The sequence below is a fragment of the Ipomoea nil genome, unplaced genomic scaffold, assembly GCF_001879475.1.
Source record: "Ipomoea nil cultivar Tokyo-kokei standard unplaced genomic scaffold, Asagao_1.1 scaffold0302, whole genome shotgun sequence".
Lineage (NCBI taxonomy): Eukaryota > Viridiplantae > Streptophyta > Magnoliopsida > Solanales > Convolvulaceae > Ipomoea > Ipomoea nil.
The window spans coordinates 3,055,005-3,170,773 of NW_017616730.1; the positions used below are offsets into that span (position 1 = coordinate 3,055,005).

At 38.7% G+C, this 115,769-nt stretch overlaps 13 protein-coding genes across 18 annotated transcripts; 7 read left to right on the top strand and 6 right to left on the bottom strand.

Annotated features, from left to right (window-relative positions):
* Nucleotides 1-2,840: 2,840 nt before the first annotated feature.
* On the bottom strand, nucleotides 2,841-3,755 carry LOC109158924 (ribonuclease DdI-like). The gene is made up of 2 exons (XM_019306844.1): nucleotides 3,324-3,755; nucleotides 2,841-3,254 (listed from the first exon to the last, which is right to left on the bottom strand). Exons 1-2 carry the CDS (start codon nucleotides 3,642-3,644, stop codon nucleotides 2,841-2,843), a joined length of 735 nt encoding a protein of 244 aa, XP_019162389.1. The 5' UTR covers nucleotides 3,645-3,755.
* Nucleotides 3,756-9,874: 6,119 nt separating this feature from the next.
* On the top strand, nucleotides 9,875-13,773 carry LOC109158293 (nicotinamide adenine dinucleotide transporter 1, chloroplastic-like). 4 transcript variants are annotated; one of them, XR_002050357.1, is made up of 7 exons: nucleotides 9,875-10,082; nucleotides 10,971-11,182; nucleotides 12,003-12,051; nucleotides 12,136-12,245; nucleotides 12,583-12,612; nucleotides 12,745-12,833; nucleotides 13,043-13,773. XR_002050357.1 is itself a non-coding variant. In XM_019306215.1 (6 exons), the coding sequence occupies exons 2-6, from the start codon at nucleotides 11,156-11,158 to the stop codon at nucleotides 12,772-12,774; spliced, it is 246 nt and encodes an 81-aa protein (XP_019161760.1). In that variant the 5' UTR covers nucleotides 9,875-10,082; nucleotides 10,971-11,155; the 3' UTR covers nucleotides 12,775-12,951. The 4 variants fall into 4 exon arrangements, 1 of the variants encoding a protein (XP_019161760.1); XM_019306215.1 differs by lacking the exon at nucleotides 13,043-13,773 and having other exon boundaries at nucleotides 12,745-12,951; XR_002050361.1 differs by lacking the exons at nucleotides 12,583-12,612; nucleotides 12,745-12,833.
* A 5,221-nt stretch (nucleotides 13,774-18,994) lies between these two features.
* LOC109158931 (probable L-type lectin-domain containing receptor kinase S.7) lies at nucleotides 18,995-20,859 on the top strand. The gene is made up of 4 exons (XM_019306857.1): nucleotides 18,995-19,216; nucleotides 20,257-20,412; nucleotides 20,492-20,735; nucleotides 20,852-20,859. Exons 1-4 carry the CDS (start codon nucleotides 18,995-18,997, stop codon nucleotides 20,857-20,859), a joined length of 630 nt encoding a protein of 209 aa, XP_019162402.1.
* A 7,628-nt stretch (nucleotides 20,860-28,487) lies between these two features.
* On the top strand, nucleotides 28,488-30,429 carry LOC109163061 (GDSL esterase/lipase At2g30220-like). The gene is made up of 3 exons (XM_019311782.1): nucleotides 28,488-29,309; nucleotides 29,395-29,653; nucleotides 30,120-30,429. The coding sequence occupies exons 1-3, from the start codon at nucleotides 28,689-28,691 to the stop codon at nucleotides 30,308-30,310; spliced, it is 1,071 nt and encodes a 356-aa protein (XP_019167327.1). The 5' UTR covers nucleotides 28,488-28,688; the 3' UTR covers nucleotides 30,311-30,429.
* Nucleotides 30,430-31,789: 1,360 nt separating this feature from the next.
* LOC109163052 (GDSL esterase/lipase At2g30220-like) lies at nucleotides 31,790-33,424 on the top strand. Its single transcript, XM_019311774.1, has 3 exons — nucleotides 31,790-32,416; nucleotides 32,618-32,873; nucleotides 32,992-33,424. Exons 1-3 carry the CDS (start codon nucleotides 31,802-31,804, stop codon nucleotides 33,201-33,203), a joined length of 1,083 nt encoding a protein of 360 aa, XP_019167319.1. The 5' UTR covers nucleotides 31,790-31,801; the 3' UTR covers nucleotides 33,204-33,424.
* A 151-nt stretch (nucleotides 33,425-33,575) lies between these two features.
* Nucleotides 33,576-37,281, bottom strand: LOC109163034 (sorting nexin 2B-like). 2 transcript variants are annotated; one of them, XM_019311759.1, is made up of 6 exons: nucleotides 36,021-37,281; nucleotides 35,527-35,736; nucleotides 35,052-35,312; nucleotides 34,767-34,853; nucleotides 34,570-34,658; nucleotides 33,576-34,019 (listed from the first exon to the last, which is right to left on the bottom strand). In XM_019311759.1, the coding sequence occupies exons 1-5, from the start codon at nucleotides 37,083-37,085 to the stop codon at nucleotides 34,578-34,580; spliced, it is 1,704 nt and encodes a 567-aa protein (XP_019167304.1). In that variant the 5' UTR covers nucleotides 37,086-37,281; the 3' UTR covers nucleotides 33,576-34,019; nucleotides 34,570-34,577. The 2 variants fall into 2 exon arrangements, with proteins under 2 accessions (XP_019167304.1, XP_019167301.1); XM_019311756.1 differs by lacking the exon at nucleotides 33,576-34,019 and having other exon boundaries at nucleotides 34,403-34,658.
* A 2,985-nt stretch (nucleotides 37,282-40,266) lies between these two features.
* LOC109162991 (phagocyte signaling-impaired protein) lies at nucleotides 40,267-48,885 on the top strand. Of its 2 annotated transcripts, none has more exons than XM_019311703.1 (19): nucleotides 40,267-40,673; nucleotides 42,106-42,262; nucleotides 42,395-42,513; nucleotides 42,652-42,726; nucleotides 43,405-43,498; nucleotides 43,600-43,718; nucleotides 43,932-44,002; nucleotides 44,340-44,481; nucleotides 44,566-44,741; nucleotides 44,971-45,173; nucleotides 45,322-45,452; nucleotides 45,654-45,730; nucleotides 46,218-46,292; nucleotides 46,414-46,606; nucleotides 46,730-46,849; nucleotides 46,962-47,100; nucleotides 47,216-47,256; nucleotides 47,366-47,632; nucleotides 47,874-48,885. In XM_019311703.1, the coding sequence occupies exons 1-19, from the start codon at nucleotides 40,518-40,520 to the stop codon at nucleotides 48,552-48,554; spliced, it is 3,036 nt and encodes a 1,011-aa protein (XP_019167248.1). In that variant the 5' UTR covers nucleotides 40,267-40,517; the 3' UTR covers nucleotides 48,555-48,885. The 2 variants fall into 2 exon arrangements, with proteins under 2 accessions (XP_019167248.1, XP_019167257.1); XM_019311712.1 differs by having other exon boundaries at nucleotides 47,369-47,632.
* Nucleotides 48,886-54,293: 5,408 nt separating this feature from the next.
* Nucleotides 54,294-57,209, top strand: LOC109163025 (laccase-3-like). The gene is made up of 7 exons (XM_019311749.1): nucleotides 54,294-54,467; nucleotides 54,577-54,728; nucleotides 54,802-55,046; nucleotides 55,142-55,270; nucleotides 55,588-56,532; nucleotides 56,687-56,853; nucleotides 56,884-57,209. The coding sequence occupies exons 1-6, from the start codon at nucleotides 54,345-54,347 to the stop codon at nucleotides 56,815-56,817; spliced, it is 1,725 nt and encodes a 574-aa protein (XP_019167294.1). The 5' UTR covers nucleotides 54,294-54,344; the 3' UTR covers nucleotides 56,818-56,853; nucleotides 56,884-57,209.
* Nucleotides 57,210-60,718: 3,509 nt separating this feature from the next.
* On the top strand, nucleotides 60,719-64,335 carry LOC109158936 (laccase-3-like). The gene is made up of 6 exons (XM_019306869.1): nucleotides 60,719-60,823; nucleotides 60,944-61,095; nucleotides 61,217-61,461; nucleotides 61,543-61,668; nucleotides 62,918-63,874; nucleotides 63,983-64,335. Exons 1-6 carry the CDS (start codon nucleotides 60,719-60,721, stop codon nucleotides 64,111-64,113), a joined length of 1,716 nt encoding a protein of 571 aa, XP_019162414.1. The 3' UTR covers nucleotides 64,114-64,335.
* A 38-nt stretch (nucleotides 64,336-64,373) lies between these two features.
* On the bottom strand, nucleotides 64,374-67,201 carry LOC109163017 (cation/H(+) antiporter 24-like). The gene is made up of 3 exons (XM_019311742.1): nucleotides 66,835-67,201; nucleotides 65,740-66,744; nucleotides 64,374-65,651 (listed from the first exon to the last, which is right to left on the bottom strand). Exons 1-3 carry the CDS (start codon nucleotides 67,069-67,071, stop codon nucleotides 64,497-64,499), a joined length of 2,397 nt encoding a protein of 798 aa, XP_019167287.1. The 5' UTR covers nucleotides 67,072-67,201; the 3' UTR covers nucleotides 64,374-64,496.
* Nucleotides 67,202-68,918: 1,717 nt separating this feature from the next.
* On the bottom strand, nucleotides 68,919-72,283 carry LOC109163043 (cation/H(+) antiporter 24-like). The gene is made up of 2 exons (XM_019311767.1): nucleotides 70,839-72,283; nucleotides 68,919-70,761 (listed from the first exon to the last, which is right to left on the bottom strand). The coding sequence occupies exons 1-2, from the start codon at nucleotides 71,247-71,249 to the stop codon at nucleotides 69,922-69,924; spliced, it is 1,251 nt and encodes a 416-aa protein (XP_019167312.1). The 5' UTR covers nucleotides 71,250-72,283; the 3' UTR covers nucleotides 68,919-69,921.
* Nucleotides 72,284-76,583: 4,300 nt separating this feature from the next.
* On the bottom strand, nucleotides 76,584-79,919 carry LOC109163009 (cation/H(+) antiporter 24-like). The gene is made up of 4 exons (XM_019311733.1): nucleotides 79,477-79,919; nucleotides 78,211-79,215; nucleotides 76,793-78,103; nucleotides 76,584-76,625 (listed from the first exon to the last, which is right to left on the bottom strand). Exons 1-3 carry the CDS (start codon nucleotides 79,711-79,713, stop codon nucleotides 76,949-76,951), a joined length of 2,397 nt encoding a protein of 798 aa, XP_019167278.1. The 5' UTR covers nucleotides 79,714-79,919; the 3' UTR covers nucleotides 76,584-76,625; nucleotides 76,793-76,948.
* Nucleotides 79,920-87,729: 7,810 nt separating this feature from the next.
* LOC109163001 (cation/H(+) antiporter 24-like) lies at nucleotides 87,730-91,272 on the bottom strand. The gene is made up of 3 exons (XM_019311723.1): nucleotides 90,776-91,272; nucleotides 89,586-90,587; nucleotides 87,730-89,508 (listed from the first exon to the last, which is right to left on the bottom strand). Exons 1-3 carry the CDS (start codon nucleotides 91,010-91,012, stop codon nucleotides 88,345-88,347), a joined length of 2,403 nt encoding a protein of 800 aa, XP_019167268.1. The 5' UTR covers nucleotides 91,013-91,272; the 3' UTR covers nucleotides 87,730-88,344.
* Nucleotides 91,273-115,769: the final 24,497 nt, after the last annotated feature.

Here is a 115,769-nt window from a genome sequence, read left to right on the forward strand (position 1 = left end):
ACCAGTACCTTATTTTGCGCACTGCATTGATATATGCACCTTGCAGAATGTGATCAATCTAATTGAGTTTTGATTAGCTAGATTTCAATTATTGGGGCAACTCTCCCAACCGTATTACAGCATATTGGGTTGTCTATTTTTATAACTTTAATTGCTCTATTTAATTTGGTACTAGTATATTAAGTTTGTCCGGATAAAGAATTTATAAAGCGACTAGTACGTATTTAAAGAAAGGTCTAAAAATGTGTTAATATGCGGAGATGGCCTAGTAAGGTATAGATGTGTCAAATATTACAAGTCTCAATTTATACGAAATGGAGCACACAACAATAATTAGTAAGCAAAAACAGAAAAAAAAAAATTACAAGATGAGATGTATGATGTCTTTTTTGTTTTGTTTTTTTGTTTTTTTGTTTTTTTTTTTTGTTTTTTTTGTTTTTTTTTTTTCTGGTGACAATGAATCTCTTCCTCAAAAGAGGTTTTTAATTTGTGTGTGTTTGTGTTTTGTTTGGATGATGTAGTTGGGTAATTCATCTGAGGAGTAGTTTAGTGTTACGTAGCTTGATTGATAAGAATTTATCTAAATAGATAGACGTGTACTACGAGAGACTTCAAGATTGACAAGTTTAGTCTTACACAAACCGATTCATGACCAGATTGACATAGAATAAGTGGTTAACGACCCATTATATTCATGAGGCTTGCCCATCAAGCATATGGATCTGATCGGGCTGACTTAGTCTGATATGGTCGTGGGAAGAATACGTTAGTTGAAGTTTGGCTACAGTTATATTAAATTTGTTAGCTATATAATTTTATATATATATTGGGGAAATTTGATGTTTTTTATTATAATAATTCAATTTTTCTAAAAAAAATATTTTAATTCCTATATAATGTTTGGTTCGAGTAGATTAGAAAATTGGGGGAGGGGAGTTTGGAATTGTGGTGGATTATATGGCGGTTAAGTGTATCCTTTAACATCATATTCTGATCCCCAGGCTGGCATAAGCTATTCCACCTTTGAGTCTTTGAGCTTTCCAACGTTTCCCATTCCCGTAGGGAACACATAATAATCCCACCTTACTAATTAAACTATTTAGGATGTGTTTCATCCACACATGAGAATTGAAATCGAAATGAGTATTAAATACTTGGTAATGGTAATGAGTTTTAGAGCATCTTTATCGGTTGGGATATTAGGGGGAGAAGGTAAGAAAAAGAATAATGTGGGAGAGGAGGAAAAAAAAATCAAAACTGATTTTATATATATATATATATATATATATATATATATATATATATATATATATATATAAAATATAAAAAATAAACATGTCAGAGTAATTCATTTTCTCTATTGGTTCTCTCTCTTCCATCATTAATTCCTTTTTTTTGGACAGAGTAATATCCCAACCTTTGCAGATGTTCCCCACCCCTTCTTTCTCTTGGTTCTGTCTCTGCCACCATGGCGTTTTGGCCTAAAAAATAGTGAATTCTCCTCAATTTCTCCTCTGATGTAAATGCTCTTAGTGAAAGTATTTTGCATGTTTGATAATATGGTGTAATGAGAATGATTATTAGGCTGATGAGAAATAATGGAATGAAACTCTTATCTTATTAGCGGATGAGTTTTTCAATTAAGGCGATAATCAACAATCATAGTAGTGTTCTAAAAACATGTCAACCAAATAATAACCAAACACATTCTTAATGATACTCATTTCCAATAGCTAAACCTGTAAACCAAACACATCCTTAATTACACATCTATAGAATAGGAAGTTAGGAACGGAGATAAATGCATACTCATATAATATAAACTTTAAATTATTCTCTCATCTAAATATCTAGCTATAGCTTTCTAAAGTAAAAAATAAAAAATCTAGCTATACTTCCAGCACAAAAATAATGTACTTTCAATATATTAAAAATGTACCTGATACTCATGGTCCACACAACTATGTGGACCATGATCCACACAATAATTTGTATTTTACTTAATTAAGATAATCTAAATATTACAAATTAAATTACGCATTTAGATCCTTTAAAAAAAAAGTACGCATTTTTTTTGAATGTTACTGACTCTATTACATTATAGTATATGTTCATTAAAACACAAAGAGTCAACAACGTCATGACCTCCCATATGAGAGAGGTCACTACATGCCAAAATTTATGCATTTAATTTAGATGTGACTTGTATGAAAAGTAAACCAAAATTAATGTTCACATCTTATTGTGGGGTTATTGTTTTTATGGTCGCCATTGATGATGAAATTGGCTTCAATTTCTTGCCCTCAGTCAATTCTCTTTGGATCAATTTTATAAGTTTGACGTATGAATGTGGCGGAATCTCGTATTCAAGTAGGCTAATGTTTTCCATATGTCAATTCTCATTGACTTCAATCTCTTGTGGAACATTGGCTGCCTAACTAAGCATGTCCCAGATTTGAGAGATGTACTCATTCTTTTTTCCTTCGACGCAAATATACAATAAAATAAAATAGATAAAAACTATCAAATTACAGTTATATACTTGACTTATTAATTAGTAAAATTTATGACTAAAAAATGCTTATCGAAATAGCTACTATTACTAATTCAAAAAATGTACCTCACGTATAGTATATAAAATAATGTATCTTTAGTATATTAAAAACGTACTTTTTATTTATGGTCCACATAATTGTGTGGAGCATGATCCATGTTAATATAATGCACCAATGATAAATTAAAGATCATTAAGGGGAAGCCCCTAATGCCCTAACGGAGTGTTGCAAATTGTTAGTATAGTCATAGAGTAAGATGAGACATAAAATAAGACAAATAATATTTTATATAGTCTTCAAATAAATCGGTTGAGTACCGCATGACAATTGGGCTTGAGTACATGATATTAAATTAATTGCACTTGCATCATAGCAAAGCCTAATTTCTGTTATATACATCGTATTACTATTGCGACCTTTGCGGCATACAACAATTGGAGTACTCCCGAAAGCCTGCGAAACACTTGCAAGGGTGGTCGGAGAATTGTCAGATGGTAAAATACCATAATTTGCAAGAATAGTTGTTACATTCGTTGCAAGGTATAACTGTATCGCTCTTTCAAAATAGTCTACTTCGCCTAGTAGACTATTTGAAATCTTTCCATGTTTATTCCATTCGTGTTCCCAGAACGCACGATTGGGATCCCTTTCAAGATTTGACCAATAGATGTCTAATCTGTCCCGCAAGTCTTGATTAATCTGCAAATGTCAATTTTTTTTAAAAAAAAATTACTGTGTTAATAATAATAATAATAATAACATATTTACCAATCCATCAACATATGCAGGTCCACTTGATTGTTGAGTAGTTTGTGGCCAAAGGCCATGAATGGTAAAATCTTCTTTCATTTTATTAGGTAGACATCCTGCCGGGTTAGCTATACAATAGCCCGGCGGCCAAAACAATGAGAGATAAAATGATCCCCAAGTTCGAGGGGGAGGGGGAGGGGGAGGAAGAGGAAGAGGAGATGCTTGTAGATTAGAACTAGTAGATGGAGGGGGAGGGGGATGGGGATGGGGAGGAGCATATCTCATTTTCAGGAGAAGGAGGAGTGCAGCCAGGAAGAGGAGAGGGAGAGGCGTATTCATTTTGTTTGTGGAATCGGAGGCGCTCAAACTTCACTGCTTTCTTCCTCGACCAATGCAACTTCAGGGAAGATTGCTTATAAAAAATAAAGATCTAGAAGAGGAAGAGAGAGAGAGGGGGCATGTGTGTTAACAATGAGTATCAAATACAATATATATAGAGATGCATGTAGCTAGCAATAATACGTACTCCTCAGCATAGTCTGGCTTTGGCTTTGTTGAATGTTCCTTTCAATTATTTGTAGATCGTTACAAATTGTTTTCAAAAGAATAATCTACAAGCTAATAAATCAAACAAAAGAGGAAGGCCAGTAAACATCAATCTCATATTGTACAAAAAAAGTGAAAAACCAACGGAGTACAACTTCAGAAATTATATGTTGCCTAGTGGTTATTGAAAATTTTATCTTAACTTGCAACCCACTAAACGTGTACTATACCTAATTGTTGCAAGTGACAAAATAATATCTTTTAATTTGGACCTAGTCCACACATAAAATAAAAAAATGCAGTAGCATTAGTGCTGCACTGCAGAATCTGAATTCCAAAACAAATTACCTCCCCAATTTCATACTCAGTAGAACCTTATTGCAGCATAAGCCACTTGGCATATCCATGGATTATTATATTATATTGTCATTGAATTTTACTCTCCAATGAGTATAACTAGCAATTGGAATGATATTAATTTGTACCTTACATCTTTCCTCACCCATTTTCATAACCATATTCCGTCTTTGCCTCCTGCTGTATGTTTGTGGCATTAAATACTCCAACCTTCAACAATTAAGACTATATTGCTATTATTAATACCCCGGCCCAGAACCATAATTCTTCTGCTACAATAGAAAAACTAATTACCTGGCCACCTTCTTGCATCCATGCTATCATATCTTCCATTGCAAGGGCATGCATGCATGCAGCTACTATACCTAGTAGTGTGGGATGAGTTAAACTATGTACAAAGCTAAGGAAAGGTTAATAGAGCACCAATTGAAACGCAACATAATAATATTATGAACGGATAAGGGTCAATTACATCCTTCAACTATATACGAAAGTGCAATCAGACACTCGAACTAAAAAATTTAAAAACCTCCAATTAATTAGACCCTTAAACTTGTTAAAATTATTGTGCAATTAACCTAGTTGACCTATATTTTCAAAAAAAAAAAAAAAAAAAAAAAAAAAAAAAACCTAGTTGACCTATAATAGTACGTATGTTACTCCTGCCCGCATGGGCAGCTCAACTGGTCATGTAAGGGGGGTCCTTGTGTGCAGTAAGCAAAGGTCTAACCTCTGTGGTTCAATTGAGTTACTATGATTTACATTCTCCTAGATGCTCTGTCGGGCCGGGGTTGGGGATTCAACCTTTTGAGAAGAATAGTACGTTACTCCTAGGCCACTTGCCACGTAAGATTAACATGCATCATTGAATATGCTATCCTATCCTATATATAATAAAGCTATATGGTCTTGTGAAAATTGAATGTTGCATTTAATTTTCACAAGACCATATGACTTTAAGATGTGAAAGTCTTGTGAAAATTAAATGGGCTTTAAGATGTGAAAATTAAATGTTGCATTTAATTTTCACATCTTAAAGTAATTTTCACATCTTAAAAAGCATGCATGCAACCCCAAAGTCCATAAGTTTGAAATTAATATATAGCATAGCTATGTGGCTTAATATTTAAGATTGTTGATGTGCATATTGAGGACTACGGAGACAAAGATGCGTTATTCGTGGATTCATCGGATACTATCCAACAACACTCTCCAACTTAATTGACGTGAAGTAGGCTTAGTAACATTAAGATTATATTCTCGAATTATTAGTTCTCATCTTTTATTGATTACACACTTAATTCGATAGTATTTGGAAGAAAAAAATCAATGTTCTAACTAAGATTGTGATTTTGGTCTTTAAAGGTCAATTGTATGTTGCTACATCTAGAGTTAGAAATCTCAAAGGTCTAAAATTTTTGATCCGTGATGATTCTAAAATTGTAATTCAATTACTATTATAGTTTACTAAGTTCTTAAAAATTTATAATATTAAATACTATGTACTAAATTTTTAATATAGTTTAAGATTTGTAGTAATCACCCACCTTAAATATTATTTTAATTGTAAATATATTTATGTTCATAATTTTATCATAGGAATTCACACATAATAATTATTAAATAACAAAAATTTTATATATGAATAAACCTCATATAGTGTATATTTTTATAACATATTTTCCGTGCATCGCACGGGACAAATACTAGTTAATAACAAGTAACAAGTTGTGAACAGAGTATGAGGTGTATGTATAGCTTGCATCAATAACAGAGGATATCAAAGACAAATAGGAATGGAAAGATTACTTTTCCTATGACTTGTAATATATAATCAGATAGAAGATGAATTTTACTTGTCCTAAAAACAAAGGGCAGAAGGGGGGCTGCTCCTAGTCAATACAAAGTGATATTCTACTCCATATCTTCCATGGACATGAAAAATAAATCATATATCCAAGTAAGAGGTCACCAACAGCAATTTTGAAAATCCATAAATTGTTTTCCTCCAGATATATGCTATGCAATGAAAAAGAAAAGTGTGTTTGGTTGATGGGTTTTGCCCATAGAAATGGGTATGAAAGTGATTATTATTGTTTGGTTGATAGATTTTTAGAATATTACTATGGTTTCGAATACATGATCAATTAAAAAATTCATACCCAAATAAAATAAGAGTTTCATCCCCCTTATTCATTCTCAAGCACTATTATTAGTAACCATTTCCATTCCACCCTACTATCAAACATGTTAAATATTTTCACTAAAATCCATTACCATTACCAAGTATTTGATACCCATTCCGATTCCGATTCCCATGTGCGAACCAAACACATCCTAAAAGAAAGCAAGGGCAAATGGGGAATACAAAAGTACACCAAAAATGGGGTAGGATGAATAGTGGAGCGCCAAATTCCAACGCCAAAAATTTAGTGATTTGACGACTTGATTGGAGCAATTCTACGTCATTTTTTCTTCCAAATTTAATTTGGTGATTTGGTTTGAGGTGAAGTGTAGTAAGAGTTTCTACTTTAGTAGTGATGTGCACGGCCAATTTGGAAAGAGGGAAGAAATAAACAAAGAGGGACCGGACCGGTTTTCTTTATTGATGCACCAATTACAAATTTACAATTTCAGAATTGAGCCCCGTGTACTATTCAATCATATTATTTTTGGTAGGTGAGTAGTGGTGGAGAAACGAAATTGTTTTTTTTTTTTTTTTGAAAACACGAAATTGTTAGTTTGGTTCTAAAATATGAATGAGTTGATGGAGCATAATTTTCGTATTTAATATTATGAGTTTTATTTTTCATTGAGTTGGTTGAATATAGTCTTTTTAGTATGTTTCTTTATGTGGTGTTTATGAGTTATTACACATAATTACATAATGTACATGATTTTTGGTTGAGTATGTTGAATATAATCGTATTAATATGTTTTATTTTTTATATGTGATTTATGAGTTATTACGCATGAGTGTGGTTTACATAATGCATATTATTGATACTAGTTGTGTTTTTCATCAAATTGTCTCAAATATGTTATATCTCTTTTTTTTTTTGAAGCTACTGGCTCTATTACATTGTAGCATATGTTATATCTCTAATTGTCAAAAAATGCCTAATAGTGTGAAAAATTAAAATTATTGATTATATCTCTATACTATTATAATATTTTTTTATAAAAAAAAAATGTGTTCTATGTCCAGCTACGTGTATCATTGGCAAATTTGTTGTACATATCACCAGCAAAGACCCCTGATGCGGTAAATTTCACTGGATATATGTATCCGTCTCTTTCATTGAGTACAGAGTACTTGGTTACCGGGGCTCGGGTTACCGCGACCAAAGGCCAGAGGGTCCCAAGTATGTTAATAGTTTAGAAAGAGAACCACGAGTCCCTTTTAGTGTGGTATTTATAGAAGAGTGGATGGGACACATGCGGGGGAGATCGGCATGTACGCCATGTGTCATCTATGAACTCGGGTGGTCTCAATAGCTAATGATAAAGTGTCCACATGTTGAAGGGTATTTGTCTAGCCAATATCTGACGGACTCGGTTATCAATATACCTCTTTAAGCGCTTATATATTGGACTCGAATCCCTCAGCCGATCGGCAGGATTGGAACCGGACACCAAAAGCTAAGAGCAACAACTTACAAGCTGTACTTCGACTGTCTATCTCTCATGTCTAGTCGGTCAGATGTTATATTCGGGTCAGGCTAGGTCGATAATTGACCTTCGTCACCTATGGTGTTGAATCCGATCAGGTTTTCGGTACTGGAGCTGGAGCTTGCCTTGTTCTTGGCCCTCTTAGCCTTAAACTGGTCAGACAAAGAGCTGGAGCTTGCCTTGTTCTTGGCCCTCTTAGCCTTAAACTGGTCAGACAAGGTCTTTTCTCTGGCCTTTTCAGCCTTGGACTTGTGAATGCTCTCCATTAGCCCATCAAGAGACGTTTGTTCTTGAAAACATTATCCTTAACCTTCATGTACATGTCATGATACATGTGTTTGTCAATCTTCTTAGACTCCCGATACTTGCGAAGTAAGCGCCTAAAACTCTCACTTGAAGTCAGCCTTTTGGAATCTGTGAACCGTCATGCCATATGATAAAACTTAGTCTGATCTTTATAGCTTATGACAGTTGTAGTTGAATTAGCTTAGTGGAAAGAGTTTCATCTTTTACACTAGAGCTTGAGGTTAAGGGTTCAAATTTTACCTTCGACATTCAATAATATAATATACTTATTATTTTAAAAAAATCGATCGATTTTTCAGAACCCAAACCGAACTGTTCTATATTTCGATTTGAGACCGAACCGAAATGCCCACCCCATCCAGAATGTCGGCACTTCCATGATGAAACCATCCTTCACCAATTTCCTTATGTTTTGTCCTGAGCACAAACAATGGAGAGATGAATATTAAATTAACATGCATTAAAAACAAAACCAATAGTTTATAATTATAGTAAACTAGAGATTATGATTCCCATTTCCATTGAATATATGGAAGCTAACATAATAAAAAGCAGTTCAATTTCTTAGAACTACAACTATATAATACGGAGTACAATTTTGCAATAACAATCTGGACACTGAGTGTATTAAGAGGTTCACCAAAACAAGGAGAAAATAATGAATACATTTTAGACAGCATAAAGCTCACACAAAGAGCACCAACCTACAAGAATAACCTAAGAAAAGCTAAAGCCATATCTTTTACACTAAAACAAACATGTGCTAGCTAGTATGATAACAAATTTAAGAAAGGAACACAGTCCATGATTGATATAACGAGTGAAGTAGGTGAGTCCCACTTCTAGGAAAGGGATTTTATAATTTTTTAAAATTTAGAGACAAAAAGTATAATTTTCTTTTTCAAATTTAAAATTTTATATTTTGTATGCATCGTTTAAACCAACTTTAGATCTACACTAATAAAAGCATCCATAATAGTGAAGTTTTTTTTGTAGTTTTGAAGAGTTGTGGAGTTTTTGTAAGTGTGATTAGGAAAGAGAATATGAGAGGTGAGAGAAAAAAGAAAAGTAAAAAATAGAACTGGATTTTTTAAAAAGTAATAATAAAAAGCAGTTTGTCGGGCGCGTCTAGCATTTGCCTGCCTTTTTCTCTGACCATGTTACTATTTCAATATTTGGAACCAGACACCAAATGCTAAGAGCAACAACTTATAGTCCGTTCGACTGTCTATCTCTCATGTCTAGTCGGTCAGATGTTATATTCGGGTCAGACTAGGTCGATAATTGACCGTCACCTATGGAGTTGAATCTGATCAGGTTTTCGGTACGTACGAGTCATTATGCTAGTGTATATTCCCTATCAACCCCGCCACTTATATTGGCAAGGCCATTGCATATAACTATGAGATTTTTTTAAACTAGTCAATTTCAAAGTTGAAACCTAACATGTCGTATAGTATGTCTTTGAAGATAGCATAAATGATCATAGAAGTATATCCTCGTAAGGTATATTAACTAAGGTTCTCTGATATTTTAACAACGTTATATATGTATTTAGTATATGTTTTGCACATGCTTTATTTATGTTACTTGACTATTGATAATTATAACTGGCTTAAGATGTATCATGCGTGCCAAATTATATAAGAGCAACATTATTTGAAAACACACGGATGGGCTTTGTCACAGTCTCTGATTCACAAATCACAACCACCGTCTCCCAACTTCAATTCCCCTCAAACTTGGGCGACGACGAGACCAGGGCTGAGTGGGCAACGGTAGTCCGTACTTAGCGACTCTCTCATCTTCATCTACAGCGTATACAAGATGCGAGTCCTGTGCATCCTTCGACACTCACAACTCAGCCTCGCCCCGGTCTGATCCTGTGTACCGTCGGTGAGTTCACTCCAAAAACAATTACCTATATTCAACTATATATCATAAATATTATCAAACAAGGGGTCGATTTGGTGATTTGTCGCATTTTGAAGTTAAATGAAAGAATTCGGAGATTGATGTGCTGCATTTGTATGCAATTACTGTATGTAAGATCTGCTTGGTTCTCTTTAGGTGCTGAGGATAGAAGAGAATAAATTTAATTGATGTGCTGCTTGGCTATATTTGCTTAATTGATGTGGATGTGCTGGATATTGTGTTGTTGGACAAACACACTATTTTGTTTGTTAAGATTAACCAAAGAGAACATTTTTGGTCATAGAAAGTTTTTGAGATTGAAAATTATACATAAAAAAGAGTAATCATAAATTTTAAAATGTATTGGTTATTTCATGAATGGTAGACACACGGGAGAAACAGATACATTTATGGAAGGAGTTGATAATTGAATATTGTATAACATAAAAAGTCATCGTGATTGGACTTGAAGATGACTTTCCATTGTTCAGTAATCTGGCAATTGAAAGTGAGATTTTCCATCCATTTCAGATTTCCCAATTTTGCTAAGGAATGAGAAGAATTGCATACTGACTTGAGATTTGATCTCAAGAGTCGAGACATGTGTGAACTGTGAAGGCTGTTTTAAAGTTTTGCATACCATATATTGATCTTTCTCCACTGAATATATATCGTTGGATGTGTGGTGTATTATGCTTTATGCTTTTGGTCATTTCTGTGCATCAGTTAGTATCTTGTAACTTGTAAGACATGGTAAATAAGAACAGATAATGGCATGATGTGGAGATCAGTTAGTTGTTGAATCTTTGGCTTTAACCTTTACTCTGCTTTAATATAACTGCTTTTTATAATCACTTTCTTCTGTTCCAGTTGAAACACATCCTAATTCATTTAAAACTAATCCAAAAAGAGCAGCAGATGAAAATACCCGGAGATGATGAAGTTGGATGATGATGTGGAGAGGGAAGAGTTGTTAGAGTCCTTGCCCGGTTTTGATGTTCTTGTTGGTGGTAGATCAGACTTGGGGTATGAAAATCATGATTACTTGATGCAACATGATGTGGCTGGTGGAGAGCTTGATGGTCAGTACTTAGGATATGATTTTGAGGAAAATATATGACCTTGAATATCCAGATATGACAATCCTTTTCTAAGAAGATTTATTTGATTCTGTTGAAAATTTTGACAATGAGTATAACACTAAACCACTGATTTATGTTGATGATGAGGGTGTCAAATTTTCATTATGATGTTTTCTATTTGTATGGAATGTCCGGAAACCATCTTGTATTCAATTACCAATTCAACATTGAAGCTGAGATCAGGTTGTTATGTAAATCCCACATTTACATTTGGAATATTGTTAAAGATTAAGAAAATGTTTTAAATGTTTAATGACACAATTTGGCACTTCTATTGACATGCCTTTGTATTTTTATAGTATAATAATACTAATATGTACTAAATATATGGATATAGTACATGTTTAATCTAGTAAGTGGAGAATGAATTTAAAAACTAAGTACTGGTAAACAAGTTTTCAATTTCAGTTTCCGAAAACAGAGAATTGAAAATAGAGAATTGAAAACAGAGAATAGAAAACAGAGAACGAAGTAAACAGCCCCGTAGGGTCCCAAATTGTGGCGAATCGTCTGGGCTGAGTGGCCCCGAGGATTGAGCATAGTCACAGTCTGACAGAGTAGCAGATTAGTTTTTCCCCAACACCATGGGATGGTGGTACTTTTCCTTTGCTGATATATTTTGTGAGGCTGGCCCATTCTTGCTTCTTTCTTAATTTTGTTTTCTCACTCATTGTTCTTCTGCCTTTTTCACTCTTTTATATTCCTGAAATTACGAAGTTAATAAATGAAATAATGCAGCACATGATCATATCTTCTGCAGGTTTATTTTACTATTTATGAGCAGCTGAAATCTTTTCTTTGCTCTGATGGTCAGTTAATTTTGTTTCATTCTTGAATATAAAGAATTTGTTTGCTGTTTTAGAGCTCAATATGTGTTTTATTGGCTATTTTAGATGAAAGACATAAACTTTCTATTGGTGCCAACATGCTTGCTGCTGCTGCTGCTGGGGCTGCAACTACAATTGCCACAAATCCTCTTTGGGTTGTGAAGACTAGACTTCAGGTGTGTGTCCTTCACACAAGTTTCCTTGACTCAATTGATTATGTCCCATGACGTCTACTAGTTTGGTTGCACAATGATATGAGGCCTTTATTATTCCCTTTTACCAAGAGGAGTTTAACTTTGTTTTATTTTATTTTATTTTGTTTTGTTCCTCTGGAAAATCAATTAGGGTTGTAAAGTTTATATATACAATATTTTGGGGGGTTCTTTTCTTTCTTTCTTTTTTGGATGTGGGAAGGGGAGAGGGGGGATATATCCTTGCTACTCAATTGAAGTAGCATTTCCATTCCTATTTCAAGATTGAGAGATCTGAAAGATCTGTTTCTTATATCTGTAGACTCAAGGAATGAGAGCTGGTGTTGTCGGGGTACATTATCGGCTCTAAGAAGAATAGCTCGTGAAAAGGGCATTCTAGGGTTATTCTTCTATTTGAATGTTTGAATTATGCATCACATAGGTAGTTAAGCTTGTTGATCACTTATGTTTTCATTGTTGTCAGTGGTCTTGTGACTGCTCTAGCGGGTATTAGTCATGTTGCTATCCAGTTTCCAACATATGAGAAGATCAAGATATATTTGGCTAATCGGGGTACTTCGTTATTTTCTTTTTCCCTTTTCATTTGCATAGAACTAGTTACTGTAGCAATATTCCTGAATTATTCCCTTGGAAAGGATCAATATTGATACTGCTTGATTTCTGGTAGTCATTTTTTTTGACTCTTCCATAACTTTAAAAGAAAAGCATCTTATTTATATATATTAGTATGAAATCATATGGTTTAGAATTTATTTTTGCAGAAAACAAGAATGACAGTAAAAACCATGTTCTGAAGTCAATTTCAATCACAGAGCCTCCAATCTGATAAGACGAGAGAAGCACTAAATTCATACTAACACTGGACTAAACATAAAATGTTAGAGATGCCCAAAGCGGAAAAAGAAAGATCAGGAAACAGCAACTCGGCTAGTGTTAGCAGAACCACACAAAAAAACAACGTACTTACTAGTGCCTTCATGGGATTTCTCTCTTCTTCTCCCATTCAGCAGTCAATAAAGTCAGTCCACCACCGCCCTGTAAGAAAGCTTCAAACACTTTCGATGTCAAACAATGAATTGAACCAGGTTTGTACAGCTGATGGGTAGACATATTTGGATAAGGGCACCACGGTTACTTTCATCGTTAAACTTGGCTCGTGCAACTATCCAAATGCCCCAGCCATTGTGGCCCCTCGAGGGAGAGCAAATCAAGGCAGTGACGATCTCTTCAAATATAGACAGTACCATAGAGGAGATGGTTCAATGTACCGTGTACGCCCCCATACCACGCTATCAAAGGAGTCTTTAGGCACAATTGAGTTGCCAAGAAAACATAACTGCTTCTTGATGCCCAGTGGCAACTTGATTGAGAAAAGTTCCATTAAAATAGTTGATTTTACATATATACACATATAAAGCCAAGTCTGTAAGGTACAGTTGTGATGATAAATAACCTTAATTTCATAATTTTAATTTTAAGTATAATTAAATGGCATGGTGCTTCCATGTTTGTTTTCTTGTCAATTGCTTTTGTTTTCTTGTCATTTGCGTTAGGTAATGAGTGGACTGATAGATGTATTACTTGTTCAATTGCAATGTACATTCCAAGCATTACAAGATTCAAAATATGTATATAGTGTACAACTAACTAGGTCTCAAGTTCAATTATTGACACCTTATTGGAGCTTTTTATTAATGCAATTTTGTGGACTATTACTTTAAAACTTTTGAATACTAATTCAACAAAATTCAAATAATATAACACAAATCCATTGCAATGTAGTCTTATCGGGTGACGTAGAGATTCGAACCTATGACCTTTAGTCTGGCTCTGATACCAAATTGAAGCATGTGCTCCATCTCAACTAAAAGAGTAAAAGCCTAGGCTAATAGTTGGATTGCACATTAATGATTAGTTATATGCTCAACACGCCCCCTCACGTGTGCGGTGGATTCCAAGCAACACGTGGACCGTAGTCGCTTATCGGGTGACGTAGAGATTCGAACCCATGACCTTTATTCTGGCTCTGATACCAGATGAGATTATGTGTTTGAAAAATCAATTCAGTTACTGAGGGTTACAACAGATAGAGACCTATAGGAAGATTAGCACTATAGTCTCCTAAATTCTAGGCTAGACTAAACCAAAATAACAAGAGCCACAAATATACAAAGCATACAATATAACAATAATAAATATCAATAACACTAACACATATAATCAAGAATTGGAGTTTCCGGGAGAGGGCTAAGAGACAGCGGTTCCATAATTCTATCAAGATCATAGTTTCATTGGGCACATTCCTTTGTGCTGTAATAAGTACCATATCCAGAATGACGGCCCTTCCTCTTGGCCTCCTTTTGGAATCTGTGAACTGCCATGCCATATGATAAAACTTAATCTGATCTTTACAGCTTATAATGGTTATAGTTGAATTAGCTTGGTGGAAAGAGTCTCATCTCTAGTCTCTGGTTCAAAACTTGACTTCTTTTTTGGTTTCATAACACATTCCGATTTCTATTTCCTATTCCTATTTTCTTGCCTTGCGTCTGGATCGCCGTAGCCGCGCCCCTTAAGTAAAACTCAATCACAGCCATGAAAATGTGTTCAATACTCATTCTTTATGGTATTTTCTTCATTTTCTTCCTTCTCTTCAACGTCGGTTGTTCTTTGAGGTTTGATTTCCCATCTTTAAATGTCACTAGCCTCACTCTTCTTGGAGGCGCACACGTACAAAATAGTTTGCTAGGCCTAACTAGAAAATCACGAGTGCCATCCTCAAACTCTGGCTCCGCTTTGTACAATAACCCAGTTCGGTTTTTTCACAAACATTCCAATGTCGCAGCTTCTTTCTCCAAAAGATTCACCTTCATGATTGGCAGCGTGACTCCGTGGTCGCCTGGCGCTGGATTCTGCTTTTTCCTCTCTCCTTATAACGACATTTTGAGAGGCCCCGGATGATGTTTGGGCCTGATATACTCGTCGTCCTAGAAGAACATGTTTGTTGCTGTTGAGTTTGGCATTGTGCGAGATTGGCAGTTTCATGACCCGGATGACAACCATGTGGGGTTGGATATAGACTCAATTGTCTCTGTAAAGACCACCCCCAGTGCAATGCTGGGTTGCATCAATCTCAAGAGCAGATTCCCAATCACTGCTTGGATTGATTATCATAGCCGCAAGAAGAAACTAGAGGTATTCTTCAGTTATGACACTATGAAACCTGCAACCCCTGTAATATGGGGTTGACATAGACCTCTGTGCTGACCTCCAGGAGTTAACGTTCGTTGGCTTCTAGGCTTAAAGGATTTTTGGGCCTGATGTACTCGTCGTACCAGAAGAACAGGTTTTTTGCGGTTGAGTTTGACAATGTGCGAGATTGGCAGTTTCATGACCCGGATGCCAACCATGTGGGGTTGGATATAGACTCAATTGTCTCTGTAAAGACCACCCCCAGTGCAATGTTGGGTTGCATCAATCTCAAGATCAGATTCTCAATCACTGCTTGGATTGATTATCAGAGCCGCAGGAAGAAATTAGAGGTATTCTTGAGTTATGACACTGTGAAACCTGCAACCCCTGTAATATGGGGTTGACATAGACCTCTCTGCTTACCTCCCGGAGTTAACATTCCTTGGCTTCTAGGCTTCAGGGATTTTTGGGCCTGATGTACTCGTCGTCCCACAAGTACAAGTTTGTTGCGGTTGAGTTTGACACTGTGCGAGATTTGCAATTTCATAACCCTGATGACAACCACGTGGAGATATAGAATCAATTGTCTCTGTAAAGACCACCCCCAGTGCAATGCTGGGTGGCATCAATCTCAAGAGTAGATTCCCAATCACTCTTAGATTGATTATCAGAGCTGCAGAATAAACTAGAGGTATTCTTGAGTTATGACACTGTGAAACCTGCAACCCCTGTAATGGGGGGTTGACATAGACCTCTCTGCTTACCTCCAGGAGTTAACGTCCTTTGGCTTCTAGGCGTCAACTGAGGAAAGCACCAAGGTGCATATAATCAAGAATTGGAGTTTCCGGGAGAGGGATAAGAGACAGCGGTTCCATGATTCTATCAAGATCAAAGTTTCATTGGGCACATTCCTTTGTGCTGCAGTAAGTACCATATCCAGAATGACGACCCTTCCTCTTGGCCTCCTTTTGGAATCTTTGAACTGCCATGCCATATTATAAAACTTAATCTGATCTTTATAACTTATGATGGTTATAGTTGAATTAGCTTGGTAGAAAGAGTCTCATCTTTTACACTAGAGGTCTCGGGTTCAAATCTCGACTTTCTTTTTGTTTCATAACACATTTCGATTTCTCGAAAAAATGGCAACGACAATTTTTCCCCAAATCCTTTATATGTGAATTTGAAATCCTAAAACCATTTCCTATTCCTATTTTCTTGTGTTGCTTCTGGATCGCCGTAGCCGCGCCCCTTTCAGAAAACTCAGTCACAGCCATGAAAATGTGTTCAAGACTCGTTCTTTATGGTATTTTCTTCATTTTCTCCCTTCACTTCAACACCGGTCGTTCTCAGAGGTTCGATTTCCCATCTTTCAATGTCACTAGCCTCACTCTTCTTGGGTACGCACACGTACAAAATGGTTTGCTTGGCCTAACTAGAAAATCACAAGTGCCATCCTCAAACTCTGGCTCCACCTTGTACAAGAACCCAGTTCGGTTCTTTCACAAACACACCAATGTCGCAGCTTATTTCTCCACAAGATTCAGCTTCGTGATTGGCAGCGTGACTCCGTGGTCGCCTGACTCTGGATTCTGCTTTTTCCTCTCCCCTTATAACCACATTTTGAGGAGCCCCGGAGGATTTTTGGGCCTGATATACTCGTCGTCCCAGAAGAACAGGTTTGTTGCGGTTGAGTTTGACGATGTGCGAGATTGGCAGTTTCATGATCCGGATGACAACCATGTGGGGTTGGATTTAGACTCAATTGTCTCTGTAAAGACCACCCCTAGTGCAATGCTGGGTGGCATCAATCTCAAGAGCAGATTCCTAATCACTATTTGGATTGATTATCAGAGCCGTAAGAAGAAACTGGACGTATTCTTGAGTTATGACACTGTGAAACTTGCAACCCCTGTAATATGGGGTTGACATAGACCTCTCTACTTACCTCCAGGAGTTAACGTTCCTTGGATTCTAAGCTTCAAGGATTTTTGGGCCTGATGTACTCGTCGTCCCACAAGAACGGGTTTGTTGCAGTTGAGTTTGACACTGTGCGAGATTGGCAATTTCATGACCCGGTTGACAACCATGTACGGTTGGATATAGACTCAATTGTCTCTGTAAATACCACCCCTAGTGCAATGCTGGGTGGCAAAAATCTCCAGTGCAGATTCTCAATCACTGCTTGGATTGATTATCAGAGCCGCAAGAAGAACTAGAGGTATTCTTGAGTTATGACACTGTGAAACCTGCAACCCCTGTAATGAGGGGGTTGAGATAGACCTCTATTCTTACCTCCAGGAGTTAATGTTCATTGGCTTCTCGGCTTCAACTAAGGAAAGCACTGAGGTGCATATAATCAAGAATTGGAGTTTCCGGGAGAAGGATAAGAGATAGTGGTTCCATGATTCTATCAGGATCATAGTTTCATTGGGCACATTCCTTTGTGTCGCAGTGTGTATCATATCCAGAATGACGGCCCTTCCTCTTGGCCTCCTTTTGAAATTTGTTAATTGCCATGCCATATGATAAAACTTAATCTGATCTTTATAGCTTATAACGGTTATAGTTGAATTAGCTTGGTGGACATAGTCTTGTCTTTTACACTAGAGGTCTCGGGTTCAAAACTCAACTTTCTTTTTGTTTCATAACACATTCCGATTTCTTGAAAAAATGGCAACGGCAATTTTTCCCCATATCCTTTATATTTGAATTTGAAAGCCTAAATCCATTTCCTATTTTCTGGCGTTGCTTCTGGATCACCGTAGCCGCGCCCCTTACGGAAAACTCAATCACTGCCATGAAAATGTGTTCAAGACTCGTTCTTTATGGTATTTTCTTCATTTTCTTCGTTTTCTTCAACACTGGTCGTTCTTTGAGGTCCGATTTCCCTTCTTTCAATGTCACTAGCCTCACTCTTCTAGGATACGCACACGTTCAAAATGGTTTGCTAAGCCTAACTAGAAAATCACGAGTGTTTCTTTTTGTTTCATAACACATTCCGATTTCTTGAAAAAATGGCAACGGCAATTTTTCCCCATATCCTTTATATTTGAATTTGAAAGCCTAAATCCATTTCCTATTTTCTGGCGTTGCTTCTGGATTGCCGTAGCCGCGCCCCTTACGGAAAACTCAATCACTGCCATGAAAATGTGTTCAAGACTCGTTCTTTATGGTATTTTCTTCATTTTCTTCGTTTTCTTCAACACTGGTCGTTTTTTGAGGTCTGATTTCCCATCTTTCAATGTCACTAGCCTCACTCTTCTAGGATACGCACACGTTCAAAATGGTTTGCTAAGCCTAACTAGAAAATCGCGAGTGTCATACTCAAACTCTGGCTCCGCCTTGTACAAGAACCCAGTTTGGTTCTTTCACAAACACTCCAATGTGGCAGCTTCTTTTTCCATAAGAATCACCTTCGTGATTGGTAGCGTGACTCCGTGGTCACCTGGTGCGGGATTTGCTTTTTCCTCTCCCCTTATAACGACATTTTGAGGAGCCCCGAAAGATTTTTGGGCCTAATGTACTCGTTGTCCCAGAAGAACAGGTTTGTTGCGGTTGAGTTTGACAATGTGCGAGATTGGCAGTTTCATGATCCGGATGACAACCATGTGGGGTTGGATATAAACTCGATTGTCTCTGTAAAGACCACCCCCAGTGCAATGCTGCGCGGCATCAATCTTAAGAGCACATTCCCAATCACTGCTTGGATTGATTATCAAAGCCGCAAGAAGAAATTAGAGGTATTCTTGAGTTATGACACTATGAAACCTACAACCCCTGTAATGGGGGGTTGACATAGACCTCTCTGCTTACCTCCAGGAATTAACGTTCGTTGGCTTCTCGGCTTCAACTGCGGAAAGCATCGAGGTGCATATAATCAAGAATTGGAGTTTTCGGGAGAGGGATAAGTGACAGCGGTTCTATGATTTTATCAAGATCATAGTTTAATTGGGCACATTCCTTTGTGCCGCAATAAGTACCATATCCAGAATGACAGCCCTTCCTCTTGGCCTCCTTTTGGAATCTGTGAACTGCGATGCTATATATATGATTAAACTTAATCTGATCAATATAGCTTATGATGGTTATAGTTGAATTAGCTTGGTGGACAGGGTCTCATCTTTTACACTAGAGGTCTCGGGTTCACGGGTTCATAACTCCACTTTCTTTTTGTTTCATAACACATTCCGATTTCTCGAAAAAATAGCAATGGCAATTTTTCCCCATATCCTTTATATTTGAATTTGAAATCCTAAAACCATTTCCTATTCCTATTTTCTTGCGTTGCTTCTGGATCGCCGTAGCCGCGCCCCTTACGGAAAATTCAATCACAGCCATGAAAATGTGTTCACGACTCGTTCTTTATGGTATTTTTTTCATTTTCTTCCTTCTCTTCAGCACCGGTCGTTCTCTGAGGTTCGATTTCCCATCTTTCAATGTCACTAGCCCCATTCTTCTTGGATACGCACACGTACAAAATGGTTTGTTAGGCCTAATTAGAAAATCATGAGTGTCATCCTCAAACTCTGGCTCCGCCTTGTACAAGAACCCAGTTCGGTTCTTTTACAAACACTCCATTGTCGCAGCTTATTTCTCCACAAGATTCACCTTCGTGATTGGCAGCGTGACTCCGTGGTCGCCTGGCGTTGGATTCTACTTTTTCCTCTCCCCTTATAACGACATTTTGAGGAGCCCCGGAGGATTTTTGGGCCTGATGTACTCGTCGTCCCAGAAGAACAGGTTTGTTGCGGTTGAGTTTGAGAATGTCCGAGATTGGTAGTTTCATGACCCGGATGACAACCATGTGGGGTTGGATATAGACTCAATTGTCTCTGTAAAGACCACCCCCAGTGCAATGCTGGGTCGCATCAATCTCAAGAGGACATTCCCAATCACTACTTGGATTGATTATCATAACCGCAAGAAGAAACTGGAGGTATTCTTGAGTTATGACACAATGAAACCTACAACCCCTATAATATGAGGTTGGCATAAACCTCTTTGCTTACCTCCAGGAGTTAACGTTCGTTGGCTTCTCGGCTTCAACTGAGGAAAGCACCGAGGTGCATATAATCAAGAATTGGAGTTTCCGGGAGAGGGCTAAGAGACAGCGGCTCTATGATCATAGATTCATTGGGCATTTGTGCCGCAGTAATAAGTATCATATCCAGAATGAAGCCCCTTCCTCTTGGCCTCCAATCTGTAAACTGTCATGCCATATGACAAAACTTAATGGTGATGAAACACCCGTCACGCCAAGTAATATTATTAGACTATTTACATGGAATTTACAAGAATTCAACTCTAGGAGAGCACAATTGTTTTTAGCTCGAACATATTGCATCTATTCTTTACATTCAAATTTTTTTGATTAGACCAATAGATCGTTTTATTTATTCTTATTACAATTTTATTCAACCGATCTTTCAGAGAGTCAGTCACTGAAATTGATTAATCCTAATAAAGGTCTAAAAACCTTTATCATGTTTATTATTACCAGCAAAATAGAGTTTCAATCTTTAATTTCTTGTGTGTGCCTCCCTTCGACATATCCTAGAGACTTGTGTGTTGCATTGGCATTATCATATCCCCTCCCTTAGCTTATTGGCTCAAAATTTGCTATTAGATGATTGTAACGATATCACTTTTTTTTTTTGTTGGTGATGATAAAAATCTGTAGTTACTATCCAATGGTGTGCATGCACTGAGTAAACTTCGTCTTGTGACTAAACGGCAAAGGATCACAAGAATGTAAACCAGGTTTAGGTTGTCTGATCCATGACTGACCGATTCAAACCAAGAAGGTCAATAGACTACTTCCACTAGGAGTCGAACTTGAAGTAATGTGGTTACCAAACTAATAACCTGACCAAGTTAGTTGGAATTGCCTCCCTATGATCGTTTCTTAGATATAGGGAGTCCCGATATTATAGATAGAAGGAATAAAAGTCAGGCCATTGAAATGTACACAATAATGCAATTTAGGTCACTGAACCTAAAAAAAAAATAACAATTGGGTCCCTAAACTAATCAATTTTATGCAATTCGTTCAATTTACAAGTTTTTCAGGTTAGTAACAGGTCATCCAAAATTTAAAATATTTTTTAAAAAATTATTATTTAAAAATAATAATTTAATTTTTCTTCTTTCAAAAAAAAATTAATTTTTCTTTATTTAAAAAAAAAAAAAAATTATGCCCTGGACCCATACAAAACAATGTCTGCACTCCAATTAGAGGGTTTTCTTCCTTTGCTAGACACATCCTAGCAATAATGTGTTGTATCTTTAAGGAGATTGGGTTTTGTTATGATAAGGATGCCAATCAAGTTCAAGATTGTGATCAAACATTCAAACCCTAAACAACAAATGCTCCGCCAGTTTCACGTCGCGATGACGGACTGAGATCGACACCGGCACCGCGAAGGAAAGCCTAGCTTCAATTGGGCCCAATTCCATACTTGACTCGATTGGGCAAACAGTAGGGAGGTGGAGGAGCAATGGGCAAAGCATTATTTGGCAAATTATGCCCTGGACCCGTGTCCACAATGAATTGTGGACACGGGCCAAAAACAACGTCTTTTTTAAAAAAAAAAATGCGTCATTTAGTTAAAAATAAATAAAATTCGCGCGCGTTTTGCCGTTAACGCCGTTAACGCTGTTATTTTTTTTTTTTTTTGAATTATGAATGTACAGTTATGCCGTTATGAATGTACAGTTATGCCGTTATGAAATTATGAACACAGAGCTCTAACATTATTAACTTACAATTATGAACATATAGTGATAAAATTATGACCATGGAGCTTTAAAATTGTGAATATAGAGCTTCGAAGATTATGAATGTACAGTTATGGAGTTATGAATGCACAGTTATAGAGTTATGAATCTACAGTTATGGAGTTATGAATCTACAGTTATGAGATTATGAATCTACAGTTATGGAATTATGAATGTACAGTTATTGATCGAATTATGAACAAAGAGCTCTGACATTATGAACTTACAATTATGAACATATAGTGATAAAATTATGAACATAGAGCTCTAAAATTGTGAACATAGAGCTTCAAAAATTATGAATGTACAATTACGGAGTTATGAATGTACAGTTATAGAGTTATGAACGTACAGTTATGGAGTTATGAATGTACAGTTATTAACATATAGTAATAAAATTATGAACATATACTCCTATAACGAAGCGGTCTGAAATTTTTGTTTAAAAAAAAAAAAAGAAAAATCTAACGGCACTGTTACCCGTGTCCAGCATGCATGCTGGACACGGGTCCAACGCATAACGATTGGCATTATTTAGGGTAGGCAATTCAAAATGAAGATGAAGATAGAGGTGGCGAACCCTAATGCCAGCCAAAACATATTGTTTGTTTCTTTTCTTGTAGGCAAGATGAAGATGAAGATAGAGTAAGCAAACACTAATGCTAGCCAAATCATATTGTTTTTTTTTTTCTTTTCTTGTAAGCAAGATGAAGATAATTTGAGGCTTTTAAAGGCAAAATAATAATAATAATAATTGTGGATGCTCATGCAAGAAACATGGTGCTGCCAAAATTAGTCCATGCAAAGGGAGAGGGAGTTCGGCAGGTTCTTGAGGTCAGGATTGATGAATTAATTACTAATTAAACGCAAATGTATAGGTTAAAAATAAAAAGACAAAAACGTCATTTGACAAATAAACTTAACCAATTTAGGGAAAAAAAAAATGCAAACCCAAAGTTTGAAGACAGGGATGTCAGCTTAATTCCCAGCACCCACCCCCATTAGCCCAGAGTAGTGGTAATCTATAGGTGCACAATTCTTCATCAGGAAAAAGTAATCAAGAATAGACTCACAGCACACATTCCATACTTATTGCAATATGTCAATACACTTTAAGAATGAAAAAAATAACTAATTCTCTAAAATAAAATAAAGTAGAAAGAGAAAGCAAATGTTACATCCTTGCGCCATAAATATGGATACATAAACATTTTTTTATTTTTAAAGAAATTTCAAACTCTCATGAAAATCTCGGGCATATGGCTTTAGGTAATCGCCAAACAAAGCAATATTACTTTCACTCATCAATTCTTCATCTTTATTAATATTCCGTTCACTGACGATTTGAGCATTCCCAGCTAGATTCATACCAATATTAATAGCACTATTCTTCACTTCCCTTGTACAAATAATCTTCATTTCTTGGGTTACCAAATCAATAGAAATTAGATATGGTCTAGAACCATCATTGAAAACAATCTCATTATTATACCTTGATTTCGTATCACCCGAAAACACTAACAATTGGCCACCCAAATTCCAAATTCCTACTGGGGTCCAATCATTTATTGCGGTATCAGCGTGTATACCCAAATCATCATGTATACAACGCCAAGTAATATTATTATTATTTTCATCCATTAACCAAATGGTGATGAAACACCCATCCCCCACAAACTCAGCAAAACTGATTGTAGCAATAGTGTCATTCATAATCGTAATGAAATCAGTATTGCATACTCCTGGAATCACAATCTCACCAAAAATCTCATCATCCATGTCAAACCAAATCAAAGTAACAACCCCACAATCTGAATAACACGCCCAATAATATTTTCCTTTTAAATAGAGGTCTCGAGTGTAGTTAAAGACAGGAAAACGTGCAGGAGCATTTGGAACTGCATCTATTTGCCTCCAATTCCATGAATCCCCTACTTGGCTACAAACCATTACAATTTCGTGAGCATCTTCTCTTAGGTTTATATCTTCAAATCTCAAAAGCATGACAATCTTCCAGACCATGTTTTTAGACAACCCAAATCCAAACATTATATGTAGATAATCTTCAATAGGTCCCTTGTTTGGTGGTTTGTTAGGCACCTTAATTGAAGGTAAGGTCTTTATTTCCCTGGTGGATGGATTCAAAGCGAAAACATCAAAAATCATGCCTGGAGAAGGCATTCTTTTCGTATTACCGCCAACCGCGCTCGCGCTTGGATAACCTTTGCCAACAATCAGACATAGCACACCATGACAACTCTTGATGTATTTAATTTCTGAATTTGACATGTCTAGGTATATGCATCTCGTCTCAGACTCTGATTCTTTGTAAAGCAAGTAATATATTAGACCATATACAGGGAACTTAAGAGAATTCAACTCTAGGAGAGCACAATTGTTTTTAGCTCGACTAAATTCGTAGTGTTTATCCATGAAATCATGATCGTTTTTTATCAAGTCATAAAAAAATCTACAAACACACTTAAATCGCATTAGAGTCTTTACCGATAATCTCGCCAAAATTTCAATCAATAAATCCCTCGGTAATTCCCAGCTTTCCATTCTTAATTGACACTTCAATTCATGGAGAGTTTTCAAAATCTAACAACTTAAGAATCCGAGGCTTAACCCTCAACTTAATGAGATCTACAAGCAATCGAATAACGATGTACCTTTAAACCTCAAAGGACAGTAATCTCCCTCAACCAAATTGGAGACGAGGATAACGACGACGGCGGAGACTGAAGCAAACGAATTTGAGAATTGAACGGAGTTTTGAGGTCGCGTGCTGGAAGGCGGAAGTCGGTTTAGGGTTTGGGTTTATATCGTACAGAGTAGTAGCCAACCTTCCCAATTTATTTAGACTTTAGAGGGCGCTTGGTTTAAGTTATACCGAGTATAAAATAGTTGGCGTTTGGTTCGGGTCATCTTAGATTACCTAAGTAATTTGAGTGTGGTAATGTTATATTACCTTATTTGGTTTAAGTTATGAGATTATCAGGTAATATTATATTACCTGAAAGCATGGTTGCAATAGGCGCTAGGCGCTAGTCGGGCGGTAGAGTAGCGCCTAGCGCCTAGACAGCCTAGGCGGGGTCTAAGCGGCCTAGGCGGTGACTAACTGAAAAAATGAAAAACAGTGCACGTGTGTTGGTGCATATATGTCATATTATACATACATACATAGATACATATATATATATATATATATATATATATATATATATATATATATATATATATATATATATATATATATATATATATATATATATATATATATATATAAATGAAAAAAATTAGCAAGGTCGAGTCGGACGGGTTAACTCGGCTAATTCGACAGAAATTGACGAGTTAACTCAGCGTAATTGGTCGAGTTAGGCGCTAGGCGGGCGCCTAGGTGGCCGGTCTCCTAGGCGGGAGCCTAGGAGGGAAATCGCCACGGCCTAGGGGCGCCTAGCGCCTAGGCGCCGATTACTCGGTGCCTAGGCGGGATTTTTGCAACCCTGCCTGAAAGCTGATGTGGCGGTAATGTTTCAAGGTAATGTGATTACCCCTATTTTTTTTAGGTAATCTTAGATTACCTTGAATTATTCCAACTTTGCCTTTGTTAACTAATCCTTATATAATAATAATAATAATAATAATAATAATAATAATAATAATAACAACGAAATTAATATATGTTTATATAATCAAATATACATATGTGTATATTTATATATTTAGTTTTTTTAATATTTAAGCTTTTATATATATTCATAGATATAAATAAATACACACACATTATATATATATATATATATATATATATATATATATATATATATATATATATATATATATATATATATATATATATATATATATATATATATTATTGAGGGCATTATTGTAAATTGATCTATATAATCTAAAATATAACCCTGAACCAAACAAGGTAATATTATATTACACCATCCAACCCAAACACACAAGGTAATCTTACATTTTCAAAATCTCACATTACCTTCTAGGAGGTAATCCTATTACATGGGGTAATCCAAGGTTCCGTGAACCAAACGCCCCCGGGGGCGTTTGGTTCAGGTCATCTTAGATTACCTAGGTAATCTAAGTCTGGTAATGTAATATTACATTGTTTGGTTCAAGTTATGTGATTACCTGGTAATGTTATATTACCTGAAAGCTGATGTGGCGGTAATGTTTCAAGGTAATGTGTTTACCCCCTTTTTTTTACCCCATCCAAACCAAACACATAAGGTAATTTTACATTCCCAAAATTTCACATTACCTTCCTGGAGGTAATCTTATTACCTGGGGTAATCCAAAATTCCGTGAACCAAACGCCCCAAGGTAATCCTATTACCTGGGGTAATCCAAGATTCTGTGAACCAAATGCCCCCTTAGGGTTATATTTGTTTAGGAATATAAAACTCTTATGTTTGGTTCAAATTATGCAACTTTCTTCGGGAATGTCATATAACTTCCCTATTAAGTTTTTAGTTATTGTAGTTAAATGTGAGATACCTTCCAATTTCTTAGGCAATCTCACATTCAATTCTCTTATCTTATTACTAATTTTGATTTTTGACATTTTAATCAATTTGTCTTGTTACCATTGTTTTATTTACATACATTAATTTTAAACCAAACGCAAGCCCCTTACTTCTTTCGCAGATTTTGAGAGTAACATTTTTTAGGCATAAATTTCCAATTGACAAAATAAAAATATTTTACCGTACAAATATGGAAAAAAGTGGAATCAATCATGATTTTTGTAGATTTTTAAAAACTTTTAAAATGATAAATTTTAATAAACTTTTATTGACTTTCATAGAGTTGTATAAAACTTTGAAAGACTCTATAAAAGTATATATAAAAAACATTCATAAATTTTTATCGATTTTTTTATTTTAAAAAGTTTACAAAAACTATTGAAATTCTAAATTGAATACATCCTTATAAACTTTTAATGATTTTGATTCTTATCATTTACAATTTTCTTACAGAACATGTTATAGTATATCATAAAATTCTTCTTATTATATAGTTCTTCACTCACATCAACATTATTACTTTTATCCATAGAATGATGTGACTTATATGCTAATTACTTATATGGTATTAATAAGCATAAAAAAAAAAAAAACTATTTCATAAGAAATTCATAATAATATTGAACAGTACTAAAATTTATAATAATAGAATTGTTCAAATAAAATATTTAAAAATATAATACTAATAGCATTTCAATACAAACCCCCTTAAAATACAAATCTCCCTTAAAATACAAACTTGAGCTCGTGCACACATTAACATATTTACATGCACACAAGGCGCACTGCCAACCAATTCTGGGATTAGCTCGTGCACACATTAACATACTTATATGCACACAGCGCGTAGGAGGAAAAATCACAACCATCCATCAAAGCTCGTGCACACATTAACATACTTACATGCACACAACGCGTAGGAGGAAATAATCACAACCACCATCAAACCTCGTGCACACATTAATATACATACATGCACACTGGGCACACTGCCAACAATATTTGGGATTAGCTCGTGCACACATTAACATACTTACATGCACACAGTTTGTATTTTAAGGGAAATTTGTATTTTAAGGGGTGTTTGTATTTGAAAATAATCATATATATATATATAATTATACTTGATATACTGTTAGGCATTAGGTTGAGGCTATAGGTTCCTTCCCACGTGAATTCATGCACAATATAATGCACAAATTAATGACCCAAGAAGGAGGTTTAACGCAAGTAATAACAATCTCTAGGTTGGTAACATTAGTTGGGAATATAATGAACCTAATTTAAACCTTAAACATAACTTAACGATTTACACTTAATTAATTTTAATTTTAACTACTTTTCATTCCAATTGCCTGACGTGAGCTATTGTTATGGTTAATCTCTTTCTTCAAGAGATCACTCATATACAAGTAATACAACTATACAAGCTAAGAGAGGAGTCAGATCATGTTGTGTAATTATTCTTTACTTTTATCAAAAAATTTGTACCAAATTTTGTATTATAACTTAATTTAAGTCACTTGTAATACAACCAACTAATTCATGTGTACAACTATAATAAATATAAAGCTAGAGTAATGTCACATATCGTATATTGTACGTGAAAGAAAAAATAAATAATAATCATGTCAGTAATTCAATGGTTCAGCAAGGGATCATTGAGCTAAACCCGTTCAGGGGATGTTTATGTTTTATTTTTCATCATATATCGTTGTTATAATTGAATTACACGAATTTTAGCCTTCAGATTGAAGCTACGTACCTAATTCGACTCATGCAAGTTACCATGCATGCATATAAATATTCACATTCTCCCATGGCAGTGGATATAACAACCCTACATTCTTCACTAACTGCCAGCTTAGCTTAATTATTCATGGCGTCTTCTTCCTTCATTCTTTTCCTACTGCTATTCTTCACTTCTATCACCGCCATCTGCAGCTGGAACGCCGCCACTCCCCGGCCGAGATTCCCAGCCATTCTCATCTTCGGAGATTCCTTGGCCGACACCGGCAACAACAATTTCCTAATCACTCCTATTCAAGCCAACCACGACCCCTACGGCCACTCTTTCCCCGCCCATCTCCCCAACGGCCGCTTCACCGACGGCAAAATCCTCTCCGATTTCTTGGCTTCCGACCTCGGGATCAAAGACACCGTTCCCCCGTTTCTCGACCCCGAATTGCCCAAAGACGAGCTCCTCACCGGCGTCTGCTTCGCGTCCTCCGGCGCCGGGTTCGATAACCTCACCAGTGTGAAGACCATGGCCACTCCCATCATTAAACAGATCGACTATTTTCAGGATTACATCGAACAGCTCAAGAGCTTCGTCGGAGGTGGGGTGGCGCACGACGTGGTTTCTAACTCCCTCGCGGTGGTTGTGGGTGGCAGCAATGATTTCAGCTTCAATTTCTTCCGAGACTTCACAAGAAAGGTGCAGTACGACATCAGTGGCTACCAGGATTTTGTTCTGCAACATCTTCAAGACTTTCTTAAGGTCAGAAACATCAAATAATCCGGCCAATCTGCAGAATGAATATTATATGTTGATGATATATATATTATGTATAATGTACCTGCAGGAATTGTACAATCTGGGAAGTCGCAACATGATGATAACTGGATTGCCGCCGCTGGGGTGTCTGCCGTTGCTGGTGACGACGAATTTAATAGGATTTGGGCGGAAGTGCGTGGAGAGCTTGAATACAGATTCTCAGACGTATAACCAGAAGCTCATTGCACTGCTGCCTCAAATTCAAGCATCACTTCCAGGCACCAAAATCGTCTATGGAGATCTTTATACCCCTTGGCTAGACATGGTGGATAATCCACAAAAATATGGTAACGTAAAACAACATTTCATTTTTCTTTTTCATGCTGAATTGGTATCCGCATCTCGCAAAACCAAAACCAGAGAATCAAATCTTGATCATATCAGATCTCCCATTCAGGCAACTTTCTTAGGGGTAAACCTCACAGTCACTACTAGAGAGTGTGTACTAAATAAACCTCACTTTGTAACACTAGTCGTCAAAGAACCACAAGAAGATAAATCAACTTAGGACTGCCCATAACTGATCAGCTTAAACTAAGAAGATCAATAGACCGCTTCCAATAGCTGATCAGCTCAAACTAAGAAGGACAATAGACTTCTTCCAATAGGTCGAATTTAGAACTTTGTGGTTACCAAGTCAACAAACTGACCAATTTGACAAGGGTAGCCCCCAATAACGTCTTTTTTTAGTGTTGATAGTACCGAGTACAGCCATATATAATATACTTGATTATACTTTTTGTGATAAAACAGGATTTGTGGAAACCAACAAAGGTTGCTGTGGGAGTGGGGTAATGGAAGTGACATACTTTTGCAACAAACTCAGCAAAGTATGCTCAGACTCGACACAGTATTTTTATTTCGACTCTGTCCATCCAACTGAAGTGGCTTACCGCACTCTGGCTGATTATATATGGAAGGATGCTCTCCAGAAATGGGCGTAGTGCTTAGGCCAATAAATCCTGTCCACATATAAGCATTTCATTTGCATGAATGTATTTGCATTGAGAAGAGAAAGTTGATTTCATATCTATAATTTTATCTCATTCCATTTTTTCTTTCTTTATTCTAATTGCTTCAATTGCCAGCTTTCCATGTCACACAAATAGGCTATGGTCCTATGGATTAACTTAAAGAGAATTCTATAGTGCACAAATGCTGGACTTCAGTCCTGTTGGGCCTGAGAACCTACTCAATTCGGGTGTGATGTTTTAGGCCCAATCATTATTCTATGGCAAATTATACCATGGACCAAGGTCTACCTTGCATGGTCCAAAAATAACTTTCAGATTCTGTATCTATAGACACATTCTGTACCTGCAGTTGATAGCTTTTGTACTTGCAGCTATCATATTATGTGTCAGATTCTATATCTATAGCTCTTTGTACCTGCACTTGATAATTTATGTACATATAGCTATCATATTATGTGCTAGCAATTATCAAGTTATTTGTTTACATCTACAGCAACGGTTAACGGTAGGTACAAAATGTGTTAACTGAAGGTACAAAATTAATCACAATGCAATATGAACCCTAGTCCATGGTATAACAATTGTTATTCTGTGGACCATAAATTAAAATATATATATATATATATATATATATATATATATATATATATATATATATATATATATATATATATATATATATATATATATTATCAAATAATGTACATTCAATATAAAAATAATATATTTTTAGTATATTAAAAATGTACCTTTTATTCATGAAAAGTATATTATTTGAGTATTGAAAGTACATTATTTTGTATACTATCAAATAATGTACATTCAGTACACAAATAATGTGTTTTTAGTATATTAAAAGTGTACCTCGTATTCATGGAAAGTACATTATTTGAGTACTGAAATTACAATATTTTCTATACTATCAAATAATGTACATTCAGTACACAAATAATGTACTTTTAGTATATTAAAAATGTACCTTGTATTCATGGTCCGAAAATTTGCCTTTTCGACCTACCTGTGCTGAGTCATATTACTCCAACTGAAAGCAATAAATGAGTTCTTAAAGAAACAGATGAACATTAATTAGACTTGAATAATCTATAATAAAGGTTTAGGGAAAAAGTTTAGGAAGTTGTGTAATATGTGAAAACTAATGGGATCGAGTAGTTACAGCTCTAAAGGGTTCAAATTCTTTTCAGATTTTAAGGAAGTGTTCAATGCAGGGAAAGAATAGTCAATATTATTCTGCAATAGTTTTTCAGATTAAGGTGATCTTATCAAGCACTTGCCTCAAGATAAAAACTTGCATTCCCGAGATTACAACTTCAGAGGATAAAGAGGTTATGATAATTTCATAAATATGAAGTTCAGAGGAAATCAACTTCAGAATTTAAAATCTCAGAGCATTTACCTGAGTGGAGAACACAAAGCTCAGAAGGGGCTAGAGCTCCCTATGCCATGGCTCCTTCCATCTTTGTTTTCATCTTCTTTGTTCAATTTTCTATAGCCATCACTAACTCCTGCTTTGGCCAATCCTTGCCAAACTTCCCTGCAATCATTATTTTCGGAGATTCAAGTGTTGATACCGGAAATAACAATTACATCTTAACCACATTCAAATGCGATCATCCTCCATATGGGCAACGCTTTCCGGGGCACATCCCCACAGGGAGGTTTTCAGATGGAAAACTTGTCCCTGATTTTCTGGCATCTGTGCTAGGCCTCAAGGATAGTGTTCCTCCATTCCTACAGCCATACTTATCTGAGTATGAACTTCTGACAGGTGTCAATTTTGCATCGGGTGGATCAGGATTCGATGACTTAACTACTGTTGCTTCTAGAGTAATCCCAATGTCCATGCAACTGGATTTATTTTGGAAGTACATAGAGAGGTTGAACATAATAGCAGGAGAGGAAGAGGCTCAAAGAATAATCAATCATGCTTTGGTCATCATAAGTGCTGGAACTAATGATTTCATCTTCAATTATTATGACATTCCTACAAGAAGGCAGCAGTTTAGCATCAGTGACTATCAAGATTTTCTGCTGTATAAGCTCCAAAATTTTATTGAGGTAAGCAAAAAACCTGCAATTTACATTTCATGAATTAATCACAAGAGATGTTATATATGCTAGGCTATGCATCAATTCACTGCTAGAGCTAAATACTGCACAGAATCAATACAAGTATACATAAATGATAAATCAATTATCAGAAATTATTTGTCAGAGATTAACAGTATCAGAACATCTTTTGCTTCTCTCAAATTAAAGGGACTTTATAACCTTGGGTGCCGTACTATGCTCGTCTCTGGGCTTCCTCCAATTGGTTGTCTGCCAATACAAATGACTGCTCACTCTCCACTTGTAAGGGAATGCCTTGAAGAGGAGAATACAGATGCTCAAGTTTATAATGCGAAGCTTGTAACTTTGCTGCCCGAAATACAAGGGGCCCTTCCAGGGAGCACAATTTTGTATTCAGACTCTTACACTCCTATGATGAACTTTATCAACGATCCACAAAGATATGGTAACTTGTATCCTTTGAGAATCTTTATAGAACATTCACAATTTATTTCATCTGGAAGTATATGCCTAGACATGCAATGCATACAAGGTTTAAAATAAATACTTCTATCACGTTGCAGGTTTTGTGGAAACTGGAGAAGGATGCTGTGGCACTGGATTAATGGAAGCTGGTCCACTTTGCATTGTACGCCGTCCAACATGCACAGATTCTTCCCAGTACCTCTTCTGGGACAGCATTCATCCCAGTGAATCAGCATACCGCTATATTACTGAATTCCTTCTAAATAATCTGCAGCTTCATAGCTTAGCACATGTTAATAATAGTCATTGATGGATTCATAGAGATTCCAGAATTCCAAAATGGAAAGTTCAAAGGACTAGGTTTCAAGTCATAACCTAACCTAGAGCACCAATTCTATAATAAATATTAGAGCATCTTTTTCCGATTAATTAACTTCTGCATACTTTAGTAAAATGAAAAATCAAAATCAAAATTTAATTTAAGAAAAAAGCAGATAGCAGTCCACATCAGTATGTCATAGCAATATTCAAAATCAAGGGTTGATTAATTTCAGTTCCCCAACCAGATTGAAATAAATTTCATGTACATAGCCAGAAATATTGCAAAGCACAGACATATATGGTATGGTGGCCACTGAACACAACTTTATGAGCTACATGACATTAATTAATTAGGCTAATGGCCATAAAAATGTACAGAATCTGTTCATTTCAGATAATATAGTAGAATTTATCCAAATAGTTATATAGAAATGTATGTCTATACAACCAACTGAACCAAGCATAAATGAGGCATAACTAAGAAATAGTAGTATAGTACTTTTCTCTCAGCCAACTGTCTATGCTTCCAAGATTACATGATGGTACAATGAAAATTCTACAACTACGCTGACACAGAGACATCATTAAACAGCACAAACGTCACTTGCTTACTTGGTTTGCTCTTATTTACTGTCACCATTCACTTGAAACAAGTCAACAACCCATTCATATGGGCTTCAAATCCTCCACTCTTATACCTGATGTGCCTCTCAGCAAGCTTCCCAGACCAAAGTTGTGATAGACAGGATGCAAACTCACCGCCACTGAAATCCTCAATTCCTCTCTTAATTGCTCATTAATGAAGCTGTTTTCCATAAAAGATTTTGATGCTCTATTTAGTGATATAGAACTATAATCGTCAACAATAATATTATGATTTATGAGCCACTGGAAAATTTATTGTGTTTCCTTTTAAATCTATTAGTATCTTTCAGTTTCCATTTCTCAGCAATAACTCCCATGTCCTTGACAAGACAAGAAGGACCTTTAGCAGCTTCTAATGGACTCAGAAGTCCTTTACTTTTATTATTTATAAAAATATTTAATTCTCTTTATTTAAGAATTTGATATGAATATTTATTTTAATTTATGGTATTTGTACCAGAAACAAATTATTCAAAATGATTAATGATATTCATAGTTTAATCACGTAAGACTAAAAATTCAGCCAAGAAATTTGCAAAAGGATTAAACTGTATTATGCAGCAGAGGATGTGTAAAAATTAAAATAAAATAAAAATATATTCCGCTCTGTAGAGCAGACATGAAATTCAAAAAATAGGTTACTTGCTGTTAATTGTTTTATTTTCTATGTAGGCACATTGAATAAAAGAAATGTCAAAGATGTGTTTTACAGTCTGCATTATGCAGCATCTCTTGCATACTGACGAGTCTCCTCTGCGAGTTTTGCCCACTCAACTTCAATTTTTTCTGAATCATCCACCTGTAATATTCATAGCAAAGCCTTAGCCAAATTAGACTTGCAACAATCTTATGGGGTAATCGTCATTCTTATCCTTAGACACTAACAATCAAGTCATGCAGGGAGTACCTGACTAATCACAAATCCTTTCAGCATGATTATGAGGTCGGCATGTCTTTCTCTATCTAGCCTTTCTATTTCACTTCTATTATGCTCCTGCACTCACACAATTAAGTTAGATTATTATTATAATATATAATATATAATTAATAAATAGAATATTTGTAAACCAATAATAACTTCATGAAAGACCACATGTGAGAAAGAGAAAATGCAGAGATTCAGGTAAGGTATTGCTCACATTCAAAAAACAGTTGTTAGAATTTCATTAGTCCAAAGTTTGATCTTAAATACCTTGATGCGTTCATATTCTTTAACTGCACAAGTTTTAGCAACCTCAGTGGTTTTAATAGCATCCTTCAATTCTTCCAACTTCCGATTCCTTGATTTGTCTGCTTCAAATATTTTGGATGATGTTGATTCAAGCTTCTCAACCCTTGAATTTAGAGATGACATTTCTGATAGAAGCGTTTGTACTGTTAGTAAAGCACTTGAACGTTCAGAAAAGGCATTGCGTACAGCCAACATTAACCCCAGATGTTCGTGCAGGATATCCTGCAAAATATACATAAAAACTTTCACATAATACTAGAGGCCGAATGTTGAAAGAACTGAAAATCCTAATAGTATAAAAATTAAGGGCTGCAGCAATTTCATTGTTGTCTCTCACTATTTTGTAAAACAATTGGTAATGAAAGAGACTTTGATGAAAAAATTCATTTGTTTTAGTTTTTACTAAATATCTAGAAGAAGAAAAAAAATTAGTTACCAGATATTTCACAGTGTGCACATTTAGACTATGATATAATCTGCTTGTTTTGACAGCTGCAGTTGCCACATTTTTCATATCAGCTGCTCGTACCCTCTGAGTATCTGAATTTGCCCACTCATTCTCAAATTTCATCAACTTGACAAAAGCAAGCCCCAAGTGTCCTAACGTCTCCCCCAGATCTTGTTGTGCTTTAACAAGAGATTCAGCCTAATTTGGAATAACAGTAATCAGCATTTTCAATGACAAACAAGTCAGCAATCAAATAAAACTTCAAGGGCAGGGTATACTCGTAGATCAAAGCATTTATATAGCTCTCATTCCAAACTAATAATATCACAACCTAAAATTGTAAAGAGAGCTTTAAGAGTACCGTCACAATATTCCAAGTGGAAATTATGTTTGCATATAAATATACAATCAGTCCTAGAAGTGCAAACACCAGAAGAATAACAATGGCATTGAATAATTGATGAAGTGGAACATAAAAGAACCTGCTTTGATGAGTTACTCAGATGTTGCTCAAGATCATGCAGTCTCTCTTTCTTCTCCAAGAATTCCTGATCATCCTCCTCAATTAGTGGTTTTGATTTACCCCAGTCATTTACCACCGACTGCTTCATTTCCTTAAACAACCTCAGCAAGTCCCTACCATTCCTTGCAGGCTGCACCACATCCTGAGGCTCAATCGAATTCTTACCATAGTCCCCAAATATCTGCTTTGGGAGCTTCACCGCCCCGTCTAGCATCCTGGATGCTACATCAGTGTTAGATGGAAGTGGAAGCCTCCCCTGCACCTGCAAGAACACTCTCAACTCATCACTCTTCTTGATCACAGGATGAACTGCAAGCCTCTGCAAGTACCTCTCCAATGCCACTCTCCTCTGCTCTGCGAAGTCTTGTTTTTGCATCATTTGACTCTCCACTACACTCTTGTCCGGTCTCGGAGGTATAAAAAACCCTCTATAAGCTTCACTCAACCGATCTGCTAATATTACTACGTCATTGAACCGCCTCCGAACGGTGAATTTGGATCCACCGTAGTCCAGCAGGTTCGTCTCCGCGGTAATCAAATATGTATAAAATGTGTTACCTCCCGGAACAATTGAACTCGAGGATTCCACCACTTTCTCCGGATCCGAAACCACAATTTTCAAATACGTCGAGTCCGAAGAGCGAAACCGCGAAATGGTAACCGAATTATCAAAGTCTATCACGTGACTATGGTTGCCATTAACTTCTCCGACGAAACTCGCGTTGTCTTTGAGAGGAGTAACAGCACAGGATGGAGATCCGAGAAAGCTTCCCTGACCAGAATCCGAAGCTCCGAGAGACTGTATAGGGTGCGGCGGAGAGGAGAGGGGATGGGAGTCGGCAGAGGAGCCGACGATCGACGGCGATAGAGGCTTCCGGGAGTCGGAAACCATTTTATCGGCACTGCGGCCATTAGAGTTGGACTTTGAGGTCAAATCTTCTTCATCGTCGAGAGCCAAGGTCTCCATCGAGGCATCTTTTGAGGTCGGGAGGTCAGGCTCTCCCTGGCTCTCCGGGCCCGTCATTTTCTTTTCCGATGAAAATGTCGCTCAAATTTGGATCACGGATGCTGAAAATGAGATGGTATCTTCGCCGGAGGGCGGCGAAAGGTGGTCCGGCGGAAGAGGATGGAAAACTGATTTTGAAGGATAGAATTTTGTTTAGCACCAAAAAATACTACTCCGTAGAATAAAATAAAATTGAAAATTCAACCGTCTTTAGGACATGAGGTTTATGCCCTAACACCTTAGTTTAGCAAAACAAACAAACTTATAATAATTACATAATTTCAAACTACTATTTTTATAGCTCCAAAAGAGTGTCTAAATGGGTTCAACGTAATTCTCACACATAGTCTTATTAGTATTTTTTTTTAACACTACTATTATACATTAACAATATTTTCAATTACACATTATTTGAGAGTTTTTCTAATCTTCGTAAAGTCACATTCCAGAAAGATATAATATATTAATTCATTACCTCTATCATACAATACACAGTGACCCGCCCCTTAAACACACCTAGCTCGGATGATATCCAAAGTGAGAAGACAAGCACGACAAACAAACCAAAAATAAATGTTTAACTTTGAGAGGGGGTGAGGCAGAACTATTTTTATAATATTATCTCACTTTCAAAATATCATATCACGCAATTTACAATTATTTACTGTTTATTCTTCATCCATTCAATTCTCTCTTCTTTCAGAAGTTATTTCATTGCCACCTTATAAAAAAACTATTTATTTTATCAATAAAATAATAAAATAATAATATTAATATTAATAACAAATATAAAAGGCCAAAATGTCATTAGCAACTTTGACAACATAGTTACAAAATTGTCGCAGCATTTTAAGAAAAATTCACCTCATCTTGCAATTGTCATATTCTCATGTGTGCATATGGCCTTACCCAATCAACCCAACCTTCCTCTTGGATCAAAGCCCGAGACGACCTATAGTCGTTCTTCACATTATATTGGCCCTTATTATCGTGCAATCATGCATCCAACACCAGCTATTATGGACTTCCATTATTGATACATGTATATTATACATTTTTATTAAGTGTAACTAGTACTCCGTAATAATTATCATTCATATCATCCTACATTATATACTTTTCCTAAAATGTATACAATAATAGTGTCTTGCTTAAATATCTTTAACATAAAATTAGTCATTGTATACTCGTATTACACAAAATACATTTGTTTTTGTTTGACATATTACTATTGATTAAATACTTGACATCAAAGTTGTCCAACAAGGCCCAATTCATCACTTTATGTTTGAAAAGCAGGGAAATGACTTATGGAAAATGTTTTATGAAAAATGACTTATTTTCTATAAAACATTTTCTTTTCCTGTGTTTGGCTGCACAATGGAAAACTGTATTTTGGTGTTTGGTTCATTTTCCAGATAATGAACATGAAAATAAACAACAATCAAGCATAGTATTTGGAGTCAAAGGCCGTAAATCACGCATCTTCAATGGTTTTATGCTACAGTACAATCAAGCTCTTCACTAGTTTCCCGCCGGAAATCACTTCTGGTTTCCGGCTAGGGAAACCAGTGAAGAAGACCAAAAAAATTTCCGACTGTGGGTTTTCCTCCCCACAGCCGAAAAATAACTACACTGTTGGAAAAAAAAATAATTCAAAAGGAAAAATGATGAAATATACCGATGTAGCTTTTCTATTGTTGGTGAAGTTTGTGTGGTTGTGGATTATTGGAGGATGAAGTGTTGGTAGAGTTGTCTCTATTGAATGTTGAAGGAGGAGGCGAAGTGGTGAAGTCTGGAAGAAGCACTGAAGCAGCGTGCGTGTGTTAGAAGATGGAAAATGATTTCCTCCAAAGAAAGGACAAGGCATTTTCCGGAAATCAGCCCTCATTTTCCGTTGACTATCCATCATTTTCCTTTGACCACTTCATTTTCAGCCTACCCAAACACCAGAAACCCGAAAAAATGATTTTCAGAAGTCATTTTCCGGGTTAGCAAACAGACCCTTAGGACAAAATAGCATCAATCCAATTAACTGAGCCCATACACGATGATGACTAATAATATGCAAAGTTTGACGTGAGCAAAGAGACTCTCAATTGCTATTCCGGAATCATCTCACCCCTCGCCCTATAAGATAACTCCTTATAATTCACACTAATTGTAGTGTAAATATGTTTTATTTGTTAGGTAAAGGAAATCAAATGATGATAGTAGTGATGGTGGTGGTTGTTATTGTTGTTGTTTGTCTAGATACATAGTGAATGACATTTTTTCAGTCATAAATCGTGAGAATACAATGTTTTAAAATTTGTTGAATCAAACGAATACAATATGTTTAATTGATATCTACGTTTACATGTATTATGTCTTTAATTAAACAGTAAACTTATATATATATATATATATATATATTAGTATAAAACTCAAATCCTTATACCTTGTGATACCTTATAAAATTTTTTTCTGTTAAATTTTTTTGTACCTTATGCTATAAAAGTTGTACTATATAATTTTTTGGACAAAAATATCCCTGCCGTTATAACTTCTGTTATCTTTCTACGCTATTATTACTATGTACATGCATACACAATAATTTTTTCTTACATGCTTCAATGGTAAGTTTTAATTCATTTAGATTTTAATTAAAATGTTAACATAGTTATATATAGTAATTTATCATTCTATAATTTTTACCTCAAAAATATTAATATGAATTATACAATTATATATATATATATATATATATATATATATATATATATATATATATATATATTGGACACCTATTTGTGCGAATCACGCATAAAAAATATTAGTCATTATATATATTCGTGTGTGTTTGAAAGCATGTTTAAATATTATTGACACCAATGATACATAAATTAAGATAATTAAATTATTTATATGAGTAGACACTATTATTGAGTATAAAATCGTAATAAAACATAAATATTGAATTTTTGTATATATAGGATAGGATTTTTAAAATTTAGATATAATTCTCACAATATATAAACATTTTAATATTTTTTTCTTGTCATCTGATGACATATTTGTTGTTGGCAAATTTAAATTTCATCACACTTTAAATTAACATAATTATTAAATAGATACTATGAATATGTTAGAGTATACTAAAAAAAATATTTTCATTCTAATAAATTCCGTGTTTTTATTTATAAATAAATTTATTAAGGAGAAAGCCCTTAATGCGCAGCTAGAACCCTGAGCGCAGGAGTGCGAACGACAAGACTTAGCCGCTTCGGAGATCGGCCGGTAGACTTCCGATGTACTTCTGCAGTGGTGTGTACGCCGCGTAATCTCGTCTCAATACAAAATATAAGCTCCCCTTCGTCTCTTAGGGCTTTTAATCGATTTACTTCCTGCCCTTTCTCTCACTCTCGCCATCTCTGCCGCTTACACTGGTGACGCAAGGAGCTTTGGGCAATGTCTGGGATGGCACCGAAGTTCGGATTGGCCGGAGGGATACCGGAGCGTCGAGTCCGGCCTATTTGGGACGCCATCGACTCTCGCCAGTTCAAGAACGCTCTTAAGCACTGCACTAATCTGCTTTCCAAACACCCCAACTCCCCCTACGCTCTTGTAAGTATCATAGAACTTGCTTTCACATCCTTGGAATACCGATTCTTTTTGCTTCTATTGTTATCACTACAATGCTGTGTTGTTCTTGCACAATTCTATTGAATTCAAACGCTTTATAGTTACCCCGCTTTAGAAATTTTCTTCTGCTGTAAACTCAAGTGCTAGAAGTACACACCTTTAGCTGGGAAAGAACTAGTTTCTATAGTTAGATAGGGGGAAAAGAAAATTTTAAACATTGAATTCCATTGAGTTCAAATATGTATAGTAACCCCGCATTAGAAATTTTTGAAATTTTATTCTACTGTAAAGTGAAGTGCTAAAGTGCGTACCTTTAGCTGGGAAAGCACCAGTTTATATAGTTTGATAGGGAAAAAGGAAATTTTAATGGTTTCATTAGTCTTTAAGCCTGAAGTCCAGATAATTAAATTATAGTTGCATAAATGAAAATGGGAAAGAAGAGGTACAGTATAGATTGGAAAAGAACAAAAGGATTAGAGGGATAAAATTGTGGGGGAGAGAAAGAGGGAGTGATGATCTTATTAGGAAATTTTTGGATATTATCAGTTTTAGGAAATTTTTGGATATTATCCTTGAAACCCTGCTGACAGGACTATCTTCACGAACAGTTTGATGTGCTTGTAAGTCACAAGGACCCTTTCTCAAAATGGTGCCATCCTACTTATATAGTTATATTTGACATTCTCCATTTAAAACATGGTTCACCGATTAAATCTTGAATTTCAACTAGGCTGCCATTGGCCCTACGTCTGACTTAATTGTTGGCCAAACTGATATTTCATAACAGATAGCTAAAATGTTTATTGGATAACTAAATTTAGATGATCTCATAAATTAATCTTTATGTTCCACATTTACTTAGCATTAAAAAAAGAAAGAAAGAAAGAAAGAAAGAAAAATAGTGCATTTGACAATTTTTTTTTACTCTTTTTTTACTTTTTTTTTTTTTTTTTTTTTTTTTTTTGGTGGTGCATAATTTCTGTTTTTATAATTAGAAAGAAAAATAAAAGAATCTGCTTTTGGTTTTGATGTATGAATTACTATATGAAAAGTCTCTAACTCTGATAATGATATATTTGCAAATTATCAAATTTAAGGTATATTTGAATTTGAATTGCAAGGGACTTGATATGTTGTACCCTTTTCCACTTAATCTTGTTCATCTTCATGGGTTTTATCTGTATTCGTAGATTCTCATGATACGATCTAAAGTTATGTTTTTGTTATCTAACATGAAATTCTCATGATTATACTACTACTATGTATTCATTTTTAGTGTCTTGAGAAGAAAATTGTAGTTCATGGTTGAAACATGGGTAATATATTTCCTGATATTGTCCAAAATCTTGTCTTTTGGTCATTTCAAGTTTTTCTATTGGTTTCTGTTGTTTATATCTTCTTTGGGGTCATGCAGGCACTAAAGGCTCTCATTTTGGAAAGAATGGGGAAAGCCGATGAAGCATTGTCTGTTTGTTTGAATGCCAAAGAGCTATTGTATACCAATGATTTTGCATTGATTGATGATCTTACTCTCAGCACATTGCAGATTGTTTTCCAGCGACTTGATCACTGTCAGTATAATTTTTTTTCCCTACCTGAATAATTGGTTTTATTCTCTTCAATCTAAATATTCTTTTTTGTTTTTTTTGTTTTTTTTTTTTGTTTTTTTTTTTTGTTTTGTTTTTTTGTTTTACATTGATTAGTGGATATGGCAACCAGTTGCTATGAGCATGCTTGTGGGAAATTTCCCAACAACATGGAACTAATGATAGGTCTTTTCAACTGTTATGTTCGTGAATACTCGTATGTGAAGCAGCAGCAGGTTGATTATATACAATAGTCTGATTTTTTTTTTTTAATTTTCATTTTCTCTTTGGTATTGTCACCGTGTATTAGTGCACTCCTCAATGTGAGTGTTTTTTTCCTTACGGCTTTCATTTACTTCTTTTTCAATTCATAGATAGCTATCAAAATGTACAAGATTGCTGGTGAAGAAAGGTTCTTACTTTGGGCAGTTTGCAGCATTCAATTGCAGGTTCTACCTTTTTCTCTGCTATATATCTGTGTACAAGCTGTTTGCTTCAGTAATCATTGTGGTGTTTTTAAGAAGCACAAAAGTAACTCTAGAAATTAAAATTGCTTTAATGCACCCCACCGGAGTATTTTATGTTTATAAATATAAATTACAAGAAGAAATGGTACTCCTCTTTGCTACTTTGACGATTAGTCTGCTCATTTGATCCTTGTTCAGCTAGGTATAACAATTAGATTTTGTTTTGTTACATCATTGCATAGTGTAAGGATAAAATGTCAGCCAAAGTTGAGTCTGTAGCATTATGACCATTTTTATTGTCCCATAATAAGGTCATGCAGAGCTTGAGCCAATCACATGCAAAATTGAAAGGGATGTTGGTGCCCTGAAGTTTCTGTCATTATAATCAGGTCATAAGTGGATTATGTTTGAAGAAAATGTACTGCAGTTTGGTTATTGATGTTCACCTTTTAGGTTAATGTCTCAATAGGAACACTTACTTCCATTCTGGTGTATTCATGTCTAACTTAAAAAAACTTTACTTCTATGTAACAATTTATGTCCTTAAACTCTTGTTAAATCTATGAATCCTGATAGTTGCACCCACTATAGTGGCCTTGTGCTTCTATGCTAATTCTGCTATCTTAATTTCTTATCTAAATGGCTTTGAACTTTCAACAGGTTCTTTGTGGTAATGGGGGAGAAAAGCTGTTACTTTTAGCAGAAGGTTTGCTCAAGAAACACATCACATCTCATAGTTTGCATGAACCAGAAGGTGCACTTTGTTTTCCTTCCTGCTCTTGATGGGTATTCATACTACCATTTCTTATGCTTTGGTGTCATTTTATCTAATTAACTAAATGGTCTTTGTTGCAGCTCTTAACCTATATATTTCTCTACTGGAACAACAATCTAAATATGGAGATGCCTTAGAAGTTCTTTCAGGAAAACTAGGGTCCCTTATAATGATTGAAGTTGATAGGCTACGTTTACAGGTACTTCCCAAATTTTCTCGCTTATTATTTTAATGTTTTGTTATTTGTAATATCCAATCATTATCGCATCTGGTAACTTCTCGTTTTGCTTATGCACTATGTGCCACCCTGACCCATCCACTTTAAATTCCAATCTCTATCAGTTATTCCTTTGTATGTTAAGCTAAAACTTTCAGCACTTTAAGGGTGTCCTCTTTGACTTCAAGTTGACAGGGGAGGCTTCATGCTAGAGCTGGTGATTATGATGCTGCAAGCAACATATTCCAGGAAGTATTGAGAAAATGGTATGTTGAGTGAAATGATGACTGATTATGGTTATTTGGTGGTACATGTTTTTTGATGATCAACTGGAACAGAGTTATATTACTGAATGGAGGATACAATCTGAATGAATAAGGGGGACTTCTAAGAATCTTAGCTATTTATAAGCTATTTGGTTGCGGGGGTAGGGGGTGTGTACCGATTACTGTTACCATGTGATCAGAATCCCATAGATACTATTGAAGCTTGATTTTACTAATGATTAACTTTCATAAATTGAACTGTGATATATCTTGTTTCTTTTGATTGGTATCATTTCTAATGCTTTTATCTAACGAAGTTAGTTTCATTCTGTGGCAGTCCTGATGATTGGGAGTGTTTCCTCCATTATCTAGGGTGTCTAATGGAGGACGACAGTAGCTTGTGCAGTGAAGCTAATAGTGAGCACATTTATCTGTCAAAATCTGTAGATTGCAAGATTTCTCACTTAACAGATGAAGTAGTGAGTGTTTATAGATTTTAATATTTTGAAAGTATTATATCAAGATTCTATGTATAGCATTTGATACCAGAAGTTGTGGTGCAGTTTGATTCTCGTATAGCAAATGCATCGTCTTTTGTGCACCAGTTGCTGGCTGAGGCAAATAGTGATTCCATAAGATGTCCTTATTTAGCAAACCTTGAAATTGAAAGGAGGAAGCTTCTAAATGGGAAAGGTGATAGTGATAAGTTAGTGGAGACATTGGTGCATTACTTTCTCAGGTAAATTTCAACTTCGATTTGTTTGCTGTTCCCTTTCTTTGTAGATGCCCCTGTCACCCATTGTTTTTGTCTTTTTTAATCCTGAAATTACCAAGACTAAACCTCGTATCTCACTGATTTAATCAAATTAGGATTTTGACAGTTGTTGTTGGTTTTGTTATTGCATATTTATCGTTCTATAATTATGCTTTGTACAGTCCTCATGCTACTTGTTGTTACTTGATCACAGGTTTGGACATTTGGCTTGTTTTGCTTCTGATGTAGAGATGTTCCTTCAAGTTTTGAGTGACGACAATAAGTGTGAGCTTCTGAAGAAGTTGATGAAAGAATGTCAATCTATAGAGACAGTTCCAACAAAGGCTCTTGGGAAGTTTATTACGGTCTTCAAGATCCAAAACATTGTAGGAGAGTTGTTCACACTTCCCATAGATGGTATCATTTGGCTTTTACCTTATGCTTTTTGAATTCTTTCCCTTTAATTTCATTAGTCTTGTCAATTAATAGTAATGTATTTAAGGGACTACTGAACACTTTGGCACATGAATAATCCTAATGATTGATGTTTCTCATTCCTCTTCAGAACTTGAGAAGCTAGCTGTTCAGATGACAGACATGTTCTGTAAGAACCTCACGTTATCCAAAGACTTGGATGGACAAGATAGTTTGTACGGCGAAGAGCTTTTGTCTATGGCATGTAATGTGTTGGTTCAGGTACTTTAACCCCAACTAATAACAAGGTGTTATTGATACCTCTAATGGTGCATAGGGTTATAGTAATTTTTGCCTTAAAAAGGCTGTCTCAGCATTGATTTGTCTTTTCCTTATCATAATACTCTATAGAAGGAAAGTGGGTTTATTTATTTTTTTCATTTACCAAGGATATATATCTTTTTTTTCCTTGTTTTGCTGTAGCTTTTCTGGCGTACAAGGAATCTTGGTTATTTGTTGGAGTCAATCTTGGTTTTGGAATTTGGTTTGACAGTCCGCAGGTTAGAAGATTATTATTTATTTCAATTTCACTTTCTATCCACACACACACACACACACTATGGCCTTGTTTGGTAAATGGCTGTTAGCTGATTGTGTTAATTAGAGGGTATAACTAGTTGATAACATTAGCTATTGTAGAGAAGTGTTTGGTAAATTAGCTATTAGTTGATAGCTGATAGCTGTTTGGTATAATTTCGCTTCTAAAAAAGCTAATTGAAAAGGTTGCTTGGAGTAGCTTTTTGAATTTTAGCATTTTGGAGTTGCAAAAAGCTAATTAACCAAACACTTATATTGATATTTTAACTAAATCAAACAATTAATAGTGATAAAAAAGCCAAAATTGGCCTATAGGCCAATTTTTTTACCAAACAGGGAGCAACACAACGTATTTAAGTCCTGAATATGTTGCGATGGCTTTGTTAGTCAGAACTTAGATTTGTTTGTTTTACTTGTTCTAAGACGGTCTTCATATTTTTATGTTATCAGATTTGTGTGGCAGTATAAGATCCTTCTGTTGCATTTGTATTCTCACTGGTGCTCTCTTCCATTGGCATATGAATGGTAAATCAATACACTTTTATGTTTGACCAAATTACGTGTTTCATCTCCATTGGTTAGTCCATTTTAAGCTTATAACGGGAAGCAGCTCTCTCATATTCACTGTTCTCACTCTCCTGTTTAGGTACAAGTCACTGGATGTCAAGAATATTTTGCTGGAATCTGTATCTCACCACATTTTACCACAGATGTTGGAATCTCCCCTGTGGGCAGATTCTAGTGATATTTTGAGGGACTATCTGAAATTCATGGATGATCACTTGAAAGAATCTGCTGATCTAACATTTCTTGCTTATCGTCATAGAAATTACTCAAAAGTATGGGGCTTATTGTCATGAATTTTAGTGCTCTTGACCAAACTTATCTTTTTCTGTTTTTCCCTACTTCCGAGTGGATATTTCAATTTCCGAATTTAAAAGTGATTTCTTTGAATAATCCAGGTTATTGAGTTCGTTCAATTCAAAGAACGGTTGCAGCGTTCCAGTCAGTATTTGATGGCAAGGATCGAAGCACCTATTCTACAGATGAAACAGAATGCTAATAGCATTGAAGAAGAAGAGGTAATTATTTTCAGTTTTAACGTTTTGCTTAAAATTACTCCGGTTCTTTATTTCCATAGCTTGTTAGTAATTTTTTTTTTTCCCTAAATCAGTGTTTCTTTATCTTTTAAAGTCTATTCTAGAAAGCTTGAAGTCTGGAGTTCAGATTCTTGAGCTCTCAAATGAAACTAGAAGTAAACCATTGACATTCAATGATGATTTACAACTACGACCTTGGTGGACGCCAACATGCGATAAAAATTATCTGTTAGGTTAGTTCCGGATGTTTACTCTTAAAGTATGTCCATGTGTTTGTTTGTTTGTTTGTTTTTTTTTTTGTTTTTTTTTTTTTTTTGGGTGCATAGGAATAATCCGTCTTGGTTGCAGGTCCTCCCGAAGGTGTATCCTATTGTCCTAGAGAAAACACGGTAAGCATCCCACCCCCACCACCCCCACTCCCCTCCCCCGAAGGTGTAATTTCTTTTCGGTAGATATATCGAAAAATAAAAAAGAAAGCTTATTTGCTGTTCTTATTTGCAGCATAAGCAAATTCAACAAACAGAAGCAAATGCGATTAAGAACATTGAGAAGAGATCGCTTCTCCCGCGGATGGTTTTTCTGTCGATGCATTGTGCTGCATCGTCGGTGAAGGAAAATATTGAAGTCAATGGCTCCGTCTTCGATCCTAAGCTCTCATCAGAACTAAAACTTTTGCTCGATCAGTATGCCAACACCTTGGGATTTTCCTTCCAAGATGCTTTAGAACTCGCCTTTGGAGTGTCGAGCGGCCATAAACAGTTAGAGGTATTTATGCCCCCATTTGACTAGTGTCTATCGAGTTTTCTTGATATAGAAACGGTGTTTACATGCATAACCGGCAGTCCTAACCGTAAATTTCAGAGAACTAAAATCAATGTTGAAAAAATCGCTAGGCACCGTCTAGGCGCCTGGGGACCGCCTAGGGCGCCTAGGAGGCCGACCGCCTAGTGCCTAGGCGCGATTTTTGCAACACTGACTAAAATGACTAATTCCAATTACTTGATAGGAATTGAACGTCGATCTGGTTGGCTGGATGAGTTTCGTCGTCTTCTTAAATGCGTGGAATTTACAATCTCATGAGGTGGATAAAGGTTCAAATACACCGAATATGTGGCAACTTGTGAATTCTTTGCTGAAGAAGTGTATAGAGGAAAAGATAAGATCAATTGGACCGGATGCTTCAGCTCCCGGCAGTGATCTTCCCACCGTGGTGCAGTTGGTAACCGAACCTTTGGCCTGGCATACTTTGGTAATACAATCGTGTGCACGGGCAGTAGTTCCTTCCGGAAAGAGAAAAAAGAAAGGCGGACCCGCGGAGCAGTCAAACGCCCGGCTTTCTCAAGGAATACAAGAGTCGGTCCAATCTGTGTGCAACGTTATACAGGAGGTTTTGAACTGGTTAAAGGAACAAATCAGCAAATCAGACGATGCAAAACTGGAAAGCGTACTTTCTTCTCTTCACGGACAAAGTGAAGGGCCCGGGAAGGCCTTTCAAATCATAAACAAATTAACGTCTTCTACAAACGATATGGAGCTGGGTGACCGCATCTCCCAAGCATTGCAGTCTTGGAGCCCCGGTGATGTCGTAAGGAAAATCACGACTAGTCAGGTCTTGGCGTTACACGATTTCAGCAAAATCTGTGAATCAAAACTAAAATCACTACAGGCGCTGAAAGCTCATTTATAGCCTACCGACCAAGGCAATTGCTTGATGTTTGAGATGAACGATGGATTAGGCACACGGTGGAGCTAAATACAACGCCGGCCTGGTATTTTGTACTTCAATTTTCCCCATGTTAAAAGGAGATTGCTTTGGCTCATTATTTCAAGCCATTTCTTTCTTTGCAATTTCATTTTCTGGATTTTCTTTTGGCTTGATTTTTTCTTCCATGTACACTATAAACAATAATGTCTCCTCTCTCTCTCCCTCCATCCCTTTCTCTCAGATCCCAATTTAGCAGCTTGTAAACTATTCACTGTGTTTTCAACATAAATTTTGATTTCATTTTACAGTAAAATCTTGAAAACTGCCGGTGATGATGAAGTATATGCATGCATGTAGGTTTCCAACGAAACTAAGGTTGTGTTTCCTTTATTTCTTTATGAAATGTACTTATCATTTTCTTTTTCATCATTTTTCAACCGTTAGATATATTAGATTGATGACTAGCATTTGTTCACTGTTCTCATAGAGAGAGGGGTTCTTATAGGAGCCAAACCTTATATGTGTGTGTGTGGTGGTGGGAGGCAAATTATACCATGGACCGGGGTTTACCTTGTATTGTAGACCTTGGTCCAAAAATAATCTTCAGATTGTATTTATAGTTGACACATTCTGTACAAGTTGATAATTTTTGTACATGTAACTATCATATTATGTGTCAGCAATTATCATGTCAGATTATGTATTTATAGTTGATATACCTGCAACTGATAGTTTTTGTACTTGTAGCTATCATATTATGTGTCAGCAATTATCAAGTTATTTGTTTACATGTACAAAAATTGTTAATTGTAGGTACAAAATGTGTTAACTGAAGGTACATAATTTTTGTATTTGGGTTCATAATACAATATGAACCTTGGTCCATGGTATAACAAATTAACAATTGGTGATAGGAACTAGTAACCACTACTCAAAAGTGTGCATTTGGTAACTTTTTACAAGGAGGGTTTGGACTACCTGAAGACGTACACTGAGCAAATTTCTTTTAAATTGTATTATAAAAATCCTGTGTAACGGATTTTTATAAAACTCATAACCTTCTGATTTGAGAATTATACTTTACATATTCGGCCATTTTTTTGATTGGGGTAATATGAATATTTATTTTTTCTTAATTAATACATTGTTGTTAAGTTGGCAGGCTGCCTAACTCCTCTAAACAGGGGCTATTTTTTTATTTTTATTTTTTCTTGGGAATTCTTAAACAAAAACCTGGTATGTCATATGTGAACTAATCAACCCTTAGTCACTTTAATAACATATTAATGACTTCTTCCAAGTTAGTGCCTTGATTGATGCTGAGCTAATCCCCTTCTTCAACCTACTCTGATACTCTCCATTGAATAACCAATTCAATGTAAAGGGTGGCATTGATGTTCAACTCCAATGCTTGACAAATGTCTACTTTTTTTCTTCAGACATTTAATAGGTTGTTTCTATGTTGTGTTAATATATTTTCCTTGGCTCACCAAAACCTAGTACTTTTAGTGCAAATGTCTTTTGTTGACTGTCTTGTCTTTATGCAATTGTCACTATTACTGTGACTTGAGAGTTGGGGAAGTTTAAAAAAATTAATTTTTTCCCCATAAAGTAAAAAATATTCTAGATGATATTGTCTTGTAAAAAGTCAACCAAATCCCATAAAGAGATCAGAAAACCCTTAGCTTTCTTTTTTATCCACTACCTAAACCTTTGGAAAATTTCCATGTCCATTATTTAAACCTTGCAGCCCTTGCTAGCTTTGCAAACACAATTCCAAGTTCAAGTCATTATAATCCATTATAATCTTATATTAATGGTGGAGTCTTGATAAGACATGTGAGTTACTTTTAGTTTAACTAGATGTTTTGGATTCATGTCTTGAGGTTCTACCCAGCACGAATATGATTAATTAGTTTAGAAGTGTAGGGTCCAACAACCTTAAAACTTATGAGGGAGTGCTTTGTTATCCTTTGAGATCCTACTGACACAAACCTGATTAATCTTGGTGTGTGGGGTACGGTCCTAGCTTATTAGTGCACTCAACGGGGGAAACTTGTGGCCAGACTAAAAAAAAAAAAAATTATTTTGTCATTGGGTGTATCAGTGTTGTCGATGTTGCCACCGAGGGTAAAGGTAAATGTGTGCAAGCCACATAATTCAAACCATTTAAAATATGTAATAATATTTAAGTAAGGAAAAAGGCCGCACCTTAGTGTGGAACAAAGATAAAAGTAATAATCCTTTGCGTTATTCACATACATGTGACTAGAGTAGGAAGAGTTCAATTTGTTTGAAGTACATTCTAAAATTTGAATCTTGTGAATTAAGTAATAAATAAATAAAAATCTATAAGATTAGGTAATATATTGTTGAACTTTGAAGTATGAATACGAATTTGGAGTGATATCATATGTTGAAATTTTCTACCCAAATGATATATATATATATATATATATATATATATATATATATATATATATATATATATATATATATATATATATTTTAAAGCATATGGTTGACCTAGCTACGTGTCCGGCCTAAACTCAGATTTTGTGCACTGAATTTAGCTAAGGATTAGAATAAACTAGTATTAATAAGTCCACATGCTTGCATGGGATTGGTTGACATTGTTGTGGTTTGGCTAACAAATTACATTTATTTGCATGTGTAGCGTCGTCATTAACCGGAAACATACGCAAGAAATTAACACAAATAAGTTCCAAAATGGGTGATGGCGTGGATACAAATTTGATTTTTGTCAATAATATTTTTTCGATCAATTAAGTTTATTATTAGTGCAGTTTACTTCTGATGTAACAAGGATGTGACAATGAGTGTATAGAGGTGTGTACAATGGCGTTCTCAGGGAATTGGAGGTTATGGCACAATATAATATGCAATAACAAGCAATTAGCTTAGTCACTAGCTTTAGGAAATTAATAAGAAGCTATACAACCATAAACAAGATATAAGTCATATAACAAATTAAACACATAAGCAAGAGATAATCACAAAATAAAAGAAATAAGACAAGATAGCTAGAGAGAAAAATCTACTAGATGTAAGCAAACTTATAGGGTTAGGGGAGAACACGTACATAACCGAGGAATTGAGGGGAAAGGGGGGGGGGGGGGGTGGGTGCGCATAGGAATTCTAGCCTAATAACCACTCTCGTGATCATCTAAATAAGAACTAGGACTATGAATTACTCCACTCTCGATCGGACGTATCAATTCTAAATCCTTCAAACACAACAAGCTTCTAAGTTAAGTCTCTCTATTTCCATAGTGGAAAATAAAGATTATGTAAGGAGCTGAGTGACTTGAAATTTTGTCCCAATTCTCATCGAGGTCAAGAATCCTCCAAAAACATGCTAGTAATGAATGTGACTAATCAAACATTAACAATATCCTAACACAATTCCTTCATATTCTCAAAGAACCTTAGGTTAGACATTTCTACATTTATGAAATAATCACAAATAAAGCATCTAAATAGATAATACAATCCTAACACAAACCCCTAAACTAATTATTCACACATATTAAGCATATAAACATAACAAAAGCACACGTAATCAGTGGCGGAGCCACAATGGGGGCAGTGGGGGCCACTGCCCCCCCTCAACCCTTCGTTCTAATATATAAGTATATGTATAAATCACAAAAGTGCTCAATGGATTAGTGGATTGAACCTTGAATATGATATGGGGAGTCCTAGGTTTGAAACCTGCCAATAGCATTTTTATATGTTTTAGGCTTTTAGCTTCTTATCTTTATTCTAACTCTTCAATAAATTAAATGTATTCTTTTTAATTCTACTTTTTTTGCATGTATATTTTAGCTTCTTTTCTTTATTTTAGCTCTTCTTACCATTCAATAAATTAAATATTTTTTTTAAGTCTACTTTTTTTGAATCATTTACTTAATGTAGTCAACAAGTTTATATTATACTTCATCGTATTCAAATTAATTCAAACAGAATTGTGAAAGATGCAATTTTTTCTTAGAAGTGAGATCTGAGTTAAATACGCCCCCACTCACATTATTTTCTGGCTCCGCCACTGCACGTAATAAATATAAATATTGCAAAATAAGGAGATAAATAAAGGATAACTTATCTATTGAAAATGGATGTGAAATCCTTGAAATCCAAGTGTAAATGTTTCAATAAAAGCTTCAAAATGTTTAGGAACATAAATCTAAGTCTAATCAACTTTAAAATATGAAAGAAATCAACTAGGTTAGAACAGAAAAAAATGATTAAAAACGAGCTTAATAGTGAATAAAAGATATATACACAGGCTAGGACACATGCATGAGGGTGCCCATGGGGCAAACAATAAGAAAATCACTTTGTAAAGTAGTGGTGCGCAGGCTGCTCCACACTTGTGGGGGGTACCTGTGAGGCACCCCTGATCTCATTGTGCAAATTTCTGGCAGAATGACTTCCTTGCTGTTTTTGACCATTTTAACGTCAAAATTAGGCGTGATGGTCTTCACAAAAGTTGTATCCGTTTGAGTTTTCTTTCTAATGGCTCAAGAATCACTTTATTATGACTTTTCTATGTTGAGATATGGTCGAAATACTGAACAATGGACAAACTGTACGAAATTGCAATTTCTTGATCTTTTAATTTGATCCACTTTTGCCTTGTCTTGCCAAAATGATCAAAACTATTGAAAAACACCAATCTTTGGTTCTCTTGCAACTATTTTAGCCATCTTCTTAATTTCACCTTGGCTCTCATTGTCTTCAATTCAACCATTTATATACCTAAGGATATAAACAATGAATATAATTATTAATGCACATTTTGTATAAAAATAAAGTATTTATGACTCAAAATAGGTCTATATATGTGGCGAAAACATGGATAATTATCAAATTTTTCAGTGTGATTTGCATGTTATTACACAGAGAAACATGATGATAATTGTTATGAATTTTTTCACTCAAAAAGACATAAAAGAAAGAACATTTTTAGTGTTTTGTGCCATCTAGTCTTCCTCCCCACCTAATCAAGAAACTTATCCCTTTTGTGTCCTCTCAATTCAAGAACATTGTTTACATGATTAGTAGTTTCATACTTTCATTCAATTCATATGACCCAGAAGTTGAATTATCTATATCTTCATTGCGTTAGTCAATAGGGCGGTTGGAAATGAAATGACTGACCTAATAACAAAATTTTATACTCCATAACTATTTTGGTTTACCAAGGTCAATAAAGATTTTATCTAGTTGATAAAGTTTGAAATTCTATTAACATGAGGTTAAAATATCTGGTGATCTGAGTATACACATTTATCATTGGTATGTGCTATGTAGTTAAATCAAGACACAATGTAAATACAAAAGGTATTTTAATTTTAATGGATACTGTTAGTGATGTGTTCGGCATCGACTATTGATGGGAATTCGTACCAGTATATTAAACTTAGCAATAAAAGGCTTGAGAATTGAAGTCAACATTTTTGTAGTGATGGAGATGTAAATGACTATTGTGAGAAAAAAAAAAAAAAAATTATGTTCATAAGATTCTTCAAGTTTCCATTTTAGAATTAAGAAATATGAAGGAGTAGCAAGTGGGTGCACCAAATCCTCCTTGTGGTTGGACTAATTAAGTCCCGTTGACTCTTGAACCAATCTGCTTCCTCTTTAGAATCATTAAAAATTCCAGATTTTCTCTGTTATCACTATAAATACCCACTCTTTACAACCCAGCTAAAACGCAGCACAACAACGTTACAAAAACATCCTCAAATGGATTCTCAGAACAACACCTCTCTGAATCCATTCTGCAATGGCTTCTTGGCAAAACTTTTTGTCATGCTAACTGTCTTGGCTTCTTTAGCAAATGCAGATGTTTACAATCAAGAATTTGTCGTATGTTGTTATTTTTCATTCGTGTTAATTGCGTTGTTTTTTCTGAGGTTTTTTTTGTAATGGTGCCATGATAATGGGGATGTTTAATTACTTGCCATGTTTTGGACAGGTTCAAGAAACAAAGATAACAAGGCTTTGCAAGACCAAAACCATAATCACAGTTAATGGACAGTTCCCAGGGCCAACTATTGCTGTTAGAAATGGGGATGATGTCGTTGTGAAGGTCGTAAACCGAGCTCGTTACAATGTCACCATCCATTGGTAAGTGAACATTACAGTATGTTCGATTTCAACTAAAAGTTTAAACGAGTGCTGATGTTATGTTTTGTGACAGGCATGGACTGCGCCAGATGAGAACGCCATGGGCAGACGGGCCAGAATATGTGACCCAATGCCCGATTATGCCAGGAGGAACTTATACATACAGGTTCAAAATCGAAAACCAGGAAGGCACGTTGTGGTGGCACGCTCATAGCAGATGGCTTAGGGCAACTGTTTATGGAGCCTTTATCATCTACCCGAAATCGGGTTCCCATTTCCCTTTCTCCCAGCCAAAGAAAGACATCCCTATACTTCTTGGTAAACCCTTCACCATATATAACTTGAAAATCCAGGCATTTATAAGCTGATCAACAAGCTGGTTTAACAGTAAGAAATGGTGATTAATGTCACAGGGGAATGGTGGAATAGAGACATCATTGCACTCCAAAGACAGACACAATTCACAGGCGCAGCTCCTAATATCTCTAATGCTTATACAATCAATGGTCAACCTGGTGACCTCTATAGATGTTCTAGCCAAGGTTCGTAGTTAACAATACTCCGCGTTTACTTTTATTTTCTTGACTAGACTGAAAAGTGTAACAATCTCAGTCAAATTGTTCAGACAGTTGACTTAGTAACTACAAGATTATATAAGTCCTACTCATCAGTCTATTGGTCAATCGGTTAGCTATGAACAACTTAGGTTATTTTACAACCTAAGGGTCACAACACATGAGAGTAGTCTATTAGCTTTCTTGACGAACTGATCAGCTTAGACTTTTTTGTTTCCAGTGGGTCATCTATGTGCACTTAGATTGTCTAATTTACCTTCTTGTGGTCCTTTCTTGATCCACAGATACTGTCAAGTTCTCAGTGAGCCCGGGAGAAACAGTTCTCCTGAGGGTTATCAACGCTGCACTCAATCAACAGCTCTTCTTCTCCGTGGCCAACCACAAGCTCCAAGTCGTCGGCGCCGATGCAGCGTACAACAAGCCATTCACCACCAACGTGATCATGGTCGGACCCGGACAGACCACAAACGTACTCCTCACGGCGGATCAGCCCCCGGCGCGGTACTACATGGCGGCCCGGGCTTACGCGACGGCGCAGAACGCCCCGTTCGACAACACCACCACCACCGCCGTCCTGGAATACACAAACCTAAGACCCGGCGCGAATTCCCGCCCTCTCATGCCTCAGCTCCCGTTCTTCAACGACACCGCCACCGCCACCGCCTTCACTACCCAGCTCAGGAGCGTCCCATCCAACAATCCGACGGTCTTCAATCAACCCGACGAAAGCCTGTTTTTCACGGTGGGATTGGGGCTGGTGAACTGTACCCCGGGGCCCAGATGCCAAGGACCCAACAACACTCGATTCGCCGCCAGCATGAACAATGTCTCCTTCGTTCTTCCCCGGAGAACATCATTGTTGCAGGCGTACTATAACAATATTCCCGGAATCTACACGCTGGACTTCCCGCCGGTCCCGCCGGTGCAATTCGACTACACCGGGAATGTCTCCCGGGCCCTCTGGCAACCTCCGTCTGGGACGAAGCTGTACAAGATTAAGTATGGGTCTAGAGTGCAGGTTGTGTTGCAGGACACCGCCATCTTCACCACGGAGGACCACCCCATCCATCTCCACGGCTACCATTTCTGGGTTGTCGGACAAGGTTTCGGAAACTTTAATCCTCAGACCGACACCGCTAAGTTCAACCTGGTTGATCCTCCTGTTAGGAACACCATTGATGTTCCTGTTGGTGGATGGGCTGTCATCCGTTTCTTCGCAGATAATCCTGGTAAGAATTAAAAGCAAGATTTAAGATTTAAATTCCAACCCATGACCTTTGGTCTGACTCTGATACCAAATTAAAACATAAGCTGCATCTCTACTAAAAGTCTAAGCTCTTAGTTAGATGGCACATTAATAGTTATATGCTCCGCTGCATGCAGGGGTTTGGCTGATGCACTGTCACATTGATTCCCATCTGGCATGGGGTTTGGCAATGGCATTCATAGTTGAAAACGGGCAAGGAGAAAAGCAGACTGTTGAGCCTCCTCCGCTAGATTTGCCACGGTGCTGAGGTTACAGAAAGAAGTTAATTAAACAAGAACTAGAGATTCATCTTTTCTCACCAAAAAGAAAAGAGATTCATCTTCAATTCCTGCACACTAATACTGGAGTTATAGCCTATCTGCTTTACTGTATGTGTTTCTCTTGTTCTTTTTCAGAAGAGCTAAGTGTATAATCCAGGTTTTGCATCTGGATTAGATTGGATTTCTTTGTGATTGTTTTGATTCCAAACCGAGAAAGGACTTCAAGTCCATATTATTACTATTACTTATTATTAGTAATTAAATATTGTATCTTTTAAGAAATTCCACCCTCCATTCTGGATGGAGTCTGTCTTGTAATTCTAGTTAACAAGACTGACTCACATCAAAGAGGTTAATATTGTATCATGTTATTAGATATTCCATTACTATTTGGAAGTATGAAAAAAATGATAATTGTTGTTTGAATATTGTTCAATTCTAATTTTTCTTTAAGCAAAGAAAATAAATATATTTCTTTTGATCTATCTCCCAAACAAAAAGTTTATACGTCTTCAAATATGAAAGAATATAACTTATTACCAAGTTATATCCCGAACTTTAATAAAACTTGTTAGCTACATTGGGACCAAATGCACGTTTACACTTCTTAGCTCAAACCATAACAAGTTTTATTGCACAAAAAATAATGCATAGACTCACATAATAAAGTAAATCTCTCGTCACAAAATTGTGGATCACTTTTTTTTTTTTGGGAGGGTGAAGGGGGAGGAAAGTTTTAAATTTGTATTTCATGACAACAAAAAACTTGAGTCTAAAAATAAGTATAAGTAATAAAGGAAAGAACGGAATTATATATGAATTAAATATAATGATAAAATTTAATGGCCTTGTAGCCTATAGGTCTCTCAAATAAGAGGTCATGAGTTTAAACCTAATGTAGGTGATATTGACTCTTTGTGCTTAAAAAATTTAAACTATTTTCCTCAATCTCTTGTTGGTTTCCAAAACCCGAGCCAAAAGGTATATATTTCATTTGAAAGAGTGACTAAGTGATCGAGTGGTGCGATTATCTATATATCATGTTATTTGCGTGATATTATATACGGAGCCCTCGGGTTCTAAAAAAAATTAAAAGAAATACTATTAATGAGAAAGATATCTAATCTTTAAAGACCAAAGACAGAGGAATGACATGTCATTCCATACAATCAGACAAAAAAATTGTAAATGTGATGGGTTTCTTATGGACATCAGACACTTGTCCTCCAATATAATGGGTGACTGAGTCATTTTAATTTACGCATTCAATATCTTATTGGACCAGGGCGTAGGGACTTGGGGTGAAAAAATTCAGACGTTATGCCATGGAACCGTGTTCACCATGAATGGTGAACACGGATCCAGCGGTGTTAGTACACCGTTATCTTTTTTTTTTTTTTTTTTTTTTTTTTTTTTTTTTTTAAATTAATTGCGTGACTTTTCTTCTTTATTTTCACATTTTGCGGTTTCACTTTAATTTGAGGTGAACAAAGATTTCGGACATTCATAAATTATGAATTCATGCCTGCACATTCACTTTGGAACCATGCCTACACATTCCCGTCCGAAATCACAGACATTCATAAATTATGAATCCATGCCTGCACATTCACTTTGGAACCATGCCTACACATTCACTTTGGAACCATGAGATTATGAATTTTCTGTTATAAGATTATGAATTTTCTGTTATGAGATTATAAATTTTCAGTTATGAGATTATGAATTTTCTGTTATGCGATTATGAATTTTCTGTTATGAGATTATGAATTTTCATTACATTCATAATTTCGGACATTCATAAATTATGAATTCATGCCTGCACATTCACTTTGGAACCATGCCTACATATTCCCGTCCGAAATCACGGACATTCATAAATTATGAATCCATGCCTGCACATTCACTTTGGAACCATGCCTACACATTCACTTTGGAACCATGCCTACACATTCACTTTGGAACCATGAGATTATGAATTTTCTGTTATAAGATTATGAATTTTCTGTTATGAGATTATGAATTTTCAGTTGTAAGATTATGAATTTTCTGTTATGCGATTATGAATTTTCTGTTATGAGATTATGAATTTTCATAAAATTCATAATCTCATAACAGAAAATTCATAATTTGATCAAACGTGCGCCGTTAACTCCACATCCGCAAATTTTTATTTTTTTTTTACCTAAAAACGACGTCGTTTTGCCTTATATTCACCATTCTCGGTGAACACGATTCCATGGCATAATTTGCGGAAAAATTTTTACTTTTTGTGAGCAAGACAAAGAAACTGTAGATAGTATATATATCATTTAAATCATTTTTAATTCCGATTTAATTGATCTCTTAATTAATAGAATATTATTTGAATTTCCAGCGGTTAGCAGGGAATTTTTTTTTAATATTGATCTAATTAATACCAAATAATCACCTTCCCTGACTGCCTAAACCATTTATTGCAAAATTTAGTAACTAACACACCTCAAACTTCAACCACTGTTTCATTGTCCTTAAAAAAACATTATTATCATACATTTATAGATCAGTGCTTAACAGCTCTAAACGAAACTCATCAAGTCCAAATTGTAGTTCAAGAAGCTGTCACTAATTTCATGGTTTGGCTAACCATCTGTCTCATCATCTTATTTATTGTTTTAATAATACTTCTTTACCAACTAACTACTATACAACAATCTTTTGTATCTTAAACATTCACATTTATTTGTTTTGATAAAATTATTAAAATTTGTTGGCCCAACATGAGTTAATTTAACATAAAATAAGGGCCTTGTTTGGTAAAAAATTAGCCTATAGGTCAATTTTGGCTTATTTGACCACTATTAATTGTTTGATTTAGTTAAAATATCAATATAAATGTTTGGTTAATTAGCTTTTTGCAACTCCAAAAGGCTAAAATTCAAAAAGCTACTCCAAGCAACTTTTTCAATTAGCTTTTTGAGAAAAGAAATTATACCAAACAGTTATCAACTAACAGCTAATTTACCAAACACTTTTCTACAATCAGCTAATGTTATCAACTATTTATACCCGCTAATTAACACAATCAGCTAACATCTAACAGCTATCAGCTAACAGCCATTTTACCAAACAGGGCCAAGAACTTGTGACTAAAATTTAAAAGTGGCATTGGATGGTAAAGTATACAGTCATATGGCCATAGTTAATTGAAATTAGTAACTTTTGAGGTATGAATCTTTGCTAACGATTCGGGACAACTCCACCCGAGTTCGTTTGACAGTTGACTTTGTAACTTTGAGATTCGAAGTTTGATTCCTTTTTCCAAAAGGCTGAACTCCAACCCTAAGAGCCCCCCACACCCCCACCCGACAGAGCATTTGGGATGATATAAATAATGGTAACAAAGTTTGATTCCTTGTGAGAATTATCTATTGATTTTCTTGATTAGAACCGGTTAGTTATGGACAACGAACTCTGTTTTAACAAGTGCTCTAGCTATGTGGGTCGAATAGTTGGCTGGGTAATCCAGAATTTTAAGTTTGACTTCTCGTGGGAGTTGTGTATTGACATTCTTGAATTGGTTTAAGCCGACCAGCACCAGTCAACTATGGACAATCCTATTTTAACAAGAGTGTTGTGGCTAGTGAGATATGATTTTGTTGGAACCTTTGGTAGTTCCAACACTTGTTGACAACCTAGTAATGTTGCACCTAGCTAGTTACATGTGATTTAGTTAGAATCTTCGTTGGTTCAACACTTTAGTGACAACCTAGTGGGTGAACCAAAACCTCTTCCATGCATGATTGTTTTCTTTCATTGTGACAAGAATCTCCGCCCCCCCCACAAACACCCATCAACCTAGTATAAATACAAACTCCAAGAATCACCTTTGATCAATAATACCTTCAAATGGAGGCTTGCACAAAGTATCTGTTTCTTTTCGCCATTTTTGCTTTTCTGAGCAGCTGTACAGCTACCTTTCTAAGCGGAGAAACTCATTACCACGAGTTCGTTGTACGTTATCTTTCTTCAGTTTCTCCTTATAATCAAACATACAACATATAAAATATAAATTCTTCAGTGTAGTCTAATTATTAACTTAGCATTTTTGTTAACCGTTTGACGTGCAAACAGATTGCAGCAACCCCAGAGAAGAGGCTGTGCAAAACCCATAGCATTATCACAGTGAACGGCCAATTCCCGGGGCCTACCCTCGAAGTAAGAAATGGTGACACTCTCGTTATCAAAGTCATCAACGCTGCTCGTTACAATGCTACCCTCCACTGGTAATAGATTCTGTACAGCGCACGGGTGAATTACTAAGTATTATATAGTAAAGCTTATATATATTTTTTTTGAAAACAGTAAAGCTTATATATATTTTTGCTACATTATATTATCCGTCAGGCATGGAATAAGACAGATTGGAAGCCAATGGGCAGACGGGCCAGCATACATAACGCAATGTCCCATTCAACCCGGGGCACAATACACGTACCGGTTCACAATTCAGAAACAAGAAGGGACTTTGTGGTGGCATGCACACACCAGATGGCTTAGAGCTACTGTGTATGGAGCCATTGTCATCTACCCCAGATTGGGTGTTCCATACCCTTTCCCCAAACCTGACAAGGAAATCCCTATTCTTCTTGGTAATTCTGAATCTTGTTTCTGATGGCAATATAATTCAAGTATATATGTTTAATAAGCTAGAAATATAATGAACCCTGCAGGGGAATGGTGGGAGAGAGACATTTTTAGTGTGATGAGGCAGGCAACATTCACAGGAGCAGCTCCCAATGTTTCTGATGCTTACACCATCAATGGCTGGCCTGGTGATCTGTATACATGCCACAGAGGTAGTTAGTTTAATTTGCACCATTTAAATACTGATTTCTAGCTAGAACTGAAACTGTTATAAGCCGGGATATTAGGATCGCGTCATAGGCGTAGAAACTTAGGAATAAAAACGAAGCTTTTCTGGAGTGCTTTTCTCCCCAAATGAAGCTTTTCTGGAGTGCTTCTTCTCCGCAAATGAAGCTTTTCTAGAGTACTTCTTTTCCCCAATCTTTCCTTTAACAGACAGCCAAATTCCAAAATTTCCAAGATGTCCTTTCTTCCAATACCTAAGCATCTATTTATAGAAGATAAAAACTACCACTACCTTAGAGTGCTCTAACTACCTAAGAAAGTGGTCATCCACTACTACAATAATAATAAGGTAAAGTGTTCTAACTACCTAAGGAAGTGGTCATCTCACTACTACAATAACATCACGTTTGGTTCACGGAATGAATTTTGAGGTAATAGAAATGATATTCCATACGGAATGGAATAAGCAAGGAATAGAATAGGAATTGTATTCTATTGTTTGGTTCGCGGAAGAAATAGACTTTAGGATTACATTACAGTGTTTGGTTGATTTAAGGAATAGAAATGAAATATGTTTTAAAAGACATAAATACCCTTAAAAAAACATGTGATGGTAGTGGTACGGTAGCGGTAGCGGTGGCGGCGGCAGTTGTGGCGGTGGTGGGCGGTAGCGGTGGTGCTGCTGGGGTGGTGGTGCTGGCGGTTGTGGCGGTGGTGAAATAGGAAATAAATTTAATTGGGGGATAAAATAGGAAATAGAAACTTTAGGCTATTCCCGAAACTCAGGAATAGCCTAATACCAGGGGCCCTCAGGAATCTCTATTCCCCTTGCAAGGGGAATAGGTCATTCCTGGGAACAATGTTCTTAGGAATACAAGTGGTTACCAAACAGAGGAATAGTCTTATTACTGTGAATTCCAGGCCTATTTCGTGAACCAAACAGTCAATAATAATAATAATAATAATAATAATAATAATAACTGCAGCAACACTTGTATCAGAAACTCACCCGGCCTTACTTATATAAGGGAGGGAGCGATTACTGTGAATTCCAGGCCTATTTCGTGAACCAAACAGCCAATAATAATAATAATAATAACTGCAGCAACACTTGTATCAGAAACCCACCCGGCCTTACCTATATAAGGGAGGGAGCGGGTTGATCTGACGAGTAAAATTCATTTTGACGGCTCTAATTATATGCTCAACGCCCGCCTTGAACTTGGAATGATGTAGGAATCACAAAAGTCCAAGTGAAGACTGGTGAGACTGTTCTTCTGAGAGTGATCAATGCTGCACTGAACCAACAATTGTTCTTCAGTGTGGCAAACCATATATTTACTGTGGTTGAAGTGGATGCTACATACACAAAGCCTTTCTCCTCCAATGTCATCATGTTGGGGCCAGGACAGACCACCAATGTCCTCATCACCGCCAACCAGCGCCCCGGCCGCTATTACATGGCGGCGAGTGCCTACGCAACCGCTCAGGGGGCGCCATTCGACAACACGACCGCCACTGCTGTCCTCGAGTACACAACAACGACATCATCAGCTTCTTATTCTCCGGGTGCCCTCCTGCCTCGCCTCCCGGCTAACAATGACACAGCCACAGTCACGGCCTTTACAAGCCAGCTGAGAAGCCTTCCCACGAATATGCTCACCACTCCACTCCCTCTCATAATCGAGCATAGCCTGTTTTTCACTGTGGGATTAGGATTTGTGAACTGCATCCCGGGGCCTAGATGCCAAGGCCCGAATGGCACCCGCTTTGCAGCGAGCATGAACAACGTCTCGTTTGTTCTCCCTCAACGGGCTTCCATACTCGATGCCTATTACAACAACATTCCTGGAATTTACACCACAGACTTCCCCTCTGTACCACCTGTGCAGTTTAACTACACAGGCAATGTTCCTCGTGCCCTGTGGCAGCCTCGGTTTGGGACTAAAGTCTACAAGGTGAAATTTGGGTCCAGTGTGCAGATTGTGCTGCAAGATACAGGGATTTTCTCGACGGAAGACCACCCTATACACCTCCATGGCTACCATTTCTACATAGTTGGACAGGGCTTTGGAAACTTCAACCCCGGCACAGATCCAGCAAGTTTCAACCTGATTGATCCTCCACTAAGGAACACAATTGATGTCCCCGTTGGAGGGTGGGCAGCTATACGCTTCGTGGCTGATAATCCCGGTAATGTACCCTATAAACAACAAACATTACTTAACACACATGCATCATTCGATTTTATGACAAGACAATATAATAATAATGTGGACTCACTTGATTGAAAACGTACAGGAGTTTGGCTGATGCATTGCCACATTGATTCCCATCTTACATGGGGCTTGGCCATGTCCTTCTTGGTCGAGAATGGAATCACCGAGTGGGAAACAGTTCCACCGCCTCCACCAGATCTGCCTCGCTGCTGAACTAATAATGGAAACCACGAGACACCAAAATCAGCCTATCTGCAGTTCTATCTAGTACTTTTTCATTTCATATTCTCTATCATTTGTTAACCTGAGTTTTTATGTTTCTTTGTCATGTTAGAATACTTTAGCCGGGCAGGGCAATTCTTGATTTTCAACTACTAAAGAAGGGAAATGATGTATTTCAGATTCTTGATTGAGTTTATTGATTGCTATATTGTATTTTCTGAGTCCACAATGAACAATGAAAACTGAAAAACTGCACAAACAGTAAGCTATCTAGCATTCAAAAAAACATACATGTTTACAATGATGTACATATATAGTAACATTTACCATGCTTCTTTGGCTAATAATATATACATGGTAAGAGATGTTTAGTACTAAAGACACCATTGCAATCTCCCAATGAAAGCACTACAAGCGCTTTCGCGGTCTCTTAGAATCTGCTGTTGCACTACCAAAATAGAAGATGTAATGCCTAAATCTGAATTGGCCATATAATCTCCTATAACACCTAATTCTTGGTTTTTGTTACAGTCTGTTAGTCCTTGTAAAATCACTGGATTTATGCCATGTTTCCTACCAAGGATCCAGAGATCGAAGTAATTATCTTTCATTGACTGAATTGCAGCGAGGGTTTCCTCCCCATTTTTCACTACTGACTCCCTATAAACAACTTGCCGGTTGGCTTCATTCTTCATCCAGAACCATGTGACTAGTCCATCATCTAGCTCCTTTTCCATCTCGTTGTCCCCCTCACCGTCGTGTGAGAGGAAGCGGATGACAGTGAGGCATACATCTGGCTTGGCGGCCATCCTATCAGCACACACAAGAGCCTCACGAGAATCAGCCCCTCCCAAGAAGAGGAAAGCGAAATGATGCATTGAGCGCCTAGTGGGGGAGTTGATGTTGTGGCTACCAGCAAAGCCCCTATCCACAAATATGGCAACCGAGCAAGGGGCGTGTGATAATACACTAGCGGCAACAGATTGACCTCCTTCAGACTCCACCACCCCTCCTGCAGTGCATCCGTGAAATGGAAAGATAATCAGAGAAGCCTTCATCATAAGGGCTAACTCACACACATCTCGGTACAAGCTTCTCTTTGGTGATATTGTTGTGTAAGAATTAATCTTGATGTTCTCGCTGCTTCTACTATCCTGGAAGAGCTTCAATGCATCGTGTATGGGGTTAGATTGGTCAGACTGCTGCGCCTGATCAACCTGATGATTTATGAAAACAGGCACAGCTCGGGCGACTAGATCAACTAGGTGTATGGCATGAACTGAGAAAGGACTATTCACCGTTGGATTGGAGACTTCAATGAGCTTGATCAGCCCTGGTACATCATCCTCATCATATATACACGCCACAATGCTCAAATCAGCATTTGGCGCGGTGTGCTGAACATTCCTTCGATTGTGCACCCTATAAGGCCTCGTTGGATCATAAAGTAAACTGAGCAAAGGCGTGGCTGTGGCTGTGACCACCAGTGTCATCACCACCAGCATCGAGTAAAAAGGAGGCGTTATCAGCTGCATCCACACCCACATCTCTCTTGGAATACATAACTTTGGAAGAAGTAAATAAATGAAGAAGAAAGCAGAGAGACTGAGAGAGTACCTTCACATTCATCCAACGCATATACAGCAAAACTTCCACTTGGCCTCTGAGACTCAGAATGAGGCTGAGAGCCAGACCATCTCTTAGTGGCAAGTTCAAGAATCGAGAACTCAACAGAACAGAAAGCAATTTAGTTGTATAACCAACTAAAGCCATTATGAACATGGGGCGCAAAATGGTCCATTGGCCACTCATGGCAGATATATCTGTGACGGATCCAATGAATGCATATGAGAATGGCATCAGAAGCTCTATAACAATTGTTTCACACTTTTCCACAATAGTTGCCCCTAATGGAGGGCCATCAGGAACTGCCAATCCAAACCACAACGGACCGTGGACCATGGATAGTCCACAAAAATCAGATATAAATGCAAACACCAGGACAGCTAACAATATGGCAACCACATAAATCTGATCCACCGGTTTCCCTTCAGGTGTCAGCCTGACTATCCAAACCATGACATGTCGAATGCCTAGAAAGATTGATGCCATTATAACTATCGTCGAAACTATAAACCACACACCAGCCGAAGTCTTGGCCTCCATTTGTTTGGATGCATCAAACGCAATTAAGAATTGAGCCCCAATCACATCGCTGATAACTGCCACACTCAATGCCATCCTACCAACCTCTGAGCTAAGGAGATTGAACTCTTTGATGATGGGATAGATAACTGGAAATGCTGTTAATGCAAACATAGCAGAAAACTCAAAAATGGAAGAAGCTTTCGCAAGCTCCTTTTCCATGGACTTTCTGAAAGCTATTCCAATGAAAATATCACACACAAAAGGAACAAAAACTGTGAAAGCCGCTAAGTACCAATGCTTGCTTCCTACCTTTCTTATAGCCGCAAGATCTGTCTTCACCCCAGATAGGAAGAAGAAATAAACGAATCCAATAAGCCCTACATTTCTTGTAAGAAATTGATTTTTTTCTAGTAAAAATTGTGTTCGGAATGTCTTGCTGCGGCTCAGAACCGTTGGCCCTATAATTAAACCACCCTAAAAACAGATCTCCATAAGTATATTATGCCTATATATATGTAATTATTGAAATATAAATTTTAAATTAAAGGAGAGGCCGGAACTTACTAGGATTTGGGAGATGATTCGGGGCTGGCGGAGTGGCCTGAGAAGAAGACGAAGGAGTTGCGTGATGATTATGAAGAAAGAAGCCTGTGCATAAAATAGGGGCTGGCTGTGTTGAAAAGGGTTATGGCCAAGGAAGATGCTGTGGGCGATGTTCTTTCGAGGCCGCCGATGACATATCAAGAATCCTTTCTTCATCAGATCGCTTTCAACCGCCGGTGAGAAGCTCGTGTTCGGCATTGCTTGCTCGGAATTGAAGAAGCTAAGCTATGGAGTCCCCTGCTAGCGTAGCTAGGCTGTTGTTCATCATCGACAGGGATTAATTGGAAGAGAGAGAAAACCCTAAACTATAATTTCTGTAAGGATTGGACGTGCGCTCCGGAGCGAAATGCTCTACTTTGCTTTCATGGCCGTTCAACTTCCATCATTTCTGTTTATTCATCAGCTTTTTTCATGTTACACTGCTGCCGCGCCACACGGTGTTTAGTGTTGTTCAGTTCACGTTACAATATGTATATTGTATTATGTCTTTCTGTACATTATGTTATGCAATTTTGTATATTAAGCATAATGATTCTATACCTAAAATTGATTCGTAGTTTTATTGTTTTATTTTTCAAATTTATGTCTTATATTATGTAATTATGTATCTATATGACATAAATTATTTATATAAATCAGATATGAGAATAAGTAAAATAGAAAACATGTGTATGTATCTTGTAGTAAAATAGAAAAATGTGTCTGTATATCGTGTTATGCATTTTTGTACATCATGTTATGCGATTCTGTACATTAAACGTAAGGATTCTGTACCTGAAATTGATTAGTAGTTGTATAACACAAAATATGTTGTGTATCTTATTTTACGAATTTATGTCTTGTATTATAAAATTATGTGCCTATAGGACACACATTATTTACATAAATCAGATTTGAGAATAAGTAAAAATAGAAAATATGTGTATATATCTCGTGTTATGCGTTTTTGTACATCATGTTATGTCATTCTGTACATTAAGCGTAAGGATTGATTCTGTACCTGAAATTGATCAGTAGTTGTATAAGTGTATAACGCAAAACATATTGTGTGTCTTATTTTACGAATTTATGTATTGTGTTATGAAATTATGTGCATATAAGACATAAATTATTTACATAAATCAGATTTGAGAATAAGGAAAATAGAAAATATGTGTATGTATCTCGTGTTATGCGTTTTTGTACATCATGTTATGCAATTCTGTACATTAAACGTAAGGATTATGTACCTAAAACAATTTAAAATGTGCGTTGAAACATGAGAAATGGGAAGTTACGGAGTCTGTTAAAGCTTAAACATCAAACGACGTCGTTTTGACCCAGGATTCACAATGTTATGTGTATTAAAGGGCATTAGCTCCAGTGCGCTACTTACGCATGGTAGTGCGTTGGAAGCCAAATAGTGGGGGGATACGTATGTGACCAAGAATGAAGGTCGCCCGATGTCGTCCATTTGTCAACCATAGTCCTCCAACAATATAAATAGGCATCATTCCCTCCCTCTAAAAGGCACCCACGAATCCTGATACAAAAATTCATTATATACCTTCACTTGACACATTATGTACTTACAATTAACAAGTATGTAAATAAATAACTTAATTGCTGACACATAATATGATAGCTACAGGTACAAAATGTGGCAATTATAGATACATAATCTGACTTGATAATTGTTGACACATAATATGATAGCTACCGGTACAAAAACTATCAACTACAGATACATAATGTGTCAACTATAGATACAGAATCTGAATATTATTTTTGGATCTCCATGGTATAATTTGCCGTGATTATATCCGGTAGGCCCCCAAGATTTATCACCAATAGGCTTGCCATGCAAACTTATCGGTAACATTTTTTATCTTTCTCCTCAACTTTCAAATAATGGATATTGTTAATCATGACTATTGATGGGGAATTGAAGTAAACAATTTTGTAGTGATGGAGATGTAAATGATGACTGTTGTGAGAGAAAAAAAAATTATGTTCATAAGATTATTCAAGTTTCCATTTTAGAAGTAAGAAATATGAAGGAATAGCAAATGGGTGCACCAAATCCTCCTTGTGGTTGGACTAATTAAGTCCTTTTGACTCTCTTCCAAAAAAAAAAAAAAAAGTCCTTTTGACTCTTGAACCAATCTGCTTCCTCTGAACTTTAGCATCAATAAAAATTCCAGATTTTGTCTGTTATCACTATAAATACCCACTCTTTAATTTACAACACAGCACAACAACGTTACAAAAACATTATCTATCCTCAAATATAATGGAGTCTCAGAACAATGTAACACCTCTCTGAATCCATTCTGCAATGGCTTCAATTCTTGGCAAAACTTTTTGTCTGTCATGCTAAACTGTCTTGGCTTCTTTAGCAAATGCAGATGTTTAGCATCAAGAATTTGTTGTTTTTCATTGTAATGGTGCGGCCATGATAATGGGGATGGATGTATACTCTTTAATCCTGAGACCGACACCATACCGCTGCTAAATTCAACCTGGTGGATCCTCCTGTTAGGAACACCATTGATGTGGCTGTTAAGCAAGAGAACCCCAAAAACTTATATGTTTTTTGGTCACGAAAATTTGGAGGCTGGGGAAAAATCCAAAATCCTATATCCTGACCCTAGTAAGCAAGTAAGAGTTTAGCAAGTTGGTTAAATTATAGTAACATTTACCATGCTTAATTAGCTTATTTGGGTAATAATGTTAAGAGAGGTACTAAAGACACCATGCTGGCAATCTCCCAATGAAAGCATTATAAGCGGGTTCGCGGGCTCTTAGAATCTGCTGTTGCACTACCAAAATAGAAGATGTACTGTCTGAATCTGAATTGGCCAAATAATCTCCTATAACACCTAATTCTTGGTTTTTGCTCCAGTCTGATAGTCCTTGTAAAACCATTGGATTTATGCCTTGTTTCCTACCAAGGATCCAGAGATCGAAGTAATCATCTTTCATTGACTGAATTGCAGCGAGGGTTTCCTCCCCATTTTTCACTACTGCCTCCCTATAAACAACTTGGTGGTTGGCTTCATTCTTCACTCAGAACCATGTGACTAGTCCATCATCTAGCTTCTTTTCCATCTCGTTGTCCCCCTGACCGTCGTGTGAGAGGAAGCGGATGACAGTGAGGGATACCTCTGGCTTGGCGGCCATCCTATCAGCACACACAAGAGCCTCGCGAGAATCAGCCCCTCCCAAGAAGAGGAAAGCGAAATGATGCATTGAGCGCCTGTTGGGGAAGTCGATGTTGTGGCTAGCAGCAAAGCCCTTATCCACAAATATGGCAACTGAGCAAGGGGCGTGTGATAATGCACTAGACGCCACAGATTCACCAACTGCTTCAGACTCCACCTCCACCCCTTCTCCAGTGCAGTGAAATGGCAAGATAATCATAGAAGCCTTCATCGAAAGGGCTACCTCACACACATCTTGGTACATGCTTCTCTTTGGGGATATTGATGTGTAAGAATTAATCTTGATGTTCCCCCCGCTGCTTCTACTATCCTGGAAGAGCTTCAATGCATTGTGTATGGGGTAAGATTGGTCAGTCTGCTCCTCCTGATCAACCTGATGATCTATGAAAACAGGCACAGCTCGGTCGACTAGATCAACTAGGTGTATGGCATGAACCGAGAAAGGACTATTCACCGTTGGATTGGAGACTTCAATGAGCTTGATCACCCCTGGTACATCATCCTCATCATATATGCACGTCACAATGTTCAATTCAGCATTTGGCGCAGTGTGCTGAACATTCCTTCGATTGTTCACCCTATAAGGCCTCGTTGGATCATAAAGTACACTGATCAAAGGCGTGGCTGTGCCTGTGACCACCATTGTCATCAGCACCAGCATCGAGTAAAAAGGAGGCGTTATCATCTGTATCCCTCTTGGATTAATACATAACTTTTAATTTGGAGATTTAATTAACAAGTAACGAGTGAGAGAGTACGTACCTTCCTATCCATCCAATGCATATACAGGAAAACTTCGACTTGGCCTCTGAGACTGAGAATGAGGCCGAGAGTGAGACCATCTCTTAGTGGCAAGTTCATGAAACGAGAACCCAACAGAACAGAAAGCAATTTAGTTGTATAACCAACTACACCCATTATGAACATGGGGCGCAAAATGGTCCAATGCCCACTCATGCCAAATATATCTATGAAGGATCCCGCGTATACATATGCCATTGGCATCAGAAGCTCTGTAACAAATGTCTCAGACTTTTCCACAATAGTTGCCACAATAGGGCCCTCAGGAACTGCCAATCCAAACCACAACGGCCCGTTGGCCATGGATAGTCCAAAAAAATCAGATAAAAATGCAATCACCATCACACCTAACAATATGCCAAGCACATACATCTGATCCAACGTTTCCCTTCAGGTGTCGACTTCACTATCCAAACCATGGCCTGTCGAAGGCCTACAAAGATTGCTACCATTAAAACTAAATTCGAAACTAGAAACCACACGCCAGCCGAAACCTTGACATCCATATGTTTGGATGCATCATACGCAGTTAAGAATTGATTCCCAATAATATCGCTGATAATTACCACATTCATTGCCATCCTACCAATCTCTGAGCTAAGGAGATTGAACTCTTTGATGATGGGATAGATAACTGGAAATGTTGTTAATGCAAACTCAGAAGAAATCCCAAGAATGGAAGAAGGTTTTGCAAGCTCCTTTCCCATGGACTTTCTCATAGCTATTGCAACGAAAATATTACACGCCAAAGGAATAACAAGTGTGAAAACCGCTAAGTACCAATGCTTTCTTCCTACCTTTCTTAAAACCATAACATCTGTCTTCACCCCAGCTAGGAAGAAGAAATAAACGGATCCAAGAAGCCCTATATTTCTTACAATATTTTGAGATCTATTTGTTAAAAACTTTGTCCGGAATATCTTGTTATAGAATATTCTGTGTGATTGAGTATCCTATATTTTAGGAAACTAGAATATTAGCATATCATATCAGTCTAGATCAAGCTAGTATTTAAGGGGAGGTTGACTAACCCTAAAGACATACAGAAAGAGGGAGAACTCTCAAGAGGTATTCTTTTTCTCTCCCAGTACTGTAACATGGTATCTGAGCCTACACGATAAAGGGATTTTTTTTTTCGCTCCGCTGCCGTCACCACCCACACAGAAAGGTTCGCCGGCGACCGGCGACCGTAGCTGCAGATTTCGGCGTCGATCTAGGCAGCGCGTGAGGCTCACGCGCCGCCGCAACCAGCCGCCACGCGCCCCACGCGCCGGCGCGTGCGGGCATTCCGGCCACCGGAAAATTTTTCCGTCGCATGTTCCTGGGTCGCCTGAGTCCCTTCTCCTCGGTTCTGGACTTAGTTTGGACCTTCGCCGCTCCGGTTCTAAGGTTAGGTTGTTTCGTACCCCTCCAGGCTCACTTTTAGGCATAAATTCTGGTCTGTTTGGGCTCAAATATTTGTGGGTATGGCTGAGAATAAGTCTGTGGTTGTTACTGATATAGTTCCTGTTAGTTCTAAAATCACGGATTGTAAGATTAATGACTCTAATTACTTGGAATGGATTCATGTCGTTAAACTTTATCTTACTAGTTTGGATAAGAGTGACCACTTGTCCAAACCTTTGGCTGACCAAGATGCTTCTTGGGTTCGAGATGATGCCCGTTTGTTCCTACAAATCCGTAATTCTATTGATGAGGGTGTTGTTGGGTTCATTAGTCATTGTGCCTCTGTTAAGGAGTTAATGGAGTATTTGGAATACTTGTATGCTGAAAGGGGAATGTCACTCGAGTTTATGATGTTTGCAAGTCTTTTTTCCGTACTGAAAAACGTGATTTGTCTCTCCCTGCATACTTTATGGAATTTAAGAAGACTTTTGAGGCACTTAATCAGCTTATGTCATTCACTGCTGACATTAAAGAGCAGCAAAACCAACGTGAACAGTTGGGTGTTCTGAGTTTTTTGGCAGGTCTCCCTTCTGAGTATGACACGGCGAGGTCTGCAATTCTTAGTAGCTCTGCAATCCCTTCTCTTGCTGATGTTTTCCCACGTCTAAGTCGATCGGTGCAATCGCAACCAAATGTGCTTGAGGCTACTATCCCGTCAAACAATGCTCTTGTTGGCCGTCATCCTCGCAGTGGGAATGGTAAAAATTCTCAGGGATACACTTCTGGTGGTATTGTGTGTCATTATTGCCATAAGCCTGGCCACATAAAAAGGGATTGTCGGAGATGGTTGAGGGAACGAGGAAATCCGACTGCTAATGTTGCATCCACCGCCGAGGCGTCTTCCAAGACGGTCACTGTCTCTGCTGATGAGTTTGCTGAGTTCTCTCAGTATCGAGAATCTTTAAAGCGTTCATCCTCCTCTTCAGTCACTGCTATTGCTGACTCAGGTAATGCAACTACGTGCCTTCTCTCATCCTCCTCCAAGTGGGTTATAGACTCGGGTGTCACGGATCATATGACAGGTAACTCTAGTTTGTTTTCGACACTTTCTTCTCGCCCACATAGTTCCCCCGTCACCTTAGCAGATGGTTCTACCTCCCATGTTCTTGGGTCCGGTACCATTACGCCCATCCCCTCGCTCCCCTTGTCTTCTGTCTTGCATCTACCTAACTTTTCGTTCAACTTAATTTCAGTCAGCCAGCTTACCCGTACTTTAAACTGTTCTGTTACGTTTTTCCCTGATTATTGTCTGTTTCAGGATCTTTTGACGAAGAGGGTTATTGGTAAGGGGCGCGAGTCTGGGGGCCTCTACGTTCTTGACACCACGAGGCGAGAGCTTATTGCTTGTTCAGGTGCTGTCACTCCAGTCGAAGCTCATTGTCGTTTGGGGCATCCTTCCCTTCCCTTGTTGAAGAAATTGTGTCCGCAGTTTTCTAGTTTGTCTTCTTTACATTATGAGTCGTGTCAGTTGTCCAAGCACCATCGTGTGCCTTTGAGTCCTAGAGTTTACAAACGAGCGTCTGCTCCTTTTGAGTTAGTACATTCTGATATTTGGGGTCCGTGTTCTGTGACCTCTAAACTTGGTTTTAAGTATTTTGTTACGTTTGTTGATGATTTTTCCCGAATAACATGGTTATATCTAATGAAGTCTCGTTCTGAACTTTTTGAGGTGTTTTGTGGATTCTGTGTTGAAATTGAGACTCAATTTGGTGTTCCTGTCAAAGTTTTACGTAGTGGCAATGCAAAAGAATATTTTTCTTTTCCCTTTGTCTCTTATATGCGTAAGAAGGGTATGTTACATCAGTCCTCTTGTGTTGATACACCTTCCCAAAATGGGGTCGCTGAACGCAAAAATCGGCATCTGCTTGAAACTGCAAGGGCCTTGATGTTTCAAATGGGGGTTCCCAAGCAGTTTTGGAGTGATGCCGTTTCCACAGCCTGTTTCTTGATTAATCGGATGCCCTCTGCAGTCTTGGGTGGGAAAACACCTTTCCATTCTCTGTATCCTTCAAAGCCTATGTTCCATGTTGACCCGCGTATATTTGGCTGCGTGTGCTTTGTTCGAGATGTCCGTCCCCATGTCACCAAGTTAGATCCCAAGTTTTTGAAGTGTGTGTTTCTTGGATATTCCCGTGTGCAGAAAGGGTATCGGTGTTACTCTCCTGAGCTTGGTAGGTACCTTGTTTCCATTGATGTTGCCTTTCATGAGGACGTCCCTTTCTTTCCTTCATCCCCATATGTTGTTCGTAAGGGGGAGGAGGATGATATATTGATGTATACGGTAACGTCGTCTGTTCCTTCCCCTGTTCCTACCCCTCCTGTCTTGCAAGTGTATTCTCGTCGACCTCGACCTGACACACTCGTACCGGCACCGCCTCCCATTCCAGACTCGGTACAGACTCCGTGCCCTGACACCACCTCTATGTCATCAGATCCAGTCTTAATTGATGACCGTCCGATTGCCACCCGGAAAGGTAAACGTACCTGTACTTATCCTATATCCTCTGTTGCATCATATGATTCCCTTGAGTCTATTTCCATTCCTAAGACTGTTAGGGATGCCTTGTCCCATCCTGGGTGGCGAAATGCCATGATTGAGGAGATGAACGCTTTGGATCACAATGGTACTTGGGAGTTGGTCACTATGCCTGCGGGTAAAAGATCTATTGGTTGTAAATGGGTGTTTACTGTCAAAGTTAATTCTGATGGGTCTGTGGCTCGATTGAAGGCTCGTCTTGTGGCTAAGGGATATGCCCAAACTTATGGAGTTGATTATTCTGACACTTTTTCTCCTGTGGCTAAGCTTACTTCTGTCAGGTTACTTATCTCAATGGCTGCCATTCATGATTGGCCTTTGCATCAGCTTGTTATCAAGAACGCCTTTTTGCATGGGGATCTTCATGAAGAGGTGTACATGGAGCAACCTCCTGGGTTTGTTGCTCAGGGGGAGTCTGGGAAAGTATGTCGTCTTCAGCGATCGTTGTACGGGCTGAAACAAAGTCCACGTGCATGGTTTGGAAAATTTAGTCAAGTTGTTGAGAAGTTTGGGATGGTGAAAGGCAAATCGGATCATTCCATGTTCTACAAGTGGTCCAAAACAGGTATCATCTGGTTGGTGGTTTACGTAGATGACATTGTCATTACAAGGAGCGACACCGAAGGGATTTTGTCTCTCAAAGTCTTTTCTTCACAGTCAATTCCAAACGAAAGATTTGGGACCACTAAAGTATTTCCTGGGTATTGAAGTTATGAGGAACAAAACAGGTATATTACTCTCCCAACGAAAATATGTTATTGACTTACTCTCTGAAACAGGAAAACTAGGTACTAAACCATGCAATACTCCCATGATACCGAACTTGCAATTGTCAAAGGAAGGGGAATTGTTTGAAAATCCTGAGAGGTATAGGAGATTGGTTGGGAAGCTAAACTACTTGACCGTAACCCGTCAGATATTGCATACCCAGTTAGCGTTTTGAGTCAGTACATGTCATCTCCAACTATTGATCACTGGGCAGCTGTAGAGCACATCTTGAGTTACTTAAAGGGAGCTCCGGGACACGGAATTTTGTATAAGAATCACGGTTACACTCGGATTGAGTGTTTTACTGATGCGGATTGGGCAGGTTCCAAAGAGGATCGTAGATCAACAACTGGATATTGTGTTTTCTTTGGAGGTAATCTGGTTTCCTGGAAGAGTAAGAAGCAGAATGTAGTCTCTCGTTCGAGTGCAGAGTTTGAATATAGAGCGATGACACAATCAACGAGTGAAGTAATGTGGATACACAACCTTTTGTATGAGTCTGGTTTCAAAGCTCCAATTCCTGCAAAGTTATGGTGTGATAACCAAGCTGCTCTTCATATTGCATCAAACCCGGTGTTCCATGAACGAACTAAGCACATAGAGATTGACTGTCATTTTGTACGTGAGAAGATACAACAAGGGTTAATCTCCACAGGATTTGTGAAGACAGGAGAACAACTTGGGGACTTATTCACGAAGGCCCTTACTGGAACCCGAGTCAGTTATTTGTGTAACAAGTTGGGAATGATCAATGTCTTTGCTCCAACTTGAGGGGGAGTGTTATAGAATATTCTGTGTGATTGAGTATCCTATATTTTAGGAAACTAGAATATTAGCATACCATATCAGTCTAGATCAAGCTAGTATTTAAGGGGAGGTTGACTAACCCTAAAGACATACAGAAAGAGGGAGAACTCTCAAGAGGTATTCTTTTTCTCTCCCAGTACTGTAACAATCTTGATGCGGCTCAGAGCCGATGGCCCTATAATTACACCACCCTAAAAACAGGTACATATATTATATTATGCCTAATTATTTTGAAATATAAATTTTAAATTACAATAATAATACAATTTCTACCTGAAATTCATCAAACTTATTATGCATACAATACAATGTATAGAATCCACAATTTAAAGGGGAGAAAGGAGAGGCCGGAACTTACTAGGATTTCGGCGATGATTCGGGGCTGGCGGAGTGGCCTGAGAAGAAGGCGAAGGACGAGCGTGATCATCATGAACAAAGAAAGCTGTGAATAAAATAGTAACATTTACCATGCTTCTTTGGCTAATAATATATACATGGTAAGAGATGTTTAGTACTAAAGACACCATTGCAATCTCCCAATGAAAGCACTACAAGCGCTTTCGCGGTCTCTTAGAATCTGCTGTTGCATTACCAAAATAGAAGATGTAATGCCTAAATCTGAATTGGCCATATAATCTCCTATAACACCTAATTCATGGTTTTTGCTACAGTCTGTTAGTCCTTGTAAAATCACTGGATTTATGCCATGTTTCCTACCAAGGATCCAGAGATCAAAGTAATCATCTTTCATTGACTGAATTGCAGCGAGGGTTTCCTCCCCATTTTTCACTACTGACTCCCTATAAACAACTTGCCGGTTGGCTTCATTCTTCATCCAGAACCATGTGACTAGTCCATCGTCTAGCTCCTTTTCCATCTCGTTGTCCCCCTCACCGTCGTGTGAGAGGAAGCGGATGACAGTGAGCCATACATCTGGCTTGGCGGCCATCCTATCAGCACACACAAGAGCCTCACGAGAATCAGCCCCTCCCAAGAAGAGGAAAGCGAAATGATGCATTGAGCGCCTAGTGGGGGAGTTGATGTTGTGGCTACCAGCAAAGCCCCTATCCACAAATATGGCAACCGAGCAAGGGGCGTGTGATAATACACTAGCGGCAACAGATTGACCTCCTTCAGACTCCACCACCCCTCCTCCAGTGCATCCGTGAAATGGAAAGATAATCAGAGAAGCCTTCATCATAAGGGCTAACTCACACACATCTCGGTACAAGCTTCTCTTTGGTGATATTGTTGTGTAAGAATTAATCTTGATGTTCTCGCTGCTTCTACTATCCTGGAAGAGCTTCAATGCATTGTGTATGGGGTTAGATTGGTCAGACTGATGCGTCTGATCAACCTGATGATTTATGAAAACAGGCACAGCTCGGGCGACTAGATCGACTAGGTGTATGGCATGAACTGAGAAAGGACTATTCACCGTTGGATTGGAGAGTTCAATGAGCTTGATCAGCCCTGGTACATCACCCTCTTCATATATACACGCCACAATGCTCAAATCAGCATTTGGCGCGGTGTGCTGAACACTCCTTCGATTGTGCACCCTATAAGGCCTCGTTGGATCATAAAGTAAACTGAGCAAAGGCGTGGCTGTGGCTGTGACCACCAGTGTCATCACCACCAGCATCGAGTAAAAAGGAGGCGTTATCAGCTGCATCCACACCCACATCTCTCTTGGAATACATAACTTTGGAGATTTAAGAACGCGAGACAATAAGTAAATAAATGAAGAAGAAAGCAGAGAGACTGAGAGAGTACCTTCACATTCATCCAACGCATATACAGCAAAACTTCCACTTGGCCTCTGAGACTCAGAATGAGGCTGAGAGCCAGACCATCTCTTAGTGGCAAGTTCAAGAAACGAGAACTCAACAGAACAGAAAGCAATTTAGTTGTATAACCAACTAAAGCCATTATGAACATGGGGCGCAAAATGGTCCATTGGCCACTCATGGCAGATATATCTGTGACGGATCCAATGAATGCATATGAGAATGGCATCAGAAGCTCTATAACAATTGTCTCACACTTTTCCACAATAGTTGCCCCTAATGGAGGGCCATCAGGAACTGCCAATCCAAACCACAACGGACCATGGACCATGGATAGTCCACAAAAATCAGATATAAATGCAAACACCAGGACACCTAACAATATGGCAACCACATAAATCTGTTCCACCGGTTTCCCTTCAGGTGTCAGCCTGACTATCCAAACCATGACATGTCGAATGCCTAGAAAGATTGATGCCATTATAACTATCGTCGAAACTATAAACCACACACCAGCCGAAGTCTTGGCCTCCATTTGTTTGGATGCATCAAACGCAATTAAGAATTGAGCCCCAATCACATCGCTGATAACTGCCACACTCAATGCCATCCTACCAATCTCTGAGCTAAGGAGATTGAACTCTTTGATGATGGGATAGATAACTGGAAATGCTGTTAATGCAAACATAGCAGAAAACTCAAAAATGGAAGAAGCTTTCGCAAGCTCCTTTTCCATGGACTTTCTGAAAGCTATTCCAATGAAAATATCACACACAAAAGGAACGAAAACTGTGAAAGCCGCTAAGTACCAATGCTTGCTTCCTACCTTTCTTACAGCCCCAAGATCTGTCTTCACCCCAGATAGGAAGAAGAAATAAACGAATCCAATAAGCCCTACATTTTTTCCAAGAAATTGAACTTTTTCTAGTAAAAATTGTGTTCGGAATGTCTTGCTGCGGCTCAGAACCGTTGGCCCTACAATTAAACCACCCTAAAAATAGATCTCCATAAGTATATTATGCCTATATATATGTAATTATTGAAATATAAATTTTAAATTATAATACAATTTCTACCTCAAATTGGATCAAACAATTAGCACTATATTATTATGCATACAATGTATAGAATCCTCAACTTCCCAATCAAGTTGGCCACATTGATTTGATAACCACCAGCTAGGTTAAGTTCAACTTCTAGCTTGACGTTCTTAGTTTGAATTAAAGGGGAGAAATATGAGAGAGGAACTTACTAGGATTTCGGAGATGATTCGGGGCTGGCGGAGTGGCCTGAGAAGAAGACGAAGGAGTTGCGTGATGATTATGATGAAAGAAGCCTGTGCATAAAATAGGGGCTGGCTGTGTTTTAAAGGGTTATGGCCATAGAAGATGCTGTGGGCGATGTTCTTTCGAGGCAGCCGATGACACATCATGAGTCCTTTCTTCATCAGATCGCTTTCAACCGCCGGTGAGAAGCTCGTGTTCACCATTGCTTGCTCGGAATTGAAGAAGCTAAGCTATGGAGTCCCCTGCTAGCGTAGCTAGGCTGTTGTTCATCATCGACAGGGATTAATTGGAAGAGAGAGAAAACCCTAAACTATAATTTGTAAGGGTTGGACATTTTGACGTGCGCTCCGGAGCGAAATGCTCTGCTTTGCTTTCACCCTGAGCTTCATGGCCGTTCAACTTCCATCATTTCTGTTTCTTCATCAGCTTTTTACATGTTACACTGCTGCCGCGCCACACGCTGTTTACTGTGCTCTCTTTCATCAATGGACCGTTGGATCGAAAACCCATGGCCCCACAATCGCCAATTGTTATACCGTGGAGCCCCACGTCATTTTGAACTGATCGTTTGTTGTTCAGGTCGCGTCACAAAATTTATTTATTTTTTATTGTAAAGCATGTGTATGTATATTGTGTTATGTATTTTTGTACATTATGTTATGTAATTCTGTACATTAAGCATAATGATTCTGTACCTGAAATTGATTTGTAGTTCTATTGTTTTATTTTTCAAATTTATGTCTTATATTATGTAATTATGTATCTATATGACATAAATTATTTATATAAATCAGATATGAGAATAAGTAAAATAGAAAACACGTGTATGTATCTCGTAGTAAAATAGAAAAATGTGTATGTATCTCGTGTTATGCGTTTCTGTACATCATGTTATGTCATTCTGTACATTAAGCGTAAGGATTGATTCTGTACCTAAAATTGATCAGTAGTTGTATAACCAGTGTTGCAAAATTTCCGCCTAGGCACCGATTAATCGGCGCCCAGGCGCTAGGTGCTCCTAGGCCTTGGCGATTTCTCCCCTAGGCGCCCGCCTAGCGCCTAACTTGGTCGACTAGCCCAAATTCGGCCGAGTTAACTCGTCCATTTCGATCGAGTTAGCCGAGTTAACCTGTCCGCCTCGGCCTTGCTAATTTTTTTTTTATGTATATGACATATATATTTATATTTATTTATTTATAATATATATATATATATATATATATATATATATATATATATATATATATATATATATATATAATTAGGTTCTGGTGCGGTTAGGGTGTCCAGGTGTGGTTGTGGAGTTTAATCTGGGTCATTCATCTCGCTTAAATCAACGTCCAGGATTGCCAAAAAAAAAAACGTGGTGGCAATTTTGTAATTTTTGCATCTAGGTCAAAATTAAGGTGAGCGGATCTGTGATTAATGTGCGTGAATTTTGTATATAAGATGCGTGAGGTTTGTGCGTAAGGTGCGTGAGTTTTGTGCTTAATGTGCGTGAGGTTGTGCTTAACGTGAGTAGTTGTTAAAACTTAAAGTGTGGACGTTTGTGCTTAAGTGAGTGAGATTTGTTCTTAATGTGAGTGGAGTTTGTGCTTGTTAGTAATGTTATATTTCCCATTTATTTATTATGTAACATTATAGTTGAAATAGTCCTGTAACTAATAGCTATTGACTAGGTGTAGTTAGATAGGACTCTAATCTGCTTTTGTATCTCCGTATCTTCTCAGAGTTTGAATTAACGATAATCTGTTTCACTCATCTGGTATCAGTAAGCTAGGTGAACCTTTATCCTCTCTCTCTCAAAATATGTCGACTAATTCTAGCGAAAGAACGGTCACCGCCGCTACACCACCACCCTCCACCACCCCAAACACCCTATCTTCGGCTCACCACTTCATATCTATGAAGTTAACCACGAAGAATTTCCTATTCTGGCGCACCCAACTCGTACCGTTCCTCCGTGGACAGGGTCTACTTGGGTTTGTCACCGGCGATACGCCATGCCCGCCGGCGACGCTGGACACCCCGGCTTCCGGAGACGGTGCTTCCGGCACCACCACCACAAGCCCAAATCCAGCGCACGGCGTATGGATACAGCAGGACCAAAGTATCTTGTCTCTGCTTGTATCGTCAATGGCAAACGAGGTACTCTACCTCGCCGTAGGCCGCACGACGTCGCAAGAGGTCTGGTCGTCGATCACGGCGGCGCTTGGTTCCTCCACTCGGGCGAGATGCCTCAATCTCCTGGCGCAATTCCAATCGCTCAGGCAAGGCGACAGCACTCCCGCAGAATATCTCGGCCGCGCGCAATTATTGGTGGAAGATTTAGCGTTGGCCGGCCGGCCAGTCTCACTTGATGAACAAAACCTCTGGGTTTTCCGAGGTCTCCGCCCCGAATTCCGGTCGATGGCGTCCTCCCTCGCGGCATCCGGTGCACCGGTGTCCATTCCTCAACTCTCGGACTATCTCCAGGCCCAAGAGTTCATCTGGGCAGATGAGTTCTCCACTGCCGGAGCTCCCTCCGGGCACACGGCGATGATCGCTGGCCGTGGCTATTCCCAGAATCAGGCCGCAGGTGGAGGTCCGCGTCACGCTGGTTCCGGACAGCAGTGGCGTAGTAGGGGCGGTCGTGGCCGTGGTGGACAAGGCAGAGGCCGTGGTGGTGGCGATCCGAGGTGCCAAATCTGCCGCTCGCATGGACATACAGCGCTTCACTGTTTCAAGCGCTACTCCGGCGCTCCGCAACCGCAAGCCCATGCGGCAGTTCCCGGAGACGAAGCAGCAGTCGTGGCAGACGCATGGTACCCGGACACCGGGGCGTCGTCGCATGCTACGCCCGATCAGACGATGTTGGCGCAATCAGATCCCTACTCCGGCGGTGATGTGCTCCGCGTAGGCAATGGATCAGGTTTGGGTATAACCAGTGTTGGCCATGCATCATTAAACTCTGCGTCTAGAACTCTCAAATTAAATAATATTCTGCATGTCCCCCGTCTTTCAGTTAATCGTTTTGCAATTGATAATGCTGTTTACTTTGAATTTCATCATGATCATTTTGTTGTGAAGGACTGTCACACCAAGGCGGTGCTCCTTAGGGGTCCTACCACGGGGGGTTTGTACAAGCTACCCATGTCTCGGTCACATGTTGCGTTAATAACCGCTCGTGCGCCACCTGATATTTGGCATCGCAGGCTTGGACATCCGCATGAACGTGCCCAAAATCGAGTCTTACAAAAATGCCCGGTCACTCAATCAAAATCAAGTGTGCCGCAATTATGTTCGTCGTGTCAACTCGGGAAATCGTCTCGATTCCCGCTAGATAGGGTTTTCTCTAGTAGCAATAATGTACTCGACTTGCTGTACACTGATATTTGGGGCCCGACACCCGTTGTTTCTGCCGGGGGTTTTAGATATTTCATTGTCTTTGTAGATGACCACACACGTTTTTGCTGGTTTTACCCTTTGCGGTTAAAATCAGACATTTATAAAATCTTCGAGTCTTTCCGTGTCATGGTAGAACGCCAATTCTCGCGTTCTATCAAGTCTATACAGTCCGACCTCGGAGGCGAGTATCGCCGTCTCCACTCCGTCTTTCAGTTCCTTGGCATTGTGCATAGGCTGTCTTGCGCCTATACACATGAGCAAAATGGCCGAGTAGAGCGCCGGAATAGACACATTGTCGAAACCGGGTTAGCCTTACTCGCGCACAGCTCAGTCCCCATCAAACACTGGGATGCCGCGTTTGAAATAGCTTCCTATCTCATAAATTGTTTACCGTCATCTGCACTTAAAAATTTTGTCAGTCCCTATGAGTTTGTCTATAACAAAACTCCACCATACACTTTTCTGCGAGTGTTCGGGTGTAGTTGTTACCCCTATCTGCGGCCCTACAATCGCCATAAGATAGAGTACCGTTCTACACCCTGTGTCTTTTTAGGATATCCTACGTCTTATAGGGGGTACCGATGCATGGACCCAGTAACTGGAAAGACCTTTATTTGCCGCCATGTCAGGTTTGATGAAAGTGTGTTTCCCTATGCTTCAGGTTCACACGAGCAATGTGGGGGTACAGACACTCAGAATGGCGTGCCGTGGGCGTCAAGCCCCATAATCACACAGTCTCAAGTTGAACCGCTTAATGAGTTACCGCTGGCAGCCCAAGAGCCACCGTTAGCAATACAACATGAGCCGGTCACCAGAGTGATACCACGGCGTAGAACCCGGGTTCGGGTCCGACCACCGGCACAACCCCATGTCATGCGACTCCGGCACATGACACGAGGCACAGACGAGCCCTTTCAGGCTCTAACCGCCTCAACCGATCCAACTTGCTATACTCAGGCCGTAGCACACCCACAGTGGAGGGATGCTATGGACCAGGAATTTAATGCACTACTACATAATAATACGTGGTGTCTCACTCCGGCCAAGCCGGGTATGAATGTAGTGGGCTGCAAGTGGGTCTATCGCACCAAACGGAAGGCCGATGGTACCATCGAGCGTTACAAAGCTCGCTTGGTTGCCAAGGGGTTCAATCAAGTCGCTGGTGAGGACTTTTTTGAAACCTACAGTCCAGTGGTTAAACCGACCACGGTTCGCATATTGCTCGCTCTTGCTATATCACAGGGCTAGACTATGCGGCAACTGGATGTCCATAATGTTTTCTTAAATGGGCATCTAGCAGAAACTGTCTATATGCGACAACCACCGGGTTATGAGGATCCCACTCATCCGGATTATGTTTGCCGTTTACAGCGGTCCCTCTATGGTCTTAAACAGGCTCCACGTGCCTGGTTTAAGCGGTTACATGATTTCCTGCTGACTACAGGTTTTGTGGCGTCCAAGACTGACGTCTCCCTTTTTTACTACACACGAGGCACGTCACGGGTTTATCTACTTGTTTATGTAGATGATATCATCATGCTTGGCAACGACTCCGAATTGTTACTTTCTCTACTCAGTCAGCTATCTACTGCTTTTAAAATCCGAGATTTGGGCACTCCCACTTTCTTTATCGGTATTGAAACTGTTCCAGTAAAAGATGGTGTTATACTTTCACAACGCCGTTACATGGCCGACATCCTGACTCGTGCAGGTATGACGGATTGCAAGCCACTATCCACTCCAGCTGCAGTCACACAAGCCATATCTACGGTAACGAGTCTGTATGAGAACCCGACTCAATACCGTCGGTTAGCCGGGGCTCTCCAGTATCTGACTATCACGCGCCCGGACTTGTCTTATGCCGTGAATAGACTCTGCCAGTTCATGCAGGCTCCGACTGATGAGCACTGGGGTTTACTAAAACGGGTCCTACGGTATGTAAAGGGCACGCAAGAATACGGTATTAAGTTGTCTGCATCACCTTTTGCTGACATTCATGCTTACTCAGACTCAGACTGGGCTGGGTGTCCGATCGGTCGCAAATCCACCAGTGGTTACGCCGTGTTTCTTGGGACGAATCTAGTCTCTTAGGTCTCTCGCAAGCAACGTACTGTAGCTAGGTCCTCCACCGAGGCTGAGTACAAGGGGCTAGCCGATGTCGCAGCTGAAGTTACTTGGGTTGTGTTTCTACTTCGGGAACTTGGTCTACATTCTGGGAATCCAGCGACTTTATGGTGTGACAATTTTGGCGCCACTTATATGTGCGCTAATCCAGTGTTTCATGCTCGGACTAAGCATGTAGAGATTGACTATCACTTCGTACGGGATAAGGTAGCATCTGGGGATTTCCTGGTTAATTTTATCTCCACCAAAGATCAGTTAGCTGACGTCTTCACCAAACCGCTTCCATCAGCTCGCTTTGCTACGCTACGAGACAAGCTTAGTGTTGTGTCTACACCACCTTCAGCTTGAGGGGGAGTGTTAGTAATGTTATATTTCCCATTTATTTATTATGTAACATTATAGTTGAAATAGTCCTGTAACTAATAGCTATTGACTAGGTGTAGTTAGAAAGGACTCTAATCTGCTTTTGTATCTCCGTATCTTCTCAGAGTTTGAATTAACGATAATCTGTTTGACTCATCGTGCTTAATGTGCGTAGGGTTTGTGCTTAATATGTGTGAGGTTAGTGATTAATGTTAGTAATTGTTGAAACTTAAGGTCTGTGAGTTAATACTTAAAGTGCGTGGGGTTTGTACTTAATGTGCGTGAGGTTGTGCTTAATGTGTGTGGGTTTTGTACTTAATGTGCATGAGTTTGTGCTTAATGTCAGTAGTTGTTTAAACTTAAAGTCTGTCAGTTAATATTTAAAGTGCGTGGGTTTTGTGCTTAATGTGCGTGAGATTGTGCTTAATGTGTGTGAGTTTTGTACTTAATGTGTGTGAGTTTGTGCTTAAGATCTAACACTTAAGGTGCGTGTTTCTATCACTTAAGGTACGCCATTTTTAGCTTATGCTTCTTTCTTCCAGACACGCACGCGTTTTTTTTTTTTTTTTAATTTTAATTAATTTGAGCTGTTAATCTAAATTTGATCAACGGCTCAGATCTAACCGCACAACCGCACGGGAAGCTATTCCCACACATGAACCCTCCCTTCCATATATATATATATATATATATATATATATATATATATATATATATATATATATATATATATATGTGTGTGTGTGTGTGTGTGTGTGTGTGTGTGTGTGTGTGTGTGTGTGTGTGTGTGTGTGTGTGTGTGTGTATCAAGTGGAAGGGGAAACCAAGTATACAATAGAGACCTATTAGCTTGCTCTATACAATTGACGTCATGTAGGCAGATTGGAGGAATCATCCACCATTATATATATGTATAATATGACGTATATGCACCTACACATGTGCACTGTTTTTTTTTTTTTTTAAAGTTAGCCGCCTAGGCCGTCTAGGCGCTACTCTACCGCCCGACTACCGCCTATTGCAACCATGTGTATAACACAAAACATATTGTGTGTCTTATTTTACGAATTTATGTATTGTGTTATGAAATTATGTGCCTAAAGGACATAAATTATTTACATAAATCAGATTTGAGAATAAGTAAAATAGAAAATATGTGTATGTCATGCAGGCAGATTGGAGGAATCATCCACCATTATATATATGTATAATATGACGTATATGCATCTACACATGTGCACTGTTTTTTTTTTTTTTTAAGTTAGCCGCCTAGGCCGTCTAGGCCCTACTCTACCGCCCGACTACCGCATATTGCAACCATGTGTATAACACAAAACATATTGTGTGTCTTATTTTACGAATTTATGATTGTGTTATGAAATTATGTGCCTATAGGACATAAATTATTTACATAAATCAGATTTAAGAATAAGTAAAATAGAAAATATGTGTATGTATCTCGTGTTATGCGTTTTTGTACATCATGTTATACAATTCTGTACATTAAACGTAAGGATTCTGTACCTAAAACAATTTAAAATTTGCGTTGAAACATGAGAAATGGAAAGTTACGGAGTCTGTTAAAGCTTAAACATCAAACGACGTCGTTTTGATCCAGGGCTCACAATGTTATGTGTATTAAAGGGCATGAAGCTCCCGTGCGCTACTTACACATGGGAGTGCGTTGGAAGCCAAGTAGTGGGGGATACGTGTGTGACCAAGAATGAAGGTCGCCAGATGTCGTCCATTTGTCAACCATCTGAGAATCCTCCAACAATATAAATAGACATCATTCCCTCCCTCTAAAAGAAAAGGCATCCGCGAGTCCTGATACAAAAATTCATTTTTTACCTTCAGTTGAGACATTATGTACCTACAGTTAACAAGTATGTAAATAAATAACTTAATTCCTAACACATAATATGATAGCTACATGTACAAAATGTATCAATTATAGATACGTAATCTGATTGATAATTGCTGGCACATAATATGATAGCTACCGGTACAGAAACTATAGGTACATAATTTGTCAACTATATATACAAAATCTGAAGATTATTTTTGGATCTCCATGGTATAATTTGCCGTGATTATATCCGGTAGGCCCCCAAGATTTATCACCAATAGGCTTGCCATGCAACCTTATCGGTAACATTTTTATCTTTCTCCTCAACTTTCAAATAATGGATATTGTTAATAATGACAATTGATGGGGAATTGAAGTAAACAATTTTGTAGTGATGGAGATGTAAATGATGACTGTTCTGAGAAAAAAAAAAATTATGTTCATAAGATTATTCAAGTTTCCATTTTAGAAGTAAGAAATATGAAGGAATAGCAAATGGGTGCACCAAATCCTCCTTGTGGTTGGACTAATTAAGTCCTGTTGCCTCTTAAACCAATCTGCTTCCTCTGAACTTTAGCATCAATAAAAATTTCAGATTTTGTCTGTTATCACTATAAATACCCACTCTTTAATTTACAACACAGCACAACAACGTTACAAAAACATTATCTATCCTCAAATATAATGGAGTCTCAGAACAATGTAACACCTCTCTGAATCCATTCTGCAATGGCTTCAATTCTTGGCAAAACTTTTTGTCTGTCATGCTAACTGTCTTGGCTTCTTTAGCAAATGCAGATGTTTACCATCATTGTTTTTTGTAATGGTGCGGCCATGATGTATACTCTTTAATCCTGAGACCGACACCATACCTCTGCTAAGTTCAACCTGGTTGATCCTCCTGTTAGGAACACCATTGATGTGGCTGTTAAGCAAGAGAACCCCAAAAACTTATATGTTTTTTGGTCACGAAAATTTGGAGGCTGGGGAAAAATCCAAAATCCTATATCCTGACCCTAGTAAGCAAGTAAGAGTTGAGCAAGTTGGTTAAATTATAGTAACATTTACCATGCTTAATTAGCTTATTTGGGTAATAATGTTAAGAGAGGTACTAAAGACACCATGCTGGCAATCTCCCAATGAAAGCATTATAAGCGGGTTCGCGGGCTCTTAGAATCTGCTGTTGCACTACCAAAATAGAAGATGTACTGTCTGAATCTGAATTGGCCAAATAATCTCCTATAACACCTAATTCTTGGTTTTTGCTCCAGTCTGATAGTCCTTGTAAAACCATTGGATTTATGCCTTGTTTCCTACCAAGGATCCAGAGATCGAAGTAATCATCTTTCATTGACTGAATTGCAGCGAGGGTTTCCTCCCCATTTTTCACTACTGCCTCCCTATAAACAACTTGGTGGTTGGCTTCATTCTTCACCCAGAACCATGTGACTAGTCCATCATCTAGCTTCTTTTCCATCTCGTTGTCCCCCTGACCGTCGTGTGAGAGGAAGCGGATGACAGTGAGGGATACCTCTGGCTTGGCGGCCATCCTATCAGCACACACAAGAGCCTCGCGAGAATCAGCCCCTCCCAAGAAGAGGAAAGCAAAATGATGCATTGAGCGCCTGTTGGGGAAGTCGATGTTGTGGCTACTAGCAAAGCCCTTATCCACAAATATGGCAACTGAGCAAGGGGCGTGTGATAATACACTAGACGCCACAGATTCACCAACTGCTTCAGACTCCACCTCCACCCCTTCTCCAGTGCAGTGAAATGGCAAGATAATCATAGAAGCCTTCATCGAAAGGGCTACCTCACACACATCTTGGTACATGCTTCTCTTTGGGGATATTGATGTGTAAGAATTAATCTTGATGTTCCCCCCGCTGCTTCTACTATCCTGGAAGAGCTTCAATGCATTGTGTATGGGGTAAGATTGGTCAGTCTGCTCCTCCTGATCAACCTGATGATCTATGAAAACAGGCACAGCTCGGTCGACTAGATCAACTAGGTGTATGGCATGAACCGAGAAAGGACTATTCACCGTTGGATTGGAGACTTCAATGAGCTTGATCACCCCTGGTACATCATCCTCATCATATATGCACGTCACAATGTTCAATTCAGCATTTGGCGCAGTGTGCTGAACATTCCTTCGATTGTTCACCCTATAAGGCCTCGTTGGATCATAAAGTACACTGATCAAAGGCGTGGCTGTGCCTGTGACCACCATTGTCATCAGCACCAGCATCGAGTAAAAAGGAGGCGTTATCATCTGTATCCCTCTTGGATTAATACATAACTTTTAATTTGGAGATTTAATTAACAAGTAACGAGTGAGAGAGTACGTACCTTCCTATCCATCCAATGCATATACAGGAAAACTTCGACTTGGCCTCTGAGACTGAGAATGAGGCCGAGAGTGAGACCATCTCTTAGTGGCAAGTTCATGAAACGAGAACCCAACAGAACAGAAAGCAATTTAGTTGTATAACCAACTACACCCATTATGAACATGGGGCGCAAAATGGTCCAATGCCCACTCATGCCAAATATATCTATGAAGGATCCCGCGTATACATATGCCATTGGCATCAGAAGCTCTGTAACAAATGTCTCAGACTTTTCCACAATAGTTGCCACAATAGGGCCCTCAGGAACTGCCAATCCAAACCACAACGGCCCGTTGGCCATGGATAGTCCAAAAAAATCAGATAAAAATGCAATCACCATCACACCTAACAATATGCCAAGCACATACATCTGATCCAACTTTTTCCCTTCAGGTGTCGACTTCACTATCCAAACCATGGCCTGTCGAAGGCCTACAAAGATTGCTACCATTAAAACTAAATTCGAAACTAGAAACCACACGCCAGCCGAAACCTTGACATCCATATGTTTGGATGCATCATACGCAGTTAAGAATTGATTCCCAATAATATCGCTGATAATTACCACATTCATTGCCATCCTACCAATCTCTGAGCTAAGGAGATTGAACTCTTTGATGATGGGATAGATAACTGGAAATGTTGTTAATGCAAACTCAGAAGAAATCCCAAGAATGGAAGAAGGTTTTGCAAGCTCCTTTCCCATGGACTTTCTCATAGCTATTGCAACGAAAATATTACACGCCAAAGGAATAACAAGTGTGAAAACCGCTAAGTACCAATGCTTTCTTCCTACCTTTCTTAAAACCGTAACATCTGTCTTCACCCCAGCTAGGAAGAAGAAATAAACCGATCCAAGAAGCCCTATATTTCTTACAATATTTTGAGATCTATTTGTTAAAAACTTTGTCCGGAATATCTTGATGCGGCTCAGAGCCGATGGCCCTATAATCACACCACCCTAAAAACAGGTATGTAGACCTCCATAAGTTTATATATTATGCCTAATTATTTTGAAATATAAATTTTAAATTACAATAATAATACAATTTCTACCTGAAATTCATCAAACTCACTATATTATTATGCATACAATACAATGTATAGAATCCAGAATTTAAAGGGGAGAAAGGAGAGGCCGGAACTTACTAGGATTTCGGCGATGATTCGGGGCTGGCGGAGTGGCCTGAGAAGAAGGCGAAGGACGAGCGTGATCATCATGAACAAAGAAAGCTGTGAATAAAATAGGGGCTGGCTGTGTTGAAAAGGGTTATGGCCATAGAAGACGCTGTGGTGGAGGTTCTTTATAGTCAGCGGTTCACATACCATGAATCCCTTCTTCAGCAGCTCGCTTTGAACCGCCGGTGAGAAGCTCGTGTTCACCATTGCTCACTGCCTCGCTCCCTATGAGGAATTGAAGAATGAATCTAAGCTAAGCTATGGAGTCCCCTGCTAGCGTAGCTACGCTGTTACGTTCATCAACATCTCATCCACAGAACAGACACCTCTAGGGATTGGAAGAGAGAGAAAACCCTAAAAATATAATTTCAATTTTTTGTGCAAATTCTCCCACGATTGGACGGACTGGAGCGAAACGCTCTGCTTTGCTTTCACCCTGAGCTTCATGGCCGTTCAACTTCCATCATTTGTGTTTCTTCATCAGCTTTTTTTCATGTTACGCTGCTGCCGCGCCACACGCTCTTTACTGTGCTCTCTTTCACTGGACCGTTGGATCCAAAACCCATGGCCCCCCAATCGACCACCCGATTTAGCAATGTCAATCCATGGGCTTGGGCAGCCCAATCTATATTTATTACAGCAATTATACTATGGACCACGGTCCAAAAAGGGCACACTGTTATAGATAATAGAGTGTGTATTTTTTGGTGTGTTAATTATTAATTGAAATTACAGTGTATTTAAACTGACACTGTCTCGCGTATTATTTTTATATTATCAAATGAACCTGTAATGCAATTGAAATGAAATTGTAGCTGTGTTGAAATGAAACTCCAGTGTATACAAAATGAAACTGAATAACATTTCACATATTTGAGTGTATACCTGTAGTTATATCAAAATGATAATATAGTTGTGTTTTAATAAAACTATAGTGTATATAAAATGTTATTTATTTTCACATATTTGAGTGTATAATATCAAATGAAACTATAGACTATAGTTATATCCAAATGAAACTGTAGTTGTGTTGAAATTAAACTGCAGTGTATACAAAATGAAACTAAATAACAGAGTTATTTTTTACGGAACGGCGCAAAACGGGTACTATTTCTTTTCTGGTAGGGAATATCCCGACCGACCTAGCTTCACCACGACCGAGAAGCCTTTGTCTGTTTCTCTTTGTCTTTGCAGGTAACAGGTCGGGCTCCTTGAGAAGAACCCGGTCGGGAGTTGCCCGAGCAGCGGTGTCGACTGCCGAGTGGTAGCCCTTTGGCGAGAGAGCTGACGAAAGACACGTGGCGATTCTCTACGACGACAGACAGGGCACCCGGGAGGGCGACACGTGGTGGCTACGTGGAGGGCATGCCGAACGGCTGGAATCCTGTCCCCGGCATAGCGGCTATAAATACCCACAGTAGTTACAGTGTAAGGGACTTTTGGACGATCGATAGGTTGTTGTTAGAGAATCCCGACCGCAGTCAGTCGGCACTCAGAGCAACCAAGTAGATTGTACTTAGGGCCTTTACCGTGATCAATAAAGATATTTACTTGCTTTAATTGATCTCGTGTTGTTATATATTGCTTACGTGTAATTAGCAGTATCATTTTGGCGCCGTCCGTGGGGACCCGTGCAAGAAACCAACGTCTTGACGAGCACCCGATCATTACGTCGACATGTATCCGTGGGCACACAATAACTTTGCCGACGACCAGGCGGATGCGGCGAGCTCCTCCGACCACTATGCTACCCAACAGCAGGGTCAGACGATGGACCTCAACCTCAACCTCTCACCACCGCATCCGTCAAATGCATACCCGGCCGCCCAGCAGCCGGTGAATTACATACAACCGGGATACCCAACACCCGGTCTGCCATACCAGCAGCAGCCGATGATGTATCCCGCCCAGTATCCGTACCCGGTCCCACCTCCACCGTATGGGTATTGGCCAGGCCAACCGCTGTGCTACACTTCCCCGGTTGGTTATCCACCATATACGCCTGCTTATACAGCTCCAGCCGCCGCCCCTCCAGTACAACCGACCGCACAAGTAGAGCCGCAGCGTCAGTCCGCATCCCGGGCTCGACGCTCGGCCCATTCGCGGTTGGGGTCGGGGGGTGCTGATGCGATGGAGGCACCAGCTCAGGCCGTTCAAGCGGAGGACCCTGAAGAAGTTGCCCGAGCGGTAGCTTTTGATCGTCTTCGACCGGAGATGCGCCAGCGTTTGGGACCCCAAGACCCGAACCGCGGGCAAGAAGACGTACAAATGCAGGAAGCTAGCCACGAGGCTTCATCCGGGTATAGCGGGTCGAGATCTCACCGACGGCGACGCGCTCGGGATACAACCCAAGCCGCTCAAGCCGCCGAGCTCAATGAAACCCGAGGATTACTCTATAATCTCCAGGCGGAAGTTGCGCAGCTCAGGAATGCGTATCCTGGAACACCCCCGGTCAACCAATCGACCCTGCACCAGACGGCTTTCACAGCAGCGGTAATGGCCCAGCCTTACCCGCTTGACTTAAAGGTCTCCGGGGAGAAGAGTTATGACGGACGGGCAGATCCTGAGGCCCATGTGAATGATTTCTTCAGCAACATGATGCTGAAGGGTGTCTCGGACGCCGTGATGTGCAGAGCCTTTTACTCGACCCTCACCGGTCGGGCAGCAGAGTGGTTCCGTACCCTGCCACCGGGATCAACCGATAAATTTGAGACCCTGGCGATCAAATTTGTGAGGAAGTTCATCACTTCCAAAGTGGTGAGGAAGTCCTACATGTATCTCGAGAAGGCCAAGCAACTAGAAGGGGAAAGCTTGACCGATTTCCTCATTAAATGGAAAGCGGCGGTCGGGGAGGTCGAGCCTATGGACGATGCGACCGCCACCCACATGCTTCACATATCCCTCCGGGCGAGACATTTGTATCAGGACTTCATCCTACACCCCCCGACCACTTACGAGGAGGCCCTTCGGAGGGTCACAGACTATGCTAACGCCGGCGAGGCGAATGCCGTCAAGCGCTTGCAGGAGGTCGGCTCTTCGTCCCGCAAACCGGCCGGCCGGGCTGAACATAGGTCGGGAGATGACAATCCCCGATCCCGCACCAGGCCTGGAGAATTTACGGCCTTGAACCGATCCGCAGCGGAGGCCATGCAATACGCCCAGTCCTGCAATCTCATCAAACTCCCCCATCCCGATCGAGACGGCCCTGACAAGAGTAAGCACTGTGCTTACCATCGATGTGCTGGGCATGACACGGAGGAGTGTACCCACTTGCGCCAATTATTGGAAGATATGCTTAACAGGGGAAAATTGGACAAGTGTGTGGGGAAGAGAAAGGAAAACAAGAGGAACACCGATCGGAGGGATCATAGACGTTCCCATCACCGCTCTGATCGATCTGGGCAAGACAGAAGGGATGATCGTCATGATGACCGACGAGACCCCGACCCTCCGTCCGGTAGCCGCCCGTCCGGAAAGCCTACCATCCACGTCATTTTTGGTGAACTGGAGGATGCTTCCCGACCGCGGACTAATTGCCCGGTCGCAATAGTGGATTCCCGGGGAACTGGGAAGAGGCAGAAGATGGAACCCATAACCTTCACCCTTGAGGACCAACCTACCAGCAGTGATCACGGCATGGAGGCGCTCGTGGTCACGATTGACGTTAAGGGGACAGACGTCCAGAAGGTTATGGTTGACACGGGCAGCAGTGTAAACGTCCTATACTTGGACGTGTTTGAGAAGCTTGGCCTCGACAGGAAGGAGCTGACTCCGGTCGGTGTACCACTGTCAGGATTTACCGGGGCTCTTATTTACCCCGAGGGAAAAATAACGCTCCCGGTCGAGATCGGCACGCCTCCAAAGTCGATCCAAACGGAGCTGGAATTTGTTGTGGTCAACCTCCATTGCGTCCACAACATTATCTTGGGCCGACCCGCCATCATGAAGATCTGTGGGATAATTTCTATGCCCCACCTGTGCATGAAATTCCCCACCCCCAACGGGGTCGGCGTGGTCCGCGGCGATGTCCAATCCGCCCGGAAGTGTTACACCCGAGCAGTCAATAGACGTGACTCCGGTCCATCTTCCCGGGTGAATACCATAGCCAAAGAGGAGGCTAAGGAACGGAAGGAGCAGCCCGAGCCTTCCGAAGAAATAGAAGAAGTTCCCTTATCCGAGGATCGCCCGGATAGAAAGATCAAGATTGGCCGAGCCCTCACCCCCGAGCTTCGAGCGGAAGTTTTGGCCATACTCCGGGAGTATGCTGATATCTTTGCGTGGGGGCCCGAAGACATGCCCGGGATCGATCGGTCGGTCATCTGTCACAAATTGGCCGTCGATCCCACAGCTAAACCGGTCGTGCAAAAAACACGACACCTTTCCTCCGATCGCCGCGAGTTTGTAAGAGAAGAAGTCAAAAAGATGGCGGCGATCGAGCACATCCGTCCGGTGGTTTATCCCGAGTGGGTGGCAAATATCGTTCTTGTTCCTAAGCCCCCAGCATGGAGGATGTGCATCGATTTCACGGACCTCAACAAGGCCTGTCCGCTCGACCCGTATCCTCTTCCGAGCATTCACCAGATGGTCGACGAGACGGCCGGGGCCGAGCTAATGAGCTTCATGGATGCTTTTAAGGGATATCATCAAATTATGATGCACCATGAAGACGAAAGCAAGACAGCCTTCGTAACACCGGATGGGCTGTATTGTTACCGAGTGATGCCGTTCGGCCTCCGAAACGCAGGAGCGACCTACCAAAGGATGGTCAACATGCTCTTTGCTGATCTATTGGGCCGGACGATGGAAGCTTACATCGACGACATGCTGGTCAAGAGTCGGGTCCGATCCGACCACACTCGGGACCTTCGGGAGTGCTTCCAGATCATGAGGAAGTACCAGTTGCGGCTGAACCCGACCAAGTGCACATTCGCGGTTCAGACCGGCAAGTTCCTCGGCTATATGATGACCAAGAGAGGAATCGAGCCTAACCCGGCCAAAGTAAAAGCGATTCTGGACATGCAGCCACCTTCCACCGTTCGGGAAGTCCAGCAATTGACCGGTCGGTTGGCAGCCCTCAGCCGGTTCCTCTCCAAGCTAGCCGAGCGCGCTTTACCTTTCTTCAAGGTATTGCGGAAAGTTAATGGATTCGTCTGGGACGAAGATTGCCGAGCGGCTTTTGACGAGCTGAAGGAGTATCTCATGTCACCAATTGTGCTCTCAAAGCCCGAGCCAGGAGAAGAGCTAGACGTGTACCTCGCCGTCTCCGATCGTGCAGTAAGCGCAGTACTGTGCCGAACCGATCCGGAAGGGGTCCAGCGACCGGTGTATTATGTAAGCCACGCGCTACATGGTCCCGAGCTCCGGTACTCCCGGTTAGAGAAGGTCGTCTATGCCTTATACATTGCCGCGAAGAAGTTGGCTCCCTACTTCCAAGGTCGAGCAATTCGCGTGTTGACCGATCAGCCGATCGGGCCAGTCCTCCGAACTGCTTCATCATCAGGCCGCCTAGTCAAATGGGCGTTAATGTTGACCCAGTACGCGATCGAATACCGACCAAGACCGGCTATTAAAGGTCAAGCTCTTGCGGACTTCTTGGTTGAGTGCACCGCCCGGGATACCCGGCCTCCTGAGGTTGCGGATCCCGAGGCTGAGTGGTGGTCACTAGCTACTGATGGGTCGAGTAGCAAGAAAGGGGCAGGAGGAGGAGTGGTGGTCACGAGCCCGGAAGGATTCAAGGTCTACTTTGCTCTCATGTACCAGTTCCACCCGACCAACAACGAAGCCGAGTACGAAGCGTTCGTTAACGGCTTACAGTGCGCTCGGGACTTGGGGGCTGAGTACATCCGAGCTCAGACAGATTCCGCGCTCGTGGTCGGGCAAGTTCTCGGGGATTATGAAATCAATGGAGAACGTCTGCAGCTTTACCGAGATCTTGCCATAGAGAAGCTTGCTCAGTTCCGGGGATATACCGTCCGGCACATACCCCGATTGGATAACGCCGATGCAGATATCTTATCCAAATTAGCTCAAGACGCCCCGGAACACATGTCGAAGATAGCTCGGATCTTGGTGATCCCGAGGCATAGTATTCACCGGCTACCGGTCAATCCCATCCAACCGGCGGATGACAGTTGGATCACCGATCTGAAGGAGTACCTCGAGCACGGTCGCCTCCCAGACGACCCACAGCGTGCTCGGAAGGCCAAGCTTAGAGCCCCAAGGTTCCAAGTCTTGGACGGTCGTCTATATCGGCGATCGTATGGAGGCCCCCTCATGCGTTGCTTGACCGCATTTGAGGCCGATCTAGTTATGAAGGAACTGCACTCGGGAATTTGCTCTTCACATCAAGGAGGCCGATCCCTGGCCCGTCGTATCATGCTGATAGGCTACTATTGGCCGTCCCTCCGGCTAGACTGTGAAAAGTTAGCTCGGGAATGTGAGACGTGCCAGCTGTACGCCCGGATGCCTGGACGACCGGCAACCTTCTATCAACCGGTCACGACCGCAATTCCTTTCGCGAGGTGGGGGGTAGACATCTTGGGCCCTTTCCCTCAGCTCTCTGGCCGGAGAAAGTTTGTGATCGTCGCCATTGATTACTTCTCCAAGTGGATAGAAGCCGAGCCCTTAGCCACGATTACCTCTCAGCAATGTGCTCGCTTCCTATGGCGCAACGTGGTTTCCCGCTTTGGTGTGCCCGTGCATCTCATCAGTGACAACGGCCGTCAATTCGTAAGCCAGTATTTCCAGAACTTCTTGGCCACGATCGGGACGACTCACGTCCGGTCGTCGGTGGCTTACCCTCAGGGAAACGGTCAAGTGGAGAATGCGAACCAGACGATTTTGGAAGGTCTGAAAAAGAAGTTACACTCGGCTGGTCGTAGTTGGGCCGATGAGTTGCCATATGTCTTATGGACTTATCGGACGACCCCGAGGGAAGCTACTCTGGAGACCCCTTTCGCCCTAGTTTACGGAGCTGAAGCCCGACTCCCGATCGAGGCTTGGATCCCGACTGATCGAGAGAGAACCTACAATGCCGAGGAGAATGAACATGCTATGGCGGTGGATCTCGATGGGGTCGAAGAAAAAAGAGAGCTAGCCGCTCGGCGTATAGCCGAGTATCAGAAGCGCGTCAAGAGTTCTAAAGATGTTCGGGTCAACCCTCGTTATTTTCAGGTCGGGGACTACGTTCTAAGACGAAGGGAGGCCAGTCAACCTCTAGAGGGCGGAAAGCTAGCTCAGAACTGGGAGGGGCCGTATATCATCAGTGCGGTTGTACGCCCGGGTACATACCGATTGGAGACGACAACTGGTCGGGTAATCGAGGGGACTTGGAATTCCGAGCACCTCGTTATGTTTAGGCATTAAGCCTCTTTTTTGTAATTTTTGGACGAAGAGGGGGCTTGACCTGCGTGTAGGTCCCGGTCGTCGTTTGTAATTAAATTCCTATGTTTGTAAATATTTACTAAACCGCCTGCGAGCGGGAAGGATTAATGTATATACGATCGGTGATTGCTCGACCGTTTGCATACGGCGGCTCGATCGGTTATTTCCTATATCTCCATTGCATGCAGGTCAGCTTATCTTCCAAGCTACACCGACCGGGCGAATCTATCGACCGGTCAGATGCGCTCCACATCGGCGGACATTCGAGTCACGCCATTGATCGGGGAAGCCAGGAGCTCTCAGCACAATACCCCGATCCGTTCAACTTCTGTCCACTATCGCACCCACTCGTGCCTCGAGGGCACAATAGTGTGGGGGCTGGGACAAATGAAGTGTTGTTAGGCCCATATCGCTCGGTATATCCTGACCGTGGGGCTTGTTTTTCCAAAAAATTCGTCAGGACCTGAAGACCGGGTAAACTTGGTCGGGTAGGTCAATATCAGGACGAATCTATTTTCAAGAATTTTGACAAGGCCTGAAGATCGGATAAACCTGATCAGGTTGGCCAGTTTGATGTCGAAATCTCGGACGTACGACCGGGCTATAAAGCCATAAGGTCGGATGTCGAACGGATCGAGCAGTGCAAAGCCGGGCCAAAAGGCCACGAGGTCGAGCAATAAGGGTCGGCGTTTACACGACTAATGATAAAAATTCGAAAAGAAAGAACGAACAGTAGGAGTTTAACAAAAATAAGTTTCATTGATATAATGGAGTGCCCGGTACAAAGAAGCCTACTCTACTTCTTCATCTCCCGAGCTCCAGCAGCCGTCTCCTTCCCGCTCGGGGTGGCCGCAGATGTTCCACCGGGCTCAGCTGCTCTTTCTTTCGGAGCAAAGGGAGAGGGGCCAGGGTCAGCTAGGTCGGGAGGAAGGGCAGACAGTACGAGTTGGAGGTCGTCGCCTTCGAGGGCTTCCCCCAACCGTTTCTGGGCCTTTTCTAACATCTTCCTTTGGCCGGCCTTGAAGGCCCACCGACCAAAGGAGAGAATCAGGTCCTCCCCGACCTTGGTCCTCCGAGCAGCGGTGAGGAAGGCCGACCCGATCTGATCGTCCTTGAAGGCCGAATGGGCCAACTCCTCCGGGTTCTCCAGGCGGGTCTTCAACTCCTTGTTCTCGCCGATCGCCCGCTGGGCAACCTTCTCTGCAAGAACCCGGTCTTCCTCGCTCTTCTTTAAGGCCTTCTGGGCCTTCTCGAGCTCGGCTTGGAGCTCTTTAACCTCCAGAAGGCGACGGGCGGCCGTCTTCTTGTGGTGGTCGGCCTCCTCGGCCAGCATGGCCCGACCCTGCAGTAGTTGGGCCACTCGGGAGATCTGCAAAGGCAAAACAGTCGGGGTTAGCCCGGTCGAAGGCACTTGCACAAAAAATGGATGGCTAAAAAGGCTTACCTCGGCCAGATCATAGCCGATCCTCTCGGCTACCTGTGTGGGGGTCATCTTCCCCAGATCTTCCTTGGCCCGCCCGGCATTGCCAATCCGGGCCAATATGGACGAAGCGTCCTTATCTCGCCCGGCCGGAGGGCTCGGGCTGCGTTGTTCACGGCGGCGTTTTATGCCGCCCACCTCCTTCACGCCCTGCTCGGGCACCTTCTCCTTTCCCCGGGCGACTTCCACCCGGGTGACCAGGACGTCGGAGGGCTCGACGATAAAGCCCTCGCCCGTCGTCACGGTCGAGGTACTTAATGGTCGGGCCGAGGGGATCTCCTTCTCCCCGGCTGGCTTCGCCTTGGTCTTCTTCTTGCCGCCAAGGGAGATCTTGGCGGGCGGGGGAAGGGGGGCCTCTTCATCACCGAAGTCTGCCATAGCTGCAAAACAAAGAGATCGTTAGTGTGATCAAGGCATAAAGATAAGTCGGGAGGGTTAGCTCGAGTTAAAACCTTTCTTCGTTCGCCTCGATGGTTTGGCGACCGTCACGCCCATCGGCACGGGCAGATATTTCTCCTGTAGCTCGTATGTGGGGGGCGGGAGTTTAGCCGCCTCGAGACTTTCAGCCGTCCGGAAGATTGTGTATTCGTGCAGCTCGCTTGAGATCCGGCTGACCGTCTCCCTGAGCGCTTGCGTCTCGACCGGCACCACTTGTTTCCGAAAATGGGTGCTCCAAGCGCGGTCAACCGGGAGGATCCAGGGGTCGTATTTGAGGGAGAAAATCCTGTTCTTCCACCCCCTGTTGTTCCCGGGCAAGCCATTGATTGCGCACATATCGGCTCGGGATTGCAGCATTAGGAACCCGCCCCCATAGTTGCCCGGGAGAACTTTGACCTGGTAGATGAAGTTGAACAGCTCCATCGTGCAGGCGGCTTCATGCCGAGCGCATATCTGCGGAAAGCAGGCGATGATCCGGTGCGCATTGGGGCAGATCTGGGCCGGGACGACCCGGTAGTAGGCCAAGAAGGCATTCAGGAGGGGGGTGAAGGTAATGGCGATCGGGGCCATCAGGGAGTCGTAGTGCATCCCGATCCATTTGCCCCGATGCCGATCGATGACATTCCCTAACTGCCGGCTCGTGTCAAATTCTACCCGACCCACGAGCCTTTCGGCAATCCTAGCCGCCTCGCCCTTGGTTAACTGACTCATTTGTTGTTCGACATTCTCGCTGTTCAAGAATTCGAACTCCGCTGCGGCTGGGGCGGCCGGCCCGGCCGTGTCTTCTTCGGCCGGCTCGGGAGCAGGACTCGGGTGGTCCCCAACCACCCGGGTGGGCGTTTCCCTAACGCCTTCGGGCGGAGATCCTTGTCTCCCCGATGTGGTTCCTTCTTCTTCTTCTTCGCTGGAGCTCCCCGATCCGCTTGAGCTAGAGCTCGACGACCCGGATGAGCTGGGCGACGTGTCTTGTGCGGCGGCCTGCTCGGGGGCTGGCGCCGGTCGATAGGTAGCTTCGGGGGAGTAGGACATGATGTCCACCTCCTCATCGCTGAGATGCTCGACCTCTTCGTCATAATCCGCGATCGAGGCGTTCTGACTATCAGAGTCCGTCATTTCGATCTACCTAAAGGTCGGTCGGGGTTAGTAGAGGACGTAGAATGTCCGAGACAGTTAGTTGACCTAGGAGTTCTACCTAAGATGGAAGCATAAAGAAAAGAGAAGGGTTAGGAGCTTACCGAGTGAAGAAACTTGGAAGAGGATCTGAAGTTTTGCTTTGCTTGATCGGACTGCTGATCTGCTGCTCGGGACTCTCTGAGGGTACCGATTGCTTCAGAAGATTGAGGAAAGTTCAAATGAGGGCCTCAAGGGCCTATTTATAGGAGGGCATTTAGGCGGGAAAGTCGCCCACTTGCGTGACGCGACTGGCGCTGACTCCGAGGCGACAGTTGCAGTCGCAGAGGCCGGCAGTGGCCGACACGTGGCAGAGAAGGGAATGACAGCTGGCCGGTCGGTTTAGCGGCCGGCGGTGGGGTTTCTTCATCCCGGCCCATTTTTCCCGGACGATCAAAAAGGCCCGGGCTGGGGGCTCTTGGTAGGGAATATCCCGACCGACCTAGCTTCACCACGACCGAGAAGCCTTTGTATGTTTCTCTTTGTCTTTGCAGGTAACAGGTCGGGCTCCTTGAGAAGAACCCGGTCGGGAGTTGCCCGAGCAGCGGTGTCGACTGCCGAGTGGTAGCCCTTTGGCGAGAGAGCTGACGAAAGACACGTGGCGATTCTCTACGACGACAGACAGGGCACCCGGGAGGGCGACACGTGGTGGCTACGTGGAGGGCATGCCGAACGGCTGGAATCCTGTCCCCGGCATAGCGGCTATAAATACCCACAGTAGTTACAGTGTAAGGGACTTTTGGACGATCGATAGGTTGTTGTTAGAGAATCCCGACCGCAGTCAGTCGGCACTCAGAGCAACCAAGTAGATTGTACTTAGGGCCTTTACCGTGATCAATAAAGATATTTACTTGCTTTAATTGATCTCGTGTTGTTATATATTGCTTACGTGTAATTAGCAGTATCATTTTCATTACACAAAACGACGTCGTTTTGATGTACCGGGTCTACAATATAATTTGCCATATTTATTATCAATCGCCCAAACACATATTTGATAAAAAAAAAAAAAAAAAGGGAAAATGACACTTTTTCCCCCTGAGTTACATACTTATAGTACTTTTTCCCCCTCAATTATTTAGGTAAGCACATTAGTCCCCTCAATTATTCTAAAAGTGGCGATTTTCCCCCCTGATATATTAAATTGACATTTCTACCCTTAAAGTAAACATTTTATTTATTTTACTTCTCCAACAAATTATTGTGTATACGTAGGGATGACCACGGTTCGGTTCGAACTGAATCGGACACTAAAGCAATCGAATTAAAAATTTCCGATTATGATTCAGATCTATAACCCAACATTTGGATTTCAATTTATTAAAATTATGAATCAAACAAATTGGATCCTGAACGGTTGAACCGTGAACCGGGGGTTCCGGATCCGGTTCGCGATTTTGAACCTTCTTTATTTTAAATTTTTATTTTTTATTTTAAAATAGTCTAAATTCAACAATAAATGTATTTTATTTTTTCAATTCAGAACATGAACCGTCCGTTCCGGTTCGCGTTTTTAATAAACTTTAAATTTATCGGGTTTCGATTCTAAATTGTAATTGGAATATTTCGATTTTGTTGCTATAGTGTTTGTTTGGTTTGAATCAAATTATGGTCATAATTTGTTGGAGAAGAAAAATAAATAAAATATTTATTTTAAGGATAAATATGTCCATTTAACATTTCAGGGAGAAAAACAACCACTTTAATAATTGAGGGGGGAAAAGTGCTATAAGTATATAACTCAGGGGAAAAAGTGCCATTTTCTCAAAAAAAAATGGAGTTAATAGGAGTCAGCGGGCATACCGCCGCCATTTGCAGGCCGGCCAGTGTAGGGGCCGGCTATCAAAACGTTGACGATGTAGCTGGAAGCTGACACCACTGAGCAGCAAATGTAAAATGGAGTTAAAATAAATATTTAGTTTTAGTATATTAAATATTTTTTTAGATAAATATAATTTACTAAAAATAAAATTACAATACACTAATAATAAATTTTCAAAAAATAAATTAATAGTAATAAATTAGAACAACCCACAGAAAAAAAAAAAAAAATCGGTTTCAAGATGGTCGCCAAACTGCACGTACCAGTTGAGCGCTATTGGTCTACACAACATGCATGTACCGGTCTTGTTTTTGTTTTTGTTTTTATTTTTTGTTTTTTGTTTTTTGTTTTTTTTTGTTTTTTTTTTTTTTTGTTTTTGCAAGATCTATAAAAAGCCCAAATTGTATGAGCACCTCACACGGCAAATTATGTTGTGCAATTGTGTACACTATGCATGGTGCACACTATTTTATGTTCATAATTACTGAACTATATGTTCATAATTATAAAATTATATATTCATAATTTTTGAACTTTATATTCAAAATTTTTGAACTTTATATTCATAATTGTTGAACTCTATATTCACAATTACAGAACTCTATGTTTATATTCTCAATTGTTGAACTCTGTATTCACAAACCATAGAACTATATGTTCATAATTTGATAACTATACAATTTATAAATTATGAATTTACAGTACAAAAATTATGAATCTGTAGTATAGAAATTATGAATCCACTGTATAAAAATTATGAATATACTGTATTTGAATTATGAATCTACGGTTTATAAATTATGAACCTACAATATAGATTTTATGAATTTACAATATAGAAATTATGAATCTATAGTATAAAATTTATGAATATAATCTACAGTATAAAAATTATGAATTGAAATCGTGTGCATTTTACATGATACACACAGTTGCACAGCATAACGTTCCACCTCACACACTATCCCTCCTTTCTCATCTTAAAGAAATCCTATATATAATAAAGCTATATGGTCTTGTGAAAATTGAATGTTGCATTTAATTTTCACAAGACCATATGACTTTAAGATGTGAAAGTCTTGTGAAAATTAAATGGGCTTTAAGATGTGAAAATTACTTTAACAGGGCGTTTGGTTGGAGGGGGGAATTATGTGGGAAAGGAATTGTAATTCCATGGGAGTTGAATTACTGGGAATAAAGTGGGAATTTAAATTCCAGTGTTTGGTTGACAGGAATAGAATTACTGGGAATTTCAATTCCAATGTTTGGTATACATGGGAATTGAAAGGGAATAAGTAGTATAAAGTCAAAAATGTCCATTATTGTTGTTAGACATTTATTTTAGGTTAAAAAAGGAAGGGGTAATTTTGACTCATCACTATCTTTTTTTTCCCAGGAATTAAAATACCAGGGGGGGACATGGGATTTTAATTCCATGAAAATGGGGGAATTGCAATTCCATGGAATTGCAATTCCCTCCAACCAAACTACGGAATTTAATAGCCTTTGGAATTAGGTGGGAATTAGGTGGGAAGGGAATTTAAAATCCCTCCAACCAAACGCCCTGTAAGATGTGAAAATTAAATGCAACATTTAATTTTCACATCTTAAAGTCATATGGCTTTAAGAAGCATGCATGCAACCCCAAAGTCCATAAGTTTGAAATTAATATATAGCATAGCTATGTGGCTTAATATTTAAGATTGTTGATGTGCATATTGAGGACTACGGAGACAAAGATGCGTTATTCGTGGATTCATCGGATACTATCCCAACACTCTCCAACTTAATTGACGTGAAGTAGGCTTAGTAACATTAAGATTATATTATCGAATTATTAGTTCTCATCTTTTATTGATTACACACTTAATTCGATAGTATTTGGAAGAAAAAAATCAATGTTCTAACTAAGATTGTGATTTTGGTCTTTAAAGGTCAATTGTATGTTGCTACATCTAGAGTTAGAAATCTCAAAGGTCTAAAAATTTTGATCCATGGTGACTCTAAAATTGTAATTCAATTACTATTGTAGTTTACTAAGTTCTTAAAAATTTATAATATTAAATATTATGTACTAAATTTTTAATATAGTTTAAGATTTGTAGTAATCATCCACCTTAAATATTATTTTAATTGCAAATATATTTATGTTCATAATTTTATCATAGGAATTCACACATAATAATTATTAAATAACAAAATTTTTATATATGAATAAACTTCATATAGTGTATATTTTTATAACATATTTTCCGTGCATCGCACGGGACAAATACTAGTTGAAATATAAAACGTGTTATATTGATTTAATAAGTTTCGTCATATCACCTCAAATTCAAACATTTTTCTTTTCATACAAAAAAAAAAAAAATGTTTGAACTTGAGGTGATATGACGAAACTTGGTAGATTTGAAACAACCTACGCTACGCTGACACACTGCCACAACTAAGATAGCTAGTCAGATGATGTTTTCGACTGCAGTCAGACTACGTATCCATGCATGCATTATATCCTATGAAAATTAAAGGACAAAAACAAGAAAAATAGGTGAATTGACAGTACATAAGTATATTATACATTATTAGTATGGTGGAGTTGAATTGGAACAATGAGGAGAGTGATCAAATAGTATATATCATTTCACTGTTGGAAAGTATGAAATTTCCGACCACTTGAAAGTGATTTTAAATCATATCGAAGGCATTGTTCCGACTACTTTTGATATCCGGAAAAACTTTTATTGCTATTTTAGACTACTTTTTACTTTCGACTTGATTTAAGATTACTTTCAGGTGGTCGAAAGTTCCATAATTTCCAACAGTACGTGTTTGTTTATTTCTGAATCATCAAGCCCTAAAATACCAGCTAACTATTCAACGTGTATATATATATATATATATATATATTTATATATTAGTAACCTTTCTCGAAATGTAAATACCCATCTTATTCAAAAGATCGAATCACTTCAAGTTAGGAAGAGATGGTGCTTATACTACATACCCAGTTAATACGTAAACGAAGACACAATTATATCTTCTTACTTACTGGATCGATTGGATCTAGCTCTTCATACTTTCGCTCAATATGAGCATTTATCATTATTATCTTATGTGAAAGATTATATATATATATATATATAGATAGATATAGAGCATGTGGAACAGTTGTGGTGGTTTCTTTGCCCCCATACAGAGAGGCAAGCAGTGTACCATAAAGTAACATCAACTTTCTTAATCCTCACAAATATAATTAATCTGGGAAAAGTCCATCTCCCTAATCCCGGCCTTACACGTGGCTCGAAATCCCACATTGCAAGATCTAACATATAATTCATGGATAAGGATGTTACATTAAAATAAGATTCAGAGTCCCATGCCAATGTTTGCCATCATATTCATAATCGAGAAGTCAAGAATAAAGATAGAAATAAAAGAAAAAAATAATAATTTACGTGGTTTAATTTAGCAGTCCGAATCACCATAGAATATTAGAATTATGGCCATCTTTCTGGCCTTGTACATGCATATTCATGCTTGTTAATGACAGATTAAGTAAAAATTAACAGACTGATGTGATATTAGGAACATGATAGATAATACTTGATTAGCCAGCTTAACTTTCTGGCTATCATTATTATTAGTTTAAAAGAAAAGGACTTATTTAGATTGTGACTTCAACTCCATCCCGGAGAAGCTAAGGAGATAATCATATATAATCAATATACTTATATATATGCTAGACAAGTAGACCATTTTAGGGTTGTAATCAAAATAAAAAGAAGAAATTTAAGTGAAAAAGACCACATTATATAGTATAAGCTAAGTCCAATATATATAAAGGTTAATTTGAGGGTGGAGGCATGATCCCAACTTTGTTAATAATTTGATGTGAGATTAATCATATCATAAATATATACTAGCTTAAAAGTAGAGATCTGATCCTAATTTAAGTATTATTTTATAATTTCTTAGTGAGTTGATGTATGATCTATCATAAACGCTAACACGAGATCAGAGTGGAGGTCTGACTCTAACTTAAGAATTACTTTACAAATTTTTAGTGAGCTGATGTGGATCGTATCATAAACGCTAGTTTGAGAGTGGAAGTTTGACCCTAACTTAAATATTACTCTTATTACACAATTTCTTAGTGAGCTGATGTGGATCGTATCATAAATGAAGGCTGGCTAGGGAGAATCCAAGATTTGGAATAGAAAAAGGAGTCAAACATATATCCCACAGCTACTCTGATTCTGGCAACAATAAAGCCTGCAGCTAAATTTAAGTGAAACGTTCAGCCCTCAGATCAGCAGCTAGCAGAAGCATGAAAGGGAAAATAAAAGGCAGAAGAAAAACAGAAAAATAAGACCCAAAACCCTAGCTAGCTAGCTAGGTAGCCATAACTCCTTGCTGCCAAGCAAGCTTTTCAGTCTTCTTCTTGAATCTGCGGATCAGAATTCTTCATCAAATCTCAGAGGGCATTTACACCCCTCTCAAACCCCATTTACCAAATGCCCATTTATGACCTTTTTATTTTTTAAAGAAAATTACTTCATATTAATTTAAGTCCGAAGACTCAGCATTACATATGATAGAAGGAGGATTGGAGAACCGCACACCCCAAACAATCAGAATTAGAAACGGACTGCGTAGCTAACAAATGGACTGTCCGGTTCAATTCGCTGATCGTTTAGCAATTTCGATTGTCGACCTAATGTTTGGATCTGAACGACTTTAGTATTATTCAGTACTAACCGAAGGCGATTCAGCAAATCAATTGAATGATTTGTATATAGGTGATATAATATGATAGAATGACTTACAAATAAAGTTTAAGTTAAAACAACTCAATACCCAAAAACATATTAGATCAGGCCGGGCTATTAAGATATGGGTTGTAACTCAAACCCATAGTATAGAGTACTGTATGTATGCATAGTCATGGCAGACAAGTTAATATAATGTTGTCATTATAGTCACATGTGACCACAAATGTCCAAATATTATAGTCTTGTAAAGAAGAAACAGGTTTTAGAATATACTCCAACATAGTAATTGCTTAGTATAAAGTAAGTAGATAGCTAGCTAGGCAGACCTCTAAAATTATGATACTTAACTGGAAACCCCTTGAATTTTCCCCTCTCACAAGAGAAAGAGAGATACAAACAACACCTTTTTTGCAAAAAAAATTCGTTGTCACTATCTGAATGTGCGTACTAGGTAAACCCTAATCGCATTAGCTTAGAAAGACTTAGTGCTACCGGCTTGACCAATTAAAAGAGTATTGATAAAAGTTGAACTCGTGACATTCTGTTACAAGAATCATGCATTCAACTGTACCACCCATTTCGAGGGGAACAAACACATTTTGAGTGTAGTATAGCAAGAGGAACAACCTAAGAATTGAAACTAACTGAATACTATATATGTTTAGATTAAACTAGATCTTTGACATTCTTAATCCTAATTAAGCCGGGAAAAACTATGTTATATATTCTAGGAAGATCTCTTGAGATCATTCAAACTTTCTTGTTTTGGTTCCTCTAGAGTCTAAAGCACTGAAAAAATCAATCTTTACAGCGAACAGAAGATCTGACTGATCACCAGATCAAAGATGTTGATCTGATGACTATATACACATGATTTAGATTATGTCTGGATGGTATATATGTGTGGTCTTTCGGAGCAACAACATAAGCACGGTTAGGATCAAGCGCTTACCACTTACGTCAAAAGTCGAAGACGCAACTTTATTTCCACGACACTAGGTGCTGAACTTGGCCTTTTACTGATTTCCGCCTAACAATCCTCCCGCCACTAGATTTGGCTTTTGCCCAGAGCTCATAATCACAGAAAGATTCAATCTTTATGAGACTGATTAGAACACAAGCTAAGAAAGCATAAAAAGAAGAACCCTAATCCATATATATATACACACACATATGTTGAGGGAGATGGGAATGATTGAAATTAAAGGAGACTTAGCTTGTTTCTGGAGATTATTGCATTGCTGCGCTAGCTACAAGTCTGAGAGTTATGAGGAAATTAGTAAGGAGGAGCCATGAGGCTCAGGATGGATAGCGCCACTAATCTATATACAGATAAGTTATAAATCCATGGCGCTATCCCTCCTGAGCTTTATAGATCCTCCATTACTGCAGCTTGGACATGAAGATCAGATCTTATATATATCTTTATTTGATTGTGTATATGTGTAGAACATACAGGAATGGGATGGAGAGAAAGAAGAGGGTAGGAGTGTATTTATAGGATGGAGGAGGGGTGGGGATAGGCGGCCATAGCTAGCTAGATTACATTCTTCAACTCAATTAATTTATTACAGGCGCCATATGCATAGATCATCTATCTATCTATCTATTATATTGTATTTTAATAATGGAAAATAAATTGTCATTTTAAAACTCTTGTTAGTTGTTACATGTAAAATAATTGATTAAGTGAGAGCAGTCTATTGGCATTCTTGATTTGAACCAAACAGTTGCTATGAGTTATTTATGCTGATTTAATTTAGTTAATTGTGGTTTTGCACTACACACTCTTCAGTAGTGACGGTATATTTTCATCGTCACTAAAAACACTATATATCATGATTTATTAAAGTACGAAATTAAAAAAAAAAAATGTACCTCACTCTTAGTTTGATCTGAAGTTAAAAAATATTGTTTACAATTAAATTAGCCGTGATGTAACATTAGAATACAAGTCATTTATATGTATAGGAATTGGTCGGCCGACCAAAAATGCGACATAGGTAGATTTTATATACTAAAATAGTAGGCAGATGATTATATTGGTCAAACGCCAGGAGCTGCTTAATTGGCAGGGATTGTATTCATTCTTTTCATATATATTTTTTAGTACTACTGGTACAATATATATCGCCCCCACTGAAACTCAACCCTATAACCGTGTTTATATATATATATATATATATATATATATATATATATATATTACTTTTACTGAGACTCGAATCTATAATTTACTATTTGAGAAAGTCTTTTCATCATGCCAATTGACCACAAGATCAGTGAACAAACAAGATTTGTTAGTCACGACAGCTATTTGAGAGTATATAATGGGTAAAATTCGCTCATATGTAATAACTTGCAAGTCACATAAGAGAGGTAAATCACATTATAAAGACTGTGGGATGGGTTCGACAAAAAAAATGTTGACAAGAATCAAACTTGTAAACTTTTGATATGAGAATACTCCACCCACTTGATCACCCACTCGAGACTTAACTTTTTTTCATATATTATTATATTATATTGGCTGTACTTTTGGGTGGAGGGACGGATCATTCCTACTACTTTGTCATATACTATACCCAAATAAAATAAAATAACTTTTTTAAAGGCGTTAATATTTTTATCTTTAGTTGCAAGCTATATATACAATTTCTAGTGGATCATATTTTCACGTTTTTTAAAATATTAATTAATGGAATAATATTTTTGTTTTGCACTGCCGTATGGTACATTTGTTAGCATGCCTTATAATTTTAGCCAAAAAAAACGAGTTTATTCTATGTCCTTTTGAAGTTTATTTTGAATATTAAACATATTATATATATTGTTATTCTATTTTTTTTTTTGGCATTTTAGACTTCAATTGTATTCAGCTCTGTTTTTTTTTTTTTTTTAAATAAATTTATTGTGGCAGTGTTTGACCCAACTTGTGTCGTGACAAACAATACATACATAGAATGGATTATTCGTTTCATGGAGAAAATGGTTGAGGATATGAGTTCAAATACAACAAATTAAAATAATTGGAATATTGAAATGCAAGTTAAATTATTATAGCAATTCAAGTATCGATATTTGACTGAAAATTCGTCAATTTTTTTAATCATATTTTTATATAAAAAAGGACGAAAATTAGCGAATTATTCTGATTATCAAAGTGTGATAGGATCTCAACATTGCACTATGCTTAACATATAGTTCTTAGCTATCGGGTTGTCATATCCTACTTAAAACCAATTGATTTAAGTATGTGGACATTAACCATTTAACAACATCCCTTCATAATAAACCATAACGTCACGTCTCGAATCTAACAGAGGCTGAGCTCGACCAACCCGGTCAAAAAAAAAAAAAAAAACCTCTTCTTTCAAAAGATTATATTTTTGTAAGGTTCTCATAAAAACCTGCCAAGCATTTTAACTAAAATATAATGTACTTCCGGTAGGAAGAAAGTTTGTCATAGTTAACAACCATGTTAAAAAAAAAAAAAAAAAAAGAAGATTTTCTTTGATCCGTGATTAAAAATTAAGAGATTGAAAGACACCCGATGATCTAATCAATTACAAGATTGAAATTAACATGTCTGATGATCTAACCAATTAAAAGTTTATCGTATTTATGTTTTTTATCCTACGTATTTTTCAGTGACTAAAGATCTAAAAATTTTTAATAGTAAAATATTTTGTGAAATGTGCATTGAAACTAATAATGTAAGTTACCCAAAGGGCTAATAAAAGCCTAAAAGTGAGGAGGGTTTGAGTAGTCATGAAAATTATGGGGAAAGACATATGTTATGATTATAGTTTGGGCGAAGGATCACTAAATCGTGCCTCCATTTGTTGTCCTTCAACACCCCAACATCACTCGTGAAATACATTCTCAATATAAATATATAATGCCCCGTTTTCTTCAATGTAATAATGATATATTGGCTTATAATATCATATTAATAAATACTTTTATTCAAAAAATATATATTAATAAATACTTGAAACTTAATAAAATATTCGTTATATATACACGACAATCATAATAGTATGCTTTATGAATAAAGATTAATCTTAGCTTATTGAGTTAACAAAAGTAAAGTTCTTTGAATAATATGACGTTATACACATATATAAATTAAATTAAAAATGTTAAATATGCATCTACTCTGATACTAAAGGTAGAGAGTGACAGTCTCCTCCCTCCCCACCACGTACCCCACTTCCAATACCCCTTATATACATATTAGTACTAGGCTTTATATAAATATCTTAATTAGTTGGTAATTGCCAAATAATTAACTCTTAAGGGAATAGGCTGATATGATGAATTCCGCCAACTCCAAGCGGGCCATTTCACTCGGACCCTTAAGTATTGCATGATAGGTAAATCTCGGTATTCAAAGTTTACAAAAGTAGTTGGGAGTGAAAGCTTGCCCAAAGTCGTCAAATAACTATATTCATAGGTTTAGGGGTAAAGACTTTTGTCTTTTTCATATTTTATACTGTTTTTTCAAACTGTATTAATTTTCACTCCCATTTAACATTAATTGTTTATTTATGACTATGCCCTTATCTGATCTACTCCCAACATAATACATGTACGAAAATGTATATTACATGAATGACATCATGTTACAATTAAGTATTACAATATGATATTAAAAAAATTAATCCATATAACATCAACGTAACGTCAATTAATCAAACAAAATCACATCATATAATAACTTTTTTTAAAAAAAAAAAGTTGATACATCATACATACAACATTATTGATTATACTTAGCTTGTGTATTGTAGTGTAGTGTGTGTGGATGAGCATTATATTACAGGCTAGGCCTGCCCCAATATCCCAGGAGTATTCGATCATATCCTATGAAATCTTAAACTAGCTAGTTGTTGTTGTTTATATAAGGTGTCAGCAGATATGATATGATTGAGTGGCTTGCTATTATTCCATTCCAAGCACCATAATTATATTAGGGGATCACTTCAAATATTTTTCATTTATCTTGTCCTTGCCGCTCAATAAAGTCATTATCATTATGTTGTTGCAATTGCGTGCTACAAAATCTCATTCTATTTCTGGCTTAAAATCAAGTGCGAAAGAGCTTCCAGATGAAATATAGAATGAGATCTCATATCTTAAAAATTTAAAATAATGCACATAAAAGTTTAAAGTTATGCACCTGAAGGTTCAAACTTATGCACTTGAACGTTCAAAGTTATGCACTTTAAGATTCAAAGTTATACAGTTCAATGTTTAAAGTTATGCAGTTCAATATTTAAAGTTATGCACCATAAAATTTAAAGTTATATGGACCTGAAGGTTCAAAATTATGCACTTAAGGCTTGTTTCTCGTGAATGTTCAGGGCAATGATCTAGTGGATGAAAAGTCTCACTTAAGACTTATTTGTCGTGGCAGGATATAAATTTGATTCTTATTCAAGTGTATCGCTAAATTAGCTCGATTTGCTCCTTCATGGGACTAGAGCGAGATAAAAATAAACTAGAACATTTGTTTTATATGCTTTACAATTACAATTTTATTTCGATCTAAATTCAATAGTGTATTCCATTATTTATCAATGTAACGTAAAATTGTCGGCATGTTATTGAGTCAAAAATGATCAGAATCGTTTTGATGAATACATTATCACACTATACCAGTAGACAATTTCTCTTGAAAACGATAATGGACTCTACAACATATACCAAAATTGCACCAATTAAGGTATATATTATTACTATTTCCTGTGAATTTATAAATCCATGTTGACATAAATTATATATTAATCTCTTTTTATATCAAAGACACATTTCAAATTTGCAATGGAAGATTTGAAGATTGGATTATTGTTGTCAGTTGAAGACAAGGAAAACAGTCCAAAACTCACACAAACTTATACATTAATATTGTAAGTGTATCCTTTAACCTTTTTAATTTTTTTTGCCAAATGCCATATTCCCATATTATATCGTTTTAAATTAAAAAATAAAAATAAAAATTAAGAAACGTAACAAAAATACATAAAATTTCAACACGGTATCTATAAAATTATAAAAAGTCTTTGAACAAGTCGGTCAATGTTTTTTTTTTTTTTTTTTTTTTTTTGAGATAATAAGGAAAATTTACGGTTACTATTCGATGGTGTGTACTAATTAAGTAAATTCGGCAAGTCACACAAGAAAGGTAAACAAACTGCAGTAGAAAGATACTGTTCGACGGACAGTCAGGTAGAAAAATAAATCGTAATAGAGTGATCTTGAGAGGACATTTACAAGAATCGAATTCATTACTTTTTAATACAAAAATCATGTTCTACTCACTAGATTTTTAAGTACGAAAATCATGTTGTTGAACGGACCGTAAACGCCGTTACATGATCGAATGTAGAGTCGCGACAATGTAACTAACGTGGTCAAATATCTCGTCTTAGCAACCTACACATAATTATTGTTTCTGAGAAATTAAAGTTAGAAAAGGGGCGCACAAAAATCTGTATCAAAATTCACGTGTCGCACATTTAATTGTGAGGAGTAAGAGACCCCCACACACAATTTGAGCAAACCCTACTTCAAGCACTTTTGTGTTTAAGATCATTGGATTTATTCTTTTTAAAGATTTTATGATTTTTTTACTGTACTAATTGATATTAATCTTGATTATATTAAGTATTATTGTTATTAATATTGATAGTGCTTAGTATAAAAAAAATAATACAAAGTAGTTAATTCTAGAAATGGTCCCTTACCCATTTATGAGTAAATTAAAAGTTGATGATGAAAATTGATAAAAGTGAATAATTAATGAATTATTTATAGTCAAATTGAAGGTGGATAATAAAAATTGATAAATATCAATAATTAAGAGATCATTTCTGAAATTAACTCTAAAAAAATAATACACATATTTATGCTTAGTTTTTTTTTTTTTTTTTTTTTTTTTTTTTTTTTTTCTTGAGGGGGTATGCTTAGTATTATTGATATTGATGATAATTGACGATAAATAAATTATCGGTGTATATTTAGAATGTAATCTTGCCTTAATTTCTCCTTTAATTTCAACAACGTTGTCTTTTGTAATCATTATAGTATGCTTGTCCAAGATCTACTAGTACTGTTGATGCGCCCAATTCTTTATTTTCCACGTTCAAAAAAGATGGTTATTCCAATTTCTCAGCTCCCACCCTACTGTTATTAAAATACTGAATTTAATATTTTCAAAGTAAGTACATGACTATGTAATTTGTATCACAATCGGTCCTTAATTATTAATATTTTCGAAGTAAATGCATGACTATATAATTTGTATCATATTTGGTCATGCTGTTTAATTTTTCAGTCAACTATTGCCAGAATTCAAAGAAAAAAAAATTGGCAATAGTTGGCTGAAAATACCCTTTTAATTAGAACATGTTATTTTTCTCGTTAAAATTATGATAATAGTTGGGCAGAAAATTAGATGATAAAATTAAATGTGATACAAATTACATAGTGATACACATAATTTGAAAATATTAATAGTCAAGGACCAAATGTGATACAAATTACATAGTCATGCACTTAATTTGAAAATATTAATAGTCAAAGACCAAATTTGGTACACGTACAATAGTCAAGAGATAATTTGTTAGGAGGGTTTGGATTATAAAGCAGACTTGGCGGTCGTTATATCGTGGACCGCGGTGCACGTGCACCGCGATAAAAAAACGGCGCCGTTTCTTTAAGTAAGGAAATGGTGAGCCGTTAGTTTTAACGGAGCGCGCATTTTTTGTATGTTAATTACCAACTGACACTGCAGTATATCTAAACCGACACTGCCTCACGTATTATTTTTATATTATCAAATGAAACTGCAGTTATATCAAAATGATACTGTAGTTGTGGTGAAATGAAACT

Excerpts from the sequence above, each read along its gene's own strand:
- LOC109163001 (XM_019311723.1), bottom strand. The coding sequence starts at position 91,012 with ATGGTGAACACGAGCTTCTCACCGGCGGTTCAAAGCGAGCTGCTGAAG. Across the intron at positions 90,588-90,775 it reads GAATCATCGCCGAAATCCTA|GGTGGTGTGATTATAGGGCC; the intron begins GTAAGTTCCGGC and ends ACCTGTTTTTAG. Across the intron at positions 89,509-89,585 it reads TGCATTGGATGGATAGGAAG|ATGATAACGCCTCCTTTTTA; the intron begins GTACGTACTCTC and ends AGAGGGATACAG.
- LOC109163061 (XM_019311782.1), top strand. The coding sequence starts at position 28,689 with ATGGCGTCTTCTTCCTTCATTCTTTTCCTACTGCTATTCTTCACTTCT. Across the intron at positions 29,310-29,394 it reads ATCTTCAAGACTTTCTTAAG|GAATTGTACAATCTGGGAAG; the intron begins GTCAGAAACATC and ends ATGTACCTGCAG. Across the intron at positions 29,654-30,119 it reads GGATAATCCACAAAAATATG|GATTTGTGGAAACCAACAAA; the intron begins GTAACGTAAAAC and ends GTGATAAAACAG.
- LOC109163009 (XM_019311733.1), bottom strand. The coding sequence starts at position 79,713 with ATGGTGAACACGAGCTTCTCACCGGCGGTTGAAAGCGATCTGATGAAG. Across the intron at positions 79,216-79,476 it reads GAATCATCTCCGAAATCCTA|GGTGGTTTAATTGTAGGGCC; the intron begins GTAAGTTCCTCT and ends ATCTATTTTTAG. Across the intron at positions 78,104-78,210 it reads TGCGTTGGATGAATGTGAAG|CTGATAACGCCTCCTTTTTA; the intron begins GTACTCTCTCAG and ends GTGTGGATGCAG.
- LOC109158924 (XM_019306844.1), bottom strand. The coding sequence starts at position 3,644 with ATGAATACGCCTCTCCCTCTCCTCTTCCTGGCTGCACTCCTCCTTCTC. Across the intron at positions 3,255-3,323 it reads CTGCATATGTTGATGGATTG|ATTAATCAAGACTTGCGGGA; the intron begins GTAAATATGTTA and ends TGACATTTGCAG.
- LOC109162991 (XM_019311703.1), top strand. The coding sequence starts at position 40,518 with ATGTCTGGGATGGCACCGAAGTTCGGATTGGCCGGAGGGATACCGGAG. Across the intron at positions 42,727-43,404 it reads TTTGCAGCATTCAATTGCAG|GTTCTTTGTGGTAATGGGGG; the intron begins GTTCTACCTTTT and ends AACTTTCAACAG. Across the intron at positions 44,742-44,970 it reads TTGGTGCATTACTTTCTCAG|GTTTGGACATTTGGCTTGTT; the intron begins GTAAATTTCAAC and ends ACTTGATCACAG.
- LOC109163034 (XM_019311759.1), bottom strand. The coding sequence starts at position 37,085 with ATGACGGGCCCGGAGAGCCAGGGAGAGCCTGACCTCCCGACCTCAAAA. Across the intron at positions 35,737-36,020 it reads TGAGTAACTCATCAAAGCAG|GCTGAATCTCTTGTTAAAGC; the intron begins GTTCTTTTATGT and ends ATTCCAAATTAG. Across the intron at positions 34,659-34,766 it reads AAGGATTTGTGATTAGTCAG|GTGGATGATTCAGAAAAAAT; the intron begins GTACTCCCTGCA and ends TGAATATTACAG.
- LOC109158931 (XM_019306857.1), top strand. The coding sequence starts at position 18,995 with ATGTACTCGTTGTCCCAGAAGAACAGGTTTGTTGCGGTTGAGTTTGAC. Across the intron at positions 19,217-20,256 it reads GCCGCAAGAAGAAATTAGAG|TTTCATGACCCGGATGACAA; the intron begins GTATTCTTGAGT and ends CGAGATTGGTAG. Across the intron at positions 20,413-20,491 it reads ACCGCAAGAAGAAACTGGAG|GAGTTAACGTTCGTTGGCTT; the intron begins GTATTCTTGAGT and ends GCTTACCTCCAG.
- LOC109158293 (XM_019306215.1), top strand. The coding sequence starts at position 11,156 with ATGATGTGGCTGGTGGAGAGCTTGATG. Across the intron at positions 12,246-12,582 it reads TTGTGAAGACTAGACTTCAG|ACTCAAGGAATGAGAGCTGG; the intron begins GTGTGTGTCCTT and ends TTATATCTGTAG. Across the intron at positions 12,613-12,744 it reads TGAGAGCTGGTGTTGTCGGG|TGGTCTTGTGACTGCTCTAG; the intron begins GTACATTATCGG and ends CATTGTTGTCAG.
- LOC109163052 (XM_019311774.1), top strand. The coding sequence starts at position 31,802 with ATGGCTCCTTCCATCTTTGTTTTCATCTTCTTTGTTCAATTTTCTATA. Across the intron at positions 32,417-32,617 it reads AGCTCCAAAATTTTATTGAG|GGACTTTATAACCTTGGGTG; the intron begins GTAAGCAAAAAA and ends CTCAAATTAAAG. Across the intron at positions 32,874-32,991 it reads CAACGATCCACAAAGATATG|GTTTTGTGGAAACTGGAGAA; the intron begins GTAACTTGTATC and ends ATCACGTTGCAG.
- LOC109163017 (XM_019311742.1), bottom strand. The coding sequence starts at position 67,071 with ATGCCGAACACGAGCTTCTCACCGGCGGTTGAAAGCGATCTGATGAAG. Across the intron at positions 66,745-66,834 it reads GAATCATCTCCCAAATCCTA|GGTGGTTTAATTATAGGGCC; the intron begins GTAAGTTCCGGC and ends ATCTGTTTTTAG. Across the intron at positions 65,652-65,739 it reads TGCGTTGGATGAATGTGAAG|CTGATAACGCCTCCTTTTTA; the intron begins GTACTCTCTCAG and ends GTGTGGATGCAG.
- LOC109163043 (XM_019311767.1), bottom strand. The coding sequence starts at position 71,249 with ATGTATGTGCTTGGCATATTGTTAGGTGTGATGGTGATTGCATTTTTA. Across the intron at positions 70,762-70,838 it reads TGCATTGGATGGATAGGAAG|ATGATAACGCCTCCTTTTTA; the intron begins GTACGTACTCTC and ends AGAGGGATACAG.
- LOC109163025 (XM_019311749.1), top strand. The coding sequence starts at position 54,345 with ATGGATTCTCAGAACAACACCTCTCTGAATCCATTCTGCAATGGCTTC. Across the intron at positions 55,047-55,141 it reads AGACATCCCTATACTTCTTG|GGGAATGGTGGAATAGAGAC; the intron begins GTAAACCCTTCA and ends TTAATGTCACAG. Across the intron at positions 56,533-56,686 it reads TTTCTTCGCAGATAATCCTG|GGGTTTGGCTGATGCACTGT; the intron begins GTAAGAATTAAA and ends CGCTGCATGCAG.
- LOC109158936 (XM_019306869.1), top strand. The coding sequence starts at position 60,719 with ATGGAGGCTTGCACAAAGTATCTGTTTCTTTTCGCCATTTTTGCTTTT. Across the intron at positions 61,096-61,216 it reads TACAATGCTACCCTCCACTG|GCATGGAATAAGACAGATTG; the intron begins GTAATAGATTCT and ends ATTATCCGTCAG. Across the intron at positions 61,462-61,542 it reads GGAAATCCCTATTCTTCTTG|GGGAATGGTGGGAGAGAGAC; the intron begins GTAATTCTGAAT and ends TGAACCCTGCAG.